The following is a 112,035-nucleotide window of genomic DNA, read 5'->3' on the forward strand; positions in this document are numbered from 1 at the left end:
TTAAATTGAGTAAATTGCATCAGTCGTATTGTTTTGTTGTCAAGACTCTAACCCCCAGCCTCATAAATTTCAACTCCAAAAAAGACCCTGCACACCTCAAGATATAAGTGGTACAGTCCACAATTGAGTAACACCTGTTTCCTCGGGAGGATTCTTTTCATGTGACATGGGAATGAGTTTGTGTGGAGGGGGTTATAGGCAGAGTTTGTGACCTCTTAGGCATGTGTTCCAAAATAGTAAGGGATTTTTAAGCTATGAAAAGCTTGACAATAGAGACTAGTTCAGTCCAGTCAACCACTCTTGGCCCATGCTGTTGAGTTCTAAACCATCAGGCTGGGCATTTGGACTCTCTTGACCCAACTAATCGTGTGGTAGAAGCTGAACCAACAAAGTGAATCTCTGATCTCAAACCATACATTCAAATAATACTTTCAGCTTGTAAGTGAGGATATACATAATGTCTAACAGTTTGTTCATATTTACATTTTTAGTAATTAGTCTCAAGTTCTATGCTAAATGTAATGTGCCCACCACTCTTTTTCTGTCTCTTTAGGTCTGTGCAAAGACAAAAGCTTATTAAACTGAAATAAAGCAAACTTAATGCAAGCCATGCCCCTTACTCTTTTACGCAATGACACATAAGGTCAAGACAATTTGTGTGTTGATAAACCAACCTTGTAGGACTGGAGCTAATGGAAAGTCCAGTCACTGTTGCTACACTTTTCATGTAGATCTAAACCCCTCCCCTCTGCCTTGGCCCAAACTTCAAAAATACATGCAGGGGATAGTGTGTGAGCATGTTTCCCCATGCCCTCCTCTTAAAACCTCATGTGTCACTGAGGAAATTATAGACACTGGAGTAACACTTTAGCCTAGATCCATGTTCTATACTTTTTTTTTTTATCTAGCACTTGTCTATGCGCATGTTCAAAAGGACAAATTAAATTCACAGATCAGTGCTTTGGAGTAATACTGGTTGGAGTAAACTTCCGAGATAGGACCAAAACTTTGAGTCTCGCACACTCAGCATCATGCCGGCTGGGTTTCAGCAGTTGGGAGGGGAGGTAATGACAATGTAGTATGTTAGATAATATGATCTGTGAAACACTCTAATGACTGTTTAACTTGAATCTTTAAAATATAAACATTTTAAACTCAATTTCTAGTTGCTTGCAATTAAAACAATAATATGTTTATGTTTGCATTAATGGCTGCAATTTTATTTTATTTTGAAAACCTAAAGTAATACATTATGAGAATGTGACTGATGAAATATTAGACTCAAATTCAGATGTGCAGCTTCTGTCAGTTCTGGTAAGATGATAAAATTGTTTTGGGATATGGCGATCCAGTTAAGTCAAGTCAAGTCACCTTTATTTATATACCGCTTTAAACAAAATACATTGAGAGTGAGAGTATTAGATGGCAAAGTCAAAGTCAACTTTGCATTTGGAGGAAGTATGTAAATGGTCACATGTTTCAAGGTCAAATCTTTGCTTTTAAATGACCTGGAGGTACTTAGTAAAAGCATTGCAGTCACAAAGTAGACTTTAAATGATAAAGTGTAACTAGCTGAATACCAGTACTCTGTACCACACTTTGTGGTGTGATGACAGTAATCATGACACCGAGAGACCACTAATGGGCAACCAATATTGTTACTATTCCAGCATGTTTAAAGACCTAATTTTTAATGTTTTGTCATTCATAAGAAGTATAACATACTATAAAACCATATATTTGTCATGGTATATATATATATCCCAATTTATAAATATAGAATTACAATATTTGAAATATAAAATGCATATTTAAAACTATAGACAGATAGGTCTGACAGTCACCGTATTGCTGTAATACAGGTATGACAGTATTGCTGTAATAACTTTTTAAACCTTAGTTAAAGATTTGGATTAACATTTTTTTTTTTAACCTTTTTTGTAACTTTACATTACAGATTTGTAACTTTTATTTTGTTATTTGATTATATCTGAATAGTTCCATTTGTTCACAATAGTTAATTACATTAGTTAACATGAACTTTACTTTACTTTACTTACTTTAAAATTAAAAGTTGTCTATTAATATTTAATGGGCCTGAGCTAATGTTGACTACTGTAACAATTTTAATAAATTAATAAATACTGTAACATGTATTGCTCATTGAAAGTTAATATTAGTTAATACATTAACTTACATTAACTAATGGGACCTTACTGTAAAGTATTATACTTTGAATATCAGTGAGCAGATAAAATATCCCTGTTTCAAGAATGTATATTGCAGTTATAAACATTGTACATTTTGCTGTCCTGCAGAGCATAACTGGAACCCTTGCACTGTCAGTGTTCACTGCTGTACTGGGTTCCTTTCAGTTTGGCTACAACATTGGAGTCATCAACGCTCCACAGAAGGTAATATTTCATCTATACTTAAATCAGTTACTCATAAGTATTTTAAAAACATTATAAATATATTTTTAAAGCTTTATTAAAAACAAAACAAAAAAATATATTTATATTATATTATATTATATTGCATGTAATTATATTTATAGACAGCTCAAAAGGGAAATGTATATAAATAATTACAATTATTTATAACAGCTGCTTGCAGTAACTGTAGAATAATTAATATTACCATCAACTAATCTGTTCGTACGGCGAACATACAATTGTCACGCAACTTGTAAAGGAAAGGCAATTCAATCCGAATCCAAGAAGTTGATAATCCATGAAGGCAAAGGGAACACACAGCAAAAAAACATCAAACAATACTGGACAACATAAGGAACAGAACGGGGAGCACTTATACTAACTCAAACAAGGGAGTAATGACTAGATTAACTGAACACAGGCGAAAAGAATGAACTAATCAACACATGAGGGAAAACTAGGTTGGGGAAAACATGAGGGAAGAAAAACCAAAAGTCCATGGTGGTGACAGAACTACCCCATCCTGGAAGGTGTGATCTTGCACTGTGACAGGACAGACAAAGGAGGGAGGGGGTTTAGGAGGAGGACGAGGCAGTGGTGAAGGGCACAGAAGCAGGCAGATAACCAGGGTGATGACGATGGAGGGAGGAACAAACAGAGGTAGGAGCCAGGACTGGAAAGCCAGCCGGGACCCAGACCGAAGTCTTGAAAACAGCTCACAGAGGAGCCAATTGATGGAGGAGCCATGGTGAAGTAAAGGCTGACGACTGGGACTCAGAGGCTGGAGGCGGAGAAAAGGGATCCTCAAGCCATGACACCGAAGGAGATTGGCAGACCCATGGTGAACCCACATCAGAGATGATGGGCTGAGGGTGAGCTGAGGGGTTGACAGTCTGTGGTTTCTGGAATGGTGTTATGCTGCCCACAAACACCAGATCACCAGGGCTGCATTAAGACTTCACTGAGCCACAGTGCTTTGACTTACTGCAGGGCCCCCATCACAATAATGATACATAGTTAGGGCCAGAGCACCGATGGTGCAAGGACCCTCTTGTATCTGCTTTGTTTATTAGGGCCCAAGCACCGATGGTCCGAGGACCGTCTTGTTTCTGCTCCATTTGTTAGGGCCCGAGCACCGATGGTGTGAGGACCCTATTGTATCTGCTCCGTTTATTATTATTAGGGCCAGAGCACTGCAGTGCGAGGACCCTATTGGAATTGCTCCGTTTCTTCTTCTTCTTCTTCTTCTTCTCCGAAATGAATCACATTTTTGAGGGCCTAAACATGCTCCAAAACTCACTAAACTTTGCACACGCATCAGGACTGGCGAAAATTTACATCTGATAGATGGTTTCAGAAGTGGGTGTGGCAAAATGGCTCGATAGCGCCTCCTGTTAGATCTCAACGGAGTGTGCCTCGAGCTGTTTTTCACGTACATTCATGAAAATTGGTACACACGTAACACACCATTAACTACAAAAAAATCTCCTGGAACAAAATCCAAAACCCAACAGGAAGTAAGTTATTTTGAATTTCCTGTGTGATTTTTGTGCAGTTTTTGCCAGTTCCATGCCTCGTACTTTGATGAACTCCTCCTACAGTTTTAATCAGATTATCTTAAAATTTGGTGAGGATCATCATAAGAGCTTTGTGATGTTAAATTGCGAAGGTTTTGAGTTCTCGTCAAGGGGTGTGTCCCTGGCGGCCTGACAAATTTGATGTTTCGCCGTGAAAGAGGAAGTTGCTGTAACTCAGCCAAGCAATGTCCGATCTTCCCCAAACTTCACACATGTGATAGGTGTTATGCTGGTAACAGGAAGTGACAAGGTTAACACTGTTATGGAATCCTAGGAACAAATAAAAAGTGTCAAAAAGTGTTAAATAGGCTGGCAACATGCTAGAAACATGATAAAACATGTTAGCAACACTTAGCTAAGTGTTAAAGCATTCTACTAAGGCAGTGAAAAAGGAAGTTGCTGTAACTCAGGCAAGCAATGTCCGATCTTCCCCAAACTTCACAGTGTAATTACGATTTGAAATGCATATTTCTCACCTTCACCTTTTTACTAAAGCCACACAATTGCGGTGAGCCCGGGTGCGAGGGCCCGTTCATCGCTGCTTGCAGCTTTAATTAGGGCCCAAGCACTGCAGTGCGAGGACCCTATTGGAATTGCTCCGTTTATTCTTCTTCTTCTTCTTCTCCGTAGTGAGTTGCATTTTTGAGGGCCTAAACATACTCCAAAACTCACGAAACTTTGCACACGCATCAGGACTGGCGAAAATTTACATCTGATATAGGTTTCAGAAGTGGGTGTGGCAAAATGGCTCGATAGCGCCACCTGTTAAATTTCAACGGAGTGCGCCTCGAGCTTTGTTTCACGTACATTCATGAAAATCGGTACACACATGTAACACACCATTACCTACAAAAAAGTGTAATGGTACAAAATCCAAAACCCAACAGAAAGTAAGTTATTTTGAATTTCCTGTATGATTTTTGTGCAGTTTTTGCTATTTCCATGCCTCGTACTTTGACGAACTCCTTCTACAGTTTTAATCGGATTATCTTAAAATTTGGTCAGGGTCATCATAAGACCTTTGTGATGTTAAATTGCAAAGGTTTTGAGTTTTTGTCAAGGGGTGTGTCCCTGGCAGCCTGACAAATTTGATGTTTCGCCGTGAAACAGGAAGTTGCTGTAACTCAGGCATGCAATGTCCGATCTTCCTCAAACTTCACACGTGTGATAGGTTATCTGTCCTGAAAAAACATCCATGACCGAATTCAGTTATAGTCATAGCGCCACCTGCTGGTAACAGGAAGTGACAAGGTTAACACTGTTATGGACTCCTAGGAACATGTTAAAAAGCATCAACAAGTGTTAAATAGGCTGGCAACATGCTAGAAACATAATAAAACATGCTAGCAACACTTAGCTAAGTATTAAAGCATTCTACTAAGGCAGTGAAAAAGGAAGTTGCTGTAACTCAGGCAAGCAATGTCCGATCTTCCCCAAACTTTACATGTGTGATAGGTGTTCTGTTCTGAACAAACACCCATGACCAAATTCAGTTATAGTCATAGTGCCACCTGCTGGTAACAGGAAGTGACATGGTTAACACTATTACAGACTCCTAGGAACATATTAAAAAGTGTCAAAAAGTGTTAAATAGGCTGGCAACATACTACATACATACTAATACATGCTAGCAACATTTAGCTAAGTGTTAAAGCATGCTAATAATGTAGTGAAAAAGGAAGTTGCTGTAACTCAGGCAAGCAATGTCCGATCTTCCCCAAACTTTACATGTGTGATAGGTGTTCTGTTCTGAACAAACACCCATGACCAAATTCAGTTATAGTTATAGTGCCACCTGCTGGTAACAGGAAGTGACATGGTTAACACTATTACAGACTCCTAGGAACATATTAAAAAGTGTCAAAAAGTGTTAAATAGGCTGGCAACATACTACATACATACTAATACATGCTAGCAACATTTAGCTAAGTGTTAAAGCATGCTAATAATGTAGTGAAAAAGGAAGTTGCTGTAACTCAGGCAAGCAATGTCCGATCTTCCCCAAACTTTACTTGTGTGATAGGTGTTCTTTTCCAAACAAACACCCATGACCAAATTCAGTCATAGTCATAGTGCCACCTGCTGGTAACAGGAAATGACAATGTTAACACTGTTATGGACTCCTAGGAACAAATTAAAAAGTGTCAAAAAGTGTTAAATAGGCTGGCAACATGCTAGAAACATAATAAAACATGCTAGCAACACTTAGCTAAGTGTTAAAGCATTCTACTAATTCAGTGAAAAAGGAAGTTACTGTAACTAAGGCAAGCAATGTCCGATCTTCCCCAAACTTCACACGTGTGATAGGTGTTTTGTTCCAAACAAACACCCATGACCAAATTCAGTTATAGTCATAGCGCCACCTGCTGGTAACAGGAATTGTCAAAGTTAACACTGTTATGGACTCCTAGGGACAAATTAAAACGTGTCAAAAAGTGTTAAATAGGCTGGCAAAATTCTAGAAACATAATAAAACATGCTATCAGCATTTAGCTAAGTGTCAAAGAATGCAACTAATGCGTTGAATAAGGAAGTTGCTGTAACTCAGGCTAGCAACGTCCGATCTGCCCCAAACTTCAAACATTTGACAAGAGTCCTGTACTGAACACATCAACATGCCCATACTCCGTTATTGTCATAGCGCCATCTACTGGCAACATGAAGTGTCATGTGTAACACCCTTATGGACTCCTAGCACGTGTAACAATGTTATGGAGTCCTAGCAACATATTAAAAAGTGCCAGCAAGGGATAAATACACTGGTAGCAGGCTAGAAACATACTTAAACATGTTAGCAACACTTTGCTAAATGCTAAAGCATCATATTACTGCAGTGAATCAGGAAGTTACTGTAATTCAGGCATACAGTGTTCAATCTGCCCCAAATTGAACAAGTTTGATGAGAGTCCTGCCCTGAACACATAAATATGCCCGTATTCGATTCTAGTCATAGCGCCAGCTAATGGCAACAGGAAGTGGCATGTCTAATACTGTTATGGACTCCTTAAAAAATAATAAAAAGCAACAATAAGTATTTAATAGGCTGGCAACATTCTGGAAGCATACAAAAAATGCTAGCATCACTTAGCTAAGGGCTAAAGCATGCTACTAATGCAGTGAAAAAGGAAGTTGCTGTAACTAAGGCAAGCAATGTTCGATCTGCCCCAAACTTCACATGTTTGACAAGAGTCCTGTCCTATACACATCAACATGCCTGTATTCGGTTATAGCCATAGCGCCATCTACTGGCAACAGGAAGTGTCATGTGTAACACTGTTATGGACTCCTAGCAACATATTAAAAAGTGCCAGGAAGTGATAAATACACTGGCAGCATGCTAGAAACACACTAAAACATGTTAGCAACACTTAGCTAAATGCTAAAGCAGCATAATACTGCAGTGAATCAGGAAGTTACTGTAATTCAGGCATACAGTGTCCAATCTGCCCCAAATTGAACAAGTTTGATGAGAGTCCTGCCCTGAACACATAAATATGCCCCGTATTCAATTCTAGTCATAGCGCCACCTGCTGGTAACAGGAAGTGACATGGTTAACACTGTTACAGACTCCTAGGAACATATTAAAAAGTGTAAACAAGTGTTAAATAGGCTGGCAACATACTAGATACATACTAATACATGCTATCAACACTTAGCTTAGTGCCAAAGCATGCTAATAATGTAGTGAAAAGGAAGTTGCTGTAACTCAGGCAAGCAATGTCCAATCCTCCCCAAACTTCACACGTGTGAAAGGTGTCCTGTTACGGACAAACACCCATGAACAAATTCAGTAATAGTCATAGTGCCACCTGCTGGTAACAGGAAGTGACAAGGTTAACACTGTTATGGACTCCTAGGAACATATTAAAAAGTGTCAAAAAGTGTTAGATAGGCTGGCAACATGCTAGAAACATAATAAAACATGCTAGCAACACTTAGCTAAGTGTTAAAGCATTCTACTAAGGCAGTGAAAAAGGAAGTTACTGTAACTAAGGCAAGCAATGTCCGATCTTCCCCAAACTTCACACGTGTGATAGGTGTTCTGTTCTGAACAAACACCCATGACCAAATTCAGTTATAGTCATAGTGCCACCTGCTGGTAACAGGAAGTGACAAGGTTAACACTGTTATGGACTCCTAGGAACATATAAAAAAGTGTAAACAAGTGTTAAATAGGCTGGCAACATATTAGATACATACTAATACATGCTAGCAACACTTAGCTAAGTGTTAAAGCATGGTAATAATGTAGTGAAAAAGGAAGTTGATGTAACTCAGGCAAGCAATGTCCAATCTTCCCCAAACTCCACACGTGTGATGGGTGTTCTGTTCCGGACAAACACCCATGACCAAATTCAGTCATAATCATAGCGCCACCTGCTGGTAACAGGAAGTGACAATGTTAACACTGTTATGGACTCCTAGGAACAAATTAAAAAGTGTCAAAAGTGGTAAATAGGCTGGCAACATACTTGATAAATACTAATACATGCTAGCAACACTTAGCTAAGTGCTAAAGCACGCTACTAATGTAGTGAAAAAGGAAGTTGCTGTAACTCAGGCAAGCAACGTCCCAGCTAACACAGGTACGTCGTGACGACGTAACTGGAACAAACCATATTCGTTGCAGCGACATCCCAAATAACGTTCCAGTGATGTAACTTTGTGATTCCCATATCCGTCGTGGCAACGTTATAGTGGAACGTCGCTGGAACGTGATGAGTATGTCCCAGCGACCAAACTGTCACGTTATGAGGACGTTCCTATAAAATACCATATTGGTCTCAGCGACGTACCACATAACGTTCCAGTGACGTAACTTTGTGATTCCCATATCCGTCGTGGCAACGTTATAGTGGAACGTTGCTGGAACGTGATGAGTATGTCCTGACGACCAAACTGGCACGTTATGAGGACGTGACATTACAGGATCATATTGGTAATTCATATTTTCACCTCACCATTACCTTGAAATACATAAAGAACTAATAAACTCAATCCATCTCTGGGGCAAAAAATAAACCTTATGAAATCTAATTGTAATCTAATTATAGGGGATTCATAGTTAATACATTAATTACATACATGCAATGCAAACAAATACAAAAAAATTCTAATATAAAATAGACAAAAACACACTGCATTCATTCACAAATCAATATTTATTCAGCACTACTTTCTAAAAATATGAAGCCAAAACATTTTGAACATTGCACCTGTTCTTTAACCATGCAAAATGTTACTAAGTTATGAGCACAGAAAACTAAACACATCAATTAATAGATTACACAATATGAACAACAGAAAATGTTTGTCTTAAGGATGGGGAGATGGTTAATCATGTTATCAGTGAAAATTATAAATAATTATCAGTAAACTTATTGATACAACATAATTTAGTGCAACAAAAAATACATGATAAATAGATATGAAACAATTCAGCAGATACTGCACAGAGATACTGCACAAAGTAAAACTGTGAGCGTCGTATATGAGGCTCCTGGTATAAATGTCTGGTGGTGATGTGCTTTAATTACACGACATGCGCACGACTTTCTATTTCATTCCCTCAATTTGCTAAAACGTGTACACTATTTATACATCAAGAGAACGAATTAGTAAATTGTGCATACGATTTAGCAAATCAATGAAATGTACAAGTAATCGTGCACGTTTTAGTACATCGAGGGAACAAATTAGTAAATCATGGACATGATTTCTTTCTTTTTCTTGAATGTCATGATCAGGGCTCTGTGCTCACTATCAGAGGATAAACCTAAACAATAAAGCAATTACCAAAGAACCATAATTCTTGAGCTTCTCAGAAAAAAAAAACATTCATAAAGCGTAAAGATATGAAAAATGAACAATATAGAGATTTCTAGCATCTCTCCTGTATTATTTGTCCCACCCGAAAAAACAAAGCTTTTTAAGAAAATGAGCATATCGACTTTCTCAGAAGAATCTGTGATCTCTGATTACTGACTGTGGAGAAGACTCTTTCAGACAGTGCTGAGGAGGCAGAGTTAGGTGCAGGACAGCTGATAGAGAAGAGGAAGAGTGTGTTTCTTACCCCAGCAGCAGAAGACAGGTTCTTCTGAGGGAAGGACAGGAGGCTTGATGCAGTGTTTTGCTGTAGAACAAGGCTCCTTCTCAGCACCTGATCTTCTTCAGAAAAGAGTTCCTCTAGTGTAGAGTCAGACACTCAGACTTCTTGCAAACTGGAATCTTTTAATAACATTTAGCATATTATTGTAGCCATGTTCATTGTTTTTATTATAACACATGGCAAGCTTATGAGAAAATTGTTAAACGTGTTCTTCCTCCTCCTCTTCATCCTGGGCCTGCACTGTCAACATCCTCTGAGCTGAAAGGGAGGATCATCTTGTTAATGTTGCTCATGCATGTTCACAACCAGTCAAAAATCTGGAATCTTTTCTTTATGGTTTTCAAGAGAAGTCTCTTCTGCTCACCAAGGCTAGATTAATTTGATCAATTTTTTGAAAAAAAAAAACAAAAAAAAAAAAAACAGAAAGAAAGAAATAACAGTTTTCATATTGTTTTTTTGAATATACTTAAACATATTTATTGGAATAATTATGAGGCAAAGCGGAATTTTTCAGTAACTTTACTTCAGTGTTCAGTGTCACATGATCTTTTTCATATACTGATATGCTGATCGGGAAACATTGCTGATTATCACAAATCAGTGCATTTACATGCACCCAATCGCATTATTGCCGCTAAGATCAAAGTGTACATCTGCTCATGACATACATGATGTAAATCACATCTGCAGTTAGCTTGCTACGGTTGTTAGTTCCACTGAACTCTATTGGTAACGAAGGAACTTTTTGAACAACGTTGGTTTTAGGGAAGCGCACCCCATATTAGAAATGATGGGGAAGAAAACTTAGCATTTATGGAAAGTTGCATTTTTTCTTCATGATTATTTTATGAAACACAAAGTTCAAAACATTGAAAATGTTTTGTTTTACTACAGTGAGGGAACGAATTATTTAATCGTGTGCACAATTTATTTAACATTTGTAAACATTTTCTGTGTCGGCATTAGGCCTATTTCTGAATGAAATAATAAAACGACTTATGATTCTTTTTCTCTAAGAACACTATATGCTGCAATATGTTGCACATGTATCCACAAATAATATACCCTCTCATTTAGATAATCACAATACGAATTCATAGATACCAAATATCTTGTCAGATTCAGGCATCGTCCCCTCTGACCTCCACTCCCAACCATTTTGCTGGCTAACGTTCAGTCACTGGACAACAAACTCTGAACTGCAGGCACGTATCTCATTCCAATGAGAAACAAGGGACTGCTGCATTATTTGCCTCACATAAACCTGGATGTCTGCAAAGGTTCCAGACTCAGCAATCAAGCTTACGGGGTTCTCTGTGCACTGCTCGGACAGTTCAGAACAATTCAACACCAACGATGCAAGAAGCATGTGGCAGGGCATCAATAACATCACAGACTTTAAAGGGAATAAACTAGCTACTGTGAAGATCACCGCCTCTCTACTGGATGAGCTTAATAACTTTTATGCTCGTTTCAAGGCTCACAACTTCCGATGGGTAAATATCCATAAGGCTGTGGGTCCCGATGGCATCCCAGGCTGTGTGCTCCGAGCATTCGCATTCCAACTAACTGGTGTTTTCACCAGAGCATGTGAGCGGAGTGGAGCGGGAGCGGAGTGGTAATATTTCCATAAGAGCACAGAGCGCCTTTCTGAATGTTCCGCTCTGCTCGCTCAATACGCTCAGCGCCGCTCGCTCAACCCAGAATGCCCTTTGGTGATTTGCTTTTTTGAGCGAGAATCTGTAGAGGTGGAGAATAGTAGAGCAGTTATGGAGTTCAGATATTGTTTCAACGAAGTTGCAAGCCTTACACATACATGTAAATTAAAAATCAAAGTTAAGAATGAGCAGGGAGAAGAAACTGAGAGGGAGTGTGGGGAGACTGTTAAAGCTAGTAAAGATTCATATTGGAATCTGAAGCGGCACATTGCCAGAAAGCACGAGGATGTGCTACGCAAACATTGTGCAGAAAAGGTGAGCTACAAGTATTAAGTATTAAATTACTGAATTCGTTTTAAAAGGATTAATGTATGCTTAACATGAAATAGATTTATTTATTATATTATCGTTTATTTATTTTATTAGTTATGAGACATAGCCTAATATACCGTTATAAAAACGTGATCTCTCGAAAAATAATGTTAGAAGTAATGAATTAAGCCCATTTTTCTTTTAAATATTTTGTGGTCCGCCGTTTAGACGTATTAGACTGTAAGGTTATAGCATAGATTAAAATAATTTATAGTAATTTATTTAGATTGAGTTTTGCTTAACCTAATTAGCGTTTGAGTGCACATCATAAATATATATTGAATTAACTTTTCAAAATGTTGGAGTTAGATGAACTCATTTCATTTAACGAATTTCAGTGTTAGGCAAGGCTGTATAGCTGCCACGAATTCGTTCATTCGCCTAAATCTTGGAAATAATCATTATATTTCGTTATTACTTATTAAAATTAAATAAGTAAATTATAATAAGTAAAAAATATTGCTTAAAATTAAATAAATTAATAAAACCTGGTGACGTTGTAAAAATGAATTTTTTATTCAAATTATATTCGGAGCTCCGAAGTTATTAAATAATATCAGTTAAACTGTAGACCTAAACTCACAGCTGTATATAGGACTTAATTAAGAACTACATAGTACAGAAGATAGGCCTATTAGCCACACTACTTAGGCCTATTAAAATATTATTATTAACAAATTAAATAAAAAAAACTGACCCGAACCAACAGGTAGACCTACAGAATAGGCTAGATATAGGTAACAGTAATTTATAATCTAATATAACGCACGCAAATTTGTTCTTTACAGAAAAAACTACAAAAGGCCAAAAGGAGATAAATAATCTTTTTCCTCTCCAGCGTCCCCAGTTCTCCATGTCAAATGCACGGAAGAAAGAATTAGATGACGCATTTTTTAAGATGGTTTACTTGGATTATGAACCTCTGACAAAAGGTGAACAAAAGGGTATGCGTCATTTTGTCATGACGCTTACGCTAGACATATGGACAAACAGAAGAGGACACAGCTTTCTAGGTGTTGTGGCAAGTTTCGTTGATGAAGTGTTCAGTGGTCACACTGTGTTGCTGTCCTGTGAACATCTTAAAGGACACCACACAGCTGAGAGTATTTTTCAGAAATATGAAGGTGTTTTACAACACTGGAATTTACAAAGACGTGTTGTCAGGGTTGTCACCGACAGCGCCAGTAACATGATAAAGGCTTTCAACCTTCCAGGGTTTGAGGAAAGTGCCGTAGAAGAGGAGGGAGAGGAAGAGGAACCAGAGAAAGGTGACACAGTGGATAATCAGCCTTCCCCATTCCAGCCAATTTTTTTGCAGATCATTGAGAACGTGACCGCTACATATATCACCGAAAACAATCTCCATATGCGATGCCCTATCCATTTACTGCAACTCGCCCTAAAGGATGCAATAAACAGCCATGCTGATGTGGGCAATGTTATCACACGTACGGCAAAACTTGAAAGAGCTGCCAGAAAGAGCACCCTGAACACAGAGGAAACTGATAAACTGGGTGTGCGTCCCACTCAAGCATGTATCACCAGATGGAGCAGTCAGCTGCGCATGATTGAATCTGTAATTAAAATGTTTGAAAGAGACTCGCAATTTCAAAATAAGATGACTATTCCTGAGAACAGTAAGCTGTCCATAAATGACATACTTCAGCTCCAAGCCCTGACTGAGATCTATCACCTCTGGCAGAACTTACTAATGCTATGCAAAAAGAGCTCAGAAACCTGGGCATGATTCTTCCAGCTGTTATGGAAATTAAACAGCTTTTGTCCAGTCTTCCTGAGACCCTCCCCCTACCTATTCGTGCGTTTGCGGAGACACTGTCAGTCAATGTCTCTACTCGTTTTAACAGATTCTATTCTGACAAGCACCTTGTGTTGGCGGCTGTATTAGATCCACGTTTCAAAACAGAATGGATTATTAGAGATAGTACAGTGAGCAATCGACTCGCAGAGATTCGCAAAATGTTGGTGAAGGAGGCAGAATGCAGTGGTGTAAACAAAGTAACAGAGGCCAGAAGTGTTCCAAAGAAGGTAAGCATTTTCAGCTCATATGAAAGTAACTCGAGTGTAGCTGACACCGCCATAGGTCAGATGGAGGAGTACCTTGGCTCAATGAGAAAAAGTCCACAGGAAGACGTACTAGGATTTTGGAAAACCAGTGCTGGATCGCTCCCTCAACTAGCCAAGGTCGCCCGCAAAATATTCAGCATCCCCAGTGGTTCTTCCAGCGCTGAGCGAGTGTTTTCTGCCGCTGGACTGCTTTCCCGGGCACAACGAATGAGCCTGAAGCCTGACAGTTTGTCCAAGCTTATGTTTCTTAAAGTAAATTCTAAAATCCAGTAAACATCAAGATACGTTTTAATAGACCAAAGTTCCCCACAGTTACGGTCTACTTTAACTTGACACTAGAAAGTGTGTCTCTTTCATCGATGTCAGTTCATAATCTAAGCATTCTTTAAGTGCATTTTATCTTGTTTATGCTTCTCACAGGCTTTATAATAAAAACATTTTTTTTTGTAAAGATCTATGCATATTTCATCTTGTGTGTGTGTGTGTGCGTTTGTGTTTTAATGAACCTGTTTATTGCACAACAACTGGCAGCTAGCCTATTTTCATGGAAATAAAGTTAACGAAAATCAAATACACTTTTTCAGTTTTTGCATTTTAGGTATGTTGGCTAAGGTTAGATTTATATATTTAATAGATTTTAATTAATACAATTAATACAATTAAGAAGAATGTAAGAATTTCGTTTTGAAACAGGAGCGGCGTCTGAGTGAGAATTGGTTTACGGCGAGCGTGAGCGGAAAATTAATGGAGCGCTTGCTTGGGCGGTTGAGCGACTGAATGGAGCGCACGTCCATAGAGCGGAAAACATAGCGGAGCGTCACACTGCTCCGCTTCGCTCACATGCTCTGGTTTTCACAGACCTTTTTAACCTCTCCCTCTCTCTGTCTGTGGTTCCCTCGTGCTTAAAAAAATCTACCATTGTGCCCATACCAAAGAAAAACAAAATAACATGCTTAAATGAGTGGAGGCCTGTTGCTCTCACACCCATCTTCAGCAAGTGTTATGAGAAACGTCTGAGACTACATCTGCTCTGTGCTGCCTGCCTCATTGGACCTGCTACTATTTGGATATCGCAGCAACTGTTTTACAGACAATGCTATTACTTTCTCCCTACATACTGCTCTCTCGCACCTGGAAAATAAGAAATCCCATGTCAGAATGCTGTTTGTGGACTACAGCTCAGCATTTAACACCATAGTGCCTGCCACACTTGTTACGAAGCTCCATACTCTGGGGCTAAACAGATTTCTGTGCAGCTGGATCCTGGATTCCTGACAGGCAGAAGTCAGGTGTTTGGAACTGGCAACAACACTTCATCCCCGCTGACCCTCAACATTGGTGCTCCTCAGGGCTGTGTCCTCAGCCCACTCCTGTACTCCCTGTACACACATGACTGTACAGCCACACACAGCTCCAATGTCAGTCAAATCTACGAATTCACTGATGACACAACGGTGATAGGCCTAATCGGGCGGTGCATAAGGAAAGCAAGGAGGATCATCAGTAAATCCAGCCACCCGTCCCACAGACTGCTCTCTCTGCTGCCCTCAGGAATATGTCTCCGCAGCATCCGATCCCTCACTAGCAGACGGACGGATAGCATTTTCCCTCAGGCTATCAGACTAATGAACAGTCAGAACTAATACATACTCCCACAATATGGTATGTCAAACACTGCACTTTAACTCCAACAGTTCAACACAGGACTATACATGCACACTGCATTTAATACAATAACCTACTCATTACCACTGTATACCATCCGATGGACATCCATGCCATTTCTGTATCCAGTTCATGTACACTCTGTTGCACCTTAGCATATTTTTATGCGTTTATATTTTTACATAATGTAGAACGTGTACATTCTGTGTATAGTGTATAATGTGGAGTGCTAACTGTATGTACATATTGTGTATAATGTGTAGTTTTAACTGTACATATGTCTAATAGTACACTGTGTGTACTGACTATATTTATGTGTATATTGCACATTTTCACCTGTTGAAGTCTGTATGGTTATATGTTAATTGTTTCTGCAATTTCTGGAGCAGGCTCCAAGGATTTCACTCACTAAGGCACATGTGCTGTGGTGATGTGACAATAAAAGTGACTTGACTTGACTTGGTCTGTGCCTTAGATTCAGCACAGCTGAAGCCATTCCTTCTGCTTGAGAAAACAATATTAGGCATGTGCATTCAAATGTGATTAGAAATATTTTAGTGTCAGGAGGGTGAAAAGTAATATATAAAACATAAAATCATCCAATGCTGAAACAAGCATTTGAATGTGATGGGGCTGAGTTTTTCTTGGGAGTAATAATGACTCACATGTCATCTTGTTTTCTCTTGTTTCTCCATCTATCTGACCTCAGATAATTGAGCAGGACTATAACTCAACATGGAGGGAAAGATACTCAGAACCAATCCCTCCTCAAACTCTGACATCTCTGTGGTCACTCTCTGTGGCCATCTTCTCCATCGGGGGCATGCTTTCATCCTTCTCTGTGGGAATCATCTCAGAGTTCCTTGGCAGGTGAGACAGCTCTATATTGACTCTTCATTATATATGAAACTGAATGTTACTGAAAGCAGTGTTTGGACTTAAGATTGGAATTTACAATAAAAATAGTAATAATATAAAAAGCTATTTGAATAATTTGGCATGTCAATGATAATGATCAGCATTCTTAGGTTTCTTAATTTATTGACTGTGTAACAATTAGTCCACTGAAGGCAAGTTGAAGTGAGAACCCAAGAGCAATTATCAAAAATAATCCAAACATTATCCAAACAAAGACTTGACTTGAAACAGACCTGAACTGTCATGACATGAACAAAAACTAAATGGTGACCGCCAAGGCCGTTTCAAGGTGAAGCTCAAGCGTGGTGGCCATCTTGGCCATGATCTCAGGTGTGGCTCGCATCTTGGCCTAGGAATCAGGCGTGTCGGCCATCATGGCCGGGGATTTAGGCTTGATGTAAGTAGACTCTGGGACGAGGCTCTAAAATGGTGGCCATCTCTTGATGTGACTCTGGACGATCAGCTGAGACGTGACGAGACTCAAGAAGGGTGACCATTTTGCGAAGAGGCTCTTGTGTGGTGGCCATCTTGCGATGAAGCCACATGTTGGCTTCCATGGTGGCCATGTTGTGAAGAGTCTCTTGAGTTGTCGGCATGATGTGAGCAGGCCCTGGCTTTGCTGACATGATGTACAGTAGGTGGCCAACCAAAAGGATTGTCCTGCCGCTGCGAGTGCTGCCACTGCCGCATTGGCAAAGTGCATTTGCAGCTTTTGACCGGTGAGTGGCACTTTAACCACAAGTTATCAAACTAGCGCATCGAGCAATTCAAGCAGAATCAATGTCAAGCCTATGAGCCTGTGCATATATTTTTCTCTAAGCTACACAAGTGTTACACCATATTTTAGATTTGATACATTTAATAGGTGTACACTATTATTTATATAATATGAATTATGTGTTATATTATTCTAAAGAAATGGTGGTTTACTTTGCATCTGAGCATTAAAAGTGGTAGCCTATTTTAGTGAGCTAGGCTACATGGAATTATATGCAAAATGTCAATATTCTCACATATTAGGCCTATATTTTTATTTATATTTCAAAATTCCTTCAATAAAACAGCATGCATTTTTGTCACACACTACTTTGTTATTAGTTACCTGTCCTATATTTTGACAGATAACTTATTGGGGAAAAGATATCTGTCTGTACACTGATTAATATATTGTTGTGTGTTTTATAAAAAAATAATTTCTTTATTTTAGTAAAACGTGAGGCACGGTATAATTTCGCTCCCATTATTCAGGCCTAATTAAAACAAGAAAGGAATAAATTAAACCTGCATGATTTAGCTAAATAATTGAAACTCTGAAAGATGGCCTGATTAATAAAACGTCCTCATGTTTAAACTCAAGTTCTCTCATTATAATCAACAAAATGCAAAATGCACACATATATATATATATATATATATATATATATATATATATATATATATATATATATATATATATTCTTGAAGGGTGGACAGGGGAGCACCAATAATCCTTTCAGCAGTCCGAACCGTTCTCTGTAGTCTTCTGATGTCTGATTTTGTGTCACGGTGTCTGGTTTGTGTTCCCTGGGTATCCACTAGATGTCCTCCTTCTCCACGGTGTCCGTCACTTCATGAACCACATTCCTCACGTTCTCACGTCCGCCATGGTGGCGCCACTGCCAATGATGGCCTCTGAGACATTTTTGAATTACTTCTCCATGTTGAACAAGATCCTAGATATTCCCAGGAGTGTTCACGTCACTCCTGCTGAGCCAGTGCCACAGCCCAAGATGGCTGCCAGCTCAGCGTCACAGCACAAGGTGGTCGCCAGTCCAGCACCACAGCACAAGATGGCCGCTAATCCAGCACCAATGCCCAAGATGGTGACCGGTCCAGAGCCATGGCCCAAGATGGCCGCCCGTCCAGAGTCATGGCCCAAGATGGCCGCCAGCCAGGCACCACAGCACAAGATGGCCGCCAGCTCAGCGTCACGATGCAACATGGACGTCAGCCACGCACCACAGCACAAGATGGCCGCTGGTCCAGAGTCATGGCCCAAGATGGCTGCTTGCCCAGCGCCTCTGCACAGGATGACAGCCACAGCTGACCTTCCAGAGTTGAGTCAAGTTCCCGTGAACCCTACAGAATCGAGTCAGGTTCCAGTTGACCCTCAAGAGTCGAGTCAAGTTCCAGTTGACCCTCCAGAGTCGAGTCAGGTTCCAGTTGACCCTCCAGAGTCAAGTCAGATTCCGGTTGACCTTCCAGAGTCAAGGCAGGTGCCCGTTGACTTTCCAGACTTGAGTCAGGTTTCGGTTGACCCTCCAGAGTCGAGTTAGGTGCTCGTGGACCCTCCAGAGTCGAGTCAGATGCTCATGGACCCTCCAGAGTCAGGGTTAGTCACTATTGACCTTCCAGAGTCAAGTCAAGTCACAGATGACCCTCCAGAGTAAGGGCTAGTCACCGTTGACCTTCCAGAGTCAGGGCAAGTCACAGATGACCCTCCAGAGTCAGGGCTAGTCACCGATGACAGAGGACAGAGTCAAGTCACTGGCGATCTTCAGGGACAGAGTCAAGTCACCGGTGGTGATCTTCAAGGACAGAGTCCAGTCACCAGTAATCTTCAAGAACAATAGCAAGTCACCATTGATCTTCATGAACAAATGCAAGTCACCAATGATCTTCAATGAAAAGTGCAAGTCACCAATGATCTCCATGAACAAATGCAAGTCACCGATGATCTTAATGAGCAGAGTCAGGCCACCAATGATCTTCAGGAGCAGAGTCAAGTCAGCATTGATCTTCTGGAATCCAGTCTAAACATCATCGGATTACCAGAGCCTTTCCATGTCTCTGCGGAACTACTGGAGCCTCTCCTCGTCTCAGCTGGATTACCAGAGTCTCTTCACGCCTCTGTGGAACTTCCAGAGCTTCGTCACGTCTCGGCTGATCTACCAGAGTCTTTACTCGCCTCTGCGGAACTTCCAGAGCTTCGTCATGTCTCAGTCTAACTCTCTGGTTCAACCACACGGTTGTCGTGGTTTTCTGCTCCGCCATGGAAGGCTCCGGTCTCGACCACATGGACATGGTGGTCTTCTGCTCCGCCCTGGGGGGCTTCCTCCCTGACCACACGGTTATGGGGTCCTGCCTGGTTGGCATCATCCTGGGTTCCTGAACGCCCCGATCCACCATGATCTCCTGTTTTGTTGTTGTTTTTTGTTTTGTTTTTTGTGTTCACTTCCTGTCACTGTTCCCCTCTGTTAGCCTGGCCCTCCGTCCCTCCCCCTGAGTCCCCTTTAGCAGCTCCTGTGGAAGGTTACTCTTCCTCAGCTGGCGAAGGAAGTACAACCTTTTTTGGGCCTTTTTCACAATGGAGTCAATGTGATTGTCCCACTTCAGGTCCTGAGAGATAGTGGTTCCCAGGAATCTGAATGACTCAACTGAAGCCACAGTGCTGTTCATGATGGTGAGTGGAGGTAGTGCAGGGGGGTTTCTCCTAAAGTCCACGATCATCTCCACTGTTTTGAGCGTGTTCATCTCCAGGTTGTTAAGACTGCACCAGACAGCCAGCTGCTCAACCTCTTGTCTGTAAGCAGACTCGTCACAGTCCTGGATGAGGCCAATGACTGTAGTGTTGTCTGCAAACCTCAGAAACTTGACAGAGGTGCTGTCGTTGGTGTACAGTGATTAGAGCAGTGGGGAGGGAACACATTCATGAGGGGCACCAGTGTTGGTGGAGCGGCTGTATGACATGAATTTCGCCAGTCTCACTAACTGTTGCCTATCTGTCAGAAAGCTGGTGATTCACTGACAGATAGAGCTAGGAACAGAGAGCTGGGTCACTTTCTTTTCTGGAGGGCTGTTGGGATGATGGTGCTGAAAGCCGAACTAAAAGGTAGAGTGTGTCTTGTAGTTAGTGATGGCTCTCAGTTCTCCCCACACTGAAGTTGAGTCATTGGAAGTAAACTGGTCTTCCAACTTTTTAGGGTAGGTCTTTTTAGCCGCTCTAATCTCTTTGTTCAGTGTGTTCTTGGCTTGATTGTACAAGACTCTATCCCCATTTCCGTAGGCATACTCTTTGGCCTGATGAAGATGTCTGAGTTTTGCTGTAAACTATGGCTTATCATTGTTGAATATTAACCCTCTGGAGTCGATTAAGAACATTATTTTTTTGTAGAAAATAAGATTGTTAAAAGGATTTCTGAAGGATTGTGTGGCTGGAGTAATGATGCCAAACAATTTGTTTGAAAGTCAGCTTTGATTGTTTCTAATAAACTATTTAACTGCTCCCCCAAGTGGATATTAAATTAGGTTGTGGGATAATTAAATATATTGTAAATAAACTACAAACATAAAATTATATACTTTTATTTTGTTCTCACATTCTTTCTTGTAACCCCTCACTCACAGTGGCACAGCTGAATGAGAGGCTCATTATGCAGCTCATATTATGCAGGCCTTTGTCTTCTCAGGTGTAAATAACAATGATATTCATGGTAGTTGACGCTTACTCGCATATGACTTTTACCAACAAAAAGTGTCTTAGAAAATTTAAATCAATATATTGTTTTCTGTAAGTGAGTAAACAAGATTATTACACATAATTTAGAAAGAAAAATTCTAGGCTACAAGCTCCAGTTCTCAAAAATCCCGGGAACCATTGTTCTTTATGTGTTTTATGGCCTTTTTCAAGTGTTTAACATTAGTTTTTCACTAACCACGCATAATATTTTTTTCCTCAAAAACATGTACATACATGCATTTCACATATTATTATAGCCCAGTTTGTGCTGATTACAGTGAGATTAGACTTTACCCATTTAGATATTTATAAGAAACTGAAAAAACACAAATGTCAGGGCATGACAAAACTTCTCCAGGCCCCCAAAATACCCTTAGACTCCAGAGGGTTAAATAAGTCCTGGTAGGAATGCATATATCCTCACGAAAACAAATATAGGATGTTACAGTCTCTGTGTGTTAATCCAGATCGGTGGTAGCAGCTTCAAAAACACTCCAATCAGTGAGGTCAAAACAAACTTGTAATTCCTGCTATGTTTCGCTGGTCCATCTCTTCACAGTCTTTACTACAGGCTTACTAGCAGATTTTAGTTTCTGCTTTTAGGTCGGTATAAGATAAACCAGACAGTGATCAGACAGCCCAAAACTGCTCGTGGAACAGAGTGATATGCATCCTTTATTGTAGTGTAACAGTGATCATAGAAAGTCTACAAAATATTGTCCCCAAAACTCTGGTGTTTTTTGTATTTCCCAAATCTTAAATAGCCTATAAAACATGTTCATAGACAGATACTTTACTGGTGTCTGGACCCTGTTTGGTAATATAGAGGTGCATAAAGAGGTGGTTCAATATATTGGTAATGAATAGGCTACATTCTGTTAGAATTTATGTTTCATTCTCTAAAAAAATATTGTATGGATGCAACTAAATAAAATTAATGCAACATTTTGCATTTTTTTTAGTTAAGGAAACTTCCTCTGAAATTAAGTTATAGTAACTAACAAACTATATTGCGGTAGTTGTTAAGATTTGAAGTATCCTAAAACCAAAATGACAAAGCATTTGTCCTATCTAAACCTGCTCTGCAAGTTTGAAACCCTCATAAGATAATGTCCATATGAAAGAGCAAGAAATTCACACCTTTATTTAGATTCCCACAAGCTATACAGAACTACCCCCAAAAGTGTGCTTAGAGTGGATGAGGTTCCGGGAAAACACAAACATCCAACGCAGACAACACTGAAGCCAAACAAACAGGGTAAGCGACATAAAACAACGAGCTCACAAACACAAGACGTGAGACAAGCCAATATATAGGGAATGAGTAATGAGTGACAGCTGTTGCTGATGACAATTAATGGAGACGCCCACGAACTAATCAGTGCAGACGCGAAACACACAGACTTAACCACAAACTCCTCTTGGAGTTCCCAGAAGGGCCTACCTGCTGATTGTATTCATCAATAAGGGAGTGATCCAATTTGTCCCTAGCAGGTACCCAACTCTCCTACGGACCGTAACCTTCCCAGTCCACCAGGCACTGGAACCCTCGTCCCCTCCGTCTCGAGTCCAGAATACGATTAACTGAATAATTCAGTTCCCCATCTATGAGACGCGGCGGTGGGGGAACCAGAGTAGGCGGATTAATACGTGCATAAAACACAGATTTAATTTTGGACACATGAAAGGAGGGGTGTATCCTCCTATACGCTGGAGGTAGTTTGAGGCGGACTAATGATTTTGGTGATAGTAAACGGGCCAATAAATTTGGGAGCTAATTTATTAGAGACAGAACGCAGAGGAATGTTACTGGTAGAAAGCCACACCTTTTGACCCAAGACGTAAACGGGAAGCTTTGACTGGCAGCGATCGGCCTTGGCCTTAGTGTGCTCCCTCATCCGGAGCAGAGTCTCGCGGGCTCTGGTCCAGGTGCGGTGGCACCTCTGTACAAATGCATGAGCGGAGGGGACCGCGACTTCAGATTCCAAACTGGGAAAAACTGGTGGCTGGTAACCTAAACTGCACTGAAACGGAGAAAGGCCCGTAGCTGACACTGGCAATGAATTGTGGGCGTACTCCACTATAGAGAGTTGTTGGCTCCAGGAAGAAGGATACTTGGAGACCAAACATTGCAACGTCCTCTGTAAATCTTGGTTGGCTCGCTCAGACTGTCCGTTACTTTGGGGATGATAACCCGAAGACAAGCTCACTGATGCTCCTAGCAATTTACAAAACTCTTTCCAAAATTTGTATATGAATTGAGATCCCCTGTCAGAAACCACGTCTACCGGGAGGCAATGAAGCCGAAAGACGTGATCTAGGACAGTGACCGCTGTCTCTTTGGCTGTTGGTAAATTTGGGCAAGGGAATGAAATATTCTGCCTCGAGAACCGGTCAACTATGGTCAAAATGACCATCATGCCATTAGAGGGCAAGAGGGCGGTAACAAAATCTAGTGCGATGTGGGACCAGGGTCTCAAAGGGACAGACAGCGGTTGAAGAAGCCCATCAGGAGGTCGGTTAGATGACTGGCGCAAACTGAGCAAGCAAAAATAAAATCGCGGACGTCACGAGCCATACGTGGCCACCAGAATCGTTGTCTAACCAACCCATTAGTTCTACTTATCCCTGGGTGACAAGCTACATTAGAACAATGACCCCACTGGACAACCTCGGACCTTAACTCCTCCGGCACAAATAAACGGTTCAGTGGACAACCGGATGGAGGCGTTACCCCTTGTAAGGCCGTCTTGACCTGGGAAGGAGAGGAAGGACGGATAAACCCAGAGGCTAAGGAATCAGAAATGTATTTCTCCATGGCCTCCCTCTCAGGAATAGATAGACAGTATAACTTCCCCTCAGGCAGAGACACTAAACTATGGCACAGTCGTAGGGATGATGCGGAGGAAGAGAAGCAGCACGGGACTTACTGAACACTTCCTTCAGGTCCAGATACTCTACAGGCACGTTTGGCAAAACCATGTTCTCCTTCTGAAAGACAGAAACAGGGACAACAGGACAAGCAGAAACCAGACAAGACTCATGACAACTTTCACTCCACAATGTGACTCTGTTGGAACCCCATTCCACTCGTGGATTATGTTTGGTTAACCAGGGGTGACCTAACACAATGGGAGCAACAGGGGAGTCCATGAGAAAAAAGGATATGGTTTCGCGATGATTTCCAGACGTGAGTAGTGTGATGGGTTCTGTATGGTGTGTGACGTGAGGCAGTTCCTGGCCATTGAGTGCGGTGACAAGGATGGGGAGAGACACAGGTAGGACAGGAATTTTCAAGTGATGTGCAAGGGAAGAATCAATGAAATTACCTTCGGCTTTATCAACCGTGACAATATGATTATCACAAGACCATAATAACAAATTATCAATTGATAATTTATCATTATGTTTGCAAAAATCATTAATTGTGAACATAGGCGTTTGAGGCAGGCTTTAAGAACAAGCGGAATTCTCTGTGAGCTCCTGCTTCACAGCGAGCATGACTCGCTCTGACCCAGCTTTGTTTGATTTTACAAGGCGAATACAACTCTTTGATCATGACCCCAACATTTAGCAAGGCAGGAAAACTTTCAGTCTACCTGAAGGAAGACGTATCTCATTGTAAGTTCATGCTGTTAAATAGAGTTTAGATAAAATTAACCCTTTCGAGTCGATTAATGCATATATAGAGTAAAAAAAACAAACTGTAGGCTATTCTTAAACTTGGACCTCATGATATTGAAGTAGCTACAAATCCAAACACCAGAAGCAATCTACACTCTCTACGTATTCTGAAGGGAGCAAATAATAGATTAAAAAAAGAAAGAAAAAAAGTGGTTTGCTTGTTTTGGAAAACGATTACAAAAAAAGTCATAGTAACATATTATTAATTCATAGAAATAATTTAAGCAATTAAAATCCTTTTTTATACTAGATTAAACTTGAATTTCAATATTATTAAACTGACTTTAAAATCTCAAGGAGTTTATAAGTTGAAACTGTAAAATGTCGCAGTTCATGTTAAATAGCCTAAATTAACTTGCATCTTATAGTATCCGAAGACCTTGATTGCATGTTACATAAAAAATCAAAGATAATTTGATTTATTTTTAAATCAAATGTCTTGTAGCTAAGATAGTCAGCAATAAGAACGTAGGAAGACGATGGCATAACCCCAGATGAATCACATCCAGACTACTCAAGCAGCAGTAATCTCAAACCCAGCGCAGGAATCCCAGGCGGGCGAGAAATAAGGTCCAGATCGCTCAAGCTGCAGTAACTCAAACCCAGTGCAGGAATCTCAGGCGGGCAAGTAATAAGGTCCAAAGAGTACCAACTGGAGGAACAGGAGCACAACAAGACAAGAGAGACAGATGAGAAATCAAAAGACCAACAACACAAACAGGATGCCAGCCAAACTTAAAAGCAGCGCAAATGAGTTGCAGCTCATCATCAAATGAGTTGCTCATCACCACAGCTGCTGTTAGTTAACAGACACACACAATCAGACAGAGATGCAAGATGAACGCACTGACTCATGAACCGTGGCAATTTCGGCTGGTGACATGTTACTATCAAGAGGCAATCTGCTATAAATCCATCGTCTGCAGATTGCCTTAGCTGATGGCTTAGTAGTTTGCTGGCTCGTTCCCCATGCTCAAAAAATTATTGACGAGATTTAAGATAAAGCTCCTCAGCTACTCCAGATGAGAGAGTATAGAATTCTGTTAGCAAACCCATTCTCTCTTTACAAAGAGCCGCAAGATGGATCTTCAGAATTTTTTTGATCAACATCATCTCTCAAAGAGATCAACTCATTAAGGCGTGCTGACCGTCTTCTGTTCATGCTTACATTATAAGATATTATCTGACCACGTAAATATGCTTTCATTGCCTCCCACAGGTTTAAGTGAAAGAAAGAATACTGTCTAGAAACCGGATTTCTCTATCTCTATGCATCAATCCACTCCATATATTCTTGTATAAGAAATGGCCTGGCAGCAGCCTGCCTAGAAACAACCTGATCATAAAGCCTTTTCACAAGTTACAGATCTCTGTTTAGACATTGTGCAATTAAAACCAATAATAAAAAACATGAAAACAAGAAAAATAAATACAAAAACACTCAATTAAACACATCGTTCACAAAACCCCATTGCTGGCCTCTGCCCAAACGAAAGGCTACATACTCCCCCAGTCGTACATTACCGCATAACATACGGAGTCCCATCAAAACTATATTAATGACAAAATAATCTGTTTTAGTTAATCTTAACTGTAATCAAAAATAGTGCACACTCAATAAATGTTCAATCTAGCACCGTATTTATATTCCACCTTTTGTGAGTAACCTTAACCAACATAAAAAAAAAATCTCTGAGCCAACCAGTAATGGGTTAACAGGGCCCTACAGTTAAAAAAAAAGAGAAACAGTGAAGCTCTAGGTTTAAGGAAACTTACATTTTAAATCAATCTGTTATGTGTTATCATAGCCAAATTGAGAAGGGTCTGGCTGCAGACTTGCACTTGCACTCTCAGACTTGCATTCTCAGACTTGCACTCTCAGACATTTGTGCTTCCGCTAACAACGTCACTTGTAGTCTTGATTTTATTTATTTTTTGTTCTATTTATTGATTACTTTTTGTTTGAATCTTTCAACATTTTACAACAGTAGCCAGGTGGTGAAGATAGAAAAAAGAAACTAAATCACAATGTCACTTGCAATCGCTACTTGCATTCTCAGACTTGCATTCTCAGACACTTGTGCTTCCGCTAGTGACGTCACTTGCAGTCTTTATTTATTTATTTATTTTTTTTGTTCTATTTATATATACATTTTTGTTTGAATCTCTCAACATTTTACAACAGTAGCCAGGTGGTGAAGACAAGACAAAACAAAACTAAATTACAATGTCACTTGCAATCGCTACTTGCACTCTCCGCTACCTGTGACGTCACTTCCAATCAACACAAATCGTGCATTTTGCCAATGGAGACACCAAATCCACCTCACCTAACAATTTACTTCTGACTGTGAAGGAGGTTGTGGGGTCTAGCTGATAGTGGATATGAGTGTCATCTATTATCACTTTAGCTGATTCTTTGGGCTCTCTCTCTCTCACACACACACAAGCACACACACATTATTAGACTCCTCTTATTAGACTTATTATTAGACTTATTAGACTCCTCATACGTTTAACTATTCAACCTAGAGATCAGGTTTTACTGATCCTACAGAGGTGCTAGCATACACACTTACAGATGAGTTAGAAAGAATATGCCCAAACATAACACCTTTTCAGAAGCATATAGAAAGTCTGATGGGCAATGTACTTGGTGAACTCTAATTCTATCCTGGATATCCTCCAACCCCCAAACAATCCACATTACAGTTAACAAACATACTAAAACATTATACTGGACACAGACTACATCACAGTAAGAAAACAGACAGGGGAGAAGCTTTGGGCTCTGGGGTCTAGACACCAATCCACCAAAGGTGTTGACCTAAAACACAAACATGAAAGCCAGAGGCCCAGACAGCCTCCTTTTCAGAGGTCGATGTAGACCAGTCGGTAGCCACACTGTTGGTGTAAAGGTATTAACATATACCATATAGATCAAACAAACATTGATCCTGTCAAGGTGTCAATACACTCACTTTTGCTCAGCCATGTTTTCCAAGGAAGAACCAAAACACCTCCTGACTGGAAGTGAGTAACTGCTCAGGAAGAAACTCCACAGAAACCCCCCACAGGTCTGGTTAGAGATACAACCATCATATATCCAGTAATAAAAACATCAAAAGTCAAATTTGACATCTGTTTGATCTTTTGATTTACACACACTTCTGTCATGTCAATCAAGGGTGACAGGTCCCAGTGACACGACAGTCGCTGTGAGAGACTGTCATATAACATATAATAGTCATATAACCATAAATCAGTCCAAAACTGACTATGTACACATTTGACATGTGACAACCTGTCAATCAATGCTGACTGGACCCCCTGTAAATCAGGCAATAAAGCAGGGTAATACATCATCAATCTGACACAAAGGATAATGAGAAGCAACATAGAGTCCTTTTATTTTATGGATGGCTGACAGTCTTTGATGGCCCCTTTTCTGAATGTCACTGATATGCTGATAGAAAGTAAGCTGATTGTCCAATGTTACCCCAAGGTATTTAAAATTCTCAACTGTTTCTACTACTTGGTTGTTAATCAGGACATAATAATGCTGAGGTGAGAGAGAACTGATTATTAATTATTTTGTTTTGGTGACATAAAGATTAAGATAATTATCCTCACACCACTGAATGAAGTGTGCATTATAATAATCCAGTTCAGATTGGTGTCTGTAAGCAGAGCGACAATGGCTGTGTCATCTGATTATTTGAGGTATGGGGTTTTGGCTGATGGACTGATGCAATCATGAGTATTAAGAGTGTATAGAAATGGGCTTAGCACAGCATTACATCTCTTTATATCACGCAACCCATTTGTGTTCCTCTGCGGCCAGATTAAAGGTGGGGTAAGTGATTTCTGATAACCAATTTGACATTTAAAATCACCAAAACAAACATGCCCCTACCCCTAAAGGGTCTCGCCCCTATTTTGATAGCTCCACCCCACACAGACATACGCAACCAAAGCAATGATTAGTTTTGTGAACAAAGCAAAACCAATGTTACATTGTGTCTACACTGGACGCAAGTGGCGTGGTGTGACAAAATACTATAGAACTTATAGAACAGTGATGCTGTCTACACCATATATATGTTCTACACTGGATGCGGCACGGCATGACAAAAGATAAAACACTGTCAGAAAACTGCTGCTCCATTTAGTTTATGAGGAATTGACAAATTTCAAATTATTTTGAACGGTCGCATTGTTGCGTCCAGTGTATTAGACAGACTTTAGCTGTTGGGTCACGGACACAGCGTCACTCACCTATCGAGAAGAAACAAAGCAGCCTCTGCATCCAAACGCAGGCCTTCCGCTCCTTGAGTTCTCTTTAGTCTCCAGTGCTGAAAAGCTGATCCGATATTTACATGGTCTTGCTTCTTGCCTTAAGCCTTTTTCTGCAGATGTTTTCCTCTTTAGTTTTTTTTATCAGCCATCTCTATCTTTCTGTTGCTCGACTAATGTCCAGCCTGTACACTGAAAGCTCTCTCCTCCACACCATGAGTAGACACACCACTTACTCTGGATTGGCTACAAGTTTGTTTTGCTACTTGGTCCAAATCAGTTTTCTAAAGCATTAATAATCGCTTACCCCACCTTTAAAACTTGTTGTAGCCTATATATTATGCTCTATTCATATTCATCCTCACACTTTTCTACTTAATTTTAAATGTTGTTCTTGCATTCAAATTAAGTGCGGTCCACTGCTGCACACGTGTAACAATACAGGGCCAGCTGTATCGATACTCGTATCATCAGATCCCTGTGATGATACATTGTCTTATCAAATCTGTCTTATATGTATCAAGCACTAACGTGATGTGAACAGGCGCTGACTAGGAAGGCATGATGTGAAGAGGCCTTGGCGTAGTAAATTTGGCGTGAGCAGGCATTGGGGTCCCATGAGCAGACTGTGGTTTGGCAGACATGACGTTAGCAGACTTTGGCGTAGCAGACATGACATGAAAAGGCTGTGGTCTGGCTGACATAATGTGTGCTTTGGCTTGACTGGTGTGACACAAGCAGGCTTTGACTTGACTGTTATGATGTGAGCAGGCTCCGCCTTCACTGGTATGACATGAGCAGGCTCGGTAGACTCTGACAATGACTTGAATAATCCCAGACATAACATGCAAACACTTTGGTGTGGTGAATATTGGAGGATAGCAGTATTACTCATCAACTATCCCCACAGTAAATGGTGAGGCAGCCAAACAGAGTGCAAAGTCAATGTATTGTTCCAGTGAACAGGGTGGGGTATTGCGTGCATATACTTTTATCCAAACCAAAGCGGAAAATGTCCTTGAGGAAAGGATCATTGAAATCTACCTGGTAGTACAGTCTGCAAAAGTTTGCAACGCAGTCCTCAACAGGACTATATATTACCTTGATGGATATATATATATATATATATATATATATATATATATATATATATATATATATATATATATATATACAGTACAGACCAAACGTTTGGACACACCTTCTCATTCAAAGAGTTTTCTTTATTTTCATGACTATGACAATTGTAGAGTCACACTGAAGGCATCAAGGGCTATTTGACCAAGAAGGAGAGTGATGGGGTGCTGCGCCAGATGACCTGGCCTCCACAGTCACCGGACCTGAACCCAATCAAAATGGTTTAGGGGTGAGCTGGACCGCAGACAGAAGGCAAAAGGGCCAACAAGTGCTAAGCATCTCTCGGGGACCTCCTTCAAGACTGTTGGAAGACCATTTCAGGTGACCTCCTCTTGAAGCTCATCAAAAGAATGCCAAGAGTGTGCAAAGCAGTAATCAAAGCAAAAGGTGGATACTTTGAAGAACCTAGAATATGACATATTTTCAGGTTTTTCACACTTTTTTTGTTATGTATATAATTCCATATATAATTCCACATGTGTTAATTCATAGTTTTGATGCCTTCAGCGTGAATCTACAATTTTCATAGTCATGGAAATAAAGAAAACTCTTTGAATGAGAAGGTGTGTCCAAACTTTTGGTCTGTACTTTATATATATATATATATATATATATATATATATATATATCCGTGGTTTATAAGGTTAAATGATAAGGAAAGTGAAAGAAAATAAAAAGGTAGTGAAGAAAAGCACAAAGGGGATGGGCAAATGTGAAACATAACATCAAGTAAAAAAGTTAAGAAGGACTGGGTTATTGTTTAACTAATTAATCCAAAGGCATTTAAAGTACTCTTACTACAAGACAACTTTTTTGTAAGGGCATTGTGGTGATACAAGCATTTAGATCTCCAGTTGCACATTACAACAGCTCTGTAGGTAATGATGACCTTCCCTTTAGTTTCATGGTCAGAGAAGGCCACATTGCTTTTCTTTGTGACTGATTTTAGTCTACAGAATGTAATTGTAAAAATACTGTCAGCAGAATTGGCCAAATGTTATTTCAATATATGGAAAAAAAAAATAATAATAATAGGATTTCTGTTACTGTGTTCTGTTGTCAAATCCATATGTTTCAATTTTGTTAAATACAGGTACATTATTTGATGTTCTCTGTTTATTATGCTAGGAGGAAAGCAATGCTTATCAGTAATGTCCTTGCATTTATTGGTGGCGGCCTGATGGGAATGTCCAAAATCAGCAGGTCATTTGAAATGATGATTTTAGGACGCTTTACCATTGGAGCATATTGTGGTAAGCATTCACTCTTTTTCTTACACATTACAAACAAGGTATCTAGCATATATGTACTTAAAGAGTAAATTAAGGTTGATTTAATTAATGTTTTAATGATTTAAATCCTGAAATATTCTTTCAGATGAAATTAATTTAGTTGAATTACTGTGTGTAATTCAGTAAATAACAAATTAAAATGAATTTAATCTATCATTTAAAGGAACACTCCGACTTTTTGGGAGACTTTCAGCGTGTACAAATAACAAGGCTATATGAGACAGAGACCATTTTTAATCATATAAATGCTGGGAACTATATTCTCACTAGGCGTAGGAGCACAGCTAATGTTACTTGGGCGGAGTGGCTACTTGGGCGGAGTGATTAGCGCAGCACAAAAGACGCGCCGTGGTGAGGAACAGAGAGTTCGCTCAGAGTTGGAGCATTAGAGTCAGCAATTACTAGATAGTAAATTTATAGTGTACAATCATGGGTGTTCGCTGTATTGTAAAGAGCTAGACAATAAACAGGGGAGACCAGGTAATACTATGATGTTTCATAGAATTCCAACCCAAAACGGTGACCTGATGAATCGATGGCTACTTGCTCTGGAAATAGATCCAAACACACCTGTAAACAGCATGACAAAGTATTTAGTTTGCTCTGAACATTTTACTGTATTTTGAAAAAATGCAAGTTGCCACACGGACCATGAAACGTGTGCTAAAGGATACAGCCATCCCATCGATAATAAAGACAGGACAAATTGGATCACCTGTTGCTGCGGTAAGTGTTGTTATGTTTTGAGATGACTAACATTAGCCATACTGTAACAGTGCCATGCTAATGTAATATAACCTTAGTAGTGACACTATTACGTGAATAGGGGCTCCGTGTATCCCCTTTATTGTTATTATTGTGTTGTCATGAACACACTGCTCATGATCATTATAACAAAATCACTTACTTGGTGGACAGCTGACCATTAGGTTCACTCGGCATGGGGCGTTTCTTCCAGTTGATCTTGTCACAATGAAAAAAAAAAAAAACGACAACTGCCGGGTGTATTAGGGCAATCTTCCGCGGTAGTGACACAAATATTTTGATTGTCATCAAGCCTTGACATTGATGGCAATACCCGGTCCCATTCATTACAACAAAGGCACTCGGTTTCTGTCGGCATAGGTTGGTATGTTTCACATTTACAGCACCAGTCTGTGTTCATTCTGATTCTCCCTTCGACATCTTGTCTTACAGCTTCCAAAGTTTGTAACTCCTCGTCTGTGTATTCTGGCTCAAAACTATATGGTTCTGGATCTTGGTTTGATACACAATAAAATTCCTCTGAGTCTGATAAAATTCCTCAAAGTCAGTCATGATCACGAGTCACGTCTAGCTAGTCACTTGTTTTGTTTACGGAACCATCAACAGGGCGTCTCGTGTGCTGCGCTAATCACTCTGCCCAAGTAGCCACTCCGCCCAAGTAACATTAGCTGTCCCCCTACACCTAGTGAGAATATAGTTCCCAGTATTTATACGATTAAAAATGGTCTCTGTCTCATATAGCCTTGTTATTTGTACACGCTGTGACTATACAGATCACAACATGTAAATAGGAAAATGTTTGCATTATTTTGTCACTTATTGGGATTACTATGCTAACAGTATCCATTTACATCCAGTCTTTGTGCTAAGCTAGGCTAGGCGGTGGGTGTGTCAAATAACACTTACAGAACGCACAGAAATGAAAAAGGTATGTATGGACTTATCTAACTCTGGGGGATACTGTGAATAAGCTAAAGTCCCAAAAAGTCAGAGTGTTCCTTTAAGACTGATGTCACAAAAAAAAAAAACTCTGATCCAATTGCGAGTGAAGGAACACAGTGTATTACAAATTCTCAGAACACTTGTAACAACAGCAGTTACTAGTGATGTTCGGTTCTCGAACGAATCGTTCTTTTGAGCTGGTTCTCAGAAAGTAACAGGTCGAGTAGGTTCACAAATCAAACTGAATCAAACTTTAGCTCTGGGTTGATGATGCAGGATGCACAGCCGAAGTAGCATGTACAACTCAGAAAGAACCAATTGAGCCGGTTCAATCAACTGTCCATTTTTACTGAGGATTACCGAAGATTAATCAAGAACGGAATGAGACATGGAGAAGTTTGCAGAGGATTACCGAAGAGGATTACATTGTGATTAAAAACACTGGCAAGTTAATTCAGTAAAATGCTCAAAATGGGAAGAGAGGAAAAACAATAAAGGTGTCATATATGGAATTCCAACAGAAGTATCAGAGGTTGAGATTAAAAAGAGCTTAACTGGAGCCAAGGTTTGCAAAATCAAATGGATGTAGTGTACAATGGATGGGCTAAAGAAAGACAGTTTGTCTCTAATGATCCAGTTTGAAGAAGAAATATTTCCAACAAGAGTGATGGTTGGGTTTATGAGCTACAGTGTAAGGGAATATGTAGCAACGCCTTTGAGATGAAATGCCAAAGATATGGTCATGTGGCTGCTGTAGGCAAATGTGTGATAAATGTGCAGGAGAACATCAATATGGGGTATGGGAGAAAATGTTAAACTGCAGTGTTGTAACTGCAAGGGGAAAACATAGCTCAGCATATGGAGGAATTTCAAGATGACAGAAGGAATATTATATGCTGATGCTATGAAAAGAGTGAAAAGTAGTGAAGCACCAAAAATAAATGAATCTACAAACATGGAAATCCAAAATCAAAAGAATTAGTGCAGAGTCAACAAGGATTCATTAGTGGTTGATAAAGTGAAATTTGTAACATTCATGGCAGAGGTGATTAATTGCTCGGCTCAAACAACAAGTTAAACAGAAAGAATTAAGATAATAATTAGAGCAGCTAAGAAATATTTGGAGATACAGTAGAGTCATTTAAAGAAACACTTGTAGGTAGTCCCCAAGGTTCACATGCTAATAATGAGGAAGGTACATCATGTATTTTGAGATAATTCAGTGGAATGCAAGGAGTCTTTTTGCAAATGGACAGGAATTGAAAAAGTATATTGAAGATTTACAACAGAAACCAAAGGTTATTTGTGTACAAGAAACATGATTAAAACCTCATCTTGATTTTAGAATTTAAGGCTATGAAAATGTAAGGAAAGACAGGGAAATAAGAACAGTTGGAGGTGTAGTAACTTTTATTGAACATGGATTGAGGTATAGAGAAATTAGTAATAATGAAAAAGAAATTGTTATGGTAGATATCTGGACCGATAAAAGTAACGTCAGGGTGATCAACTTATACGGCATAGTCTTTACTATGGGGTAGTAAAAAGGCAGAGCGGAGGCGGGGCTCCATTAGGGCTCCTCCCCTAACCGCATGTGATCTCACTCCAAGCTTTCGATAAAACTTGAGAACCCTGTACTGTAGATTTTCCACTTTATGAATTTAAAAGTGCAATTGCTAAAGAAAAAGAAACTTCTCCTCGGCAGGGTGAGATATGTTACAGTATGATAGGAAAATTATCAAATCTAAAACTTTTTACATTACTGAAGATGTAAGATTATGGGAAGTTGACAAACTTCCTTCAGCATGGAAACATTGAATCGTTATTCCTGTAGGAAAGCCTGATAAAGATAGGTCAATAGCAACAAATTATAGACCAATAGCACTAACATCAAACGTGCAAAATTATGGAGAGAATGATTACAAATAGGCTTACATATGTAGTAAAAAAACAGAGGTCTTTTTACTACTCATCAAAGTGGATTTTTTTATTTTAGAGGGAAATTTAGGTTAGAGTGGAAGCATATTGTTCTGCATTTGAAAGTGGAACTCCCCAAAGGAGTGTGTGTAGCCCTTGTCTAGTCAATATAATGATCAATTATATATTCAATGATTTACAGCAAGATATGGGTAGATCGTTATATGCAGATGATGTGGCACATTCATTCATTATTGAATTCAGTGATGTCATCATACAGCTCAGTTCAGTTTAAATAGTATCTGTGCAATCATGTGCAAACAAGTCAATAATATCGCTGTAAATGAAGTGTCCCCGACTAAGCAAGCCAGAGGTGACAGTGGCAAGGAACCAAAACTCCATCGGTGACAGACTGGAGAAAAAACCTTGGGAGAAACCATGCTCTACTCTTGCCAGACAAAACCAGCAGTTCAATTCCATGCTGCAGCAAAATAAGATTGTGCAGAAGAATCATCTGTTTCCTGTGGTCTTGTCCCGATGGTTGTCTGAGACAAGGTATTTACAGGGAATCTGTATCTGTAACTCATCTAGTTGTCCTAGTCTCTGCTGGTCAGGGCTGTTAGAGGTCCTTTTTAGGTGCCTATTCACCATCTGGTCTGGATATGTACCTGATCTTGGTGACTGGAGTGACCATTTGATCTGGATACAGACTGGATCTGGTGACTATGGTGACCTTGGAAAAAGAGAAAAACAGACTAATATTATCTTAGATGCAATTCTTCTAATGATGTAGCAAGTACATCCATGTGTTATGGAAAGTTTTCCTGGTTCCAGTTTACCTAATTAATGCAGCCTAAAAATCCTTTAACGGATTTGGATATTAAAAGTGTATTAGTGTGTTATGTGTAAGCCAGGTTAACCCTCTGAGGTCTAAGGGTATTTTTGGGGCCTGGAGAAGTTTTGTCATGCCCTGACATTTGAGGTTTTTTTCAGTTTCTTATAAACATCTAAATGGCTAAAGTCTAATCTCACTGTAATCAGCACAAACTGGGCTATAATAATATGTGAGAAGCATGTATGTACAGGACTGTGTTTTGAGAAAAAAAAATGTTATGCATGGGTATGCATGGGTTATGCATGTAGGGCTGTGAATCTTTGGCGAGGCAGCGATTCGATTCAATTACGATTCGATTCTAGAACGATTTTTGCAAATTTAGAACGATTCAATTCGATTCGATTCACAATTAAATTAGATTCGATTTGATTATAACGATTCGATTCTGTGCATTCACAGGATTATTTAAATGCTTAGTCAGGGGGCAAATTACAGTAGCATTTATGGTTAGAGAACCATAGGTTAAAAAAAAAAAAAAAAGTTTGTCCATTGTTAAATGCTAGTTTAATGATGCGACAGGGCATACGTAAAAATGTAAGCCAAGTTTTTAAAAAAGAGCTTAAAGAGTATTATGTATAAGCTAACTTTTTGTCACACCAGGGGCGTAGCCATAATTTCAGAAGTGACAGAAATGTCAAATACAATCATTTTATGTATGTAGCCTATATAATAATAATAATTATTATTATTATTTTTTTTTTTTACAAGGAATTATCTTCTTTTTTAATTACTTTTAATTAGCTGTAATAAATCAAATACACTGCTGGACAATAATCAATCATTTGTAATCGATATTTTTTTTCTTAATGGCAAATTTTATGATTGTTTTATTGTGACGGTTGGGTTTAGGAAAACACAAGGAGAGGGTAGGATCCAATAGCAAGGCATGGGTTTTATTAAACAGAAGGGTAAATACAAAATAAACAGTCTTGAGAGACAAACAAAACCAAAAAGGGAACCGGATGAAAACGGGAACTCGGAGGAACGAGAAGGTAGGGGAAGTCTCGGGAGACAAGAGCATAAGAAACACATAGGGTAAGGACTCCATACAGACAACAGAGAAGGACAGCTCTATATAGGGAGACTAATGACAAAGGATTGTCAGCACAAAAAAAAAACAGAGACAGAACAACTAGATGGAATGGAAAGGCAGGAAAGTGTAACACAAAACAAGGAGTCCAGGAGGGTGGTGGACCGGCGGAGGATGAAGGGGAGGGACGGAGGGCCAGGTCCAAAGAAGGAGATAAGAAAAACAAGTGAAAACAAAAACACAAAAACATGGGTACATGGAGGACATTAGGTGATTACCACCCGGGCGGAACAGAGGGCAATCACACCCATGTGGTCAAGGCAGAAGCCCCCCCAGGGCGGAGCGGAAGACCACCACATCCTCGTAGTCAAGGCCAGAGTCCCCCAGGGCGGAGCGGAAGCCCACCACGTCCTCACGGTCGAGGCCGGAGTCCCCCAGGGCGGAGCGGAAGACCACCACATTCTTGTGGCCGGCCCCATGGGAGGACGAAGACCACCGGTGACTTGACTCAGTCCTCGAAGATCACCGGTGACTAGCTTTGTCTCTGGAGAGTTCATGGGAACCTGACTCGACTCTGAAAGGTCAATAGTGACAAGCCCTGACTCTGGAAGGCCATCGGTAACTAGCCCTGACTCTGGAAGGCCATCTGTGACTAGCCCTGACTCTGGAAGGCCATCTGTGACTAGCCCTGATTCAGGAAGGCCATCGGTGACTAGCCCTAGCTCTGGAAGGTCGACAGTGACTAACCCTGACTCTGGAGGGTCCATGAACACCTGACTCGACTCCAGAGGGTCAACCGGGAACTGACTCAACTCTGAACAGTCAATGGGCACCTGACTTGACTTAAGACTGCCTGTGGAGACGTGAGACACCTCTGCTTCGGGCACTGCCTCTGGAATGGCCTCGGGCACCGCCTTGGCCTCCGGAACAGCAGCGGGCACCGCCTCGGCCTCCGGAACAGCAGCGGGCACCGCCTCGGCCTCCGGAACAGCATTGAGCACCTCCTCGTGAACGGCCTCGGGCACCGCCTCGGCCTCTCGAACGGCCTCGGGCACCGCCTTGGCCTCTCGAACAGCATCGGGCACCGCCTCGGGAACTGCATCGGGCACCGCATCGGGAACTGCATCGGGCACCGCATCGGGCACCGCCTCGGCCTCTCGAACAGCATCGAGCACCGCCTCGGCCTCTCAAACAGCATCGGGCACCGCCTCGGGAACGTCCTCCTGGACTGCAGCTGCCCGCTCGGGAACGTCCTCCGGGACGACAGTGGGCTGCTCGGGAACGTCCTCTGGACTTTGAGGAGCGGTAGACGCCTGTCTCCTCCTCCTCCGTCCTCTATGATGGCGAGTCGGTGGCCCCTTGTCTGAAGACTCAGGTGTTGTATCGACCATCTTGTGCTGTGGCGTTGGGCTGGCGGCCATCTTGTGCTGTGGCGCTGGGCTGGCGGCCATCTTGTGCTGTGGCGCTGGGCTGGCGGCCATCTTGTGCTGTGGCGCTGGGCTGGCGGCCATCTTGTGCTGTGGCGCTGGACTGGCGGCCATCTTGTGCTGTGGCGCTGGACTGGCGGCCATCTTGTGCTGTGGCGCTGGGCTGGCGGCCATCTTGTGCTGTGGCGCTGGGCTGGCGGCCATGCCAAGCAGCGTCGCTGGGTTGGCGGCCATTTTGTGCCGCTGCACAGGACTGGCGGCCATCTGGTACCACAGCGCTGGCTCGGCCGATCTGTGTCTCCCCTCTCCTCTCGGGACATACTGGGGAACTGGCGGTCCCCAACAGAATCCCGGGTCGACGGGAGCCCACAGTGGAGATCGCTGCCGGACCTCCTCCCGACTGTTTGCTCCGGAGCGACCTCCTCTGGTCCCCCGGAACACCACTAGGCGAGAGCCCTCAAAGCCACCTTTCTCCCGCTTGCTGGCTGAGGAAAAAGTGGCAGCAGACATACCGCTGGATCCTTAGTGGATGGAGTCCTTCTGTGACGGTTGGGTTTAGGAAAACACAAGGAGAGGGTAGGATCCAATAGCAAGGTATGGGTTTTATTAAACAGAAGGGTAAATACAAAATAAACAGTCTTGAGAGACAAACAAAACCAAAAAGGGAACCGGATGAAAACGGGAACTCGGAGGAACGAGAAGGTAGGGGAAGTCTCGGGAGACAAGAGCATAAGAAACACATAGGGTAAGGACTCCATACAGACAACAGAGAAGGACAGCTCTATATAGGGAGACTAATGACAAAGGATTGTCAGCACCTGTGAGATTTAATTGGAGTGCAATTACTGTGAAGACATGACCAGAGTAGAGGAATTAAAGTGCCTATGATGAAGTACCTAAGGAGAAGTGAGCTCACTAGGGAACACTCAGGAAAACAGAGACTGACAGCGTGACATTTATATACTAGGCTACATTTAATTAGCAATTATTTAAAATTTCTGCACAGAATAAGGTAGAAAATATACGTTATAGTTTATGTACTGTAATAAATGTTAATTAGCACTGCATCATTCATAAATTGTTTGTGTTTATTTTTTTTTTTTTAGTTTCATCAGTTCATTCTGCTTTTATTCAGTTTAGCTGCAGATATAGCCTGGCACGTCTATGAGAGCGAGATTGCTTCTCTTTCAGTGTGAAAACGTCTTCATCTCTATTTAACTTTTCCTCTCCATCAGCGAATGATTCTGAGAGAAAACGCGCCAGATGTCTGTTTGCTAATGAAACAAACGCTACTTTCATGCATCTGATTATCAGATAAATCTCGCACTCTTATTTCAAGGTCGTTGTTAATGCTGTGGTTAATTTTAAAAGTTTCCTTCGTATATTCGGTTCATCCGCATTATTTAAAACATTTATCATTCAATGGATCTGTGCGTATGATTTAGACACTTACATTCCTGCTCCATCCATGCAATAAATACAGCTGTCGACAGCTCCGGTAACTCCGTCGGTAAGATGCAGAGAGCCATTGACAAACTACAGTACAGTAAAACTACTTCACGTTAGCATTACTGGCCACGAGTCCTATAGATCACACGTCAGCTTTGTAGAGACAAATGGAGCGCGAGCAAAATCCTGTGACAGTCTCAGGCGGTAAACAGTGGAGCGCGTGAAGGACAGATAAGAAGCACGATTCATGAACACTCTTCAAGGTCTCCATTAATTCGTGCGAGTAGTAATTTAATGTGTATACATTTTTAAAGCATTGAATCGCTATAGAAATCGCGATTCATTCGATTCTTAGAATTTTGAATCGATTACTGTCCAAGATCGGCGATTCACGATTCAAAAATCATGTTTCAAGATCGATGCATAGGAATCGACAGGGTTTGTAATCTATACATCAAGAAAACGAGTGAATAGTTACACCCCTAATGGTTAGTGAAAATTAAAAATGTTAAATCACTTTAATAAGGCCATAAATCAGATACAGAACATTGGTTCCCGGGACTTTTGAGAACTGGAGCTTTTAGACTAGAATTTTTCTTTCTAAATTATGTGGAAATCATTTTGTTTACTTGTTTACAATATATTGATTTAAATTTTCTAAGACACTTTTTTGTTTGTAAAAGTAATATGTGAGTAGGCGTCAACTATCATGAATATCATTGGGATTTATACCTGAGAAGACAAAGGCCCACACAATGAGCCTTTCAGTCAGGTTTGTGACTGAGAGGGAAAAGTTACAAGAAAGAATGTGTCTATGTAAACAATGTAAAGATTTTATGTTTGTAGTTTATTTAAAATATATTTAATTATCCCACAGCATAATTTAATATCCACTTGCGAGTGCAGTTAAACAGTTTATTAGGAACAATCAAAGCTGACTTTCAAAGCTGAATTTTTTGCATCATTACTCCTGTAAGGAAATATTAGCTCATTTACTTTGAGAAGAATCAAATCTAAAGATTCGAATTGCTTTAATTGAACTGAGTCCAAATTTGATTTAGTTTATACATCATCAACGGTTAGTCCAGCGAACTTAAAATTCAGTATATCCTTAAAATCTGTTTGAGTTTACTTCATGAACAAGATAATACAAACAGAAATATAATTTATACGCTACTGGCTAGGTAGCACAGGATCTGGGCAAAGTTTAATCTTAAAATACACCACACAAGACAATACTTCTTTATAAATGAAACAAGAATTTATTGAGCTATTCTATAGATTATATGGATCTAAAACTAAATGAACACACACACACCCACAAACATACATACACATACACACACAGTTGCAACGGATTTATGAGGTGAGTTAATGAGTCCTCTCGTTTGCGCGCCGTGAGCTTTGAAGATTCTGGCACGGAAAGTTGAAGTTCTTTATGACTTGCAAGCACTCTGATGGCTAGAAATCTGGGTTGAAAAGGCGCAAGCAAGCAAGCAAGCATGGTTTCGCTGGCACAAAGTTTCAACGGAGTGGTTTTGAGTTCTGGATGGCAAGAACGCTAGCAGCGTGTTGGTAGTTCAAGCCATGGCCTAGATGGAAGAGCAGCGTAGCGCACCGCATTTAAGCGACACAATACACGGCACAACCCTCGACAAGAGACGACGCACTTGGAGACTAGACTAGAGACTAGACTGGAGCATTGGGGTTTTATCGAAGCAGATTTGGTCCATCCCACGATGCGATCTCCCAATGGGATGCTGTTGCAGAGCTTAGACACGCCCCCGTACTGTTTCTCGATTAAACATCAGGTGGCATTGTCATGTGGGATGGATCTTTGGGTTAATACCTTATAAAGTGTCATAATATGCACACAATACAGAATCTTGAAATTTAATTTGCTCCAAGTTTAGGTAAATAACGTGAGCTTTCATTCAATACTAAACTTTCCATATTTTACACACATTTAATATCACTATCTGTTATAAAAACAATGATTAAAGGGGGGGGTATTTCAGTATGCTATTTCATGCATACTGAGTTTTTTACACTGTTAAAGAGTTGGATTCCCATGCTAAACATGGACAAAGTTTCAAAAATTAAGTTGTACGTTTGAAGGAGTATTTCTGTTCCAAAAATACTCCTTCCGGTTTGTCACAAGTTTCGGAAAGTTTTTTTTCGAGTATGGCTCTGTGTGACGTTAGATGGAGCGGAATTTCCTTATATGGGTCCTGAGGGCACTTCTCCCGGAAGAGCGCGCGCTCCCATATAGCACAGCACTGAGAGCACAACAGACTTCACTGATCAGAGCGAGAGCGTCGCGAAATCTCACAAAATGTGTGTTTTTGGTTGCCAGGGCAAGACAACCCTGCACAGATTACCAAAGAAAAAACAGCATTAAGGGACCAGTGGATGGAGTTTATTTTTACAGAGCATCAACGGAGTTGTGCAAGTGTTTGTGTTTGTTCCCCTGCATTTCGAAGATGCTTGTTTTACAAACAAGGCCCAGTTTGACGATGGATTTGCACATCGTTTATTTCTTAAGGATAATGCAGTCCCAACGAAAAAGGGTCACGATCGTGTGTTGGAACCGCATGCGGTGAGTAAAACTGCTTCAAATATCTCTGTGTTGTTAACTTAGCTATCGGCGCGTAAGCACATCAAGTAAACAACATGCGATGTTGTCATCAAACTGCACTTTCCACATGTACAGCTTAAAAAAAAAAAAAAAAAAAAAAAAAAAAGACGATAAAGTGGAACTTAGTCATTTTTTTCAAAACCACTAAGCAAATATATATATACAGTTTCAGTACATACCACATAGAGACACTGTTGTTGCTGCTGCTCTTGTTAAATTTCAGCCTCTGGATCTGATTCTGGATCATAAATATACGCTGAATCTGACTGTTAGCCATGGTTTGTTTTGGCTGATGGTTTTTCCCTCACAGTAAAGTCACAGCTTCCAAACGCTATCAAAGCAATAGCCTACTGGCGCTCGTGATTCTTTAGCTCCGCCCACACGTCACGCCTACAGACGCTCTTGTTTTTCTGGGAAAAATCGGTACAGACTATCTTTCTCTTATGAATATAATAAAACTAAAGACTTTTTGGAGTTATGAAGGATGCAGTACTACTCTATAGGTACCCCCCCCCCCCCCCTTTAAAGTTACACAGATTACATTGACACATCAAACATTTACAGGACATAACACATTATTTGTGAATCTAGTTAAACCTTCAGATTCCTTAATGGTTGTCCTTTTGAGATAGTTTGTTGAAAAGTTCAGTTCTTAGCAAGATTTTCAAGCAAACAGGAAGCAAAGTCATGGGATTATCCTGTATTGGTTCTTTGTGTTGAGGTCCTCTGATTATTAACAATTCCTGGGGCGTTTCCATACCATGGGGATCATGTGATGCTGTGATACACAGGGTCCTTGTATCTTGTAAAAAGAGTGGTCCCACTTTATATTAGGTGGCCTTAACTACTATGTACTTACATAAAAAAATAAGTACAATGTACTTATTGTGTTCATATTGTATTTTAAAACACTTTTTCTGCTATTGAGGTGGGATAGGGGTAAGGTAAATTTAAGGGTGGGTTAAGGTGTAAAGTATGGGTCAACAGTGTAATTATAAATGTAATTACAGAAATTAAATACAGATGTAATTACATGTAGTTTTTTTTTTAAATAAAAAAATTCATTCTTTTTTTCTGAGAAAATCCAAATCTCAGATCCTGAGGTAATCCACATCATCTTTTTGGGGTCAATTATGTCTTATTCCTCTCTTCGCGAAGCAAACAGTAAAATAAAAACACTTGAAGAACAGTCTTGCTGCTTTGATTTCTGTTGTATGGTCGTATTTAAGCCACGCACTTCAGTGGAACATTATAACCTCAAAAGCACATTCAGCACAGGGGCGTGGTCGCATTAGATATAATGAAGGGAGATGTGAAAAATGGACATCGCGTTGTTTTCATATGGACTACTTTATGACAAACAGTGTTGGGCAGTTCATCATTGAATTGAGTGATGTCATCTCTGTTCAGTTTAAATAGTGTCTGGGCATTTATTTGCAAATCAAGTCAATGATATTGCTGTAGATGGAGTGACCCCAACTAAGCAAAGTCAGATTGTGCAGAAGAATCATCTGTTTCCTGTGGTCTTGTCCTTTCCTGTCGTCTGAGACAAGGTCTTTACTGCCACGTTATATTGCTGACAGAATGCCATGTTTTATAATCCAGAGATTGTAAAAATGATGTAGCACACGCACTGACAAGTCAAGTGCATTCAGTGGATTAGAGACCTGCTCCCGCGAGACCCGACGCAACAGAGTGCAGCACACAAGACTTGATAGGCGAGTGCAGAAACTCGTGTGTGTGCAGGATTCAGGTGAATTAAATGATTCACGGGACTCCGGTAAAATAGAAATATCTAAACATAAAATATCTAAAACAAATAAATTGTTATTCATCTATTGCACAAAAGCAACATGAACTAATGTAAAATATAAATGATTAGCAGGCACAAATGTATACAGAGTTTCTATTTAGGCTATAACACGTGTTTGCAGCATTGAGGTATGCTGTGCTGAAATGTGCAAGCTCACGTTTCCTCTCATTATAACGCAAGAATTGTAGACATTATGGAATATGAATTATGCATATATTTATTGTGTTATGAAACAGAGATTTGTCAGATTGTATGAAATGATATCATAGGCCGAGGGTGAACCAACTCCAGGTTAAGTCTAAAAGCAGCTGAATGTATTAACAGGGTGGCCACTAACGATAGCGTGGCCACTCCTTTGGCCGCCCCACTTAAAACTGCTGTTTTTGTCCATTTTTTTTCTTGACAAGAAATGCATTTATTTAGATGCTGAACTGTTGTTTCTCTTTAGGATATGACCACATCCAATGGAAGAATTTTAGACGCGCACTTGAGCTTCACCTCAGCGTCATGCACGAGTCAAACAAGCGCGGAAAAGCTACAGTAGCCAAATGAGCTTCAATAGAACAACTATGATTTGCGGTCTGATGAGATATTGTTGGACTATTTGTAAGTAAAACACCCTTCCCTGTCCCATCAGCCGTTTTACTGTGCTCACAGCCAGTGCCAGCCCGAGCCTCTTGGGGGCCCTAAGCAGAATTTGATTTGGGGGCCCCCCTCCCACTAATTACTCAGCTCGGTGTTCATCTTCAGTTCTCTCTTCACAGCAGTTCAGTCAGTGTACTGTTTGAGTAAATGAAATACTCCGGGATACTGGTTTGTTTTTACTCAGAGGGAGTGTCAGCCACATTAAAAAAGTTAACAGCTTAAGTCATTTGTGAATCAATGCGTATTGGAGACGCGAAACGTTTAAAACGATTCAGTTCGATTTGTTGAACTGGTTCAAACAGATCCGGTTACATCGAGTGATTTGTTCGCAAACTGGTTTTGAACTCTCTTTGATCATCTCAGTCTGTAAAGATGAGCTCTTGTCCTTCAAGGCAGCTTGAAGTAAGCTTGTGTTACTGAATGACAATAATAACCCGAAACAATCAGGTTGCACACTGTAACATGAAAAACTTGTATCGATGTTATAGGGCTTGGGTGTTGTGATGATATTGCTTTGTGTGGTCGCCATGTTGATGGCCCCCTTTACTGCTACTCGGACTACTGCGCAGTGTTTAGACGTACTGCCTCTCAGCCGTGTGTCTTAATCTGATTAATTAAAAATCTATTTCAACCATGGTAAACCGTTGCTGTATTGTGGGGCGTAATAGCAACACATAATCGCCATGGGAAAAAAATGAAAATGCATTAACTTTCCACCGTTTTCCGGCTTAGAGGCGCAACCACGGAGACCATAACATCTGAATATAAATTTATATAAGTTAAGTCAACATTGAACATTGAAAATAAGGGAAAATTTCCGGGTTACTCATCCAAAATACATGGAAATTTCAACATTAATCTTTCTGCTGCTATCCTATTTCTGTTGCTGTTTGCTGACATCAAAATTTCATACCACAAAACTGCTGCTTTAACTAAGTGAGTTGTGAAGCTAGGTCTGACGTGACTTTGCTTACAAATTTGCGTGAAATCGTGCTCTCACAATAACCACGCTATCTTAAAAAGCCCAACATCACCGTAAGGTAGCTTTTTTCAGTAAGCAAAATGATGCTTTGAAAACATCTGTTTCGCTGGAAGGGCAAGGGGTTTTGCTTCATTCACTGCTACAAATTGATGGCCGTCATAAGTATGATTTAAACCATGCTAATGCACTTCCATTAATGCCAACAAAGTGTTCTTGTCACAGTTCAGAAGGAGAGAGGACTCAAACGCGAAGGCAGGTAATGTCTGTTTAATTAACTCAGAAGGTCTCATAAGGCAAAATAACTCAGGCTGCCGTCAGGCGACTTCTCAAACAAAAAATGTCTTTAGAATAAATAACATAAGAAGACCGTCACTCAGCCAGTGACGGGATCGCGGGAGAGCAGAGAACAGGTCCAGGTGAGCGGATGGTACTACTGGTGACAGTCGACTCACGTCAGCGAGAGGCTGGATGGAGTAGAGGTTTAGCGGAAATTCATTCAACATGCACCAAACAGGACACGGCAAGACAGGTGGGGAGAGAGCCAGGCTCAGGTACATATGAGAACATTCGATTATAATCCGGCGGAGAACAAAGGGTTAAGACGACTAGAAATAGAGAGTCTAATCAGCAGAAGCAGGTACAGGTGCAGAGAGAAGAGAATGAAGAGCAGAGGGGATGAGAAACAGCTGTGAGTGATAATGAGGTGAGTGGATGAGTATGTGAAGGAGACTAACCAGAAGAGGGAGAGACAGAGGAGGATACTCTGTTCATAACAGTTCTAGTCTATGCAAAATAATGTTGTGGTCAATAGTGTCGAACGCAGCTCTAAGATCCACTATCACTAATAGAGAGATACAACCACAATCAGATGATAAGAGCAGGTCATTTGTAACTCTAAGAAGAGCAGTCTCACTACTATTGATACTGTCACGGATCGGCCAGGTTCCTCCACCACAATCACCCAGCGATCACAGTCACCTGAGTTCTGACAATACACACCTGCACTCCATCAGCCACTCTGCTTCATAAGCACACACCACGCACCTCTCATTGTCCGGGCTTGTTTGTTCGAAGCGGACCCATAGTGCTTCTCTCTCCGAATGTCACTAATCAAATCTTCTTGTGTTTACTTACCAGTATTCGCTGATGATCCCAGTCTGTCAAGATCCTCTCTCCAGGAGTGTGCGAGCCATAATCCAGTCAGTCCTGTCAGTGGTGTGTGTGTGTGTGTCTTTGGTCTGTCATCCACCACAACCCAAGTTCAAATCCATCCTAGCAAGCGCCTTCCGCTATTCCTGCTAAGGAAAGAACTGTCATCCATTCAAGGATCGAACTCAAGGATTCCTCACACCAGAACTCTGACACTCACCCATTCCTGCATGTCCATTCATTCAGCTACTCTGCTGTTCATAATAAACCACCTTCACTATTGTTTACCTGGTTGTCTGTCTGCTTCCTTAACAGAAGCCCGGACCCAAAACGACAGCAAAACAGCATGAGTGTTCCAGATCCCTTCCAAGAGCTGGTGGATTCTTTGAAGAGGGTTTTAACATCCTCTCCTACCATCACGCCTCCTTCACCACCAGCACCACCACCAGCAAGCACTTCTTCGGCCACCGCATCTTCCAGTCCCATGGCCCAACCAGTGCCCTACTCTGGCGGGGCGGAGGAGTGCAATGGATTTTTGCTTCAATGCTCCCTAATATTCACGATGCAACCAACTCTATATCCTACCGACCAGTCAAAAATAGCATTCATCATATCTCTCCTCACCGGTCCAGCTCTCCAATGGGCCGAAACGATCTGGAAGCAAGCCGGCCCAGCCATCAGTTCTATACAAGCATTCGTCTCCACTTCAGGGAAGTATTCGTCCGAACCGATGGAGAGATATCAGCCGGTGAGCAACTCTATCATTTATCTCAAGGCACGATGTCTACTCATAAATACGCCCTTCGTTTCCACACTCTGGCTGCAACTAGCGGATGGAACGAGCGATCCTTACTAACCACCTATCGGCTGGGTCTTGCACCCCAACTCCGTCTACAGCTGGTCGCATTGCATGACAATATGGGGCTTGAAAAATTCATACAGCAATCTATCAGATGTTCAGATCGTATACAATCTTATCAGTCCCATTCTAACGCATTGAATCTGGCAAACTTACCGCCGCTGAGCGACAGAGGAGGCTGACCCGAGGTCTTGTGGAGCCAGTAGACATGTTAAGTTGAACTGTCCAATCCATCCCATATGAACATCGGAGTGTTTTCCATACTGATGATGAAAAAATGCATCCTCTCCCTATTTGTGTCCAGTTAACCACCCACACATCCTCTGTTTCAGTTCACGCTCTCATCGACTCCGGGTCAGCAGGAAATTTAATCTCGGGGACCCTCTGTCTCCAGCTCCGTACCGAAGCCTCATCCAGTATTTACCAGATCCAACCCATAACCAAGTTCATCAATGCACGTCCACGTATTCACCAAAAATGTGAGACCATTACACTTCAAATCGGAGCCTTACACAAAATAGATATTCAGCTGCTGGTTCTGGAGTGAGCCAACGTGGATGTCATACTTGGGCGGCCGTGGCTGGTGAAGCACGATCCCATCATCTCTTGGGGCTCCGGGGAAGTGATAAAGTGGGGCAAAGAATGCTCATATCAAGATGTTTCCCAATTCTTCCTCGACCGATTCCGAATCCTATCCCAGTCTACGCCATGTCAGTCGAAAGTCCACTCGATAAGCAGTCCATGAAGATTCCTGACATCTACTCGTCTTTCCAAGACATCTTCTGCCCCAAGAGAGCTTCCCAGCTACCACCTCATCGGCCATGGGAACTGATTTCAAATGCCCCATTGCCCAGAGGAAAGATCTACCCGTTGTCACTGGCAGAGACCAAGGCCATGGAGGACTATATTCAGGAGGCTCTCAGTCAAGGGTATATTCAGCATTCTACTCACCCGCAGCATCCAGTTTCTTTTTTGTGGCCAAAAAGGATGGAGGGCCATGGCCATGCATTGATTACCGGACTCTTAACCAAAGCACCATCAAATTCAAATATCCCCTTTCTCTCATCCCTGCGGCCCTCGAACAACTTAGATCTGCTACCATCTTCACTAAGCTGGACCTCCGCATCGCTTACAATCTGGTGAGAATACGTGAAGGGGATGAATGGAAGACCGCTTTTGTGACCCCTACTGGCCACTATGAATATCTGGTTATGCCCTATGGTTTAGTCAACGCCGCTTCCGTTTTCCAAAACTTCATACATGAAGTCCTCCAGGAGTTTCTGCTTCGCTTCGTGGTCATTTATATAGATGACATCCTCATCTATTCCCGGAATGAAGTCAAACATCGTCACCACGTTATGGAGGTCCTCCACACACTAAGAGCACATCACCTCTTCCTGAAGGCCAAGAAGTGATAATTTCATCTCCCATCAGTCCAGTTCTTGGGTTATGTCACTGACCAACAGGGGGTCCGCATGGATGAGAGGAAGGTGGCTGCAGTCCCTACCTGGGCAGAACCCACCACGATCAAATAACTCCAGAGATTTCTTGGATTCGCCAACTTTTAAAAGACGTTTCAAACGAGGCTACAGTATCATCACCACTCCTCTCTCCAACTTACTCGAAGGTAAACCGAAGAATCTTCTCTGGACTCCTGAAGCGGCCGCAGCCTTCCAATCCCTCAAATCCGCCTTCACACAAGCTCCACTCCTGATGCATCCAGACCCAGAACTCCCTTTCGTCGTGGAGGTTGGCGCCTCGACTTCCGGAGTCGGAGCCGTCCTCTCTCAACATCATGGGACACCCAAATTACTCCATCCATGTGCCTACTTCTAACCGAAGCTGAGCCCGGCGGAGAGGTATTACGATATCGGTAACCGAGAACTCTTGGCCATCAAGCTCGCCCTGGAGGAGTGGCGACATCGGTTGGAAGGGGCCATCCATCCATTTCAAGTGATCACTGACCATAAAAACCTCCAGTACCTCTGTGACGCTAAACGACTCTGTCCCCGTCAAGCCAGGTGGTCATTGTTTTTCTCAAGGTTCCACTTCTCCATTACTTACTGTCCTGGCCCTAAGAAAAGTCCCCAACACCTACCTGCAGGAAAGCTCCATCCCTTGCCAATCCCTAACCGTCCCTGGTCACACCTAGGAGTTGACTTCATGACGGACTTACCTTCGTCAGATGGAAACACCTGCATCCTCGTCATAGTAGATCGATTCTCTAAGTTCTGCAGACTATTACCACTGAAAGGTCTCCCCACTGCCCTGGAGACCGTCGAACTTCTCTTCAATCACGTCTTTTATGGGATCCCAGAGGATATTGTATCAGACAGAGGACTCCAATTCATATCCCGGGTATGGATGTCATTTTTTAAACTCCTAGGTGTGACAGTCAGCCTCTCCTCTGGCTATCACCCTCAGACCAACGACCAGACGGAGAGGAAAATCCAGGAAGTGGGCGATTCCTCAGGACCTTCTGCAATGGTCACCAGAACTCCTGTAACCAGTTTCTGGGCTGGGCGGAGTATGCCCAAAATTCACTGCGGCAACCCATGACAGGCCTCACACCATTCCAGTGTATCCTTGGATTCCAACCCCCACTATTTCCCTGGGATGGTGAACCATCTGAGGTCCCCGCAGTGGATTACTTGTTTCGGGAGAGCGAGAGAGTCTGGGACGAAGCTCACCACCCTCTGCAGACGGCAATTCGCAGATCCAAGAAAGTCGCTGACTGGAGGAGGATTTCTGGCCCAGTCTATGTTCCGGGAGATAAGGTTTGGCTCTCCACTTGCGACATTCGTCTGCGACTCCCCTCCAAAAAACTCCCAGGTTTGTTGGCCCCTTTACCATCCTGGAACAGGTCAATACTGTCACCTTTAAAGTCCAGCCACCACCGCGATACAGAATTCACCTCACATTTCAAGTCTCCTTGCTCAAACCCTTTCACAAACCTCTTATTCCCTCCACAGAACCTGGGCATGAAGAGGAACCCCCTCCCCCCTTGATGCGGGAGGAAGGGTCCGTTTACTCCGTTCGAGAAATCCTGCAGTCCCGACGATGCGGTGGTCAATTGGAATATCTTGTCGATTGGGAAGGATACGGACCAGAGGAAAGGTGTGGAGAGTTGACATCCTAGATCCCACACTCATGGAGGAGTTCCATTCCAACCATCCTCAGTACCCTGCACCTCGTGGATGAGGGAGACCACCACACCGCCGGAGACCTCAGCCCTCAGGAGCTTGCCCTGGGGAGGGGGGTAATGTCATGGATTGGCCAGGTTCCTCCACCACAATCACCCAGCGATCACAGTCACCTGAGTTATGACAATACACACCTGCACTCCATCAGCCACTCTGCTTCATAAGCACACACCACGCACCTTTCATTGTCCGGGCTCGTTTGTTCGAAGCGGACTCATAGTGCTTCTCTCTCCGAGTGTCACTAATCAAATCTTCTTGTGATTACTTACCAGTATTCGCTGACGATCCCATTCTGTCAAGATCCTCTCTCCAGGAGTGTGCGAGCCGTAATCCAGTCAGTCCTGTCAGTGGTGCGTGTGTGTGTGCCATCGATCTGTCATCCACCACAACCCAAGTTGAAATCCATCCTGGCAAGCGCCTTCCGCTATTCCTGCTAAGGAAAGAACTGTCATCCATTCAAGGATCGAACTCAAGGATTCCTCACACCAGAACTCTGACACTCACCCATTCCTGCACGTCCATTCATTCTGCTACTCTGCTGTTCATAATAAACCACCTTCACTATTGTTTACCTGGTTGTCCGTCTGCTTCCTTAACAGATACGGTCTAAATCCTGACTGGAAATCCATTTTTCTCTTAAGAAGGAATATAATTGGAGGATACTACCATTTCTAGTATCTTGGACAGAAAAGGGAGATTCGAGATTGGTCTATAATTAACTAGTTCTTGGGGGTCAAGTTGTGTTGTTTTTTTTTTTGATGAGAGGCTTAATAACAGTCAGTTTTAAGGTTTTGGGGACATACCCTAATGACAATGAGTAATTAATAATATTCAGAAGAGGATCTATAACTTCTGGACTCACCTCTTTTAGGAGCTTAGATGGAATAGTGTCTAACATGTTATTGGTTTAGATGATTTAACAAATTTATACAATTCTTCCTCTCTGATAGTAGACAATGAGTGGAACTGTTCCTCAGGGGATCTATAGTGAACTGTCTGATGCGATACTGTAGCTGACGGCTGAATGATTACATTTTTATCTCTAATAGTATCAATTTTAGAAGTAAAGTAGTTCATAAAGTCATTACTGCTGTGAAATGTCAACACTTGTTGAGGCTTTATTATTAATAAATTTTGCCACTGTATTGAATAAATACTTGGGGTTATGTTTGTTTTCTTCCAAAAGAGAAGAAAAGTAATCGGATCTAGCAGTTTTTAATGCTTTTCTATAGGATAGGGTAATTTCCTGCCAACAATACGAAATACCTATAGTTTTGTTTTCCTCCAGTTGCGCTCTATTTTCCAGACTGCTCTCTTTAGGGTGCGAGTATGCAACTGTGTTTAAAATGCTAGAAAATAGAGAGTCCGTAGTTTTTCTTACATCATCCAGTTATTCTGAGGTTTTGGATTTGCTAAGGAATTCAGATACATCAGGAAGATTACTTACAAAGCAGTCTTTTGTGGTAGAAGTGATGGTTCTACCATACTAATTGTGGCTTTAATGAAGTTTGCACAAAACTAAATAATGATATCATCACTTGGCTACATAATTTCAACATCAATTCCATATGATGGTATTAAATCTAGAGTATGATTTCGACAATGAGTAGGTCCTGAGACGTTTTGTCTAACCCCAATAGAGTTCAGAATGTCTATAAATGCTGATCCCAATGCATCTTTTTCAGTATCAACATGGATATTAAAATCAGCAACTATTAAAACTTTATCTGCAGCCAGAACTAAATCAGATGTAAAATCAGCAAACTCTTTAATAAAGTCTGTATGGTGCCCTGGTGGCCTGTATACAGTAGCCAGTACAAACATCACGGGATTTATCATTAAAATTTGTTTCTCTGGATAATGTTATATGAAGCACCATTTCTTCAAATGAGTTATACTTGAAGCTTGCCCTCTGAGAAATCCTGAAACATTGTTATAAATTGAAGCAACACCTCCCCCTTTGCCTTTTGGATGTGGCTCATGTTATAACAGTAATCTTGGGGGGTGGACTCATTTAAAATAATGTAATCATCAGGTTTTAGCCAGATTTCTGTCAAACAGAGCACATCTAGATTGTTTTTTATTTGATGAACCTCACTTAAATTGTTACTCTTAATTTGGTTTGGACGATTTTTGTATTTTCTAGTTTGGGGAACAGTCTCTATAGTGTGATATCCAGGTAAAATAGTCTCTATGTGCTGAGAATTAACCTACCTCTGTGACGTGAGGCAGCTAAAAGACGGTCAGTTTAGCCAGTCTGTATGCTTCCTGACCTGGGCCCCAGTTAGTCAAGTATAAACTCTAAGACTATGTGCCATATTTCTAGAGAGAAGAGCGGCGCCACCCCAGGATGGATGAAGACAGGTCTCTTTTCAACAGGTCAGTTCTGCCCCAAAATCTCGTCCAGTTGTCTATGAAACCTATGTTATTCTGTGGGCACCACTTAGACATCCAGCCATTGAGTTATGACAATGTGCTATGCATCTTGTAACCACGGTAAGCACGGAGGGGACCAGAGCATATTACAGTGTCTGACATCGTGCTGGTAAGTTCACACACCTCTTTAATGTTATTTTTAGTGATCTCCGACTGGCGAAGTCGAACATCATTAGTGTCGGCATGAATAACAATCTTACTGTATTTACGTTAAGCATTAGCCAGCACTTTTACATTTGCAAAGATGTCAGGCTCTCTGGCTCCTGGTAAACATGGTAAACATTTAAATATGGTGGCTGGTGTCTCTATATTCACGCTCCGTACAATAGAATCGCCAATAACTAGAGCACTTTCATCAGGTTTCTCAGTGGGTGCATCACTGAGTGGGGAGAACCTGTTTATTGTTTTGATCGGAACAGAAGAGCGGCACTTAAGGCACTTAAACAGTCCAGTACATCATAATCAAACATATTTTTATATTGAAATAATGGAGATTTCTGTCCCACCCCAGACTGGTTGCTGCATGGCGCCTCCCTGGCCATCCGTATTGAAAAACATCCTGGCTCTGCCACTGTGTATTAAACATCATAAACACATCTTTTATATCTATCTATATATATCTATCTATATATATCTATTTATCTAACTAATTACTTTTGAAATAAATTAAATCAAAACAGTAACATGATAACTTTTAAAAGGAGTAGTCGGAAATCAGTAATTTGATAACATTTTCAGAGTAACCAACACTGATCACAGAATATTTGTTTTCAGCAGCACTTGTTTAGATTAAAAGTAGACATGTCAAGCGTTCTATAGATATATCTCTCATGTCTCAGCACATCTTCTTGGGGTGAATTATGTCTTATTCCTCTCAGCGCGAAGCAAACAGTAAAATAAAATTAAATAAACTAACATTGTCGCTGCTTTGTTTTTTGTGGTATGGGCGTATACATGCCACGCACTTCATGTGGTACATTATAATACTATAATACTCAATACCATGCTCAGCGCGTGGGCGTGGTTGCATTATATATAATAAAGGGAGATGTGAAAGTCGCGTTGTTTTCATATGGATTACTTTATCACAGAATATTTGTTTTTGGTTGATTAGTTTAAAAGTAGACATGTCAAGCTTTCTATAGAATTAACCTCTCATGTCTCTTCTATGAGTATTCACTGAGTTACAGTTAATTTTAATGACACGTTTCTAAATGAAGATCACTGCAGACCAAGGCTGCAGACAGTTTTCTTTATTTTATAAATGCACAAAGTTTTGTTGTTATTATGTGTGGATACAAATAAAAGTAGACCCTTTACAGATTTAAGTTATTTTTGGGGTTATCAAGAGAAGATGCCTCAACACGCGTAAACACGGGGCTCGACTCCAGAGGGTTAAAGAGATAGGTCTTTAATCTAGATTTAAACTGCAAGAGTGTGTCTGCATCCCAAACAATGTTAGGTAGGTTATTCAAGAGTTTAGGTGTTAAATATGAAAAGGATCTGTCGCCTGCAGGTGTTTATGATATTCTAGGTATGATCAAATTGCCAGAATTTTGAGAATTCAGCGGACGTGGAGGACTATAATGTAATAAGAGCTTGTTCAAATACTGAGGTATACTGTCCATGTCCAGAAAGATAATAGAAACATCATCAAAGTAGTCCATGTGACATTAGAGGGTCAGTTAGATATTCAGCATTGTCTTCTCTTGCGGGTTTGTTGTGAGCGCGTTCACAAGACTGCAGTGATGCTGCTGTGACATACAACGCTGCTGATGTGTTATCTTTGTTATTGGGCACACTAGAAAACACGTCAGCAGCATCGTCGTCAATTGTCACAACAGTTGCACTCACAACAGACCAGGAAGGGAAGACAATGCTGAATAAAGTCGTAATTTTTGTTATTTTCCATGCTTCAACAAATTCTAACTGACCCTCTGATGTCACATGGACTACTTTTATGATGTTTTTATTTCCTTTCTGGACATGGACAGTATACCGTACATACATTTTCAATGGAGGGACTGAGAGCTCTCAGACTAAATCTCAAATATCTTAAACTGTGTTCTGATGATGAACGAGGTCTTACGGGCTCGGAACGACATGAGGGTGAGTCATTAATGACATAATTTTCATTTTGGGCTGAACTAACCCTTAAACTCTGCAGGAAAATTTCTCTGATTAGTGTTAATATTTCACTTGTGTAGAGTTAATTTACATTTATAATAGTGAAAAAAAATATCTAATTTTAAAACCCAATTGGTGTACATCTCAGAATAGCGTTATAAATGGGAATAAAAACAAAGTGTGCCTTAAGAAGTTTGTTCAGTAAAAAATAGAATTTGTAGTTTTTGTATAAAATATTGTTTTCTGTTTGATTAGACATCCTTCTCTTGTGGACTGCTTCCACTTCCTGACTGCAGGTGTCGCTGTTGGAAAGTGTTTTCTTTACTATCTGTTGGCCTTCTGTAGCTAATCGTAGCTCCGTGTAGCTGTTTTTATTTTATTTTTATCTTTCTCTAGAATCTTTATCTTACTATCACTCTCTGTTTTTTAAAGTGATCAAATATAACTTAATTCACACCATATTTCTGATATTATCGATCAATCTTATCAGATTAATTTTGATCGTTCACTTTTATTTTATATCCGTGAGTGCAGTACACCTGCAAACCGTTAGCACTCGTTAGCTTGTCATTAGCGTTTTCATTCGAACCTATCGCTGTTTTCTTTTCTCCTCTCCTCTCTCTTGCTCCAGTTATTCACAAGTTCATCAAACAACCGCAGTAAGAATATTTCATCAAGCACGGTGAGTAATGGCTTCTCCTGCTATTGTTATTTGCACCTCTTGCCACATGTAAAGTTTATCCATCTCTGTCGCAGATGAGGGATTCACATGTGATAAATGCAGGGAAATATTTAGGCTGACAGAGGAGATTTCAGAATTAGAGACACGCATCCAAACTTTAATTGAGGACAGTAAGAATGTTAGGGCTCTAGATACGGCTTTGGATGCATCTAGCTCAGGGATTCCTGTACATTCTTCGGTTCCGGCGACAGAGCCCCTGCAGCAGGGCAACTGGGTGACAGTGAGGCAGCATAGTCATGGGTCAAAACACCGCTCTTCTGTTCCGATCAAAACATTAAACAGGTTGTCCCAACTCAGTGATCCACCCACTGAGAAACCTGATGAAAGTGCTCTAGTAATTGGTGATTCTATTGTATGGAACGTGAATATAGAGACACCAGCCACCATAATCAAATGTTTACCGGGAGCCAGAGCACCTGACATCTTGGCAAATTTAAAAGTGCTGGCTAATGCTAAACGTAAATACAGTAAGATTGTTATTCATGCCGACGCTAATGATGTTCGACTTCGCCAGTCGGAGATCACTAAAAATAACATTAAAGAGGTGTGTGAACTTGCAAGCACAATGTCAGACACTGTAATATGCTCTGGTCCCCTCCGTGCTTACCGTGGTGACGAGATGCATAGTAGATTGTCATCACTCAATGCCTGGATGTCTAAGGTGGGTGCCCACAGAATAACATAGGTTTCATAGACAATTGGACGAGCTTTTGGGGCAGACCTGACCTGCTAAAAAGAGATGGTCTTCATCCCTCCTGGGGTGGCTCCACTCTTCTCTCTAGAAATATGGCAAATAGTCTTAGTGTTTATACTTGACTAACTGGGGCCCAGGTAAGGAAGCAGACAGATTGGCTAAACCGACTGTCTGCTAGCTGCCTCACATCACAGAGGTCAGCTAATTCTCAGCACATAGAGACTCTTTCACCTAGAGATCACACTTTAGAGACTGTGTCTGTTCCCCCGAACTAGAAAATACAAAAAACGTACAAAACTATTTAATTGAGGTAAATGGATAAATATGGATAAAAAAATGATAAAGCTTGGCTTATTGAATATTAGTGACTAGTGACGAGACATACAGCCAGGTATGGTGACCCATACTAGGAATTTGTGCTCTGCTTTTAACCCATCCAAAGTGCACACACACACCCGGAGCAGTGGGCAGCCATTTATGCTGTGGCAGCTGGGGGTTCAGTGCCTTGCTAAAGGGCACCTAAGTCATGTTATTGAGGGTATAGAGAGCGCTGTACATTCACTTCCCCCACCTACAATTCCTGCCAGCCCGAGACTTGAACTCACAACCCTTCGATTACGAGTCCGACTCTCTAACCATTAGGCCACGACATTCCCCCTTTCAGATCCCTTTCTACGAAAACACTTTTTGTAAATAATATGATCACTGATCATAATATGGATATGCTCTGTTTGACAGAAACCTGGCTAAAACCTGATGATTACATTATTTTAAATGAGTCCACTTCCCAAGATTACTGTTATAAACATGAGCCGCGTCTAAAAGGCAAAGGGGGAGGTGTTGCTTCAACATTTTCAGGATTTCTCAGAGGGCAGGCTTCTAGTATAACTCATTTGAACTAATGGTGCTTCATATAACATTATCCAGAGAAACAAATGTTAATGATAAATCCCCATTTATGTTTGTACTTGCTACTGTATACAGGCCACCAGGGCACCATACAGACTTTATTAAAGAGTTTGGTGATTTTACATCCGAGTTAGTTCTGGCTGCAGATAAAGTTTTAATAGTTGGTGATTTTAATGTCCATGTTGATAATGAAAAAGATGCATTGGGATCAGCATTTATAGACATTCTGAACTCTATTGGGGTTAGACAACACGTTTCAGGACCTACTCATTGTCGAAATCATACTCTAGATTTAATACTGTCACATGTAATTGATGTTGATATTGTTGAAATTATGCAGCCGAGTGATGATATCTCAGATCATTATTTAGTTTTTTGCAAACTTCATATAGCCAAAATTTTAAATTCGACTTCTTGTTACAAGCATGGAAGAACCATCACGTCTACCACAAAAGACTGCTATTTAAGTTATCTTCCTGATGTATAACTTGATGATGTAACATAAACGGTGGACTCTCTCTTTTTTAGCACTTTAAATAGAGTTGCTCCTCTACGTTTAAGGAAGGTTAAGGAAAACAGTTTGACACCATGGTATAATGAGCATACTCACACCCTAAAGACAGCAGCCCGAAAAATGGAGCACAGCTGGAGGAAAACAAAATTAGAGGTATTTTGTATTGCTTGGCGGGAAAGTAATCTATCTTACAGAAAAGCATTAAAAACTGCTAGATCAGATTTATTTTCTTCTCTTTTAGAAGAAAACAAACATAACCCCAGGTATTTATTCAATACAGTGGCTAAATTTACGAAAAATAAAGCCAAGTGTTGACATTTCCCAACACCACAGCAGTAATGACTTTATGAACTACTTTACTTCTAAAATCGATACTATTAGAGATAAAAGAAGGAAGGAAGAATTGTATAAATTTGTTAAATCATCTAAACCAACAACATGTATGTTAGACCCTATACCATCTAAGCTCCATCTAAGAGGTGCTTCCAGAAGTCATAGATCCTCTTCTGACTATTATTAATTCCTCATTGTCATTAGGATATGTCCCCAAAACCTTCAAACTGTCTGTTATTAAGCCTCTCATCAAAAAAAACACAACTTGACCCCAAAGAACTAGTTAATTATAGACCAATCTTGAATCTCCCTTTTCTGTCCAAGATGCTAGAAAAGGTGGTATCCTCACAATCATATTCCTTCTTAGAGAAAAATGCTATATGTGAGGATTTCCAGTCAGGATTTAGACCGTATCATAGTACTGAGACTGGTCTCCTTAGAGTTACAAATGATCTGCTCTTATCATCTGATCGTGGGTGTACTTCTCTATTACTTTTATTGGATCTTAGTGCTGCGTTTGAAACAGTTGACCACAACATTCTTTTGCATAGACTTGAACACTTTTTTGCCATTAAAGGAAGTGCATTAGCATGGTTTAAATCGTACTTATATGACCGCCATCAGTTCGTAGCAGTGAATGGAGATGTATCATATCGATCACAAGTGCAGTATGGAGTCAAGGCTCAGTACTAGGGTCGCTACTCTTCACGCTTTATATGTTACCCTTGGGAGATATCATCAGGAAACATGGTGTTAGCTTTCACTGTTACGCTGATGATACTCAGCTCAATATTTCTTCACAGCCCGGTGAAACACACCAATTTGAAAAACTAATGCATAGTCGATATAAAAAACTGGATGACGAGTAATTTCTTACTGCTAAATTCTGAAAAAAACAGAGGTGTTAATTATACCTAAAAACTCTGCCTGTAATAACCTAGAACACTGTCTAAGACTTGATGGTTGCTCTGTCAATTCTTCGTCATCAGTTAGGAACCTAGGTCTGCTATTTGATCGCAATCTTTCCTTAGAAAGCCACGTTTCTAGCATTTGTAAAACTGCATTTTTCCATCTCAAAAATATATCTAAATTACGGCCTATGCTCTCAATGTCAAATGCAGAAATGTTAATCCATGCATTTATGACTTCAAGGTTGGATTATTGTAATGCTTTATTGGGTGGTTGTTCTGCATGCTTAGTAAACACACTACAGCTAGTCCAAAATGCAGCAGCAAGAGTTCTTACTTGAACCAGGAAGTATGACCATATTAGCCCGGTCCTGTCAACACTGCACTGGCTCCCTATCAAACATCGTATAGATTTTAAAATATTGCTTATTACTTGCCATGAAAGTGCGCTACCCTGATAGCACACGTATATCTCGGAGACGTCTATCTGACGTGTGCATTTATATCTACAAGATGTATATTTTTGAGCGTTTGCTCATTTGCAATACATCTATAGGACGTTTCCTTTTAGATGTCAAATAGATTTCCATTAGATGTCTTTAAGATGTTTATGATTTGGAATGTATGTAAAACTGACATCTGAAAGACGTCTGTCAGACAGCAGATGCTTTCCAGATCAAGAGATCTTTAACAGACATCTTGTAGACGTACGTGTGCTATCTAGGTAACAAGGTGACGCCGTTAGGCCGCCTTGATGAGTGTTATCTTTCTGACCATACCCCTCCAGCTCAGGTGTGCCTTCCATTTCTGCCTGATCTCCATACAGAGATCGAAAAAAATCAGACTGATCGGCTAAGATACCTGGATAGAAGCGAGGGCCTTTTTCCTATCAGGCCCCCAACATTTGGGCAGGGATAAGAGGAATCAAGTACATTTGACGTGAGTAAACACATTTCTCTTGTTCCACAATTCAGAGAGGCTGAAGTTGACTCATATTTTAATGTATTTGAGAGAGTTGCCTCCATGCTTCATTGGTCTAGGGATGTGTGGCCGTTGCTGCTCCAATGTAAGTTAACGGGAAAAGCTCAAGAAGTATGTGCTGCACTATCTTTGGAAGATAATTTAGACTATGATGTTATTAAAACCGCAATTTTGAGGGCTTATGAGCTCGTGCCGGAGGCATACAGGCAGCGATTTAGGAATTACAGGCAGTTACAGTCTTCTTGTATATGGTGCCTCAGGTGATGCTCCCCTCGCCAGAGGTTTGTAAAATTTGAGCTTGCCTCTCCCATGCGGTTCAGCACCTCTGTGATGCTTAGGAAACTTTAGGTACACACGCTAAGATCTGTGTACTTTCTGAAAAATACATGGTGGTTAGTGTGCATGTTAACACACTGTGCACTTTCTGAAATCCTATACGGTAAGGGTTACGCGCTGCACCTCATTCCCTTTCTTGAGAGGATTAGACCTTGGTTCCTTGGGCTCCATTCAGCCATTGTATTTGTTTATACATTTCAAGCATCATTTCCCTCAACATGAGGGGCTATTTGGGTGATTCTTGTGGTAGTTTAGCAGCGCTCCCCTTTTCCAAGAAGGGTCGCCTATGAGTGCACTACTCTGAATTCTGAGTTCTCCTCTAATATGAGACTGAGTTCTCTGTTTTGTTTTGTTTTTCCCCAGAGCACTCCAGCATTATTTCTACAGATCGAGTTGATGACTCTCAAACATAATGTTTTGAGATGCACCATTCCATCTAACTGAGTTGCTCTATCAGATTTCCATGACAGCCATCTCCTTAGAACAGTATTTGAAAATTCATGCTATGGTAAGTGTGCACGTGAAGTCTTTGTGCACTTTCTGAAATCCACAATGTGGTAAGTTCACATGCTAGTATTCTGCGTTCTTTCTAAAATCATATATGGTGAGGGCTTTGTGCGGTTGCCTCGTGCCCTTTCTTGAGTTGGTAAAAACTCTGTTAATTTTGGGTGCAACTCCACCTATGTATTCTTGTATACCTAACAAAACAGGGTGATGCCACTAGGGATCTGTTGAGACAGCTCCTTCCAGGCAAGTCTTAGTATAAAATGCTAGGTTCTTAGCCGTATCCCTTTAAAGGAATCTTTCCTGATTCCAAGCCTTCAGCGCTACCCCGGGTCGAGGCCCTAGCTATTAAGTTGGGTATTGTTACGTCCCACGTGGACTTGTGTTTCTCTTTGTCCTTGTGTGTGTGTTCATTACTTTCAGCTGGTGCTCATTGGTTGGTCGGCAGGTGTGTCGTTACTATCACACACGTCATAGAAGCTGGTGGACCAATCCGATGGCGCGCTGCCGGGTTTAAAAGGCCCATTCACAAGAAGCACGGAAGATTGTTCTTTTGCCAGATTTCAGCCAGCTCATGTGAATTGATCTGTTCCTCTGCTCCAAAGTCATGAACTGTTGTTAATGTTTGAGTTATGCCTAGTCTCTCTGATGTGAGTAATACTCCTTCGTGTTTGTTAACTCTGACGTTGTATTTGCTTGTGCGTGTAACATAATCTGTTTAGCGCATTTTGTGTGTTGCTACTGAGTTTATTCTGCCGATTGTGGAATGTACAGCGTGAACCAACGGTAGGCAGTTTGTTGGAATTGTTAGCTAGGCGGAGAGTGATCGCCACTGTTGTATTTATGTTTGTTAGTTAGAATAGTTTATCTAAGGCGGCAAATCCGCTGAAGATTTCGGGGTTTATTTCTACATTTTACTTTGCTAGTTAGTTTAGAGGTTGGGTAAACTAGCTATGGTATTTATGTTTTGATTGTTTAATTACTTTGGCGACACTCTTGTATTCTATTCTTTATTAATATTTTCATCTTTTATATTGTTTGTTTTGGTCCTGGTAACTGCATCCACTAAAGATTAAACGTCTTGTATTATTGAAGTCTGGTCTTTCTGGTTGTTTTTTTCTGCTTGCTTTCATAGCAACAGTAACTCACGCAAGTGTTGCGCAATCATCCCGTTTAACATCTTTGAACACGTAACATTTGGTGGTGGCAGCGGTGGGATATTCCTTTAATGGGATATTTTCTCTCTCTCTTGGGATGAGTTTTGTGAGTGCTGTTGCTGTGTGCAGGTGGAGCAACCATGAGCGAGGTATTGTTTGTATGAAAAGGGAGTGCAGGTTTTGGACCCTATAAAACCATTTATGAGGTTACTTTGGAGTTTGGTGTTTGTGGTGGTAAGTTCAATTAGAATGGCTGATTTTGATCTGGTTAGTTTTGCGAGTGCACCAACTGTTGAACAACTAGATAAGTGTAGGAAGGATGATTTATTGAGCATTGCTGATCATTTTCAAATTAAAGTTTCTAAACAGCAGCTTAAGCGTGAAATTAAAAACGTGGTAGTACAGGAGTTGAGGAATTTAGGTGTGTTGAAGCTGGCTGACGGATCTGAGATTCATCCTCTGAGCTCTGAAGTTTGCCCCTCAAGTAAAGAGGATGAGAATGAGACTGGGGAGGCGGAGGGTGCCGAAGCCAAGGCAGTCTTGCCGCCCTTCGAACCTTTTTCTCCGACTCTGACTGGGTCTGGAGATGAGGCGCGCCTCCGAGTACGTTTGGCAAGAGCCCAACGGGAAGAGAGTGAGAGGGCAGAGGATCGTAGAGCTCAGTTCGATTTGCAACTTCAAGTCCGCCGTCTGGAAATAGAGGCGGACACACAAGTCAGGTTGCGTGAGTTGGAGTTAAGAGTAGCCCGAGACACACCGGTTCCCCGTCTGCTCTCTGTGTCATCTGATCAACCTGTGCAGTCGGCTGCTGTTGCGTCAGGTGCGAGTTCAAGTACATTTGACGTGAGTAAACACATTTCTCTTGTTCCACAATTCAGAGAGGCTGAAGTTGACTCATATTTTAATGTATTTGAGAGAGTTGCCTCCATGCTTCATTGGTCTAGGGATGTGTGGCCGTTGCTGCTCCAATGTAAGTTAACGGGAAAAGCTCAAGAAGTATGTGCTGCACTATCTTTGGAAGATAATTTAGACTATGATGTTATTAAAACCGCAATTTTGAGGGCTTATGAGCTCGTGCCGGAGGCATACAGGCAGCGATTTAGGAATCATAGGAAAGTTTCAGATCAAACGTTCGTTGAATTTGCACGAGAAAAGAGTATGATGTTTGATAGGTGGTGCACATCGAATAAAGTGTCAGATTTTCATGCTTTACGTGAGTTGGTTTTGTTAGAGGAATTTAAAAATTGTACTCCTGAGCGTATTGTGGTAAATCTTAATGAGCAAAAGGTGACATCATTGTCCCAGGCGTCTGTTTGTGCTGATGAGTTTGTGCTGACTCACAAGGGTGTTTTTACTCCTGCTCCCACTGAAAAGGTTTTGTCTGTTCCTGCTGTTTCGAAAGATCAATGGCGTTCGAAAAATATTCCAAAAGCTAAGGAAGGGAGGGATTGTTTTTACTGTCGTAAGTCGGGACACCTTATTGCTGACTGTTTGGTTTTAAAACGCAAGGAGCAGGGTGTCAGTACTAAAAGTGTCGCCTTTGTTAAGACTGTTGAGCGCACGGACTGTGAGAGTCGTGATGACTTAGGTGTTAGTTATCAGCCTTTCCTGATGGAAGGATTTGTGTCTGTTAGTGAACAACCTCTGGATCAAGTCAAGGTGACTATGTTGCGGGATACAGGGGCAATGCAGTCGTTTATAGTGGCTGATACATTACCATTCTCTGAGCTTACTTTTTGCGGAAGTCACGTGCTAGTACGTGGTCTCGAAATGAGTACTATGAAGGTTCCTTTGCATCAACTTTATTTGAAATCTGATTTGTTTTCAGGACTTGTGAAAGTTGGAGTGCGTGATAGTTTACCAGTGCATGGAGTGAACTTCATTCTTGGTAATGATATAGCAGGAGGTAAAATTTTTCCTCTGCTGGAAGTCTGTGATAAACCTGTTTTGTCGGATAACACTGATGAATTGTTAGAGAACTTCCCTGAGGTTTTTTCTGTTTGTGCTGTGACACGAGCACAAGCTCGTAAATTCGATGATGTAGACGATTTATCCTCCACTTTCATGGTACCTACGGTTGGGAACGATGTTCTGCTGGCTGAGATCGGTAAGCCCGATGACAAAGTCATTGTTTTGAAGCCAAATGATTTAGAATTACAAGTCACTAGTGAGAAAATTATCGCAGCTCAAAAGGATGATTTTTCTCTGCAAAAGTGTGTTTCCTCTGTCGTTTCTGTGGAGGCGGCACGGAAGAGGAGAAATGCTTACTATATGCAGAATGGGTTGCTGATGCGTTGGTGGTGTGCGGATGTTGGGGGTGATTCGGATTGGACTTCTGTGGTCCAAATCGTCATTCCTACGTGTTATAGACATTTAGTACTATCGCTGGCTCATGATCATGATTTGTCTGGGCATTTAGGTATTAAGAAAACGTACCATCGAATTCTGAGACACTTTTTTTGGCCCAGAATGAAGGCTGATGTGGCCAAATTTTGTAGAACATGTGTGACATGTCAATTTTCAGGTAAGCCAAACCAGGTGATTCCGCGTGCACCGCTTGTTCCTATACCAGTGATGGGAGAGCCTTTTGAGCATGTTATTGTGGACTGTGTTGGCCCCCTACCTAAATCAAGATCTGGTAATCAATACTTGTTAACAATAATGTGTACAGCGACGCGTTTTCCCGAAGCGATACCACTGAGGAAAATTACGGCGCCGGTGATTAGCAACGCGCATGTAAAATTCTTTTCAATGTTTGGATTACCGAAGATTGTGCAGTCTGATCAAGGTACCAATTTTTTGTCAAAGATTTTTACACAAGTGTTAAAGACTTTGAACATTTCTCACAGAATTTCGAGTGCCTACCATCCAGAGAGCCAAGGAGCTTTGGAACGGTTTCATCAGACCATGAAAGCGATGTTACGCCGGTATTGTATGGATACGAGTAAAGACTGGGACGAGGGGATACCTTTAGTTTTGTTTGCTGCTAGAGAAGCAGTACAAGATAGTTTGGGATTTAGTCCTGCTGACCTTGTTTTCGGTCATACTGTGAGGGGTCCTTTAAAGATGCTTAAAGAAGATATTCTAGATAGCCAGTCGAGTGCTACAACCACGGTGCTGGATTACGTGAGTAAATTTCGTGAGCAACTGCACAAGGCTTGTACAATGGCACGAGAATCATTACTAAAAGCTCAGGTGGCAATGAAGAACAAATTAGACCGTAAAACTGTTCAACGGCATTTTAAGGAGGGTGATCAGGTGCTTGTTTTATTGCCTGTATTTGGTTCTGCCTTGTCGGCACGATTTTCAGGTCCGTATGAAGTGATTAGAAAAATGAGTGATACTGATTACGTGATCGGTACTCCAGATCGCCGAAAGAAATCACGTGTGTGTCATGTAAATATGCTGAAGGCATATCATGTTAGAGAGTCATCGCAAGATGTTCTGAAAGTTAATGAGTCGAGTACATCTTGTGCTGCTGCGCTTGCGTGCGAGACATTGGATTTCACTGCTATGCAGGACAAGGAGGATGATGGAGTTTTGGTACGACACACAAATCAGCAGTGCGCCAGGTTGAAGAACTCTGAGGTGCTGGCTGATTTAGATTCTCATTTGTCTCATCTGTCCGAGTCTCAAAGAAATGACGTGAAAAAAGTAATTCATGACTTTCCTTTGTTATTTAATGATGTTCCTTCTCGTACTACTATTCTGCAACATGACATTGACGTGGGTAATGCCGCCCCTATCAAGCAACATGCTTATAGAATGAATGTTTTTAAACGTTCTGTGATGAGATCTGAAGCTGAGTATTTGTGTGAAAATGGTCTAGCTAAGCAGAGTTTTAGCCCATGGAGTTCCCCGTGTTTGCTTGTGACTAAGAATGATGGATCCGCTAGATTTTGCACGGATTATCGAAAGGTAAACGCAGTAACTGTTCCTGATTGTTTTCCCCTACCTCGTATGGAGGACTGTGTGGACAATCTGGGGTCCGCTAAATTTGTCAGTAAATTAGATTTACTGAAAGGTTACTGGCAGGTGCCTTTAACGTCACGTGCATCTGAAATTTCTGCTTTTGTGACCCAAGATGATTTCCTGCAATATTGCGTTATGGCGTTCGGCATGCGCAATGCCCCAGCCACATTTCAAAGGCTTATTAATATTGTGCTCGAGGGTGTCCGAAACTGTAGTGCGTATTTGGATGATCTTGTAATTTATTCACCTAATTGGTCCGCACATGTCTCAACGTTGAGAGAGGTATTTGACCGCCTGGATAAAGCTTCACTGACATTAAATTTGGCCAAATGTGAATTTGGTCAAGCTACAGTTACGTATTTGGGCAAAGAAGTGGGTCAAGGACAGGTAAGACCAATAGAGGCAAAAGTGACTGCAATTGCAGAGTTTCCAGTTCCTGCTACACGCAAGGAACTTCGTAGATTCCTTGGGATGGCCGGTTATTACCGGAGTTTCTGCAAGAATTTTTCTACTGTGGCCAATCCTCTGACGTCACTCCTTAGCCCTTCATGCACTTTTCTGTGGAACAATGAGTGTCAGAATGCCTTTGATAATGTCAAAGCTTTACTATGTAGCACACCTGTTTTATCAGCTCCTGATGTTGAACGAGCTTTCAAACTTGAAATCGACGCAAGTTCTGTTGGTGCGGGGGCAGTGCTGGTGCAAGAAGACGCTCAGGGTGTTGACCATCCAGTATGTTACTTCTCACGTAAGTTCAATAAACATCAATTGAACTACTCTACGATTGAAAAGGAAACATTGGCCTTACTATTGGCGTTACAGTACTTTGATGTATATGTGAGTTCAACCATTTTGCCTGTAACCGTTTTCACGGATCACAATCCTCTAGTGTTTTTAGGTCGCATGTATAACCAGAATCAGAGGCTGATGCATTGGTCTTTGATGGTACAAGGGTACAATTTAGTAATTGAACACAAGAAAGGTTCGGATAATATAATTGCGGACGCTTTATCCAGAGCTTAGGCTAATGTGCCCTTGTACATCTTACAGGATGAAGAAAAAAATTATTTTTTCTTTTTTTTAGGGGGGAAGTGTTACGTCCCACGTGGACTTGTGTTTCTCTTTGTCTTTGTGTGTGTGTTCATTACTTTCAGGTGGGGCTCATTGGTTGGTCGGCAGGTGTGTCGTTACTATCACACACGTCATAGAAGCTGGTGGACCAATCCGATGGCGCGCTGCCGGGTTTAAAAGGCCCATTCACAAGAAGCACGGAAGATTGTTCTTTTGCCAGATTTCAGCCAGCTCATGTGAATTGATCTGTTCCTCTGCTCCAAAGTCATGAACTGTTGTTAATGTTTGAGTTATGCCTAGTCTCTCTGATGTGAGTAATACTCCTTCGTGTTTGTTAACTCTGATGTTGTATTTGCTTGTGCGTGTAACATAATCTGTTTAGCGCATTTTGTGTGTTGCTACTGAGTTTATTCTGCCGATTGTGGAATGTACAGCGTGAACCAACGGTAGGCAGTTTGTTGGAATTGTTAGCTAGGCGGAGAGTGATCGCCACTGTTGTATTTATGTTTGTTAGTTAGAATAGTTTATCTAAGGCGGCGAATCCGCTGAAGATTTCGGGGTTTATTTCTACATTTTACTTTGCTAGTTAGTTTAGAGGTTGGGTAAACTAGCTATGGTATTTATGTTTTGATTGTTTAATTACTTTGGCGACACTCTTGTATTCTATTCTTTATTAATATTTTCATCTTTTATATTGTTTGTTTTGGTCCTGGTAACTGCATCCACTAAAGATTAAACGTCTTGTATTATTGAAGTCTGGTCTTTCTGGTTGTTTTTTTCTGCTTGCTTTCATAGCAACAGTAACTCACGCAAGTGTTGCGCAATCATCCCGTTTAACATCTTTGAACACGTAACAGGTATGTAGCTTAGGCCTTTGGTTGTAAGGGGGTACTGTCACAGACAGCCGTTTAAATGTCCCAGGGGCAACTCCCATGGAAATGGTAGAGTTGGTACTTAGTGTTCGCCATGATTCTGGCCTGCACTCCCCTCAGCATGATGGCGTGGGTATAACTGTTCCCTATAGCGCCCCCTAGAGGACACAGTTCAAAGTTCCCTTGAAAGGGAACGTCTTAGGTTGTGAATATAACCATGGTTCCCTGAGTAGGGAATTGAGACACTGAGTCCTCTAGCTCCCTTCCATGCTTTGAATGCAAGCTTCAAATGAAGAAGTGAATTACATGTTCTCCCGGTGCCTGTTTCTAGTCGCGCGGGTAGTAACATCAGAGGCTGTCGCCGGCCAACTTGTTGGTGTTTTTTTCAATGTATGCTTCAGACACTGGTCTTGACGAGGTTTCCCCATAGCTACCCCTAGAGGATGCAGTGTCCATGGAACCATGGTTACTTTCATAACCGCCGACATTTTCTAAGGACCTCAGTTTCTGTAACACTACATTTCTTAAGCATTTTCATAAAAGTAAAGGTATTATATTTAATTAACATTGACAAAAAAACATTTTTATAATGATGAACAGATTAGTTAATGTTTAGTCAAAACTTTTGAAATGTCAAGTATGCACACACATAAATCAGCATTTTGGATTTGAAAAGTCAGCTTTTTCATCAACTGCATGTTTAAACATTAAAATAGAAAATGTTAAAATGTTATTTTAAAGTGTAATAATATTTCACATTATTACTGTATTACTGTTTTCTTTATAAGGGTTGGCTTCAGGATTGGTGCCCATGTATGTTGGTGAGATCGCCCCTACCACTCTAAGAGGAGCTCTGGGCACTCTGCACCAGCTGGCCATAGTCACTGGCATTCTTATGGCCCAGGTACAGTAAAGTCACCTTTATTTATATAACCCTTGCACTTTACAAATTGTTTCAAATAATCTTTACAGTGATATACAGGAAAATAATGATTCAATGATGCAAACAGAATTTAATTCTACTGCAAAGCAGCTCTAAAAAGACAATAGTAAACAGTTATTCAATTGAAATCAGTTAATTGATTGAATAATCAATTATGGAATGAGTTAAATTAATCTATAAATCACCACTGGAGAGAACAGAGATGTCATCATCCAGCTCACTTCAGTTTTCATTCAATAGTGCTCTTTGCAGCCATATTAATATTATCCTCAACCAAGCAAGACAAAAGGCGACAATGCCAAGCGAATCAAACTCTACTGGAGACAGAAATGGAGAAAAAAAAAACTAGGAAGAAACCAGACTCAGATGTATTCCTTGAATTTAAGAATACATCATGCCAGCTTTTGGCGGGGGGAGTTGAAGGGGTGGACTTATTAGGCAGTTAGGGCGACTGCCATGAGATCCCAAAAGCCAAGGGGCCACCTAAAATGCTTTTCATATACGAGATGTGCATTAAGCGCGGATATGCAAATGGTTGCTGTTTACGGTGTTTATTACAACGACAACCGTCTGCATGCCGGAGTTGAACATGCTTCTTATGTATCCTGCTTGTAGCAAATGAAAATATTATGCTTCTAAAGCTGACTGCTGCACAAGCATGAGATCTTTCTTTGCCAGAGCGTGCATTTCTCGCTTTCTTCGTCTGCTCTGTACAGTGAGTGGCCGAAAGGAGCTGTGCTTTCAGTTAAAACACAGATATGTTGCTTCTCAAATTTTACATGCAAAATAGCGAAATCACAGCACAGCTATTGTTTTTATCTTGTCTGTAGCCTATTTGATTTTATCAGATAACGGCATGATTTTAAATCAGGAATTTTGTGCAGGTTAATGTCTTGGAAGGGAGAGCTGATTAGTCTTAATGGGTTGCGTTTCAATCACTATTTCTTATTCATCGTTTTGAGAATTTAGTTGCATCAAAATACAGGATATGGCACAGAGAGGCAAACAAATGTAATAATAAATAAATAATAAATGTACATTTTGCATGTTCAGAAGAAGTGAGCTGCCTTGTCTTGCGGAAATACAAATAGGTTTTGTACTGTAAGTAAATTGCTCAGTGCAAAGAAAGAGAAGTACTAAGAATGTGGTTTTTGTTTTTTTCCCCCACGTGTCTAATAGACATGAACAAGTTCTTTGAAAAACATCTATGACATATGAAGCATGTCTACTCTTCATGCTCTGTTAACGATGGTTTCACTAATAATAAACATATATTACATAAAGCATCCATATCTGTCAATGCCCATGTCAAGGCCCGGTTTCACAAATGGGCCTTAGAAGAAAATGTTTCAGGTGTGCATCTTAACACATATTTTAAGATATATCAGAGCAAGATATTTTCAGTGGTGACAGCTCAAACATGTATTTTAGACTGCGACTAGCTTAACCCTTGTCTGTGAAACTGGGAGGAAAACTATTTGTCACAGATAAGGAGAGTGGACCCAAAAGCAGAAGGCAATTTGACAACGATTAATGGTGAGACTCAGTTCATCAAAGGAACACAGGTAGCCGTTTGGCGGGATAATCCAACAGAAGACAGTCTCAGTCCAAAGGGAACAGAAAGTCTCTCAGCAGTAATGCAACAGAAATACACGGTCAGGACCAGCAATGGGAAAACCCTGGAGGTAGAGAGAGAGAGAGACTGGGTTCGTTCTGAGCACAGGAATGCCAAACCGTGGACCACTCACGTAGCTGGAGGATGGACAGAGCAGAGGCGAGGTAACAATACAGTTAGTCAGGTACACATATCAGACAGGACACGACATGACTAGACAGAGGTAAGAAGGCCGGTAACAGGTACGTAGCATTCGGCAATAATCTAACAAAGAACAGAGGACAGGAAAGCCTAGAAATAGAGAGTCTAATCAGAGAAGGTAGGAAACAGGTTTGGAGAGAGTGTAGAGATGAGATGATGGGAAGCAGCTGAGGATGAATGGGATAATGAGCGAGGATGTGTGTGCGTGGAAGGAAGTAATAATGAGTGTTACCAGAAGAGGGAGGAAGAGAATAAGAGAAGAATACCAGGATCATGACACTATTAATTTATGGTACATTTAGAACAGATAAAAATGTGTATTCATGAGTTAACTTTTGATATTCATGTGATAAATCGCAATTATATATTTTAATTGATTGACAGCCATAAATTAAAATGAATAAAATGTAGACTTATGCTGGTAACTCATCAGTGGACTTTCCTCTTCAATATAGGCTATATTTTTTCACACTTTTCTCATTCTTACTAATTCACGTTTTTATATGAATGAACATCTGAAGGGATCTGTTTGCTTTCAAAAAAAGTTTCGATCAAAATGTAAATTTTCCCTGATTAACTGTCATTTATGAGCTGAGCTCCTTTGTTTACAGCCATTACTGGGGAAACCACTATATTTCTGTCCTTGCAAAAACACCTCCTACTGGCAGAGAATGAATGTGCATTTTCAATAATCCAGTGTGCAGTTTTTTGTTCAGACTAATGTGAAAATTCACCCACATAAATCAGTTTTAAATTATGTAATAATTTATACTTTAAAAAGGGGTTTAACAGGTACAGTTGTGAGGTTTATGATTTATAATTTATTTAGTTTTTTTTTTTACTTGTAACTCAACGGTAAATCAATTACTATTTCATGGTCTACAACATGAAATAATGAAATTGTCTGCTAAATGAATAAATGTAAATTAAGGAATCCCATTGTAACATGTACATAAAAAATGCAGAAACACTGGACTCAATGTGGCACCATTGTGCAGCAGCAAGCATCAAGACAAAAAAAAGGATCCTCAAGGTTGATCTAGGTAAATATGTGCAAATGTATAGGGCCACATTCCTATATTTGCCTGGAGCCTCCAATTCACTAAATCCGCCCCTGGTCTGGTTCTTGTGTGGTCTTTCCTGAGGATCTGTCCTGATGGCTATCTGTTTGACAAGATCTTCAAAGAGGATCTATATCTATGGCTCATCTAGTTTTCATTGCATTATAAGGTCTTTGTTAGCCTATACAGTTGAAGCCACTAGAAAAAAAAGAAAGAAAATATTAATGTGGAGAAGATCTTGTTCACATCAAAACTGAAACCAAGCCGTTCACACAGAATGCATTTTTTGTAAAATTTCTAGAGGGAAACCATTGTACTTTGCGTCTCGCACAAGAGTGTTTACAAAGACATGTAAAATTAATTTAAGTTCATCTTTTTAAAGATCTCGATCACTGCATCTCATGTTTTTAAATAAAAAATAAAAAATTCTGTGTGACTGGCTTTCTGCCCTTTAAATGTAACTATTCATGCATACATTACACTGTTTTTTTTTTTTTAATAGTTGTTTAAGCAACTTTATTATAATTGGTCTATAAACATTATTTTAAATATTATGATTTTTTTTTTTTTTTTCACAGTCATGTTTTCTAATGCTTTGAATAAACATGCATTGGTGATGTGGCCTCAGGAGAGAAGCCAAAAGCTTTTCTTCACCCTAACTGAAATTATGCATTTTAAATTTGAATATAATTCAAATTTTGATAATATTTAAGTACAAACTTCAAATTTAGTTTTTCAGCCATTTTGACAGCCCTGGTGTAGATGCTATTCCACTTACAATGTAACAAGTTCATTGGATGTTAACCAGCACCCGTCATTATGGGACTCACAGCTGAAAGTGCCCTACTTGACAGAAAATTGCAATAGTTCCTTACTTTAGTGTGTTACACATATAATTTTGGTGTCTTTGGAAAGAAGACCCTTTGGGCTTTTTTTCATCATCCAGAGTTGATAATGCTCAAAAAGATTAAAAGTTTTAGACACTGAAGTTCCTTTAAATATAGCTGTTTTATTATGAAAAAAAAATATTAAAAGTTTTTTTTTATTTAATTTTATTATTATTATTAATTTATTTTATATAAAAATATATTAAGTCCGGACCATCAGTCAGGTGGTTGCTATGAACATAAAACCAACCAAAAACATTATAGGTCCAGTATAGGAAACTGTTATGCGAGAGGTTTCCACCTAACCTCGATCAGGTGGTGAGCTGGTGGTTATGGTGGTCATCTCTGTTCAGTTAAATAGTGTCTGTGCATTTATTTGCAATCAAGTCAACGATATCGCTGTAGATGAAGTGACCCCAACTAAGCAAGCCAGAGGCGACAGCGGCAAGGAACCGAAACTCCATCGGTGACAGAATGGAGAAAAAAAACCTTGGGAGAAACCAGGCTCAGTTGGGGGGCCAGTTCTCCTCTGACCGGACGAAACCAGTAGTTCAATTCCAGGCTCCAGCAAAGTCAGAAATGTGCAGAAGAATCATCTGTTACCTGTAGTCTTGTCCCGGTGGTCCTCTGAGACAAGGTCTTTACAGGGGATCTGTATCTGGGGCTTTAGTTGTCCTGGTCTCCGCTGTCTTTCAGGGCAGTACAGGTCCTTTCTAGGTGCTGATCCACCATCTGGTCTGGATACGTACTGGATCTGGGTGACTGTAGTGACCCTCTGATCTGGATACAGACTGGATCTGGTGGCTATGGTGACCTCGGAATAAGAGAGAAATAGACAAATATTAGCATAGATGCCATTCTTCTAATGATGTAGCAAGTACATAGGGTGTTATGGGAAGTTTTTCCGGTTCCGGTTTACCTAATTAATGCAGCCTAAAAGTCCTTTAACAGATTTGGATATTAAAAGCATATTAGTATGTTACGTGTAAGCCAGGTTAAAGATCTAAAGGGTCTTTAATCTAGATTTAAACTGCAAGAGTGTGTCTGCCTCCCGAACAATGATAGGTAGGTTATTCCAGAGTTTAGGCACCAAATAGGAAAAGGATCTGCCGCCCGCAGTTGATTTTGATATTCTAAGTATTATCAAATTGCCTGAGTTTTGAGAACATAGTGGACGTAGAGGATTATAATCGTCCCCTTGGAATTATAAGGTTCTATCTGACATTTTTGTCAAAGTTGAGTTATTCACTTATTCTCATTCTGTGTCAACGTATTTACATTATATGATAGATTTTTTTAATATTGTGTACATTATGGGATTTTTTATTTAAAAAACAATAAGGTTCTATCTACATAGTCGAATGGAACTCAAAAACTTTGAAGCTCAATATCTCAAAACTACTCGGAATGCAGATAGAACCTTATAATTCCAAGGGGACGTAATGTAAAAGGAGCTCATTCAAATACTGAGGTGCTAACCATTCAGGGCTTTATAAGTAATAAGCAATATTTTAAAATCTATACGATGTTTGATAGGGAGCCAGTGCAGTGTTGACAGGACCGGGCTAATATGGTCATACTTCCTGGTTCTAGTAAGAAGTCTTGCTGCTGCATTTTGGACTAGCTGTAGTTTGTTTACTAAGCATGCAGAACATAGCTGCCCACTCTCACGCATTCAGCTTGAGACTCATGCAATCGACCCAATTCTCATGCCACACCCCCATATTCTCACACAGACTTGTGCAGCAGTGAGGAAAAAAAAATCGTGCCTCATGATTTCGCAAAGCAACGCACAGAGAGACAAGACAGACAGTGTAGTGAATTTTTTTGACAATTGTGAGGGAAATACTTTATTCCCATAAACTGTGTAGTAAGCCATTCTCCCCCCCATCTGCACCTTGTAAATTGTGAACGTAGGTAGAGGACTGCATTAGGTTTGTGGACCCCCGGGACCCAAGCAAATCTCGCCGGACCGGGCAGTTTTACCTTTGATGCGGGCGGGAGTGGGCGGTCAGAAAATTTTGCGGGAGACCCGCGGGGAACGGTGGTGTGTAGTAGAAATGGAGTCAACACAAGAAGTTGAGAAGAAAATTTAAGCTGCTGTTTACTTGACAAAATCAAAGTAAGGCAAGTCAAACATCTGGAAACAAACAAAATGTGTTTGTTGACGAGTGGGGCGGGGCCGAGAGGCGTGGGAACGAGGAGTGAGGCCAGGTGTAGTGATTGGAGATGAGCTACACCTGCGCCCCACCCCTCGTTCCCACGCCTCTCGGCCCCGCCCCACTCGCCACAGTGTTTTATTTTGAGCATTGCCAGAGCATGTGAGAGAATCGGAGTGCTAAAATTTCCTGAAGAGCTCTGAGCGCCTTCTGGAGATTCCGCTCTGCTCGCTTAACCCAGTCAATAATCTATGCGTTTTTTAAGTGCATTTTATCTTGTGTGTGCTTTTCACAGGCTTTATAATCTAGGTGTATTTTGTGAAGATCTACGCACATTTAATCTTGTGTGTGTGTGTTTGTGTTTTAATGAGCCTGTTTTGAATGTTCTATTGCACAACAACAGCTGCCATTTTCACTGAAATAAACTTAAAGTGAACGAAAATCAAATACACTTCTTCAGTGTTTGCATTTCAGGTAGGCGGTTTATATATGTATATATATATATATATATATATATATATATACATATATAAACCGCAGGCGGAGTGGAACCAAACATTGCAGGAGCGGGCTGATATTTGACTGGTGGTGGTGTCAGTATGGGTTAATCCTATTTCTGTAAAATGTTTGTGAAAATTAAATGTAAATCTCTCAAGACATTCTGTACATATACCAAATACTTTGACAATCAATATATACTTAATATACTTCTGCTAATGCAAGGATTTGGTGTTTGTATTTTTTCCCAAACCAAGCCATGCCCCCCCATAAGCCCCTCCCCCACAACAAAGCCCCACCCCCAAAATTTCACTCTAAGATGAACTCAAAAGTTGGCAGCCCTGGCAGAACAACCACCCAATAAAGCATTAAAATAATCTAACCTTAAAGGTCATAAATGCATGGATTAACATTTCTGCATTTGACATGAAGAGCATAGGCCGTAATTTAGATATATTTTTGAGATGGAAAAATGCAGTTTTGACAATACTAGAAGGGGAGAATAAAAGCAGAAAAATCCCTGAAGGGAATGAGTAGATTCCTCTATCACTCTGATTCGGACGAGAACGCTGCCTCATCTGGATCACATCCCTTAGGTTCTGCTTACCTCCACGTGACCCACGATTCCTCTTACCCTTTCCCGCAGGTGGGGGAGGAGCGCAAGTCACAACACTAGCCTTCTGTGCCTGTCTTTGATCCTCAAATCGAGACAGGCCAGAACCCATATGTTGTTCGGGCTGGGACCTGCGTATGCCTTGCCATCTAAGCCAGATGAATTTCTGATGGGGCTGATGGCAAGGAGGGAGCTTAAGAGACGATGTCCCCCTTTTTTACGCTCTTTCTACAGGGGGCATCCCCTCATAGCTACTTTCGCGCATCACCTCGATGCCGGCAGATTTACTCTAATGCCGAGACCGAGAGATGCGAGAAGAAAATGAATGGCCTCTTTCATTTCTTTTTGATATCTGTATGAAGATCATGCAGAAATGGAATGCTCACCTGAGCTGGAGGGCTATGGTCAGAAAGACAATGCTCATTGAGTTTTTTTTTAAAAATGTTATATTTATTTATTTATTTTTTAATGGCCTTACATCGTCATCTTGTTGGCGCATTTTCATGGCAAGTCCAACTTTGACGTCGCCCGATCCATAACCTCTATCAGCTCTACATACACAGGGCAGGAGAATTGAAAAGGTTCAGCCTCAGCTTTTTCACCATCCTCAAACATCTCCTGCTTTCCCTAGGTAAAAACCCAGCAGAGCACTAACCTCAGTATCAGATAGTGTTAAAGATATAATATCATCCTCCGAAGGCTCTCTCGTCCGCCGCCATTACGAGCACGAAAGGGAAAATCAATCTTTAAAACGTTCAAACAGATCCACCTGTATTCTCACGAGCTGATTGTCCTCTGTGCCGCAGTAGCGCCAGGTCCTGAATCGCATGAAGCAGATGACTGCCTTTTTCCCCCCTTTTTTTCGGAAGAGAAACAAACGAGAGCGGAGCTTTTTTTCCTTGAAAAAAAAAAACTTTCACAATGCATGCTGATTGCCTCCTCAAAGACATCGGGTGTGTGCTCTTCACCCAAACAAATGACGCAAAGATCGCTTGTCATCGGGTGTCAAATAATTCAGATATCATGTAGTCGCCATGATATACAGAGAAAGATCGCTCTTACCAGTTCTTTCAAATGCACGCTTCAAACAGAACAGTCAGTGAAGACGAAGAAGAGAATGACTTGTTCTCCCTGTGCCTGTTTATAGTCATGCCGGTAGTGACGTCAGAGGCTGTTGCCGGCCAACATGTTGGTGTTTTGTCAATCTATGCTTCAGACATGGGTCATGACGAGGTGTTCCCCATAGCGGACCCTAGAGGACGCAGTTCGAAGTTCCCTTGAAAGGGAACCCCCAGTTGCTCCAAGGGTCCTCGATCTATAGCTGCCCACTGCTCCGGGTGTGTGTTCACTTCTTACTGCATGCAGAGCACCAATTCCAAGTATGGGCTACAATAAAAATGTACTAAGGAGCTAAACCATTCAGGACTTTATAAGTAATCAAATGTATGCAATATTACAATTACTAGAATCAGGAAGTATGAGCAAATTAGCCTGCTTCTTTAGATATTGCATTTTGGATCAGCTGGAGTTTATATAGCCTGCAGGGCAACCACCCAGTAAAGAATTACAATAATCTAGTCTTGTGGTCATTAATGCATGAAACAACTTTTTTGCATTCTTACAATAGCATATTTTGTGATGGAAAAATTAGGTTTTTACAATGTTGCTATCAAAGATTGATATAAAAACATATAAAAGTTTTATATCACATCTTACAGTGTCTTTTTTAAGGTAATTCAAACTGTTTTTATTTTCCTTCTTGTTTTTCAGTTTCCTTTTTGAACTCATCAGTAATTACAGTGACCAGTCTTCAGTCCTCTATTATTAATTGTCAATATTAGTTTCCCTTTTTACTAATTTCTCATTATTATTCTCTTCAGATCTTAGGACTCGAGTCCCTGTTGGGCAGTGAGCAGCTGTGGCCGGTGCTGCTGGGTGTTACCGTACTCCCTACAGTCCTGCAGATGACGCTATTGCCTTTCTGTCCTGAGAGCCCACGGTTCCTTTATATCATACGCTGCCAAGAGCACCATGCAAAGAGCGGTATGTGTCATTGTGTCATTTTACCCAACACTACATATTGAAAAGGTGTAGAGGAGCAGTGTGCAGTAAAAAACATTTGAGATGTCTGAACATTTGAACAATATTCCCCATTTGTTTAACACTTATGTCATGTGATTACAAATGTATAAATCATATAAATAAAAGTTATATCTGCTCACTGAATGTAGTGATAGTCAACTACCATTGAGAAATACACTCACCTAAAGGATTATTAGGATCACCTGTTCAATTTCTCATTAATGCAATTATCTAATCAACCAATCAAATTGCAAATGCTTCAATGCTTTTAGGGGTGTGGTCCTGGTCAAGACAATCTCCTGAACTCCAAACTGAATGTCAGAATAGGAAAGAAAGGTGATTTAAGCAATTTTGAGCGTGGCATGGTTGTTGGTGCCAGATGGGCTGCTCTGAATATTTCTGCTCAGTTACTGGGATTTTCATGCACAACCATTTCTAGGGTTTACAAAGAATGGTGTGAAAAGGGAAAAACATCCAGTTTGCGGCAGTCCTGTGGGCGAAAATGCCTTGTTGATTCTAGAGGTCAGAGGAGAATGGGCCGACTGATTGAAGCTAATAGAAGAGCAACTTTGACTGAAATAACCACTCGTTACAATTGAGGTATGCAGCAAAGCATTTGTGAAGCCACTACATGCAAAACCTTGAGGCAGATGGGCTACAACAGCAGAAGAACCCAACGGGTACCACTCATCTCCACTATAAATAGGAAAAAGAGGCTACAATTTGCACAAGCTCACCAAAATTGGACAGTTGAAGACTGGAAAAATGTTGTCTGGTCTGATTAGTCTCGATTTCTGTTGAGACATTCAGATGGTAGAGTCAGAATTTGGCATAAACAGAATGAGAACATGGATCCATCATGCCTTGTTACCACTGTGCAGGCTGGTGGTGGTGGTGTAATGGTGGGGGGGATGTTTTCTTGGCACACTATTGGCCCCTTAGGGCCAATTGGGCATCGTTTAAATTCCACGGCCTACCTGAGCATTGTTTCTGACCATGTCCATCCCTTTATGACCACCATGTACCCATCCTCTGGCTACTTCCAGCAGGATAATGCACCATGTCACAAAGCTCGAATTGGTTTCTTGAATATGACAATGAGTTCACTGTACTAAAATGGCCCCCACAGTCACAAGATCTCAACCCAATGGAGCATCTTTGGGATGTGGTGTAACGGGAGCTTCGTGCCCTGGATTTGCATCCCACAAATCTCCATCAACTGCAAGATGCTATCCTATCAATATGGGCCAACATTTCTAAAGAATGCTTTCAGCACCTTGTTGAATCAATGCCACGTAGAATTAAGGCAGTTCTGAAGGTGAAAGGGGGTCAAACACAGTATAAGTATGGTGTTCCTAATAATCCTTTAGGTGAGTGTAAATAAATTCTGCTTAACCTCAAGCAGATCAAAATTTATAATTACAATAATTTTTAATTCTGTACAATAATAATTGTAAATAACTGTTAGTTTAAAAAGTATTATTTTATGTATTTGTTACATTTTTATAAACATTTCACTTGTATCATAATACAATATACTTTTAATTGATAAACACACATAAACACATACTGAATACTTCAACCATCCTAATTTCTTTAGCTTTGCGGCGTCTGACTGGCCGTCTGGAGGTCAGTGAATGCTTGGCTGAAATGAAGGAGGAAAAGAGGAAGATGGACATGGAGAGAAAAGCATCCATTACTGAGCTCTTTCGCTCTCCTCTGTACCAGCAGCCCATTATCATCTCTATCCTGCTGCAGCTCTCTCAGCAGCTGTCCGGAATTAATGCTGTGAGTGCTGCAGATGTGCTCAGTTGATCAACTGCATTAGGAAAGAAACAGACAAACTGAGATTACTCAAAGCTTTATATTAAAAGCTGAAAGCATCTCTGCTACAAGGTTCAAGTACCTTTGTTTCATTAAATTAGGTTTTCTAAAATTAATTCATGTAAATATAAAGGTGCATCTCAAAAATCATGGAAAAGTATTATTTATAATTTAATTCTAAAAAGCGAACTTTCTTATATTCTAGATTCATTGCACACAAACTGATATATTTAAAGAGTTTTTGTTTTAATTCTGATGGTTATGACCTTTCTCAAAAAATTACAATATTTTCTCAAAAAAAATAAAAAATAAATAAAAAAAAGATTTGTTCACAGGAATGTTCAATATCTCCAAAGCAGTTTGCTGTTGCAGTCAAGCACAGTAATATCATGGTCATCAAATCACTTGGAAGATTGGCACTCTAGGCAGATGCTAAAGTCCTGCTGCAAAATTAAATCAGCATCTCCATAAAGCTTTTCAGCAGATGGAAGCATAAAGTGCTCCAAAATCTCCTGGTATATGACTCCATTGACTTTGGACTTGTTAAAACACAATGGACCAACACCAGCAGAAGTCACGGCTCCCCAAATCATCACTGACTTCAGAAAATTCACTCTGGACTTTGGATTCTGTGCCTCCCCAGTCTTCGTACAGAGTCCAGAAAGTAAATGCTAAATTAACTTTCATCTGAAAAGAGGACTTTAGATAACTGAACAACAGTCCAGTTCTTTTTCTCCTTAGCCCAGCTCAGATGCTTCTGACGTTGTTGCTGTTTCAGAAGTGGCTTGGTTGCTCTTTCCCTAAAGACGTCCGAGTGTGGTTACTCTTGATGCGCTGACTCCGGCTTCAGTCCACTCCTTGTAAAGCCCTTGAATCGGCTTTCCCTGACAATCTTCCCAAGGCTGTGGTCATCCATGTTGCTTGTGCACCTTTTCCTACCACACTTTTTCCTGCCAGTCAACTTTCTATGAATATATTTTGATACAGTACTCTGTGAACAGCCAGCCCTTTCAACAATGACCTTCTGTGGCTTTGATTTGATGTATTGTGTTGATGATTGTCTTCTGGACCATTGCCAAGTCAGTAGTCTTTCCAATAACTGTGGTTGCATGTTCTAAACTAGCCCAATAAGTACCCAGTATTTATACTCAAAATTAATCAAATAATGCTAAAAATAGAATATTAAATTTTTTTTGAGAAGCAGAATTTTTATTTTTCCTAAGCTGTATACCTTAACCATCAGAACTGTTAAATATAGTTAAATATGAAATATGTAAGTTGGTGTTCAATTATTGTAGAATATAAGAGAGTTTGCTTTTTTAATTAAATAATAAAAAAATAGATATTTTCCATGATATTCAAATTTTTTTAGATGCACCTGTATGACCCTTGTTGACATGGTGGCACAAAAAAAGTGGCTATGCAAAAAAAGATTAAGTATTAATGTATCTGTGAGAGTATATTCAACATGACCTAATTTATGACCATTAAATGCAACTTTTAATAAATTTTTAGTTTATGGCAGTAATAATATTCTCAGAATGGGAATCTGAAATATATTACCTGGATTTCAGATCAGAGATTGCAATGGAATCCTTGCAAATTATTTTCTTCATGCCTTAGAAATGAACCCATTTTTTCATGTTTTTCTAACACTTGCTTTTGTGCTTGCAGATCTTTTATTATTCAACTGATATCTTCAAAAAGGCTGGGGTAGAAAGTCCGGTGTATGCTACCATAGGTGCTGGAGTTGTCAACTGTGCTTTTACTATAGTCTCGGTATGTAAAAATAAATAAATAAGTAAAAAAAGATCTAATGAATCTTTAAAGAGGGACTAACAAGATTAGATGGAATATTTGCCTTAATTAAGACTTAATAAATAAAAATGTTAAATTTAATTAAATTAAAAATTAGTCCTCAATAATATTTGTAGATCAAAAATAAAAAAGATGTTAGGCAGATCTCATTACTTATATAAGTGTGTGCAGAGCAGTCATGAGAAGATAATAAAACTTCTCAGAATAATAAATATAATAATAATAATAATAATAATAATAATATATATATACTTTTTTTTTTTCAAGAAATGCAAGTATTTTTGTATAATTAAATTACAAATATCTAACCATTTAAACTACTTTGTTAGCATAAACCAAGTCAAACTACAACAAACTGTATATGTCCGTCACTAACTTGCCCAATCAACAGCTCTTCCTGGTCGAGCGTATGGGCCGTCGGACACTCTTCATGCTTGGACTTGCTGGAATGTGTATCTGTGCCATCATCATGACAACTTCCCTCACATTACTGGTCAGTCCCACAATACTTTTCAGGAAAATAATGGATCACTTATATATAAAATAAATAAATAAATATATATATATATATATATATATATATATATATATATATCAGTTTCTACACTATGGACTACTTTAGCACTTTTCCTAGTTAGTGAAAGCCGTCTGCCCTCATTCAGAGTAAATCTTACTTGTCTTTTCTTTGTTTACAGGAGGCTGTACCATCAATGAGCTATCTTAGCATGATGGCCATTTTTGGTTTTGTTGCCTTTTTCGAAGTAGGGCCAGGACCTATCCCTTGGTTCTTTGTGGCTGAACTCTTCTCACAAGGTCCCAGACCAGCAGCCATGGCAGTAGCAGGGTGCTCCAACTGGACAGCCAACTTCCTCATTGGAATGGGCTTCCAGTATGCCGCTGTAAGTGTACAGGAAACCATAACCAATAGCAATGGTTTACTTACCTGATTATGGCATCAAAATGTGCTATAAATCAATTTAAATCCTAACCGTTAATCTCCCTTTATCACAGAACCTGTGTGGTCCATACGTTTTCCTCATTTTTGCTCTGCTCCTCCTTCTCTCTCTGGTTTTCACATTCTTCCGAGTTCCTGAAACACGAGGCAAAACTTTTGACCAGATCTCAGCCACCTTCAACCATCATCCACAAAACATGATGGACATGGATCAGGGGATGCACAGTACAGAACTGGACTACCTAGGTTCTGAAGGGACAGAGAACTGAGGCTTGAGAGCAAGAGAGATGGTGAGGGGGGGACAGAATGACCGCAACTGACCCTTCTTTGAGGCTTGGAGAGGAAAATGGGATGCATACCAAAAAATAACATTACTACTCAGAAGAAGTGTAAGGCATTTGGTATTTGGATATAAAAGGTATTATAAAGACAGATGTTGGACATTGGAAGAGAGAGCAAGTTTGACTTCCAAAGATAATTCTTTTTAAGAGTTTTTGCACCAAGCTAAAATTTCATCAGCACATTTTTAATGCTTCTACTGTGGTCATACACCCTCTTTGACCCACATCACAAAAACAAGTTATTTCAAGCAAAACCTTCAACATTCTTACAAATCAGTTTTAAAAACTGCATCATTACATTTAAACAACCAAATTTCTATTCACTAGAACTGTTTGTATAGAACTGAATGAATAAAACAAAAATGTGGTATGCTATTTGAGTGAAATAGAAAAACCTAGACTCCTTATAAGTTGAATTCTGTTGTCACCGTAGGTCTCATTTTGAGGCATAAGCTAAATGTAACTTTTTGACAACTTTCCATGGTTGAATAAAAACTTGTTCTCCGACAATCTTTTTACAACCGTACATGTACAAAAAGTAGTTTTTTCAACAAGTTTTGGTACAAAAGTGCAAGGATAAATTGATACATTAATCTTATGCATATGTTAATTTTATATTTTGAGAGGTCCATTATGAATGCAGATTTCAGAATTTTCTGTCAAAAATGACAGACAAAAAAAAAAAAAAAACACACTTATTCACTTAAATAAAAGGTCCAAAGAGGAGTCCGAAGGCTTTGCAAATACTTTATTTACTTCACTGGCATTGCACACAACCCCAATTAAAGAAAAGAACATACCAAAAGAAAAATAAAAGAAATGGACAATCTTAAACCAGTTTGTATTTTAAATGGATGCCTATTTTCCCTTTTTATCTAGTTATAAGTAAGAGAAGAGTCAGCGCAGGGCTCATCACACTGGATGGCATTTCCTCTCACTGATTAACATAAAGTAGCCGAACTGGTCAAGTTTTCTCTACTGCTCATTGCCCATAGTACAGAACAAAACTACAAAGGGAAAATATAATGGGCTTTCAGAGCAGGTTTCATTCACTGTTTTATTTCTTCATTTTTAATTTTTAACGGCTAAATATGCATCAACCCAACCCTCCCTTCATCACCAGCCCCTTCCTTTTCATCCATCCTTTTTCTCTCTTCCTGACAGAAATGTTCCAGACCTCAAATGATGAATCAAGTTCGGGTTGGGAGAAGGATGTAGAAGTGAGGGGCAAGTTGATTGCACATTGGTTGAATGTTTGACGAGATAAGCAAGGTCCTACCCCCAAACTATCCCAACTGGGAACCTATGCAGCAACACGGAAAGAGAAAAATGTGAGGTACAAAAAATAAATAAAAATAAAAATAAAGTCATTGGGAGATGACAATATTTATGGTTAAACATTTAGACATCAGGTAAATTTACACAAAACATTTCAAAAACTTAAATACAGTAAACGCTTAATTGCCTTTCTCAACAAACTAAAATTTGTTTTCTACAATTTATTTTTAAAATGCCATCACTTAAAGGGAGAATTCCAAAATGAAAATTTGCTGTTAATTTACTCACCATCAGGCTATCAAAAATAAAAAGCGAAGATATTTTTAGCTGAAACCATGGTTCTTGGTGATTCATTAAATGTTAATGGCAAAAAAGTTGATGGCTAGTCATAAAAAAAAAAAAAAAAAACATTGCTCCGGACGATATACAGAAGTTTTAGGAAGCAAAAGATCGGTCTGTGCAAGAAAATATATCAAGTGCATACAGTATAAAAAGTGAATAGTCTTAAATCAACTCACATTTTTAAATAAAGAAAATGTAAAAACTTCACTCAAAAAAAGCTCCTTCATTCAAATACTTGGTTCATGCACCTTATAAGCTCAATGTACTATTTGAGGAACCCGGGAAACACTGAATAAGTTGGCAAAAACTGGCATCATCGGATCATATACACCAATGGTTGACAATGGAACACAAATGGCACATTTCAAGTCAAGAGTGACTGTCGACCATATTCTAAAGATAAGTTTGGATCGAGTATCTTGTAGATCTGTGCTGGCTTGAGCCAAAAAATATTTCAGATGGTTGAGTCCATTTTAGTGAATTAGTTCAGTCTGAAGAACCGGTTCAAAAGAATGATTTGCACGCAAACTGGAGATCTCTCTGGATCATTTTCCAGAGGCTGTGTAGTATAGGTAACGTTGTAAATGTTTCTTGCACAAAACGATCATTTCGTTTTATAAGATCAAACTGTGAGGACCTACATATGTTGCCTGACGTTTTTTTTTCTTCTTTACACTCTTAAAAAAGGTGACCGTAGCCACTAACTTTTCTCAGGCTTTTTTTTTTTTTTAACCACCTTCAAAACACAGCACCAGTTTAGCTCAGGAAGTCTCACCTCTTGCCAGGGGTCACATGATTCCTTCCAGGTCAAAGAATCATTCTGAGGACTTGGAAGTTGTGGGAGGAAGTGCCTACACAGGGAGAAAGAGTTGTTAGTGCACATGGGGTAGTTGTCACAATTGTAATCACAAGACAAATGCCAAGAAACATCATATGACTAAAATACAGCTTGAATTTTTTTTTTATTATTATTATTATTATTATTATTATTATTATTATATTATATATATACGAAAGTTTGGGAACCCCCTGCAGAATCTATGAAAAGTTAATTTTAACAAAATAAGAGATACTAAGTTTTTTTATTTCTGTCCTGAGTAAGATATTGCACATAAAATGTTTACATTTAGTAAAAAAAAAAAAAAAAAAAAAAAAACACCCAGTTTTTGTTTTTTACACAGAGGACAATTGAGGCACTTTAAATGCTACCATTTATATATAACAAAAAAAAAGGGGGTTCTAACGTTCACTGATGCTCCAGAAGGAAACAAGATGCATTAGGAGGTGGGGGTGAAAACCTTTGCACGATGAAGAGGTCCAAATTATTCTTATTTTGTTGAAATAGAATTTTCCCATTTAGTTCTGCATTTCGTAAGCAACAGAAGATACTTTCCCGGAACACAAATTAAGTACAATTTACCTTGAGCTTCAAATTCCAAAAGTTTTCACCCCCCAGCTCTTAATGAATCTCGTTTGTGTAAAAAAAAAAAAAACTAAATTTGAATCTCTAAATCATACAGTCACTACTGGAAAGGGTTCAAATATGCAAAGATGCCGGAAAACTGAAGATTCTGCAGGACCTTAAATATTTTTCTGAAGAACAGTTCTGTTTAACTGTAAAGAAACAAACAAGGGACTCATGCACAACCATCACAAAACAGAAAGACAGTTGTGGATCATCCAGTTAACTGCACACACTATTAAGAACCAAGGGTTCCCCAAACTTTAGAATGGGGTTATTAAAATAATTTCAGCAATTTTATTTTATTAAAATGTGAACATCTTTTGTACAATCCTGCTCAGGACCGTACTAAAACAAATAAAATGCATTTAGTATGATCTATTTTATTGTTAATTTATTCAATTTTTTTTCAAGGGGTTGCCACTGTGTGTGTGTATATTATTTAAAAAAATAATAATAAATTATATATATATATACATACATACACACACACTCACATCCATTTTAAGGGATTGTTTCGGGGAAGCTTCAGAAGAGGATTTGACATCAGCAGGTTTGGAGGCCTGAGCCGGGGACTCAGGTTTTTCAGGTTCATCTCCATCCTATACATTGACAAGCCATATATTTAGGAGACATCCATTTAACCTAGCTGAACAAAACTCACAATTCACTATTACAGAAGTCAATTATTTCACATTTGAGAAATTAGCAGTTGGAGAACTGTGGAAACTAATGATAATTTCACTTCAAAGTCAGGCAGCAAAGATAAATCTAATGGTGTCCATTTCAACAGCTTCACTTCACTGCGTTTTTTTTTTTTTTGTATAAAAAAAAAAAAAAAAAAAGAAAAAAAAAAAAAAAACCTCACTTTAGATGCACCAGATTCAGATTTTGTCTGTCTACGCCGACTGAACTGTCTGCGGGGTTTCTGTGGCTGCCCCTCAGTCTGCTCCCTATTGGTCTCGCTCCCTTTAGGGGGCGACTCTTGCTCTTCTGCAGGGACTACTGTCGGTTGAGCCTCTCCAGGGGGTGGGCGAGGACGTAATGGCCTGGACGTTCATGAAAAGAGACTTTCAGGTTTACATAAAACACAATACATATGCACAATGTAAATGCACGTTTAAGGTAATTAAATGATAGGCATATTTAAAACACAGATATCTTTTATCATTTATTATAATTAGATCTGGTAAAATCAAGAGTTCTAAACAATTTTATTTAAAACTGTATTTAAAACTTTTTCCAGCTTTAAATACAATTTAAATTTAGAGCATCTCAACATTTGTCCCTACTCCTTATTTCCGGTTTCCCTTTTAACTTAACACCACTGGGTCAACTTGATTCAAGACACAAAAAAAAAAAATTCCAAATATTACAAGTGATGATATGAACCTTCGAAATCGAGGTCTGAACCTGCGTGGTAGCGGCCTCTGCTGGGCACCCTCTACTTCCTCCTTCTCTCCAGCTTCTCCCTAAAGCAGAGACAAGAAAACTGCTCACTGACCAACAGTGTGCACTAAAAAAAAAAAACAGAGTCATTTAAAGGCTTATCATACTCAATATTTAAAGTTCACATTGAACACAAATGTAACTCGTGTACTCAGTAAAATTGAGTCCCCTGTAGGCCCTGGTGACATTTCACGATCAACGTTTCAAAAATACTTCTATTAATCTAAGGCATACTAGACCTTTGGTTTTTTTAAAAAAAAGAACTTTTAAATGATCTCACCTCGCCTTGTGGCTGAACAGGTCTTCTGCGTGGACGCTGGCGTCGAGGATGTGGGAGAGGGGCTCCTTTCTCTTCACTGCCTTCTCCCTCAGATATGGGCCCTGCTGGAGCCGCCCCAGATTTCTCCTCTCCTTCAGCAGGTTGTGCATTACGGGGGTAAAAGCGCCTACGGAATCTTCGTTTATTGGGGGCATATCGACTGCCTTTGACTGGTATACCCCCTGGACCGGTCACATTTGCTGCCTCTGAGCCCTGAAATAAAGACTTCGTTTTAGAGGATATACAATTTATAAACTCACAATATTCCTCAACAGCCTTTTGATACATCCAGATACCACGTACTTTAGCTGCTTCGACAACATCAAATTCCACAACCTCACCATCCCCCACACTTCTGAGAAACTTTCTTGGGTTATTTTTTTTAATTGCAGTCTGCACAAAGGGAAAAGGTAAAACCTTAGTATAATATCAATTTTCAACAATGCAAAATGTATGGTGTTATCTTAGAAACGCTTGAAATTTAAGATAACTGTAAAGGTGATCTTAATGTTTTTTTTTTATGTTTTTTATTTATTTTAAAACTTACTAGGGAAGAATGTCATACACTTCATTTACCAGTCAAACATTTGTTCAAGAGGACACTGTGGCATTACTCCATTACCTTTAATTAAGAGAGTTTCTATTTTAAATGAAAGGCTAAATTAAATGTTGCTGCGTTTATAAAGTCATTACCTGATGAACAAACACATCTTCTTTAGTATCATTTCTGGGAAACAAAAAGCACTCAATTAAATTTTTTAATTTCAATTGATATTTTAACTAATATTTATTCTGAAAACTGATTTAGCAATATGATCACACACAGAAAGACACACCGAAATACATTTCAAATTTCAAACACTAGTGGTCTCAGACGTTTGAACCAAACAATACCCATCAGACTGTGTATATCGTTAGTCAGGTGAGGAGTACTTTAAGTATTATAAACATACCTGTTGATGAAGCCATATCCATTGCGCACATTGAACCATTTCACAGTTCCCTCCACACCTGTCGCTGCAATAGATAAGAAACATAGTATATCTACGCATTCGTCTGTTCAGGCAAATCTCGAGGAACCGGCTCATTTGAACACTGTGGGCCGCGTGTGAATCAACTACAAAACCAAGAACAAACCACTTTGGCCAGTCAACTGTTGGTCACAACCTTAACTCATAAAAGGTAATCGAAACCGGTTTTTTTTTTTTTTTTTTTTTTATGCGATCCAACGGGCAAATATGTGCATTTATATGGCAATGTGAAGCTTTTACCTAACGAAATGTATCACACCTGCAGTTAAATCCCACCCACATAAAGCACATGGTGACAGCGCGCAGAAATGTGGGTTTTTCGTTATCGATTTGTGCCAACTTACCGGTCTTTGAAAAGATGGGTAGCACAAATCGACAGCGAAAAACCCACATTTCTGCGCGCTGTCATCGTGTGCTTTATGTGGGAGGGATTTAACTGCATATTAGAAGCACAAACAGTCTGCTTCCAACATGAACAACTTAAGATCCTACCAGGCATGTTCCTTTCATTAATCTTTATGCCGGTTCTGAATTACTGAAACAGCATTTTAAATCCCAGCAAGAGACAAACAGACTGTCCAGTGAAAGGTTACTAAATGGTAAAATAAGTTTCAAATTGGATGACGGTAAACTTAGTTTCTTAAAAGCTTAAATCTATGTTAGATCTTTCTCGATACTATCCATACAAAGTTGCACGCGGAAGTGTTGAAATCAACTTTATTTCAGTCCGCCATAAAAAAATAAAATAAAAATAAAAAACATACCATTATTTTAAAGACGATACTGTGTAAAGAAAAACATAAAGATCAGAAAAAACCGCTGATAAATGCAATTTGCAAAAAGCAATTTTGTCAGTAAAGCCTGTCAGTTGCGTTTCACACCGTGTATTATACTATATGCAATGTGTCTTAAATAAATGTAAGTATCATTGTGGCTAGTCACTTAACCCATGGGCCTACCGATAACTTTTCTCTCTGGCTGAGGTTGCTCGGATGCCTCTATGTCACTCATCTTCTCTCTGGAGTTAACCCTTTCCCTTCGACTCTCCAGACTTTTACTCGTGTGTCCACCTCAAACTTTTTATCCCGATTCCCTTTCAGGAAGGATAGATTTAATTGGTGTTCAAGCGACCAATCAGTGATTTCCAACTTCATTCTCGCGTGAACAGTTGGGAGCAGAGCATTTGAGCGGAGCGGAGTGGCTTGTTTGAGATGCGCCTGGCATCGCCTGAAATGTACTATATTGGGAGGCTGCAGACCTGGAGCCGGTAGATATAGGCCCAAAAGTATGTTCCTGCACAACCGGAGGCTGCAGATTCAGGACCGCAGATCTGGGCTGCAGTTCTAGGACCCTAGTTTTTCCTGACAGCGCCACCTACCGTACTGGCCAATATAGCAATGGCTGCAGTTTCAGGGAGTTACCCCAGAGTGCAGTCTGGACGATGGGGCGGGGCGACACTTCGAGGCGGAGCGACACGTGTCGCCCCGCCCATATTTGTTTTCCCCGCCTTTGACATTTTCCTCCGAGCCAGCAGGGGGCAGTTTGCGTTGAAACAAACAGAACGGTGGCAACTACAGCAGCAGAGTAATAACGCTATTCCGTTGATTGCTTGAGGTGAGTAAAAGTGGTTGTGTAAATATCTTATAATATGAAATGCGATGTTCGATCATTTATTTATCCATGGTACGTTCAATTTGAATAATTATTGTTAATAATTGTTATAAATTGCTCATTTTATTGTTCTTTGTGGATTGTAACAGTACACTCTGTACATGGCTTTAGTTCATAGGTTCGATTTTACAGAGGTATGGCATCACATTTGTCAAGTTATTTGAACAGACATGCATGATTTTTGTGTGTATTATTATTATTTTTCAGGATGACATGATCAGGAGGTGGTGGTGTTCTGTTCTCCTGGACAGCTTTACTCCGCAAATGTATGTAGCTGTTTGAATGTTGCTACATGAAACATTACTCTGTACTATATCTAGCAATATACCTACCTCTTGACATTTGTTCTTTTAGAGCTCAACCACTGAGGAGAACTTCACCATTCACCATGTCTTCAGGCAGAGTCCAGCAAAGCAGGTTATTACATTCATTAAGAACTAATAATTACATATGTGTGTACATGCAGAGGTATTTTAGTTATTACAGCTACATAGTTGTTCAGATGTGAAATTGGTATTATGTACAAGTACTATATTGGTCAATACTGTGGATTATTTAATATATAACTATCAGTTAACATCAGCATCAAGGACATTTAAAAACATTTCAGCTTAATTCATTTTCAGACAGCAGCAAGTTTTTTAAATAACTTCTGTTTGCGATCTAATGTGGATTTTGTTCACCATATAAGATAGAAATATTTATATTCAATGTAAAAGATCTTCATGTGGATCGTGCATACAAATATATACAAATATCTCACTGGATTATTACAATTAATGGCAAAATGAATGTGTGGAAATGTAAACTAATATATCCTACTGACACACAGCAGCAAAAGATATAAATAATTGGCTTAAAACAGTTTTTTTTCAATGTGAAAATACTAACACTAATACTTCTGCACAGTACTGTATATATTAACATTTTATTAGTGTTATTATAAAAGAATGAGTATGCAGTTGTGACAACAATCTATAGAGTTTTTAATGAGAGTTTGTTTAAAGCAAGGTTGTCTGTATTCAGTGTTTATATAATGTTTAATAACTTTTATATACATATATAAATAAACCTATGTATGTTTTTGATTCAACAGCTTCCACTGGAAATCCTCAGGGAAGTTATTTTGTCGGCGGGTGACTCTGCATATTTGACACTTTCTCTGGTTTGCAGATGGTTTAGGGTTGTGCTCCGAAGTTTTTCGGAAAGCGGCACAGTTTGCCTGGCTAGAGAGTAAGATTTCCCCGTTTAATGCTCATTCTCCAATTGAATTTTGTAGTAGAAGGCTGTTAAACTTTTTTTGTATTATTATTATTATCTTTCATGTATTTTGTCTTTACACTATAAGTTGTGGCCAACTGGAAGAATTGTCCTCCTGTCTTCTGACCGGAACGATATCAGACGGATGTACAGCATCAGGGAACGCTTGCAGTGCAGAGCCCTTTTCAAGTTTAACCCACCAGGGTACAGGGAAGAGACCGGCGTGGTGATCTTCTGGGCTTTTGTTTACACAGGATTTTGTTCCAAGGACTTTTTTTTTTTTTTTTTTTTGCGGCATGAAACACATTTGTGTGTTAAGTTCATTGAAGGGAAATAACTGGTTTTGATTATTAATTGATGTAATTTAAAGTTAAACTTTGCACTGTATAATGTTTTAATAAAAAAGCTATGGAAAACACGTGCATGACAACAGGTTTCAGTCATTTACATCAGTCTATCATTCTTTAAGGTTTCTCATATTTGATGATAACATGATTTGCTATGCATTGCTCATAATGGATTCTTAGTTTAGTTGTGACAGGATTGTGAGGATTAATGAGGTTTTCAGTAGTGCAGTTCAGAAAACAAATAACAGAAAGTAACAAGTGTTTTTGGGCAAGTTCTTTAGAACCTGTATAGTTCCTTCCTTGCAAAAAGTAACCATGGATTTATTGTAGTAAAAATATTTGTTGGCACTTTAATTACTGTGAGCTGTAATTATAAAAACACCATAGTTTTACTATAGTTACTGTAGCAGAACCATAGTAAATTTTCGTAGGGGCCAAGGGAATGTTCAGAATATTATTGGTGACGTTCAGAGACTGGTGACAATTTGTTACACACACGACACACACACACACACACACATACAGTATTGTTCAAAATAATAGCAGTACAATGTGACTAACCAGAATAATCAAGGTTTTTTGTATATTTTTTATTGCTACGTGGCAAACAAGTTACCAGTAGGTTCAGTAGATTGTCAGAAAACAAACAAGACCCAGCATTCATGATATGCACGCTCTTAAGGCTGTGCAATTGGGCAATTAGTTGAAAGGGGTGTGTTCAAAAAAATAGCAGTGTCTACCTTTGACTGTACAAACTCAAAACTATTTTGTACAAACATTTTTTTTTTCTGGGATTTAGCAATCCTGTGAATCACTAAACTAATATTTAGTTGTATGACCACAGTTTTTTAAAACTGCTTGACATCTGTGTGGCATGGAGTCAACCAACTTGTGGTACCTCTCAGCTGTTATTCCACTCCATGATTCTTTAACAACATTCCACAATTCATTCACATTTCTTGGTTTTGCTTCAGAAACAGCATTTTTGATATCACCCCACAAGTTCTCAATTGGATTAAGGTCTGGAGATTGGGCTGGCCACTCCATAACATTAATTTTGTTGGTTTGGAACCAAGACTTTGCCCGTTTACTAGTGTGTTTTGGGTCATTGTCTTGTTGAAACAACCATTTCAAGGGCATGTCCTCTTCAGCATAGGGCAACATGACCTCTTCAAGTATTTTAACATATGCAAACTGATCCATGATCCCTGGTATGCGATAAATAGGCCCAACACCATAGTAGGAGAAACATGCCCATATCATGATGCTTGCACCTCCATGCTTCACTGTCTTCACTGTGTACTGTGGCTTGAATTCAGAGTTTGGGGGTCGTCTCACAAACTGCCTGTGGCCCTTGGACCCAAAAAGAACAATTTTACTCTCATCAGTCCACAAAATGTTCCTCCATTTCTCTTTAGGCCAGTTGATGTGTTCTTTGGCAAATTGTAACCTCTTCTGCACATGCCTTTTTTTTAACAGAGGGACTTTGCGGGGGATTCTTGAAAATAGATTAGCTTCACACAGACGTCTTCTAACTGTCACAGTACTTACAGGTAACTCCAGACTGTCTTTGATCATCCTGGAGGTGATCATTGGCTGAGCCTTTGCCATTCTGGTTATTCTTCTATCCATTTTGATGGTTGTCTTCTGTTTTCTTCCACGTCTCTCTGGTTTTGCTCTCCATTTTAAGGCATTGGAGATCATTTTAGCTGAACAGCCTATCATTTTTTGCACCTCTTTATAGGTTTTCCCCTCTCTAATCAACTTTTTAATCAAAGTACGCTGTTCTTCTGAACAATGTCTTGAACGACCCATTTTCCTCAGCTTTCAAATGCATGTTCAACAAGTGTTGGCTTCATCCTTAAATAGGGGCCACCTGATTCACACCTGTTTCTTCACAAAATTGATGACCTCAGTGATTGAATGCCACACTGCTATTTTTTTGAACACACCCCTTTCAACTAATTCAACTAATTGCCCAATTGCACAGCCTTAAGAGCGTGCATATCATGAATGCTGGGTCTCATTTGTTTTCTGACAATCTACTGAACCTACTGGTAACTTGTTTGCCACGTAGCAATAAAAAAATATACGAAAAACCTTGATTATTCTGGTTAGTCACATTGTACTGCTATTATTTTGAACAATACTGTATATATGTATGTATATATTATTTGAATATATAAATCAAGGTACTCCATGACTATCTACATAACCATACTTCGCATAATATTGCCGTGTCATTTTCAAACCAGCGAGTAATGCCGAGGTAGCGTCTACACTACAGCCATTGAGGGAGTAGACCATTTATTTTTATTCTGTTCGTCGTAATCCAAAACTCTTTGTATTTATACGGGATGTTACGGAAATGCAACAATAAATGCAAAAACACAACATGTATATTCACTTTTTAATTTATATTAAAAGTTTATTCATCTTAGTGTCTACTTCCGCATTCCAATCCTGCTAATAGCGTCATAATTCTCTATACCAATAAGCTCATCTTAATCATAAACCAATAACCGCTGAGGTGGGTGGGGCGACACGTGTCGCTCCGCCCAAACGTGTCGCCCCGCCCCATCGTCCAGACTGCACTCTGGGATACTTGGTTTCAGGAACGCAGTTCTAGTATCCTGTTGGTTTAGTTTGCAGTCACGTTACTTTGTATATAGCATCAATATATTAATCTCAGTAGCATGTTTTTAAATGTGATTTTTGATTCAAAATGCAGCAGAGTTAAATTACTAAGTGTGCTTTGAGTCACAATTTACAATTTTTTTTACATGAATTTACAAAAAATATAAATGAAATATAAATTTTGTAAAATTGATGTATATCAATGTTAAAACAATTGTAAAAAATGAAGAACCTTAAAAGTCTTGAATTGTCTCTTGAAAAGTCTCTTGAATTATACAGTATATTGATTCACTTCCTTAAGGTGAATTAGCTCATTATCAGGTAAGTTAAAGTTGGAATCAGCGTATGGAGTCACTAAATTACTGCCAATATTTTAAAAGTTGTTGAGAGGCAAGACACAAGAATGATTCAAGAATGTTTATTTATATACATATATACATACATACATATATATATATATATATATATATATATATATATATATATATATATATATATATATATATATATATATATATATATATATATATTATAGTTCAGACCAAAAGTTTGGACACACCTTCTCATTCAAAGAGTTTTCTTTATTTTCATGACTATGAAAATTGTAGAGTCACACTGAAGGCATCAAGGGCTATTTGACCAAGAAGGAGAGTGATGGGGTGCTGCACCAGATGACATGGCCTCCACAGTCACCGGACCTGAACCCAATCAAGATGGTTTAGGGGTGACCTGGACCGCAGACAGAAGGCAAAAGGGCCAACAAGTGCTAAGCATCTCTCGGGGAACTCCTTCAAGACTGCTGGAAGACCATTTCAGGTGACTACCTCTTGAAGCTCATCAAGAGAATGCCAAGAGTGTGCAAAGCAGTCATCAAAGCAAAAGGTGGCTACTTTGAAGAACCCAGAATATGACATATTTTCAGTTGTTTCACACTTTTTTGTTATGTTTATAATTCCATATATAATACCACATTTGTTAATTCATAGTTTTGATGCCTTCAGTGTGAATCTACAATTTTCATAGTCATGAAAATAAAGAAAACTCTTTGAATGAGAAGGTGTGTCCAAACTCTTGGTCTGTACAGTATATACATGTCATTTTTGTGACAACGGCACCAAAGTGAACCCCTTTTCCATCAGTTGCTGCATGGATAGAATGGCTGTAGGCTTCAACTTTAGAGAAAGAGAGAGCGAGAGACAGAGAGAGATAAATAATAAACATTTGTTTAACATATTCAACTGGAATATATATATATATATATATATATATATATATATATATATATATATATATATATATATATATATATATATATAAGTGAAAGTCCTTGCAGCATGTGGTGCATCTCTTCAATTCGGCAGGGATCTCCCTTTTTGGATTGTTATATGTATCTTGGAAAAGTGAGAGATCATGAAAATATCCCTAGTGCCTTTATTAATCATCTGTCCTACAATGAGCCTAATCGAATCCATAAAATCACTTCATATTGGCCATGCAGAACATGACAGAAACTAACACATGATAGCAATGTATAACTGTATGTGGAGTAGACCTGCAGATTAGGCCAAATTGTAACAAACTATTAAAATTGCCAAATGCCTCATTTATCATTGCAAAACAATGCCAAAACAACAGGCTAAAACATACTGCAACTAGGCACTCAGTTCAGTTTAATTATGAAATATATTTTATACATAAATATGGTAAAATAGTGACTATTAAGCCACTATTCACACTAATACATTAAGCTGCATGTAAATCTTACAAATCTTACATCAACCATGCTCTTGTCATCTGATAAGTTTAATTAATGTGCAGGCTAGATTCACTTATAATACTTCGTCATTAAAACACAATTAAGATTTATGAAATCATAGCCACAAATTAACGTCGTAGTAATTAATAAAACTAGCTCACAAATTCTTAATTTGGTGTGAATTAATTATTAATTCATAGGTAGCAGTTCTCACTATGTAAATTTTGCACCGTTGAAACGTTATAAGATAAAACTTAATTAAATATCGATACTCACCGTCTGGTTGCTGTCCACGTCGTCCATCTTTAATTAGTGTTGATTCAGTACAGTAGGTGGCGCTGTCACCAAAATACTAGGGTCCTAAAGCTGCGGTCACAGAATTGCGGTCCTGTAACTGCAGCCTCCGGTTGTGCAGGAATACCCTTCTCGATATAGGCCCCAAGCAGTTTTACGCCCCAAGCAGTTTTACGCCCCTGTTGTTCCTCATGCGTCCAGTAGGGGGAGAAGGAAATACGGCGAATAACACTATATGGGGAGGCTGCAGAGCAGACCTATGACCTACTGTAAAATGTATTATTTATATTTATTTATAAACTGTTTTTATATACAGGAGACTGACTGATATATGATGTTGTGAATTTATATTAAGCTATATTTAGATATTAACCATATTTAGGCCATTAGACATACAGTACTGTGTAATCATTTGCATCCTAAATGAAATATCTACTGTACAATTCACAATTGGTCGTCATACAGCTACAAAACATGTCCTACATAGCATTTTATGAAGACAAACACAATTTAACCCTTTTCTAAAATTCCAAGGGTAATTTAAAAGAAAGAGACAATATTGTTGTTCACAAAAATATTTATTAACACCATGACTTTTATTTCTGAACAGCATGACCCTGGTCCTGTAGATTCTGCATGACTCCTGTAGACTCTCCTATACAATGCTGACATGAGTAAATTTGAGTAAACTAAAACATCAATCATGCATCCATTTAACATTAACATTCATTACATTTTTAGAAAAAAATAAAATAAAAATCAATCATAAATGATGCTACCTTCATGGACGACTGCCCTAGAAAAGTGAAGCTTAAGATGAGTTTGTACTTTACTTTTCTTTGAGGGCTTGAAAAAAATCAGAATTACAGAAAGGACAGTGAAATAGGGAACAGCAGGAGGTGCATCTGTTAAGCGCAGGTAAGTTGCAACCTCTCTGTATAGATATTATTTCTTCCCCTGAAGAGAGAAAGAGATGGGTGTTTTTAGTTTATACTTGTTTAGAAAGAGAGATTTTAATTTTCTTAAGTAGCTAAAGAGCTAAAGCAAACACACACCTTTATGAGATACAAGTTAAAGAACTAAAGACAGAGTATGATAAAACACACATTAAATGCACATACATTTGTCCAGATAAGTAAGCTATTTTAAGAAAACTGTATATTAAGATATACATTAGAGAATTAGATCATTTCATTTATAAGAAACAACTCAAATAAAAATCTACATTTAAACCATATGAGACCAAAGTTTTTAATGTAGGTTTTATCATGCATGACATATGTTTGTATTATTTGACAAAATACTTGAGTGAGTGTGCAGTTCAACTTGTGCAGAGACTTAGAGATTTGCATACATACATACATGCCTATAAATGTGTATTTTGTGTGTTCACATCATAGACTGTCAAAAAAAAACAAAAAAAAAAAACACACATTTGTGATTATCCACTCTAATGTGCTCCAGAAACCATGTGGAGTATGTTTAAATGCAAGGAGTAAACAGGGTCTTACCAGAAGAAGCCATGTCACCCAAGCTAAAGACAGACAACAAGATAAAAATAAAAATGTAATTAATTTTAAAAGTGAGTGAGACAGAGCGGGTAAAGAGAAGACTAGGGGCAGCTTAACCTACACGTGGTTAGCTAAGTTTGAGTCAGACAGACTGACTCAATCAAGTACTTTTGCCTCTCGAAATAAATTATTGACCCATCTTTTGAATTGTTTATAAATAATAAATGTTGCATCATTACAATACAATCAACAACAATAACTTATTTACATACCTCAATTCGTATCGCTTCAAAAAATGTCTGCTGCTATCATACAGATATGGTCTGCTGTTTTGATGACTAGGCTCATATACTAATATACAGCCTCCCCCTACTTGACGCATGAGGAACAACAGGGGCGTAAAACTGCTTGGGGCGTAAAACTGCTTGGGGCCTATATCTACCGGCGCCAGGTCTGCAGCCTCCCCCTACTCGAAATGTATGCGAGAGTAGGCGGCTGCAGTGAGAGGAGGAGTGAACAAAGCGCAGGCAAGCCGGACAGATCTCTCTTCTCGTAGTGGATCTGACACCTGTGAGATCAAAGATGGCTATCGCGGGATTCACGCTTGTGCACAGTGTTGCTAATAAATTGAAATTAATTCAAGTTCTGTTGCTTTTATATGAAAATAAATAACATGGACACCATTTAATTACCTACCAAAGACGTATTTATCAAAAAAAAATTTCTTTTATACAGACATATGTGTTTTTATTTATTAGTGTTTTTTTTTTAAATAAAAATTACATTACATAACCCAAAGAGATCGCACTGTCAGATAGTTCGGGAATATTCACACATAACATAAACACAAAAAAACATGATATTAGAGTTTTAAAATCAAACATTTTAAAAGAGAACATTACATCACAGTTGTTTAAACAAATGAACATTAAGCTGTGTCGTCAGCAAGTCGTTTCCCATCGTGCTTTTGATCAGCGCAGTCGGTGAAGAGCAACTGCGCCTGACTGCAGAATCAAATCACAGACCAACTTTAAAGCAGCATTTAAAATCTCCATAGAAAAGTGATACTTGCATGGCCCAGCGTGCATGCGCTGGTCCTTTTGAAAACAGCGTGCGTGTGCTGGAGGCCGTGTGACGCGCGTGTGAGCTGTGCTGGATCTTTGCGTGAGCTTGGAGCAGTGTGAGCGGGGCCTTTGTTCTGTCTTCGCGTGGTATCGGAAAGGTTCAACAAACAATGTTCCAGAATTCGTCTTCCTTGTGTGGAGAGGCGAATAGTTGAATAAATTTAGTAAAGAAAAGAAAAGAAAAGAAAAGAAAACAACGAAAACGAAAGCTTCCGAAGGAGCCATGAAAATGACTGTCCTCTCCGCCTCCCGGCTGGGGGGAGGGGGGGAGGGGCGATCTGAGCACGGCCTGTAACTGTCAAAAGACATGTTTTTCAAAGATATGTGTATTATTTATGTTTGTTTAAACAGTCTAATCAATTTGAGTTCATTTATTGTTTAAAGTAGAGAATGTGCTCCCTTAGAATGTTTAATGTCATGGGTTCTTTAAGAAAGAGTTAATATCAAAGCGTAACAGGTCATATGACCAGGTTGAGTTGAACGCGGGACCGCTGCATTATGGGTTGAAGAAACATGGATGCAGAGTAATGTTAATGGTATACAGAGCCTGGAAAGGAGTAACCTTTATCTGCATGGTCTAAGAGGGCGCACACGGTAATTCATCTTTAAATCTGTTGTATTTTCTGTAAAATGTTGTTTTATATCAGTTTATGTAAACGATGTTATGTGTAAATCGTGATGTAATCAGATTCGGATTGTCGCATGTGTTCATTTGCGTATCAGCGGACATTTACATGAGAGACTTGAAAAGAACTCGACTAAATGCATATTTTGAACATTATATGTTTATTTCTTGTAGTTTTCACGGTGTCTGCTGGAAAGAGACAGAGACATAGAGACAAATAAACAGCAAAAAGGACATCTGTATGAAGCGTGGCTCATTTCATTAGACCAGTGCAGTTACAGTGAAAACGTAACGCCAGCAAAGCCGACAGCGCCAAATGTGGAACGGTACCCGTCGGATCTGAAGAGAAAGCAACATCGCGGCCGCTGGAGCATCGCGTACAGACAAGAAGTCGGAGAAAAGGAAGAATCACGATCGCGGAACCATCGCGCGGTCTGAGATTGCATCAGAGAGGAGACTTCCCCTTTCACAGTTGTCACAGCCAAGGAAAGTACCGCGACGCGAGCAGTAGAGGGCGACATTCATCCTTCTAGATTACAGCCTTACAAGTATCCTTCCTACAGGCTTCAGAGTACTGTGTTTATTCCATCGTTGTTTGAAGCAGAAGAGTTCTGCTGTGCAGTTAACTGCAGGTTTGACTGTGCTACTTCTACATCTATATGGACATTAAAAAAAAAAAAAAAAAAGGTAAAGTGTTATAAATATATTGCTTTAATTGATTTATGCTTCAGCATTGACATTGTTGTGAATGGTGAGTAATTTGATCTGAGAGTAATAGTTAAGTAACCGTGTACTAAAGTGTTTTTGGAAAACATTTACAATGTCAGTCTATGGAGAAAAATCACAATGTGGTGAATCAAGTGAGCAAATAGAGACCATTCAAGCAGAGTTGATTAGGTTAAATGAACAATTGAAATCTCAAAGTAATGATGTTGAAAGGGAAAGATTAGAGTCACTCATTGGTGATGTTCACTCCAAAATACAGTCACTTCAAACAGCAATGACAGAACCTATTCCTTCCACTTCAAGAACAGATGAACCCAGGAAATCCTCACGAGAAAGAAAGTTAACTCCAAAAATGCAGGAGCTTAAGCAGCAAGAAGTTTCTCAAAAGGAGAGTAAATTCATCAAGTTGTATGAAAGCTGGAAAGATCAAGTTAAAGCTACACGTACCAAACTGAAGGGTGAGTGCTCGGACCAAGACTTAAGTGACCTGATGGACAGTGTAGAGGGAATGGAAAGTCAAGTGAAAAATGTATATGAACTTATAAGATCTCAATCAGTTCCTTCTACTGAGATTAGAAGAAAAATGGATTCCTGTACAGCAGTGACTGCAGATTTGATGGGGCTAATGAAAGTTCGTATGAGTGAAGTGGGGCAAGAGGAATTTGATGCTAATGCAGAAGATGCAAGAATTCATATGGTGCTTGACAAGGAGTATGCTCAGTCGATATTTACGACTACAAGCTCTAAGTCTATTCGTAGTCACCGTTCAAGCTCCTCAATAGATCAGCAAAGTATCACTGCAAAAAGAGCAGAGTGTGCCGCACAGTTGGCTGCAAAGCAGGCAGAGATAAAAATGGAAGAGGCTATTGCTACTCAAAGGCTAGAACTTAAAAGACTGGAGAATCAGAGAGATCTTCAGGTAATAGCTGCAAAGCTCAAGGTATACTCTGAAGCTGACTCAGGTGAGTCATGTAATGATAGTATAGCAGCAAGCAGTGATTTAGCCAGTTGTCCTGTAATGTCTTCTAAGGAAATTAAAAAGGAACAGGCATGCAAGAATGATAACCAGGAACAAAAAGACCATAGTAATGGTGATGCATCAATAGTACAAGCCTTACATGACACAATGGTTCTCAGTAGACTTCCTGCACCTGAGCCCTCAGTTTTCATAGGAGACCCACTTAAGTTCTTAGAGTGGAGAACAAGTTTCAAGGCATTAATAGAGCGGCGATGCACAAATCCAGCTGATAAGTTGTTCTACCTACAAAAATATGTCAGTGGTGAGGCCCAGTCTGTATTGGAAGGAAGCTTCTACAGAAAGGATGATGAAGCCTATGAACAAGCATGGGAAGCACTGAATTCTCGGTATGGCCATCCATTTGTAATCCAGCGTGCATTTAGAGAAAAACTGAATGACTGGCCTAAGATAAGCTCGAGAGAGTCAGTTAAATTGAGACAATTTAGTGATTTTCTGACAGCCTGTAGCAATGCCATGCCACACATTAAAGGGCTTCAGGTGTTAAATGACTGTGAGGAGAATCAGAAAATGCTACAAAAACTCCCTGACTGGCTGACATCTCGTTGGAATCGGCATGTAACAATGCAGCTGAAACAATTGGAGGAATACCCTACTTTCAAGGAGTTTGCTGATTTCGTGGCACAAGAAGCAGAAATAGCATGCAATCCAGTAACATCCTTTCATGCCCTCAAGCTCACTCAAGAGAAGCCATCTAGAGAGGTTAAGCGCTCAAAGGCAAATGCATTCATCACTAATGTGAAAGCGTCAGATAAATCAAGAATAGTGTCAAAGACATACAGTGTTGGAGTAAGCAATTCAGTGGATTCAAACCGATCCGACAAAGTCATCACTGTGCCTTCAGTTTCAAACTCAGTCACTTGCAGGTATTGTGGGGAAAACCACTCCATCCACAAATGCCAAACGTTTGCCAGTAAGTCTGTGGAGGACAAAAGGAAGTTCATATTAGACAATAACCTTTGCTTTGGCTGTCTTAGGAAAGGACACAACTCCAAGGATTGCAAGAGTAAAGCTACTTGTAGTGTATGCAAGAAACATCATCCAACACCACTTCATGAAGACCGCCCTTCTTCTACAGCAGTCACATTTTCTCATGCAATGCAAGCAGAACAAAACACATCTTCACTTTCCTGTTGTGTAGACAGTGGCGATGGTGGGAGTACATCAATGATAGTGCCTGTATGGATTTCTTCAACTTCCACACCTGAAAGGGAGATCTTGGTTTATGCCCTTCTGGATACACAGAGCAGCAACACCTTCGTGGATCAAGAGGTATGTGAGAGGATGGGGGCAATTTCAGAGCCAGTCAAGTTAAAGCTTACAACAATGATGGGAAAAGATTCCATTGTTCAGAGTGAAAGAGTTAGTGGGCTCAGAGTTAGAGGCTTTACTTCTTATGGCTTAATCAGTTTGCCACCTGCCTATACTAGAGACTTCATTCCACTTGAACGCTCCCACATTCCTACTCCTGAAACTGCTAGAAGATGGAATCATCTGAAAGAAATTGCTCAGGAAATTCCAATGCTGCTGGATTGTGAAGTCGGACTTCTGATAGGTTACGATTGCTCAAGAGCTTTGGCACCACGGCAAGTCATCACAGGAGGTGATGACGAACCATATGCCATCAGGACAGACTTGGGTTGGAGCATAGTTGGCTCCTCACCTAAGATTGCAAAATCAACTGAAGTTACAGGCCTGTGCCATCGTGTATCTGTTAAGGAACTCCCAAATCTGACACCTACCTCAATTATCAGAGCCCTTGAATCAGACTTTGGAGATACAAATCCAAGGGAAAGGAGCATATCACAAGATGATATACAGTTCATGCAACTTATGAATGAGAAAATTCACAAGAACTCAGAGGGACACCTTGAGATGCCCCTCCCCTTTAAGACACGCCCACAGTTACCTGAAAATAAACAGCTGGCTCTGGTGCGATTGAAGCGCCTGAAAGGAAAATTTGAGAAAGACCCAAAATTCAAGGATGATTATGTAAAGTTTATGGAAGGTGTCTTCAAGGATGGCGATGCGGAGAGAGTTGAACTCCAACCTAAAAAAGGAAATGTCTGGTACATTCCTCACCAGGGAGTATATCACCCTAAAAAGCCAGAGAAGATTAGAGTTGTGTTTGATTGCTCTGCCAAATATGATGGCACCGCATTAAATGATCACTTGTTAACTGGGCCTGATCTCACTAACGGGCTAACAGGGGTACTTTGCAGGTTTCGCAAATATCCAATAACAATTATCTGTGATGTAGAAAGAATGTTCCATAGGTTCCATGTAAGCCAGGAAGACAGAGATTACTTACGGTTCCTGTGGTGGAAAAATGGCGATACAAACACTGAGCCAAAGGAGTATCGCATGAAAGTCCATCTTTTTGGAGCAGCATCCTCTCCTGGCTGCGCAAATTATGGAATGAAGTATCTTGCATGTCAAAACGAAAGAGAGCATCCTGCAGCAGCCAGTTTCATCAAAAGTAATTTCTACGTTGATGATGGGCTCATTAGTGTGGAAAATGTGGACACAGCTATCAAACTAGTACAAGAAGCCAGAATTGTGTGTGCAAAAGGGAAATTGCGTCTACATAAGTTCATCTCAAATGACAAAAAGGTCATGGAGTCTATACCTGTTAGTGAGCAAGCCAGCGGTGTTCAAGATGTGGAGCTTGGCTCTGATGAACTTCCAGTCCAGACGGTGTTGGGAGTTAAATGGAGTGTAAATAGTGACACCTTTTCCTTTAAAGTAGCCCTGGATGAGAAACCAGCAACGCGGCGAGGAGTCCTCTCAACAGTCGCATCTGTGTTTGATCCATTAGGCTTCCTGGCTCCCTTTCTCCTATTAGGAAAGAAAGTATTACAGGAGATGTGTCAGAGGGGCATTGAATGGGATGATTCACTCCCCAAAGAGTTAATGCCACAATGGACTAGCTGGCTAAATGAATTGAAGGATCTGCACAATCTCCAGATTGCAAGATGCTTTGTTCCTGACTATTTAGGGACTGTCCAGAGGATCGAACTCCATCACTTTTCAGATGCGAGTAGCTATGGCTATGGTCAATGCTCATATATTCGAGTGTTGAGTGAAGACAAAGTGCACTGCTCCTTTGTCATTGGCAAGGCAAGGGTTGCACCCACAAAAGTTGTGACCATACCCAGGCTTGAGTTAACTGCTGCGGTGATTTCTTCAGCAGTCAGTAGAATGTTAAAGGAGGAGTTGGAGCTCAAAATTGATCAAGAATATTTTTGGACCAACTCAAAAGTAGTCTTAGGCTACATTAACAATGAAGCCCGTAGGTTTCATGTTTTCGTAGCGAATCGAGTCCAAAGAATTAGAGAAACGACTGACCCTGAACAGTGGCATTATATAGATTCTGAACAAAATCCTGCAGATCACGCTTCCAGGGGCCTCAAGGTGTCGGAGTTGATAAATTCGAATTGGCTCACTGGACCTAAGTTTCTCTGGGAAAGAGAAATTATCACATCAGAGACCACTCCAGAGCTTCTGATTGGTGATCCTGAAATCAGGGCAACGCAAGTGCTACAAACAAAGGTAGCAAGTGATGAAGATTTTTTGGAGCGGTTCAATAGGTTTTCGAAATGGCACACTGCATTGAAAGTTGTTGCTCGAATTCAGCAGTTAGCGAGACACAAGGCAGGTAAACCCATAAATGTTGAAGAAATGAGAAATGCCAGCATCAGGCTTGTAAAATTGGCACAAAGGGATGCCTTCAAAGATGAGATACAAAAATTGAAACAAGGCAAATTGCCAAATAGTCACCCTTTGTTCCAACTTGACCCAGTACTGCAAGATGGTGTTCTCAGGGTGGGAGGGCGATTGAAGAAAGCTTTCCTACCTCTAGACACGAAGCACCCAGCAGTCCTTCCAAGAGATGGTGTGGTCACCCGTCTCATCGTGGATTACTGCCATGAAAAGACTCAACACCAAGGCAGAGGACAGACCCTTAATGAACTGAGAGGAAATGGTTACTGGGTTGTTGGTGGCAGCAAAGTTGTGGCTAACCTCATTAAGCAATGTGTTATATGCAGGAGAGCTCGCAGGACAACAGAGACACAGATGATGGCGGATCTACCTGCTAACCGTGTTGACTCCTCTCCACCATTCTCTTACTGTGGGATGGATTGCTTTGGGCCGTTTCTATGTAAGCAAGGACGGAAAGAACAAAAAAGATATGGTCTCATATTCACCTGCTTCTCCTCAAGAGCAATCCATATAGAGATGCTAGAAGATCTAACCACTGATGCCTTCATAAACGCCTTGCGATGTTTTATTGCAATCCGTGGAGCTGTAAGAGAAATCAGATCGGATCAAGGGACAAACTTTGTTGGGGCAAAAAACGAGCTGACAAAGGCTTTGGAAGAATTGGACAAGGAGAGATTAACTGCTTACCTATCCCAAAAGCAATGTGATTTCATTTTGAACGTGCCTGATGCCAGTCACATGGGAGGGGTTTGGGAAAGGCAGATCAGAACCATTAGAAGTGTTCTAAGTTGGGTCCTTTCACAGAGTGCAGGAAGACTGGATGATGCCTCCTTGAGAACTTTCTTCTATGAAGCCATGTCAATCATAAATAATCGCCCACTCACCTCAAATAACATTAACGATCCCAAAGGGCTAGAGCCACTTACCCCAAACCATTTACTCACCATGAAATCTTCTGTCCCTCTGCCTCCACCTGGGAAATTTGTGCCAGAGGACCTGTATGCGAGGAAGAGGTGGCGCAGAGTACAATATCTGACACAGCAATTTTGGAGTAGATGGAGGAAGGAATATCTGGCAAACATCATCCTTAGACAACGGTGGCACTCTCCAAGACGAAATGTAAAGATTGGAGATATTGTCATTGTCAAGGAGGAACAGCTTCCCCGCAATGAATGGAGACTTGGACTAGTGCTTGATGCTTGTGCAGATGAAGACGGATTGGTGCGAAAAGCCAAAATTCAAATAGGAAATAGGAAGTTAGGGAAAAAGGGTCAACGACTGACTAATCCATCAATTCTTGAGCGTCCTATTCATAAATTAGTAGTACTTGTAGAGAACAATTAAATCTGATTTATTGTCTGATCTTGAGACTTTTAAGTGTCACAAGTTCATCTGGTAGTCTTGAACCAAGAGTCAGAGATATGTGATTCTAATATCTGGTTTGTGAAATTACTAATTTTTCAAACATTTACGTAAAGTTAATCACAAATTGTAGTAATTTGGTGGGAGTGTAACTGTCAAAAGACATGTTTTTCAAAGATATGTGTATTATTTATGTTTGTTTAAACAGTCTAATCAATTTGAGTTCATTTATTGTTTAAAGTAGAGAATGTGCTCCCTTAGAATGTTTAATGTCATGGGTTCTTTAAGAAAGAGTTAATATCAAAGCGTAACAGGTCATATGACCAGGTTGAGTTGAACGCGGGACCGCTGCATTATGGGTTGAAGAAACATGGATGCAGAGTAATGTTAATGGTATACAGAGCCTGGAAAGGAGTAACCTTTATCTGCATGGTCTAAGAGGGCGCACACGGTAATTCATCTTTAAATCTGTTGTATTTTCTGTAAAATGTTGTTTTATATCAGTTTATGTAAACGATGTTATGTGTAAATCGTGATGTAATCAGATTCGGATTGTCGCATGTGTTCATTTGCGTATCAGCGGACATTTACATGAGAGACTTGAAAAGAACTCGACTAAATGCATATTTTGAACATTATATGTTTATTTCTTGTAGTTTTCACGGTGTCTGCTGGAAAGAGACAGAGACATAGAGACAAATAAACAGCAAAAAGGACATCTGTATGAAGCGTGGCTCATTTCATTAGACCAGTGCAGTTACACGGCCCAAGGCCGCGCCGAGGGACTCGCGGGAGCGACGAGGGTCGCACAGGAGAGCAGCGTGTCCGAGAACGAAGAACGAGAAGAAGAGCGAGGCGGACCTTGTTCGGTCGATTCTTATGGCTTGGGATGGTTCACGCCTCTTTTCGGGTGAACAACCAATGAACGTCCACGATCTGAAGTGGAGGGAAAAGTTCCTTCGTCTCTGTGGAGACACCCACCCTAATGATTTAGGGCTTGTCAGATTTCATCAGGGATATTCTAGCAAGTTCGTAATTCCAGAATAATAAATTTTTCATTACTTTGCTTTAGATAAGTGGGTCTGTCAAAGCATGACGATTACAAAAACACCAAACAGTACATATATAACTGATAGAAACACGAAAGTTACATTCAAATGCAGAATTACACACATTTAAAGATTAACACATGCTAATAAATTGCAGATAGTCCCAATTTATATGGGAAACATCTCAAAGCACCAACAAAAACAATACTATATACTTTTAGACTACGTCTGAGGTAATAGTTTAGGATACATTGAGAAAAAGGTACCAGTGACTGTTTCTTTCCTGTCCTGTTGCCCAGTGGGGGTCATAAAGCTTTACGACCTGGTCAGGAGTGGGGGTTGCAGAAACATGGCTCTCTTTGAGAAAGTTAAAATAAGGAGAACATTTCCAATTTATAAGCTAGTAAAATTATAGTCCTCGCATAACAAGGATTAACCATTGCACCCACAAACATATTCAAAATACATATTATTAAGGACTTACATAAAAAGCATAAAGAAACGTTCGTTTGCGTGTGTGTGCTTATGTGAATGTGTGTGTGTGGGGGGATTTCATGTCCCCTTTGAGGCTCGCATGGGTATCGTAAATAATTTAAGTCCAGCCAGGCTGGTGCCAGGCCAGGCATTTAGTGCAAAAAGGTTTAATTTGTATGCCTGAATTTAACCCATGAATCGATGACCTGCATATCTGTTACATCTCCCCCTTTACGTCAGATGAAGTCCCTGTGTGGACATCATCGGACGGCAATCATCAGGATGGGCTGATGACAGGTGAATCGTGATGGTCATGTAGCAGGTTGGTCATGATGGCAGGTGGTTCCTGAAGCTGAGGATTCAGCTTGATGAGGTTCGGTGTTGTCTTTGACTTGGCACCCCCTTTCCGGGGTTTCCATCGGAGACCTCCAGCCACAGTTGTCGTGAGTTTGGCTGTAGAGGTTTGCATCTCGTTGAGTATCCTGTATAGGATGAAGGTCACGCCAAGAGTCAGGGTGTGACCAATGACAGTGGAGATGCACCGTGCAGTGTCGGCAGCAGTCCAGGCTCGGACTGCAGATGACTGGTTCAGAACGGGCTGTCGAGACAGTGCTTGGAGGGCTGTGTCGACGGGAGTAATGCTGGTCGTAGCTCAGTGTAGCTGAGCGCACAGGAGTGTTGACGAGCCATCTGTTACCCACAATCTCTGCTTGCGTTTCTATGACTTGTGTAAGAGGCTTGGCTTCGGCAGGGCAGCGCGTATCGCTGACCTGGGGTTGCAAACCGCAGATTCCTTCATGCTGTGTCTGAGGAAGGGTTTGCGAAGGAAGAGATAATGAATGTCTTTGGTCAAAGTACACATGTGCATGTGTGGGGCCAGGTACAGCTGTGTGTCGCTGTCGTGGTAGGCTACCACATCTGGAATGTGTGTCTTGGTGTGGGTGTTGCTTTTCCACATCCTGACACTGACAATGTCTTTAGGTCTGTAGAATTGGCTTGACTCGCTGATGGGTTGGTTCAGGCGCACATTCACTTCTCTCTGTTTGGGGTTGACGTGCCGTAGGATGGCACTATCCAGAACGTTGGCCAGGTGTATTTGTAGCAGGTCAGCTGGCATGGTGATGGCGTAAGACCTTCTGTCCTTCTGGAAGACAGTAAACAGTGGTTTCAAGGAGTTTACGGTCTGGTTCGCTGCGTTGACACTGGACATAACAATGTTAAACATTCTGGCGGCAGCAGCGGCTCTGAGCAAAGCTCCCGGGAACTGTTTGGAGCAGTGGTGGTGTCCACTTAACTCCATTTGTGTAACAGTCACTTTCTCATGTTGACTGAACATGTGTTTGACATCGGCCTCAGTGTGAGTGAGGGAGTCCTCTCTCCATCGGAACCTTGTACAGCTGTATTCGGTTACAGTGCTGGGGTAGTGTGCCCTGTCATCGGTGGTCAGGAGTCTCAGTGGTTTTCTCGGTGGCAGCTGTCCTCTCTTTGGCTGACAGCACGGCACGGCAAACCACAGCAGCACCCTGGTACAGATAATAGGGAGAGAGAGAGAGAGAAAGGGGAGAAAGAAACAAACGAGGGCTGTCTTTGGTTGGACAGGGCAGTCTCTTTGCTTCGTGGGCGTCGACTGGGTTTAGCTCGCCCTGGTCCATGTTTTGCCACATCTTGCTGCTGGCATGACGCTTGCTTCAGTGTTTTGTCAGTGGCTCTGGTGCTGCGTGGAGCAGCACATGCTGCGTCATGGAAATATATTGGCATTATCCCCCTTTTGCTCCGTGGCATTACACGCCCTGGCATTGTGATGTCAGACGGTGCACAACCCACAATATTGTTCTGTGCACGCAGCATGGTTTGTGTATCATGCAGTGGTCTGGGGCTTTGGTTATAAGTGACTGTAGACTGGTTGCCAGGGTGGATGGAGGGGTCTGAGAGGTGGTAAAACAAAGTCATTATGGAGGTTTCAGAAGCCCGCATGTTCGCTATGTTGATCTGTGTAGACAACGGAGCCAGCGTAAGCGATTCTGAGGTAGGCAGTTTAGCTAGTAAAGTTCTTATGCTGTGTGTAATCACTTCAACCTTGAATGTGGGTGGGTGGGTTGGGAGTGACCACAGAATGTTATTCAGTGTGCTAGTTTTGGCAAGGGTGTCAGTTTGATCTTTTAAGTCCTTGTCTAGACTTTGTAGCTTCGAGTGTCCTTTTACCTTCTTCCAGTACACGATCACATTGTGTGTTTTTGTGATGTTATCACATTGCTGGAACAGGTGTTGGTGTTTGACATGCTTGTTGTTTGCAAGTGTGAGTCCGAGTTCCACACATTCAGGTGAGGATTGGAAGAAACCCAGCGTGTGGTGTAAGGTTTGACCACATTGCAGGTTGAGCCGAACAGCGACCCCTTTGGTGTAAGCTGGTACCACCGTACCCTGTTTGTTGATTAAGGTACAGAGGCTTGAACTTGAGCCTGTCGTTAGGGCGTTGTACTCATGGCTGGCTGCTGGGGTTCCCGTGACCTCTGTGACCTGACAGTCTGGCTCTAGCAACCTGTGTGGCTGGAGAGAAAGAGGCTC

General features: G+C 40.3%; 3 protein-coding genes and 1 long non-coding RNA gene across 10 annotated transcripts; 3 read left to right on the plus strand and 1 right to left on the minus strand.

Moving 5' to 3' along the window:
* The first annotated feature begins 808 nt into the window (after positions 1–808).
* LOC128017690 (solute carrier family 2, facilitated glucose transporter member 4) lies at positions 809–84,504 on the plus strand. Of its 3 annotated transcripts, XM_052603137.1 has the most exons (11): positions 809–1,064; positions 2,319–2,414; positions 16,612–16,772; positions 31,564–31,688; positions 69,786–69,901; positions 78,855–79,017; positions 80,657–80,844; positions 82,555–82,659; positions 83,090–83,191; positions 83,394–83,597; positions 83,710–84,504. In XM_052603137.1, the coding sequence occupies exons 1-11, from the start codon at positions 1,032–1,034 to the stop codon at positions 83,920–83,922; spliced, it is 1,506 nt and encodes a 501-aa protein (XP_052459097.1). In that variant the 5' UTR covers positions 809–1,031; the 3' UTR covers positions 83,923–84,504. The 3 variants fall into 3 exon arrangements, with proteins under 3 accessions (XP_052459097.1, XP_052459099.1, XP_052459098.1); XM_052603139.1 differs by lacking the exons at positions 809–1,064; positions 2,319–2,414; positions 16,612–16,772; positions 31,564–31,688 and adding an exon at positions 62,072–62,575; XM_052603138.1 differs by lacking the exons at positions 809–1,064; positions 2,319–2,414; positions 16,612–16,772; positions 31,564–31,688 and adding an exon at positions 68,104–68,435.
* Positions 84,505–84,727: 223 nt separating this feature from the next.
* LOC128017699 (Y-box-binding protein 2-B) lies at positions 84,728–90,992 on the minus strand. Of its 4 annotated transcripts, XM_052603154.1 has the most exons (10): positions 90,835–90,991; positions 89,798–89,861; positions 89,538–89,571; positions 89,148–89,237; positions 88,806–89,057; positions 88,469–88,548; positions 87,945–88,125; positions 87,574–87,678; positions 86,390–86,465; positions 85,148–85,297 (listed from the first exon to the last, which is right to left on the minus strand). In XM_052603154.1, exons 1-9 carry the CDS (start codon positions 90,884–90,886, stop codon positions 86,430–86,432), a joined length of 894 nt encoding a protein of 297 aa, XP_052459114.1. In that variant the 5' UTR covers positions 90,887–90,991; the 3' UTR covers positions 85,148–85,297; positions 86,390–86,429. The 4 variants fall into 4 exon arrangements, with proteins under 4 accessions (XP_052459113.1, XP_052459112.1, XP_052459114.1 ...); XM_052603153.1 differs by lacking the exon at positions 87,945–88,125 and having other exon boundaries at positions 84,728–85,297; positions 89,798–89,855; positions 90,835–90,992; XM_052603152.1 differs by lacking the exon at positions 87,945–88,125 and having other exon boundaries at positions 84,728–85,297.
* A 291-nt stretch (positions 90,993–91,283) lies between these two features.
* On the plus strand, positions 91,284–93,231 carry LOC128017712 (uncharacterized). Of its 2 annotated transcripts, XR_008184507.1 has the most exons (5): positions 91,284–91,680; positions 91,754–91,812; positions 91,901–91,963; positions 92,643–92,779; positions 92,895–93,231. It is a non-coding gene; the product is annotated as an uncharacterized LOC128017712 (long non-coding RNA). The 2 variants fall into 2 exon arrangements; XR_008184506.1 differs by lacking the exon at positions 92,895–93,231 and having other exon boundaries at positions 92,643–92,829.
* Positions 93,232–100,773: 7,542 nt separating this feature from the next.
* LOC128017685 (uncharacterized) lies at positions 100,774–108,663 on the plus strand. Its single transcript, XM_052603129.1, has 2 exons — positions 100,774–101,069; positions 101,275–108,663. The coding sequence occupies exon 2, from the start codon at positions 101,921–101,923 to the stop codon at positions 107,927–107,929; it is 6,009 nt and encodes a 2,002-aa protein (XP_052459089.1). The 5' UTR covers positions 100,774–101,069; positions 101,275–101,920; the 3' UTR covers positions 107,930–108,663.
* The last annotated feature ends 3,372 nt before the right edge of the window (positions 108,664–112,035 follow it).

This window comes from Carassius gibelio, chromosome A7 (assembly GCF_023724105.1).
Source record: "Carassius gibelio isolate Cgi1373 ecotype wild population from Czech Republic chromosome A7, carGib1.2-hapl.c, whole genome shotgun sequence".
NCBI lineage: Eukaryota > Metazoa > Chordata > Actinopteri > Cypriniformes > Cyprinidae > Carassius > Carassius gibelio.

What these genes read in the sequence shown, in the direction of transcription:
- LOC128017699 (XM_052603152.1), bottom strand. Translation starts at nt 90,886, where the DNA reads ATGAGTGACATAGAGGCATCCGAGCAACCTCAGCCAGAGAGAAAAGTT. An exon ending in GCCAGAGAGAAAAGTTATCG is followed by an intron (nt 89,862 to 90,834) that starts GTAGGCCCATGG and finishes TATCTATTGCAG; the next exon opens with CGACAGGTGTGGAGGGAACT. An exon ending in CATGTGACCCCTGGCAAGAG is followed by an intron (nt 85,298 to 86,389) that starts GTGAGACTTCCT and finishes GTTGCTGCATAG; the next exon opens with GTTCCCAGTTGGGATAGTTT.
- LOC128017685 (XM_052603129.1), top strand. Translation starts at nt 101,921, where the DNA reads ATGTCAGTCTATGGAGAAAAATCACAATGTGGTGAATCAAGTGAGCAA.
- LOC128017690 (XM_052603137.1), top strand. Translation starts at nt 1,032, where the DNA reads ATGCCGGCTGGGTTTCAGCAGTTGGGAGGGGAG. An exon ending in TACCATTGGAGCATATTGTG is followed by an intron (nt 31,689 to 69,785) that starts GTAAGCATTCAC and finishes TTTCTTTATAAG; the next exon opens with GGTTGGCTTCAGGATTGGTG. An exon ending in AGAGCACCATGCAAAGAGCG is followed by an intron (nt 79,018 to 80,656) that starts GTATGTGTCATT and finishes TAATTTCTTTAG; the next exon opens with CTTTGCGGCGTCTGACTGGC.